The sequence below is a fragment of the Balaenoptera musculus genome, chromosome 5 (assembly GCF_009873245.2).
Source record: "Balaenoptera musculus isolate JJ_BM4_2016_0621 chromosome 5, mBalMus1.pri.v3, whole genome shotgun sequence".
NCBI lineage: Eukaryota > Metazoa > Chordata > Mammalia > Artiodactyla > Balaenopteridae > Balaenoptera > Balaenoptera musculus.
In genome coordinates, this window is record NC_045789.1 from 24,640,258 (window position 1) to 24,784,436 (window position 144,179).

Genomic DNA, 144,179 nt, shown 5'->3' on the forward strand with positions numbered 1-144,179 from the left:
AATTTACAATATTTTTTCTTTTTTTTTTAAACATTTATTTATTTCTTTTTATTTTTGGCTGCATTGTCTTAGCTGTGGCACGCGGGATCTTCGTTTGTGGCATGTAGGATCCTCCACTGGGGTGCACAGGCTCCTCATTGTGGCATGCAGGCTCCAGAGCACATGGGCTCTGTAGTCGCGGCACGCGGGCTCTCTAGTTATGGCCCGTGTGCTCAGTAGTTGCGGTGTGCAGGCTTAGTTGTCCCGTGGCATGTGGGATCTTAGTTCCCCCACCAGGGATCGAACCTGTGTCCCCTGCACTGGAAGGTGAATTTTTAACCACCAGACCACCAGGGAAATCCCTACAATATTCTTTGTATGTATTTCCCATCTCTATGGATTTTCCAAAACTTGTTTGTTACAGACTTTGGAACCAAATAGGAGATCAAAACAAATAAGAGATTTTTCTCGATGTGAACAGAAAAGTAAAATGGCCTAGCCCTGAGTTGAAGAAATACAGGCAGGGTAAATTTAAGAAGCCATGAAGTCTTTGATGCGTGCCATGCTTGATAATTTTTAATCAAAATCACAGTTTGGGAGTACTTCAGTCAATACATCATTTTCTTTTCTACATGTTTTAGTTTATTTCTCTCTTTGTTATAGATCTATCTCATCTATAAGTCTCTGAATACGTTCAGAGAGTCTACCTCAGGCACTGAATGGTATATTGGACTAGATCAGATGTTCCCAAATTTTTTTCAGTTATGGTGTTCTTAGTGTCCCAGTAATTTTTCCATGTCACCCCTGGACCAAAAGAAGTAACTTACAGATCCTTTTTTAAGTCACTAGGTCCAAAAAATTTAATAAATATTTATACCCTCACAACTTAATATCCATTTTTTAAAAATAATAAAAATCATTAGAAAAAAATGTCAAAATTTTAATTCTTAAATAAGCACAATTAGTTATTCCTGGGATGTGTTGAGCACTGCACTTCTCAAACCTTGAAACCAGACTGGAGACTGCCACCCTCTTCTCCTGTTTCACGTAGGTTATACTGCAGTACTTCTTAACATCTCAACCCAGGAAACTCAACAGTTTCAAAAGGTATGTTGTCGCTCAAAGGAATTTAACATTATCTAAAGTTGAAACAGAAATGCCTTGAGCTAGTAATTCAAACTGCATCTGACAGTACTTGGAAAATAATGTGTTTACAATGAAAATTTTGAAGGTCCTCCCTACTAACCTTTTGAGTTTGTGAGTTTGCTGCAATAGACCAGGGCACACTGGCCCCCAACATGGGAACTACAGGACCTCATGGTTTGCAGGGCTTTTCCAATGGTAAAATGCTATAATTCTATATTGGGAGAAGATTCTTACATAAGAAGATGATATTCTGTCTATAAAGCAAGCAAATTTAAAGACACCATAATGAAAAATATTGAAATGCAGCTCATAGAAGACTAAGTGATTTGAAGCCAGGCACCTATGGATTTGTATCCTGCATCCACTACTTACTATCTGGGGACCAGCCGGTCATTTGAATTCTCTAAGCCTCAGTTTCTTCAAGTGTAAAATTAAGATAATATTCTACATACCTCATTGCAGCATTGTGATGATTAAATGAGATAATGCATGTAAAGCTCTCAACCAAATGTCTCATGCCTTGTATGTGCTCAATAAATGTCAGTAAGTGTTAAAATGAGAATTTTTACCACTATTTGAGTCTGAAGAAATTTTTTTAAGATGATGAGTTTTCCATAAACAAATCAAGTAGCCTATAATGTCAAGTATGTCACTAAATGTAATTAGGAGATTAAAAGATAAAGCTTTATGAACTAGCTTAAAAATTATTAATCATTTTTCTGAGTACATTCTATCTTGTTTAAGAGCTTAACAACTTGTAAAAATTAAGTATGCATAAATCTCTACTTATTTCATGAAAGTATAACCCCAAAACTATATTTATTCTGTTTTTCAGGTTGTCCAGAGAATTGAAAGATGGCGAGGTCCTAAGAAATTATAAACAGCATTAGTGACTTGTTTTTGATAATTTTTAAAATCCATATTACCAAATTAATTGCATGGTTTCATAATAAAAATTTATTTAATAATAAAAATTCATGTTTAATACAGCTTTTCATTCATCAATATAAAGGATAAAAGATAGAATCTCCTGAATCTTTCTTTTTTTCCCCAGTTAAGCTTATTGCCAGTTTCTGAAGCTTTCCACCCTGTGCCTGTCAAACAATTTTTTTCTCAATATGAGCAAAATAGATATTGAAAACTAAGGCAGAGTATTTTTATTCTTGCTTGTAGAAACCAATATGACTGGGGCTGAGGGAAGAAGGCAGACAGAACTAAAAGGAAGGACCTGGCCAAAAGGTAAGAGGTAGAAAGGACAGTATCATCAGATAGAGACTCAACACTGAGCAGTCAATCAGTGCAGACCCTCCCTGTGATCGATTGTCTGTGTTCCACTCACTTTGCAGCAGTCTTAGACTTTTTTACACCAGTCTGGGTGTAGAAATGTCTTAGGTGGGGATGAAGGCATGAAAAGGAAAACTCTACTCTTGACCAAGGTGGAACTAAACAGAGCCAGTCAGGCATTTCTTTCAGCCTGAGCAATGGTGAACACACTGCCAATGTTAAGATCTTCCCATAAGGTCACTGGTTTCAAGCAACACTACAAGTTCAAGGAAGTTCTGAAAAATTCTTGAAAGCTAAAGCATTTTTTATCTTCCTTTCTGAAAGCAGAGAAGAACCTGGAAAGGGAGGGGGAGAATGAGAGAGAGAAAAGGAGAGAGAGAGGGAGAGAGAAAGAATCAACCTACACCAATATTACAGATACGTATTCAGGGGTAAAAGAGAAAACTTGTTATACTGGCTTTTCTCATTTTTATCAGTTTGCAAATCATTTGTGGTAGTTGTGCTCTGGTTGAAGAGCTGAGAGTTTAAGAGTTTAAATAGTAACTTAAAAAAATCTTTCAGTCAAATCATAACTGCTAGATAAGTTTCAGATCTGACTGAAAGAGTAGAGTTATTAATTATGTTTGATTATCTTTGTGGCTGTGAGATATATACTTACTACAGGCCTCAAGCACATGCTATTCATTGAGCAGAACTGTTCCTGTGAACTCTGACTTCATAGGATCTAAAGGGAGACAACAAAGTGCTGGACCAGAGCCAGTCGGCTGCCCAGTAGCAGCTTCTGTTCATCCTGGTGGGGCAGGGACTGTGCAATTGTAGTGAAGGGATCACCTCAAATAGAGGAGACAGAAGACACTTGTAGGACTGAGTGAAAGCAATCTGCACACTTAAACACAGGAAAGTGGAAAACAATAGCAATGGACCGGAATAAACTAATATTCTTGGCATGAGATCATTGGAATGAGAGCCCAGAAAAAGAAAACAACTGCACACCCAAAGGAAAAGCAACAGTATCCCAAGAGGAATCTAGCTCTTTCTAAAATCTTGAAGAATTTACATATTTTCTGTGCATTTTCCTCTACCTCTGCTTTCTGAATTGTCCTCTAAAGGGAGATTTTTTCCCTCCTTCTCTCCCCACTTCTACCATGGGACAACACAGAAGCAAAAATAATGGCATGACTCTGCATCTATCAAAGATGAGCAGGCATACCTGAAAAAAAGCAAAATTGAACACTTAGAAATGAAAAATACAGTCAGTGAAATTAAAGCTAAGTTTACAGAATAACACTTTAAGAAGAGAATTAATGAAGCCAGAAGATATAAGTTAAGAAATCATATAACTGGTACCCACAGGGACAAAGTGATGGAAAAGTACAAAAGAGAGATTAAGAGACATGGAAGATAGAATGAACTAGTCCAACATATATCTAATCAAAGTTCTGGAAAAATACTAGAGTAAACAAAAGCAATATTTAAATGGATAATGGCTAAGAATTTCATGAGTACTAATGAACTCATTCTGAGGAAAACCGACAAACCCCAAATAGAATAAATTATCACATGTAGGTACAAAATTAGAAAAACTGCAGAGCACCAAATAAAATAGCAGATCTTTAGAAAAGCAGAGAGAAGAGATGGATTATGAACAAAGGAATGGTAACTAGATTAATATTTGACTTCTCAACAGGAGCCAGAAGGCACTAGAATAACATCTTCAAAATGTTGAAAGCTTCTTTCAACCTAGCATCATATGCAGCAAAGATATCTTTCAAAGAAAGCCAAATTAAAGACATTTTCATGTAGTAAGCACTTTACCACAATAGCTTCTCCCTGAAATAACATCTGAAGGGTAGACTTCAAGAAGAATGGAAAAGATGCTAGAGAAAAGGTCTGAGGTGTATTTAAAAATGGGGCACAAAGGGAGGTAATTGGAGAGGGTTTCCAGGAAGCTTCAACAATCCCAGTAACATCCTATTTCATTATATTGTTACTTACTCTATATTATAAATATATATGTTACATATATCCTTTTATGTACTAAGTGTTTCATAGTGTTAAAAATTGATGAAAAACCCCATATGGTCCCTCTAGGAAAAAGAAATATAGTAGCATAAGAGAAAGAGGAACATATTATCCTGAAAATCCAGGGAAATCAAATCTCTGGAAAAATGATTTATGAGAGGAAGCAAAAGAAACTTTTAGACAACTGTTTGGCTTCCGCAAAAAGACTCAAGCAGTTGTCTAGTTGTCGCCCCTAAGAAATATGGGTATCAGGCATATGTAAGGAACAGGCTGAGGAGGAGATAACTGCATGCTGTGTGAAAATAAGAAGCTGGGAATAAAAGGGAGGTGGATGGAAAGATGACTAATCCAATAGAAATAACAGAACGGACCCTGCTAAAACACTGCTGCAGAAAATTGCATCTGTGTGCAGAAGGAAAATCTCAAAGTTCTCTTAGAATAAGGGATAAAATAAGGGGAAGGAGGTGATGAAAGGCCAATAAACATGAAAAACAGAACAAGGATACAGCTGAAAAAGTGTAGATAGTGCTGAGGAGGAAAGCAGATAGTAGGAAACCAGGCTTGATGGGCTCCTCCTGTCCTAGGCCCTGGGCTAACAGGCACATGTCAGATCCCTTCCTGGATGCCAACATCTGAGTTTATCCTTATCTCCCCAATCACAGAAGAGGAGATTGGGCTTCAAAGAAGCTGCGTGCTAAAAATCACACGCTTGGAATTTGAACCCGGGTTTTTCTCATTCAAATGTTTGAATCGTTTATTTTTTCCAGTATTATCAAGAAACTTAAAATTCAGGTTAACTTACTTTGAGAAGAGGCATTTTTAAATTCATAACAGATAAAATATCAGTGAGGCTAAAACAGAGAGAACAGACCTGTGGTTGCCAAGGGGGAGGGGACATGGGGGAGGGATGGAGTATGGAGTTTGGGATTAGCAGATGCAAACTATTATAAATAGAATGGAAAAACAACCAGGTCCTTCTGTATAGTACAGGGAGCTATATTCAATATCCTGTGATAAACCATAATGGAAAAGAATATTTAAAAAAATGTATATATAACTGAATCACTTTGCTGTACAGCAGAAATTAACACAACATTGTAAATCAATTATACTTCAGTAAAAAATAATTAAAAAATCAGTGGGCTAAAATAGTATTAAAACTTTATATTCCAAATAATACAGCATAGAAAAATTAAATATACATGAATACAAATATATCTTATAGATCAAAGGAGAAAATGAGTAAGGACACCAATATAATCTGAGTGTGAATGCATATCTCTAAAATCAAATCAACAGCTATTGAATTCATCAGAATTGCAAAAGAATAAAAGCCACATGCATAGTTTAATCTTAGAATATATATAACATGTTATTTAAATATGTCAAAGGAGAAAATGCATTGTAACATATCATTTATATAAACCACAGAAATTCAATTACAAGGTAATCTCAGTTGTACCCTAAAAGCATTTAACTACCTTAAAAAGTCTAATACAATGATTTATTAAATGAGAATGTACTTACTTCTTTTACATAATAAAGAATATTTTTCTAACCAACCAACAGCCTAATTACATTTAAGGTTAAAATGCTAAAATCGTTCCAATAAAATCAAGAAGCAAGATGCCCAGATCTATTTTAAATTATTCTGTAGTTGTAGCCAGTTCAATAAGTATTAAGTGTTAAGAAATACATTTTTGGAAAGCATACAGATTTATGATTACATACAGATGGTAGGATTACTAATTGCACAAAAAGAAAAAACACTTCTCCCTTCTAATTCAACTAATTGGAATGTTTTGTATTTCTTAATATTTGCATGGTGCAGGGAAATGGGCCGTCATAGGCCATGTGTGCTCATGGGGAGGGGCATTTCTGAAAAGAAAACTAGTAATTTAAACTAAGAGACTTGTGATTGTTAACTACTAGAATTTTATCCTAAAAATAGCTAGATATGTGCAAAATATGTATGTTTAAAGATGATTACGATGATGTTAATTGTCTAGTATTGCAAAACTGTAATATTTCTAAGAGTCCAACTAAAGAAGAATGTTTAATTAAAATGGTCAACTATATAGTCATTAAATTTGGATTCTGAAAGATGACAAATGGCATAGAATGTTAACATGTTAGGTGCAAAATGTATATATTATTTTTATACTCTGAAAAATATAATTTGGAAATAAAATTTTAAAAGACCCTCTATATACATTGTGATCACTACAGAAGAAAAGACTGGTGCTAAACTTAACATTTATTAGCTTTTTTTTTTTGACCACCCCACGCAGCTTGCACATCCTCAACCAGGGATTGAACCCGTGCCCCCTGCAGTGGAAGTGCAGAGTCTTAACCACTGGACCACCAGGGAAGTCCCATTTATTAGCTTTTAATGCTAAGATTACAGGTGATTTTTATGTCCTTCTTTAAGTATTATGTATGTATGTATTATGTATTTCTGTATTCAGTTCAAATGGGAGATAGGATGGGGGTGGAGAGAAGAGAGAGAGAGAGAGAGAGAAACAGAGAAATGGGGAGGGGAGGGGAAGGGAGGAGAGAGAGAAGAATGAATCACTTCCCAGACCAGAATTATACTTGATTACAATCATACCATCAGAAAGGAATAAAGGGTGAACGAAGGAAGGTTGCTGGGTGGCAGAAGCAGAGAGAAGGGAGGACCTGTTGGTGCTGTCGGTTCATGCCCTCTCTAGGGAAAAGCGTCTTGATAAGATAGCATGGTTATTTGATTGAGCTATTGAGAAGCAGGGCACGTGATATTATATGATCCTAAGATCCAAAAGCTATTAAACATCAAATTATATAACAAAAGCCTGGGCCATATTAAATTTCCTGAATTTAGTATGGTGGGGCTCCTGACAACAAAACAGCTGGCCTCTCCTAGGGACAGCCTGACCTCAACTTGTTGACGCCAATGAAGACTTTATCATGTAAATTATCTGAAGTTAATTCTAACAGCACTTGGAAAGTACGATATGCTTGTCATCATTTTGTAAATATGGAAACTGCAGATAAAAATGGACTTGTCCAGGATCATACAGAAATGAAATGGTGAATCTGGTATTTGAACCCAGGTCTCTCTCTCCCTCTCTCCATCCCTCCCTCTCTCTCTCTCTCTCTTTCTCTCTCTCTCCAAAAGCCCATGTTCCCTAGTGCATACTTACTGCCAGGCACATGGTAGCCACTCATCTCTGATCCTAAAACTAGCACCACAAGGTAGGGATTATTAAAAAGACAAACAAACAACACCCTGTGTTCTCTTCAGTCTGTCCTAGCTCTAAGACATTTATTTATCTGATTTTTGGGAGGTTAGCCATCGCAAAGCTGACACCACCATCTAAGTGTTCTCAAATTGTTTTGAGAACAAACACATGCTATCCACAAACAAGTGTGCTCAAGTGCAAAGGAATTATTTAATGTGACTTGAAGTTTATATGGAAAGCTCCTTGAATGGGAACTCTCTTGAGACAGGCTTTGAGAGAGGGTTTGGCTTAATGTGTCAAATATTAACCAGAAAAGGAGCTAGAGAAGCACACCTGAAGGGACAGGAGTAGGAAACAGCAAAACGATGTGTTCTTTAGGGTAAATATAACTATACAAGATTATAAAGGGAAATGAAACTCAGTAGATCAGTTAATGGGAGGCTTTTAAAAATAACGGCCTAAGGAGTTAGTATCTGACTTTACAGGCAATTATCTTAAGGTTCAGCTCTGATTGCTGTCCCATATGTAAAATTGGTGTTTGATATTTTCTTTTCCTTTGCAAGTCAAAATAGCACTTTATCATGTTTCTCTCTATACTAATTCAAAACATTACTCAGTAAAAATCAATGTTTTATTGCTCATTTTGACACTTTTTCACTGAAACTTCAGGTGCAGATGTGATTTTTTTCCTCCACATGTTAAAGATTATTGAATTCAGACCACACAAAAAATCAGATGGCTTAGTGACAAAGCTGAAAGCTCCGTAGGTTCCCAGAAAAAAATGTTCATTTCACAGTTACTTTGAAGTAATATCACAAGATCATTTTAATTGGCTAGTTTTCTTTTCCCCCTATGGTTGTTTTGGATTCAGTCTCCAAGTAAGTATATGTAAATCTGTATGTGTTTTATTGAAACACAGGTGGAATTAAGGAAATGGCACTTTATGTATTTCTTCAGCTATATGTCCTTTGGCACACTACTTAATCTCTTTGAACCCCAGTTTCACCATATGTAAATTGGAGTTTAGTTTTAGGATTAAAAATGATGCATATTAAGCTGCAAGGGTATACTTACCATAGGGTAGGTCGTGAGTAACATAGCGATTGTTAACCATTTATGGGCCAATTCTCAACTGGCTTGCAATATGTTAGAGAAGTTTCTAAATGAATAAAGTGCCCACTTTGGCCAGACGGATTAAAACTAGGCTCACGTTAGAGTGCTTAACAATTTAATATTTTCCACATTATATCATGCTGACATCACAATATCTAATCTCAGTGAATGTACATCTGTGAGATAAATTTTTTTTTAATTTTTTTTTTTATAATTTTTTTTAATAGTAATCTTTTATTTATTTATTTATTTTTATATTTATTTCTGGCTGTGCTAGGTCTTCGTTTCTGTGCAAGGGCTTTCTCTAGTTGCGGCAAGCGGGGGCCACTCTTCATCGCGGTGCGCGGGCCTCTCACTATCGCGGCCTCTCTTGTTGCGGAGCACAGGCTCCAGACGCGCAGGCTCAGTAATTGTGGCTCACGGGCCCAGTCGCTCCGCGGCATGTGGGATCTTCCCAGACCAGGGCTCGAACCCGTGTCCCCTGCATTGGCAGGCAGATTCTCAACCACTGCGCCACCAGGGAAGCCCCAGAACACTTTTTTTAAAAATTTAATTTATTTTATACAGCAGGTTCTTATTAGTCATCTGTTTTATACCCATCAGTGTATACATGTCAATCCCAATCCGCCAATTCATCCCACCACAACCCCCACCTGCCACTGCTATCCCCCCTTGGTGTCCATATGTTTGTTCTCTACATCTGTGTCTCAATTTCTGCCCTGCAAACCTGTTCATCTGTACCATTTTTCTTGGTTCCACATATATGCGTTAGTACATGATATTTGTTTTTCTCTTTCTGACTTACTTCATTCTGTATAACAGTCTCTAGATTCATCCACGTCTCTACAAATGACCCAATTTTGTTCCTTTTTATGGCTGAGTAATATTCCATTGTGTATATGTACCACAACTTCTTTATCCATTCATCTGTCAATGGGCATTTAGGTTGCTTCCATGACCTGGCTATTGTAAACAGTGCTGCAATGAACATTGGGGTGCATGTGTCTTTTTTTTTTTTTTAACATCTTTATTGTAGTATAATTGCTTTACAATGGTGTGTTAGTTTCTGCTTTATAACAAAGTGAATCAGTTATACATATACACATGTTCCCATATCTCTTCCCTCTTGCGTCTCCCTCCCTCCCACCCTCCCTATCCCACCCATTTAGGTGGTCACAAATCACCAAGCTGATCTCCCTGTGCTATGCGGCTGCTTCCCACTAGCTATCTATTTTACATTTGGTAGTGTATATATGTCCATGCCACTCTCTCACTTTGTCACAGCTTACCTTTCCCCCTCCCCATATCCTCAAGTCCATTCTCTAGTAGGTCTGTGTCTTTATTCCCGTCTTACCCCTAGGTTCTTCATGACCTTTTTTTTTTTTTTTTCTTCTTAGATTCCATATATATGTGTTAGCATAAGGTATTTGTTTTTCTCTTTCTGACTTACTTCACTCTGTATGACAGACTCTAGGTCCATCCACCTCACTACAAATAACTCAATTTTGTTTCTTTTTATGGCTGAGTAATATTCCATTGTATATATGTGCCACATCTTCTTTATACATTCATCTGTTGATGGACACTTAGGTTGCTTCCATGTCCTGGCTACTGTAAATAGAGCTGCAATGAAAATTTCGGTACATGACTCTTTTTGAATTATGGTTTTCTCAGGGTATATGCCCAGTAGTGGGATTGCTGGGTCCTATGGTAGTTCTATTTTTAGTTTTTTAAGGAACCTCCATACTGTTCTCCATAGTGGCTGTATCAATTTACATTCCCACCAACAGTGCAAGAGTGTTCTCTTTTCTCCACACCCTCTCCAGCATTTATTGTTTCTAGATTTTTTGATGATGGCCATTCTGACCGGTGTGAGATAATATCTCATTGTAGTTTTGATTTGCATTTCTCTAATGATTACTGATGTTGAGCATTCTTTCATGTGTTTGTTGGCAATCTGTATATCTTCTTTGGAGAAATGTCTATTTAGGTCTTCTGCCCGTTTTTGGACTGGGTTGTTTGTTTTTTTTGTTATTGAGCTGCATGAGCTGCTTGTAAATTTTGGAGATTAATCCTTTGCCAGTTGCTTCATTTGCAAATATTTTCTCCCATTCTGAGAGTTGTCTTTTCATCTTCTTTATGGTTTCCTTTGCTGTGCAAAAGCTTTTAAGTTTCATTCGGTCCCATTTGTTTATTTTTGTTTTTATTTCCATTTCTCTAGGAGGTGGGTCAAAAGGGATCTTCCTGTGATTTATGTCATAGAGTGTTCTGCCTATGTTTTCCTCTAAGAGTTTGATAGTGTCTGGCCTTACATTTAGGTCTTTAATCCATTTTGAGTTTATTTTTGTGTATGGTGTTAGGGAGTGTTCTACTTTCATTCTTTTACATGTAGCTGTCCAGTTTTCCCAGCACCACTTATTGAAGAGGCTGTCTTTTCTCCACTGTATATTCTTGCCTCCTTTATCAAAGATAAGATGACCATATGTGCGTGGGTTTATCTCTGGGCTTTCTATCCTGTTCCATTGATCTATATTTCTGTTTTTGTGCCAGTACCATACTGTCTTGATTACTGTAGCTTTGTACTATAGTCTGAAGTCAGGGAGCCTGATTCCTCTAGCTCCGTTTTTCTTTCTCAAGATTGCTTTGGCTCTTTGGGGTCTTTTGTGTTTCCATACAAATTGTGAAATTTTTTGTTCTAGTTCTGTGAAAAATGCCAGTGGTAGTTTGATATGGATTGCATTGAATCTGCAGATTGCTTTGGGTAGTAGAGTCATTTTCACAATGTTGATTCTTCCAATCCAAGAACATGGTATATCTCTCCATCTATTTGTAGCATCTTTAATTTCTTTTATCAGTGTCGTATAGCTTTCTGCATACAGGTCTTTTGTCTCCTTAGGTAGGTTTATTCCTAGATATTTTATTCTTTTTGTTGCAATGGTAAATGGGAGTGTTTTCTTAATTTCACTTTCAGATTTTTCATCATTAGTGTATAGGAATGCCAGAGATTTCTATGCATTAATTTTGTATCCTGCTACTTTACCAAATTCATTGATTAGCTCTAGTAGTTTTCTGGTAGCATCTTTAGGATTCTCTATGTATAGTATCATGTCATCTGCAAACAGTGACAGCTTTACTTCTTCTTTCCCAATTTGGATTCCTTTATTTCTTTTTCTTCGCTGATTGCTGTGGCTGAAACTTCCAAAACTATGTTGAATAATAGTGGTGAGAGTGGGCAACCTTGTCTTGTTCCTGATCTTGGTGGAAATGGTTTCAGTTTTTCACCATTGAGGACGATGTTGGCTGTGGGTTTGTCTTATATTGCCTTTATTATGTTGAGGAAAGTTCCCTCTATGCCTACTTTCTGGAGGGTTTTTATCATAAATCGGTGTTGAATTTTGTTGAAAGCTTTTTCTGCATCTATTGAGATGATCATATGGTTTTTCTCCTTCAATTTGTTAATATGGTGTATCATGTTGATTGACTTGCATATATGGAAGAATCCTTGCATCCCTGGGATAGACCCCACTTGATCATGGTGTATGATCCTTTTAATGTGCTGTTGGATTCTGTTTGCTAGTATTTTGTTGAGGATTTTTGCATCTATGTTCAACAGTGATATTGGCCTGTAGTTTTCTTTCTTTGTGACATCTTTGTCTGGTGTTGGTATCAGGGTGATGGTGGCCTCATAGAATGAGTTTGGGAGTGTTCCTTCCTCTGCTATATTTTGGAAGGGTTTGAGAAGGATAGGTGTTAGCTCTTCTCTAAATGTTTGATAGAATTTGCCTGTGAAGCCACCTGGTCCTGGGCTTTTGTTTGAAAAGTATCTTTGAAAAGATACTTGATACGATTTCAATTTTCTTAAATTTACCAAGGCTTGATTTGTGACCCAAGATATGATGTATCCTGGAGAATGTTCCATGAGCACTTGAGAAAAATGTGTATTCTGTTGTTTTTGGATGGAGTGTCCTATAAATATCCATTAAGTCCATCTTGTTTAATGTATCATTTAAAGCTTGTGTTTCCTTATTTATTTTCATTTTGGATGATCTGTCCATTGGTGAAAGTGGGGTGTTAAAGTCCCCTACTATGATTGTGTTACTGTCGAATTCCCCTTTTATGGCTGTTAGTACTTGCCTTACGTTTTGAGGTGATCCTATGTTGGGTGCATAAATATTTACAATTGTTATATCTTCTTCTTGGATTGATCTGTTGATCATTATGTAGTGTCCTTCTTTGTCTCTTGTAATAGTCTTTATTTTAAAGTCTATTTTGTCTGATATGAGAATTGCTACTCCAGCTTTCTTTTGATTTCCATTTGCATGGAATATCTTTCTCCATCCCCTCACTTTCAGTCTGTATGTGTCCCTAGGTCTGAATTGGGTCTCTTGTAGACAGCATATATATGGGTCTTGTTTTTGTATCCATTCAGCTAGTCTGTGTCTTTTGGTGAGAGCATTTAATCCATTTACCTTTAAGGTAATTATCGACATGTATGTTCCGATTCCCATATTCTTAATTGTTTTGGGTTTGTTATTGTAGGTCTTTTCCTTCTTGTGTTTCTTGCCTAGAGAAGTTCCTTTAGCATTTGTTGTAAAGCTGGTTTGGTGGTCCTGAACTCTCTCAGCATTTGCTTGTCTATAAAGGTTTTAATTTCTCCATCAAATCTGTATGAGATCCTTGCTGGGTAGAGTAATCTTGGTTGTAGGTTTTTCTCCTTCATCACTTTAAATATGTCCTGCCACTCCCTTCTGGCTTGCAGAGTTTCTGCTGAAAGATCAGCTGTTAACCTTATGGGGATTCCCTTGTGTGTTAGTTGTTGCTTTTCTCTTGCTGCTTTTAACATGTTTTCTTTGTATTTAATTTTTGATAGTTTGAGTAATATGTGTCTTGGCGTGTTTCTCCTTGGATTTATCCTGTATCAGACTCTCTGTGCTTCCTGGACTTGTTTACCTATTTCCTTTCCCATATTAGGGAAGTTTTCAACTATAATCTCTTCAAATATTTTCTCAGTCCCTTTCTTTTTCTCTTCTTCTTCTGGGACCCCTATAATTCGAATGTTGGTGTGTTTAATGTTGTCCCAGAGGTCTCTGAGACTGTCCTCAGTTCTTTTCTTTTTTTTTTTTCTTTATTCTGCTCTGCAGTAGTTATTTCCACTATTTTATCTTCCAGGTCACTTACCCGTTCTTCTGCCTCAGTTATTCTGCTATTGATCCCTTCTAGAGTATTTTTAATTTCATTTATTGTGTTGTTCATCATTGCTTGGTTCCTCTTTAGTTGTGTAGGCTTCTTGGTGGCCTCTTTGGTTGTGTAGGCTTCTTGGTGGAGGGGACTAGTGCCTCTGTTCTGGTGGATGAGGCTGGATCTTGTCTTTGTGGTGGGCAGGTCCATGTCTGGTGGTGTGTTTTGGGGTGTCTGTGGCCTTATTATGATTTTAGGCAGCCTCTCTGCTAATGGATGGGGCTGTGTTCCTGTCTTGCTAGTTGTTTGGCATAGGGTGTCCAGCACTGTAGCTTGCTGGTCGTTGAGTGAAGCTAGGTCTTGGTGTTGAGATGGAGATCTCTGGGAGATTTTCGCAGTTTGATATTACATGGAGCTGGGAGGTCTCTTGTGGACCTGTGTCCTGAAGTTGGCTCTCCCACCTCAGAAGCACAGCACTGACTCCTGGCTGAAGCACCAAGAGCCTTTCATCCACATGGCTCAGAATAAAAGGGAGAAAAAATAAAAAGAAAGAGGATAAAATAAAATAAAATAAAGTAAGATAAAATAAAGTTATTAAAATAAAAAATAAAAAATAATTATTAAGAACAAAATTTTAAAAAGTAAAAAAAGAAAAAGAAAAAAAAAATACTGGATGGGCAGAACCCTGGGACAAATGGTGAAAGCAAAGCTACACAGACAAAATCTCACCCAGAAACATACACATACACACTCACAAAAAGAGGAAAAGTGGAAAAAATAATATATCTTGGTCCCAAAGTCCACCTCCTCAATTTGGGATGATTTGTTGTCTATTCAGGTACTCCACAGATGCAGGTACATCAAGTTGTTTGTGGAGCTTTAATCCTCTGCCCCTGAGGCTGCTGGGAGAGATTTTCCTTTCTCTTCTTTGTTCCCACAGTTCCTGGGGTTCAGCTTTGGATTTGGACCCGCCTCTGCGTGTAGGTCGCCTGAGGGCATCTGTTCCTGCTCAGACAGGACGGGGTTAAAGGAGCAGCTGCTTCGGGGGCTCTGGCTCACTCAGGCCGGGGGGAGGGAGGGGTACGGAGGAGGTGGGGCGAGCCTGCGGCGGCAGAGGCGTCGTGACGTTGCACCAGCCTGAGGCGCCGTGCATTCTCCCGGGGAAGTTGTCCCCAGATCACGGGACCCTGGCCGTGGCGGGCTGCACAGGCTCCCGGGAGGGGCGGTGTGGAGAGTGACCTGTGCTCGCACACAGGCTTCTTGGTGGTGGCAGCAGCAGCCTTAGCGTCCCATGCCCGTCTCTGGGGTCCGCGCTGACAGCCGCGGCTCGCGCCCGTCTCTGGAGCTCCTTTAAGCGGCGCTCTTAATCCCCCCTCCTCGCGCACCAGGAAACAAAGAGGCAAGGAAAAGTCTCTTGCCTCTTCGGCAGGTCCAGACTTGTTTCCGGAGTCCCTCCCGGCTAGCTGTGGCGCGCTAACCCCTTCAGGCTGTGTTCACGCCGCCAACCCCAGTCCTCTCCCTGCGAGCCGACCGAAGCCCGAGCCTCAGCTTCCAGCCCCGCCTGCCCCGGCGGGGGAGCAGACAAGCCTCTCGGGCTGGTGAGTGCTGCTCGGCGCCGAGCCTCTGTGCGGGAATCTCTCTGCTTTGCCCTCTGCACCCCTGCGGCTGCGCTCTCCTCCGCGGCCCCGAAGCTTCCCCCCTCCGCCACCCGCAGTCTCCGCCCGCGAAGGGGCTCCTAGTGTGTGGAAACCTTTCCTCCTTCACAGCTCCCTCCCACTGGTGCAGGTCCCGTCCCTATTCTTTTGTCTCTGTTGTTTCTTTTTTCTTTTGCCCTACCCAGGTACGTGGGGAGTTTCTTGCCTTTTGGGAGGTCTGAGGTCTTCTGCCAGCGTTCAGTGGGTGTTCTATAGGAGCAGTTCCACGTGTAGATGTATTTCTGATGTATCTGTGGGGAGGAAGGTGATCTCCGTGCCTTACTCTTCCGCCATCTTCGAGCCAGTCCGGCTTGTGGGATCTTAGTTCCCAGACCAGGGATCGAACTCAGGCCCCTGGTGGTGAAAGTGTGGAGTCCTAACCAGTGGACTACCAGGAAATTCCCTTTGTACGATTTTGTATGTCTAAAGCCACTCCTGGCAATAATGTTTTTTAGGCTCTTTTAACCAGAGTGAGTGAAACTTAAGTTTACATTTCAGATTCTCCAGTAATATTTTATATGAGGACTTTTTAATTTTAATAAAAAATAAATCAAGTTGTAAAGGACTATTAGTAGGTGAATAGTTAATTAAGTTGTACAATTATTTCATAAAACATCATTTTAAAATAATGTTTATTGCCATAGAGGAATGTTTATAACTCCCAAACATTAAAAGCATCGTACTAAAATGTTAGTGAATCAAACACAGAGCATATTCCGCGGCAAAAATAATTATTTGGCTGTTTTGGCTCCTCTCCCTCAATTAATGGACTTTATTCCAGAAGAAAGTAATGTGTCTTCAATAGCACTTTGCAAGTGCGTTTTCTGGAATACAAGGTCTGTTAAAGATTAACTAGTATTCTACTGCAAAATGGTTCTTTGACCAATAAATTTGAGAAATAAGCCAAACAATATTAAACAGGATATTTTATTGCAGGATTCTCTAGAACTTTTAGTATATTGGTAGTCATTTTGGACCTTAAAGAGAGAAAGACAGTTTATAATTTGATGAAATCCAATTATTTCACTTATTTTCTTTCATAGTTAGTACTTTTTTGTGTGCTAAGGAATCTTTACCTACTTCAAGATTGCAAAGCATTTTCTCCTATGCTTTCCTCTGGAAGGTTTATACTTTTTACTTTTACACTTTGGTCTATGAACCATTTGTGTTAATTTTTACGAATGATGTTTGTTAGGGAAATAAAAATATTTTTTTCCACTAAAAAGCCCAGTTGTTCCTATATCACTGGTCGAAAAGATTACCCTTTCACTCTCTTACCTTGGCATAATTGTCAAAACCAATTGGCCATGCATGTGTAAACGTTTTCTGTAGTCTTTATTCTGTTCCTTTGATTTGTCTATCTTTACACCATTAGCACATTGCTTTGGTCTTTATAAGTTTATATTAAGTGTTGATATCTGGTAGTATAGATCCTCCAACACTGTTCTTTTTCAAAAGTGTTTTGCCTCTTCTAGGTCCTCTGTATTTGCATATCAATGTTAGAATCTGCTCATCAAGTTGTATAAGAAAGCCTTCTGGGATTGCTTGGAATCTGGAGAATTAACAACCTTGGCAACTTTGTCATCTTCCAGTTAATGAATATGGTATTTGTCCCAACATTTAGGTGAAGGGAGCCTGAGAGTCAAAGGCTTCTTTTCTCAGGAATTCTTTGTTTTAGAAGCTGTGGAGGGTGGTTGTCAATTTAGAGGTGGCAGAGTACAGGGGTGAGGACTCAAGCTAGACCACCTGAGGTCAGAGCCTTGCGGTGGGGCCGCTCAGTTGCATGTGAATTGCAGGCAAGTTGGGAAATTTCTCTAGGTCTTAGTTTCTCCATCAGTAAAATGCAGAAAATAGTTGTTCATATATCATAGCATTGTTGTGAGGATTTAGTAAGCCAATATTTGTCTTAGTGGGCATCTGGGCACACCCTGTAGGAACTATAGAAGTAGTAGCTAGTATTGCTGCACCTCTGGGAAAGCAGTAACTTAAGAAGCTCTTGAAAATTCAAGAAATCTGTAAGAGGAAAAGTATTCCTCTATTGTCAGGACCACCAAAAAGACAGAGGGGAGGAGCACACTGAGGTAAGGCTTTAACCAAAATGGTAAAGTCAGGGGTCCCGGGCTATGTTTTTCAAAGACCAGAAGATCAGCTTGTTCTTGGCCTGTGATTTGTTCCTTAGGAGAACTATAAATAAGGTCACTGTCATGGACTTTGAACACTAAGTCAGATGAGCTAACTTTCACCTACTTCCACATAGTCTCCAAAGCTACAGAAAATATTTATTAGTCATTTATTTTAAAGACAACTAGCCAATTGGCTAACATTGTCTATGGAATGAAAAATCAGATGTTAAAAATGTATTCAACTATGATTTTATTGTTAATTTTTTTAATTCAAAGAAAAATTATTATTGCCAGTTCTGTGAGGTTTACTTAATTTTTACTTCTTTCCACATGGTAATTTTATTAGTTACCTTTAGGCAGTTTCAAATTATTTCATCAATCTTGGTCTTTGTTTTTAATTTATACGGTGGAATTTACTTGTTCATTGGTGTGAGCAATTTTCAATATATTGTCAAACAGCCTGTGGCAACTGAAAATACAAGTGGCATACATTAGATTTCTGTTTGAGGCAGTGCAACAAAAACATTATGCTGAATACCCAACGTCATTAAATTGCAGGCATTTATATAACTAATTCAAAAATACTTTTTTTTTTGGTGGTAATTGAGAAAACAAATTTGACCTACATACTTGGGAGGCAAGTAGTTGAGCAAAGTCTCTCTTATGGCCATCAGCAGTTTCAATTTCACTTTCTTGTCATTTATGGTATTTTATCTCCCCAATCTGACTGAATGCTTTATATATCATTCAGCCCATCTTGTTCCAGAACTTACATATATTAGAAGCTCGATCAATATCTGTAGACCAATTTTATTCTTTTGTCTTCAGATTGTACTTTAAAGCTCGGCTCTATGAAGAAAATTCCCATCAGTTTCATAGCGTTGTGAAAACTTCTCCAATAGCTCAGAAAATTCATGGTGGCCACTTGTTAAAAGTGTGCTGTCAGACATTGATGTCTCTCAGCCCCGGGGACAGCTGGAGCCCCCAGGCTAGGGAGCCCCAGCTAAGAACAGCTTTTTCTAGTGCTCTTAGGCAGCCCAAGTGCAGCAGTATCTGGGAGGTGATGATGTGACCTCTGGTGGCAGAGATATTTGCCTCTGCTAGTTGGTGCTAAGTGAGGCCAGTGACGGGTGGGCCTTACTATCTGGACAACTACTTCAGCCGCCAGCTGCAGAGCACGCAGCATATGTAAGGGGGCTGAAGGAGGTATGGGAGCTCATCTTGCGGGAGCCAAGAAGGACTGGACCAGTTCAAGCGGACGTGCTTGACAGCGGACGTCATTAATTTCGATATTCACATATACACATAGTTTACCTTCGGGGCTGCTACATCTGTTGCAACAGAATCCAATCCAGCTGCAAGCCCAATCTCACTCAGGATGCATCCTCATTCTGCAAATCAGAGCTTCAGTGTATTGCTATGAAAAAGTCTGATTGGATTTGAAATCATTGGCATTATCACAAGAAAATTCAACATTACATTGTCTTGGACAGAAAGGACTGATCGCTTCATTTCTTTAAATGTAATTTCCAACTATGGTAAAGATTTGAATGGCTGTAAAAAAGTCTTTACATTTTCATCTCACTTATTTTATTGATCGTGACTATCTAGAGCTCAACTTTTTCATAAAAATGAAAAATGATTTTATGTGGAACTTTATGTACATTTAATATTTAAATCTCTTCAAATATTTTTAAATTTTATTTTAACATGTACGTAATACAAAGAAAAGTTAGTTAAATGTTTTACCAAGCTCCAGGGAGCCTTATCATTATTTCCGTGACATGACTCTGAAAAATTTGGGGAAGCACCCTTCCGTTAGGGATTTTCAGTGATTCACACGTGTGCAAGGTTCTCCAAAGTGCTTCCCAAAACTGAAACCATTTCTGCAGGCTCTGAGGCACGAGGATCACTTAGCCTCAAAGAACTCAGTTCCTTCTTTTAACTGTAAAATCCTACAATAACAACATTTCACGTGGTCCCATTGTAATGTTTTACACCGGACGACGCGCTAGGCTGGGAAAGTGGTCCACAGATAGGCACATTCGTTCATGCTCATTCACCCTCCGTGCCAACCACCTTGGACAAAGTAGTCGCCCGGGTGTCTTCCTCCCACGTTTTCTCTAGCAGGACTTCAGGGCCTTCCTTCTTCTAGGCTGTGGGGAGGGTCAAGGTCTGGAGTAGCCGCCCATTCCAACGCAGTTTTCCCTTTCCTCTGGCCAACTTGGACACGCGCTGCTCCCAGGTCTCAGTCTCAGCTCGGGCAGCCTCGCGTGCCATGCCCGGCGCCCGTGGATGCGGCAGGTGGACTCCGGGCCACCTTCTCGCGCCTTGCCTGCAGGTGCAGCAGGAGGGATAGGCCAAGCCCCGGGCCAGCGTCCCTGCGAGGCGGGGGCCCTGCAGGCTCTGAGACCCCGGGCTCGGCAGTGGCGGCCACCTCCCTGGGGGCGGGGAGCCAAGCCACCTGGGGCAGTCGGCCAAGGGCTGCCGCCACCCGCCCCTCCCTCAGCCTCCGCTGGGGCTGTTTACCTTCGCCTCTCCTCTTTTCTCTTTCACTTTTCTTTTCGTTGGGAGTTGGGACTCCCTGGGTTCCAGGCGTCCAGGGGAACCCCAGCTGATTCGTTCTCGGCCGCAGGGGCCCGACGCCCGGGAAGGGAGCCGGACGACCGCGCCCGCCCCGCCGCGCTGCCCGCCGCCCCCGACTCTGTAGCCCGGACTCGATGGAGGTACAGAGCTTGGCTTCTCCGCTGTGGGAGGGGAGGTGCTGGTGGCTGAAAGGGCGAGGGAACTCTCCCCGAAAGCCTTCGCCTCGGACTCCTCCCAGCTCTGGCCGGACACACCCGTCTCCACCCCCCCGCGACGGGCTACCGGCCGGGCCGCCCCGCCCTCTTGACCGCGACTTCGGTTTTCGGTGGCGCTCCGCGCGGAGGTATTTCCCCTTCTGACCCTTTATTGCCGTCGCGGGCTCTCCTCGCCATCCTCCGCTTGCAGCCGAGCACAGATTGCTCGTCCGCTGGCGGGTCCCCGCTCGTCTCCGCCCTCCGCTACCCACCGACTCCGCGCCGGCCGGCGGAGGGCGAGGGACGCGCGCCTGGCCAGCCCAGCCCAGCTGCGGGGTTCGGAGAAAGCGAGGTCCGGCGGCACAGAGCGCTGAGTTCTGCACCTCATCGAGCTCAGAAAGTTCAAGAAAGGTACCGCAGCTCCCCGCTTCTTCCCTGCCCCCTCCCAAACTCCCCGCCGGCTGGTGCCAGCTTGAGTGTGAGCCCGCACGTCTGACTCTATCTTTGTCAATCAAATTACCCTCCTCTGCTTTGATTAGGACACTTAACCTTCCTTGGGAGAGGAATCTACAGGAATGGTTACCGTTTGACAGTCAGGCTTCCGTTTATATTATTTCCAGAAAATCAGTGCTAGAAACTTGGAAGAAATGCAGGAGACTTGTACTGCCGTGAAATCCTTATTCAAAGTGGCTTTAAAGGAAAATCCAGTTAATTTTGTCAAGTGTTATTGAGATTGTTGCAAGCATATACAATGTGTTTGAATTTAGCTTATAATATATTGAATTTAACTTGAATTTCTATGCATTTAAAATTTTGTTATCTTCGAAGTATATGTAAGGCAAGGTTAATTCTTCAGTGATGCTTATAACAGATTCTTAAACAGGGTGAGTCAGAAGTTTAGAAACTGGAAGTGAAGTGGTTGTCACTAGCTATCTCCATTATGTTTTTAAAAGCTACGGTCTAATGTTATGACACTGGTAATGGTATGTCCTTGTAACTGATAGGCATTCTTATCTTGTCAGTGGGCTTCAAGAGGCTTCTTTGACTTAATTGAATAGAGGCTTCTTTGACTTGATTGAATAAACAGATCAGATCCAGGTGGTTACAGCATCCTGCTGTGCAGAGGTGGACTGTTCTATGGAAAGCATCAGGGTACAATATACAATAAACTCATGTCATTTTTATTAAAAAGCAGTGTGGTGGGCATGATAGACAGAGGGAGGAGATACAAAGGGAAGAACACAAGGATATAGAAAGGAAAGGACTGAAGACCAAGCAATAGCCATTTTAGATTTAAAAAGTGATGAAAAATTTAAAGTTTTACTTAATAAAGTTAAGAAGTTTAGAAAGTTCTGAAGGTTTGTTCTGGTTGTGTTTTAATGGCACATCCTTGTATTTCTTCCTCTGTTTTCTCCTGTCAAAGTTTTGGTTATACTCAGAACAGCCTTTCCAGCAGTATCATCTGCTCTATGACAGAGTGACAGAGGGGTTAGGTTGGCCGCTGGACTTCTGGTAGGCAGTGTTCCCATACTTTTGGGTTCACTGTTCTCTGCTAACTTGGAGTGGCAACTCCAGAGCCTGATTTGAAGCTACAGTTTCTGGAATTAGGATTTTCCTACAGGTTACCAGTGGGTTTAAGAAAAACAATTCGATGCTTTCCATTTTAATCCATGAAATTAATATGTAAATGTCAACAGCTGTATCACAGGACATAATGTTTGTCAATGCAATACATGTTTATAAACTTCCTTGAAGGATGGGAGAAAGCAGTGGTCTAAAGTTTATTGAAATAGAGTTTGATAATTGAAGAATTTTAAATCCTAGAAGGTTCTCCATCTCAGGTTTGCTGGCTCTGGGTGGATTTCAGGAAGGCGGTGAATGAAGCTCTGAAATGTTGTGTAAAGGGGATTTTTCTGAGGAAAATAGCCATAACTGTAATGAGCTTTTTAAATGAGTCTTGAACCATAAACAGTTTTTAAAACATTTTAAAACTTAGAAAACTGCCCTTTCTTCCTATCTCACTTAGAGTTTACTGTTAAGTTGTATTCATTATGTAACTATTCTTTTGAAGGTTAGTTAATGATAATACAGAGAGTACTGTCTTAGGTCCACAGCTTGAACTATGGGAAATAATATGAATCATAGCTAACACTTGCTGAATTCTTACTATGTACTGGATGTTGTTCCAAGTATGTGTTTATTTTAAAAAAATTATCATAAAAAACTTATGTGGTGTAGGGACTGTATTTTATAACTGAAGAAATTGGAGCATAGAGTAGTAATTAAATAACTTTCCCAAAGTCACAGAATGAGAAAGTGGTAGAGCTGGGGTTTGAACCCAGACAGATTTAAGAGCACCGGTATTTATGAAGGATGATATTATTTCCATAGAAATATTTCCCACAGTTTGACAGTGACAATCAACCACTATTTCATTTTAATGCAGAGTGATATAATGATGGAACATTGGTTTTAAATTAATGCTTATATGGTACTTGCATAATTGACATTATTGATTATATATTTAAAGATTATCTTTATGAGCAAATGATAGTCACATGAGTGTCTATATGTGTTTGGTTCCTTGGAGAAAAACTTTTTTGTGGTTCCTGAATGAAAACATTTGTCCAGTTTACATAGTTTTTGCTGATAGAGCTTGACAAATAGGCAAATGTGGATTGATCGATATGTCTGTATCTATCTATCTATCTATCTATCTACCTTATATATCCATCCATCCGAGTAAAAGGCTGGGATTCAGGGAGCGATCAGAAGACTCACATATCACAGTGGAAGTGATGTAGTCAACTATTTGGGAAGTCCCCTTTTCAGAAGATTTTATGGTCTGCGGGTTGGCAAGAAGCCAACTTCTTTCTTTAACTCAGTATTACCTCTTCGATTTATTTACCCAGTGATTACAGATTACTGCATGAGACTGTTGAGGCTGAGCATTGCTTATGTGCTGGCTGCTATCCTATTTTATGGATTGGATGGAAAAATCCCATAGGAAAGTTGAGAGAACATTTGTGGGTTTTGCTCATAGTGTTTACTCCTAACTATTTAATGGTAATGTTACTAACTATAATCAATTTCATATATATTTATGATTATTAACTTGCTATATGTCAGGGAATGTTACACTTTTTTTAAAAAAGTTATTCAGTGCTGGAATCAGAAATAGGAAACAAGAGGCTCTTTGATCTCAGTTCATTTCAACGCTAGTATTTGTACACAGTTTATATCTGGAGGCAGAGTATGTATACACAATTTATATCTGGAGGCAGAGTATGTATACACATATATTTTCCAGTGTTTTATCCCGCTGCAAATCTAGTGGTGCCTGGCAGGTCATTTTTAGAAACAGAGGACTATATATAGACCACATGAGAAGGAGTAAAAAAAGTCTGAATGCCTATAGTAGGTGATCATATTCTAAGCTGTTTCTTTTCCAGATGCTGAAGGAGAGTGACAAGAAAGTATTTTACCAAGTAAAGGAATTGAAACCGAAAATGATCCCAGAAAAGGAAAATATTAGGGCTGTGAGGTTGGGGGTGGGGAGACTCTAAGGTCGTGACACACGAGCCCAGTGACATAGTCAGTGATCGCTGTATCACTGAAGCCTCCTTACTGGCCCTTCTGCTCATATGCCTTTGGATAAAAATTTGGGGCAGGAACTATGTTGACCCTTGAACAGCAGGAGTTTGAACTGCGAGGTCCACTTATACAAGGCTTTTTTTGGACAGTAAATGCTATGGTGCTACAGGATCCGTGGTTGGTTGAATCCTGTGATGCAGAACCACGGATACGGAACAACTGCGGTACCCAGGGCCTGCTGAAAATTACAGCGGATTTTCCACTGATTGCAGTGTTGGCGCCCCTGACCCTGCTGTTGTCCAAGGGTTAGCTGTACCCTTGGCAAACTGTTAGCCCTGACTGCTAACATTTTCAAATAATTATTTTTTAATTGCACGTCTTAGATATTTTACAATATATTTTCCCAACTTTTTTGCTCTCCTTACTCCTCAGCACCAAAAATAAGCATATACAGTGAGATTTCATTTTCTAAAATACATAACTATACTGTTAAAATTATTCGTTATGTTATTTAAAATCTTATTAGTACACAATTAACCAAAATATCCCATTCACTTTTTTTTTTTTTTTGGCTGCGTTGGGTCTTTGTTGCTGCGCGCGGGCTTTCTGTAGTTGCGGCGAGCGGGCGCTACTTTTCATTGTGGTGCACGGGCTTCTCATTGCGGTGGCTTCTGTTGTTGCGGAGCATGGGCTCTAGGTGCATGGGCTTCAGTAGTTGTGGCACACGGGCTCAGTAGTTGTGGCTCAAGGGCTCTAGAGCGCAGGTTCAGTAGTTGTGGTGCACGGGCTTAGTTGCTCTGCGGCATGTGGGATCTTCCCAGACCAGGGATCGAACCCGTGTCTCCTGCATTGGCAGGCGGATTCTTAACCATTGCGCCACCAGGGAGACCCCCGCATTCACTTTTGATAAGTACTTACTAGCGTAAAACTAAACTACATTGGAAATGTATATCAGAGTAGAGGTGGGTAGTGTGGATATCACTGCTTTGACTGAAGAAGGTACCTCTAATATCAGTTTTTCCACTTGGCCCTGTATTTGGCACCTTGGACAGGCAAGGCGCATGGTAGGATTCTGGATGGGGGAGAGGTCCACCTTTCTTTCGTAAAATTGGAGAAGCATCATTATGAAAGAGGAAGCGGGAAAAGAGAACTTGCTAGAAATCTGCTTTGCCTCAGGCACATTTCAGGCATATCACTTACATAAAGGGGCACCCAAGGAAGTAGTGGGTCTGGAAATTCATTTCTTTAGAGCTCCCTGTGGTCATGCAGACCTTGGAAAGTCATGGGGGTTCCCCAGGAGTGCCCGTCCCTCACTTCGAAGAGCTCTGATCTAGTTCAGCCTCATCCCCATCCCCTACCCGTGGTTTCTGGACTGCCATGGCTCACGGTGCTTAAAAGAAAGTATGTGTGTTCACGCCTGGTGGGGGCAGTAAAGAAGGGAGTGTGGCTGCAGTAGAGGCTTCCCACTGAAAGGAGTGAGGAGTGGGCTCCAGTCGGGCTTGGACAGCCTTTGCCTCCTCATCTCCATCATACCTGCTCTGCGCTCTAGACACATTTGCTGTATTCCTTGTCAGCCTTTGAATGTCCTACTCACAAAGCCCACCGTCTCTAACTTTTGCTGCCCCTTTCTACTGCCCAGGCAGAATTATTCTCTCCCTGATATGAATTTATTTGGTGCTGTCTACAGTCCCCTATAATAGCTTTTCTCTCTGTAAATTCATCTTATTATGTGTCTGTCTCTACATTTACGTTTTGAATAAAGACAGGGCAGTGTGTCCCGTGTCCCCAGCCAGGGGTTGGACACATAGTTGACTTGTATTGACCTCAGTGATCACTGAACAATTTGACAGCTAAGCAGAGGCATGCAAAAACAGGTAGGAAACATAAGTAACATAGCAAAACACATTGCTGGAATGTTATAATAAAAACACTATTTTAGGAAAATAAGTCTGGGGTGGGATTTATTGAAGAAAAGAACAAATTGGAGCTGAGGAAACCAGCCAGAAATCTATTGCACTCATTCAGGGATGTAGTCTCATTCCTATTATCCGCTCAAAGACATATGTCTAGTAATTCTTTTTTTTTTTTAATTCATCATCAATTTTCTTCCCTCTCTAACAAGTCTTTCCCTTCACCATGCAGGCATGCTATAATTTCTCCCATTAGAAACAAAAAACAAAAAGTCTCTGTTGACCTCATGTTTCTCTCCAACTACCACGTGGTTTTTCTGTTCCCATTTTATAGGACAACTTTCAAAGTCAACTCTATGCTGTCTCCAGGGTCTCTCTTCTCATCCTCTCTTGACCCAGCCAGGCTGTCATCCCCACTATTGCATGAAAAATGCACTTCTCAAAGGCACCAAGAACCCTTGTTAAATCCAGTGATTAGTGCTGGGTTCTCTTCCTAGGTGACCTGTCAGCAGAACTAGAAAGTTCTTCATTTGGCTTCCAGGCCATCCCCTCTCCTTATTGTCCTTTTTCCTCACCAGCACCTATTGCAGTCTCTTTTGCCAGTTCCTTACTTTCTTAACCTCTAAATGTAGGCATCTGTGGGCTCAGCTCATGACCTTTTCTCTGTGCTCAATCCCTTGGTGATCTCAGTCTCATGGCTTTCGGCACCTTCCTAAGTGGTGATTCATAAATGTATGTCTGGAGTCATGACTTTTCTCTGAACTACAGACTCATACATAGACGCCTCTTCACCATCTCTGATTGGATATCTAGTACTCACTGGATTCCTGACTTAACCCCCACAACTGCTTCTCCCACTGTCTTCTTCATCTCACTCGATGGTAAGTCCATTCTTGTAGCTGCATAGATAACCAATCAGTTAGCCCTGGAGGTGTCCTTACTTCTTGTTTTCTCACACCCCACATTTAATCTGCTAAATCATTCAGCTGTGCCTCCAAGATAGATCCCACATCTGACCTGCTTACCATCTTCACTGCTGCCACATGGGCCCAGGCCACCGTTAATCACGTCTCATGGTATAGTGGCAAGAGGTGGTCTCTCTGTTGCTATACTTGTCCCTCCCCCCACCCCCACCCCAAGAAGATTTCAGTTATCTATTTTTACTTATCTGCATTAAACAAACAAACAAAACCACAAAACAAACAAACAAAAACCACTCCAGAATGCAGTGGCTTAAAAGACAAAAATTTGTTATTTGTCATGATTCTGCAGTCTGGGCTACATGCAGCTGGTCGGTTCCTCTAAGGCTGCTGGGGATGAAACACCCAAGAAGGTTTCTTCATTTGTGCATCTGGCACATCAGCTGGGCTGGCTGAGAAGTTAAAGGCTTCTCCTTTGATTCTTCCTTTTCCATAAGAAATAGCTCTTGCTAGCAGTTGAGCAGGGTGCTTCCTGCTTATGGTGAGTTAGGGATCTAGAGACTTTTTTGTGTGTCCTTCTTTTTTGTTTAGCTGGTGGTGCTTTTTTTTGGGGGGGGGTACAATTTTCTTATAAACCTTGGGGGCTTCCTGTAAACTTTATTGAGGTTCACTCCATTGGAAAAGACATACCCAGAAAACTCTTGAGACAGGCTCCAGTTTACTTTGACTGTGAGTCAGAATGCTGTAGGAAAAGCCTTCGAGATCTTTAGAAACACCTTTGTCTCACTGATAGGGTCGATGAGGTGCCACTTTAAATCCTTTCTAGATCTTAATGAGGCATCTTCCAGCCGCATACTTGATTTGATCTTTAACCTGAGAGTACATTGTACTAATAGACCCTGGGTTTGATCTTTACCCTAAGACTACTTCTTTCTTTGAGAATCTTGTGTTGTCTCAAGAGATAAGAATGACAGTAAGTTTAATTTTCCAACCTAGCAAGTCCTGGGTTGAATGTTTCTTCTAAATTCAGCTTGAATGTTTCAGTTCCTCTTTCTCTTCCTGCAATTAATCCTAGGCCGCAAAATGAAGCCAGTTATCACATTCAGAAATTTTCTTAGCCAGGTCCACAAGTTTATTAGATACATTTTCTTTCTTCCATATTATTGCAGGCAACTATGCAACATGAGTTGCCCTCTCTCCAGCCTCTAATAATATTTTCATCACTACCTTCCTAGCCTCACTCACAGTGAGTGTCCTTGCTATGTACTCTCCAGGTGTCTACCTATCACCTGATCTCATATCAATTTCAGTGTCAATTACTAATTGCTGTGTAAATAACTACCCCCACATTTAGTAGTGTAAAATAAAAATTATTTTATTTGTTTAAAGTTCCAAGACTAGAAGTTTGGACAGGACCCAGTGGCAATGACTTGTCTCTATGCCAGAATGTCTGTGGTCTCAGCTGGTATGACTCCAAAGGACTGCCTGAGATTGTTTAAGAAATTGGGTCATATATGGGGCCTCAGTCCCGGCTGTTGGCTGGGTTCCCTCATGCTTCTCCACTTGGCTTTTCCACATGGCTAGATTGGGCTTCCTCACAGCATGGTGGTCTCAGGGCTGTCAGACTCCTTACAGAGTATCCAGCTTCTATAAAAGGGAAGCAGGAACTGCAGATGCTCTGAAGGCCTGGGCCTGGAATTCCCAGACTGTCACGTTTGTCTCATTTTATTGCGAAAAGCAAGTCAGGAGGCCATCTCAGATTCAAGAGGAGAGGACGTAGACTCAACCTCTTGCTGAGTAGTATGTTGTGCTTGTTCATGGAAGGAAGGCATTGACTGGTGGCCACCATCTTGAAGATTATCTGTCACACGTTGTGATCCTGTTAAAGCATTGATCCAGTTACGCCACTCCTCTATTCAGAACCCTCTATTGCCATCTCATTTTACTTCAACAAAAGCCAAGTTCCATTACAGTGGTCAGTAAGGCCCTCAGTGATTCATACCTCTGCTGCCTCATCTGTTCCTCCTCCCTTAGCTCAGGGCTTCAGTCACACCGACAGCCTTTCTATTCGTCACCCATACTGCTCTGTTCTTGTCTCCGTGTCTTTGAACTTGCTGTTCCCCCTGCTTAGAATGTTTTCTCTCAGATGTGGCCCAGTCCCTTACCTCATGGGGGGCCTGGCTCAAATACCCCCTTTGCAGGGAGGCTTTCCGTGACTGGTGTACTTCGTGTTGCATTCCCACCAGCATTCTCGGCTCAAACTCTCCTCCAGACGCCCACAGCTACCTGCCATACTGCCAGGTTTACACTACCCTATCCAAAACTCTTAGGGTCAGATGTGTTTGGAATTAAGATTTTTTTCAGTTTTTGGACAGGTCATTTTTATAGACTGAGTTGTGTCTCTCCCTCTCCCCACCAAATCCGTATATTGAAGCTCAACCCCCAGTGTGACTGTATTTGGAGACGGGACTCTCAGGAGGTAATTCAGGTACACGAGGTCATGAGAGTGGGGCCCTAATCCAGTGGGACTGCTGTCTTTATTAGAAGAGGAAGAGACTCCAGGAGTCGACATGTACAGAGGAAAGGCCATGTGCAGACATAGTGAGAAAGTGACTGTCTGCAGGCCAGGTTGAAAGACCTTACCAACCCTTCCAGCACCTTGCTCTCGTACTTCCCGCCTCCAGAATGTGAGAAAATAAATTTCTGATGTGTGAGTCACCCACTCTCTGGTGTTCTGTTACAGCAGCCCTAGCAGAGCAGACTAAGATAGTGACATAATGCCTTTGCTATATACTGTGTGACAACTATGGTATATAGTAAGCTTATCCAGGTACCTCCTCAAAAGTGAAATAAATACAGATTATAAGTAGTCTTATGCCAGTTCATGTTTTGTTAACCAGTAAATTAAGCAAAACGTTCAGTTCTTAGAGCCCTTTTGATTTAAGATTTTCAGATAAGGAACAATGGACTTATATATGTTTTATTTAATTATTTGTTTGTTAATTCTCACCTGTCCCCATTTGCACATGAGCTACAGGAGAGCATGTAGTTTTGTTATTTCATTCATTGCTGTATCCCCATCATCTGTCAGTGCCTGGCAAATGATAGTCTCTCAATAAGTATTTGCTGAATGGATGCTAAAGGGTAGAATATGTTAAAAGTAATGGGGAATAAAAGAAGAGCTATTTCAAAGAAGACCTAATTTATTTATACATTTTATTTATTCATTGAATTGATTTAAAATAATTTTGAGTGCCTAGTACAGGCCAGGCATTCTTCTAAGCCCTTGACGGGCCTTCATTCAGTGAGAGGTGGTACAGGGAGGATCCTGAAGACTCAGTTGGAGTGAGGAAAAGTAAACATTGCAGGAACTGATATGGGTCCTAGCTAAAACATGGGCGTGAGGCAGGGAAATGGATGAGCTTCATTGTGGAAAGCTCAAGATTGAGATAAAAGTGGAACATAAAGCCAAAAATGTCCTGTAAGTCATTAGAAGTACTGCACTGAAGATTGCGTGAGCTATTAGTACAAGAGATTTTAGTTTATGGGTTAATAGTCAAGAATTATTGACTGAAGCCATTGACTGTCGGAATGTTTCCCCAGGAGGCAAATGTATGTAGAGAAGGTTTGGGGTCATATATGAAGACCAGAGGGTCTGTTACTGAGCTGCGCACTCTGGAAGAGGAAATGTTCAGGCAATGTCTTCAGGAAAGCGTTGGCCAGTTTCCAGGTCTTCAAAAGAGAATGTTAGGCTTTTCACACGTTCTAGCCCTTGCTTGCCTGTCCTACCCACTTTGTCTGCTCCTCTCGTGATGGATTTTATATTCGCCATATGCCTATTCTTACACCCACATCTTTTCTTTTCTTTTTTTAATTGAGGTATAATTGACATATAACGTCATGTGAGTTTCAGGTGTACAACGTAATGATTCAACATTCGTGTATATGACAAAATGATCACCACCATAAGTTTAGTTAATGTGTGTCACCATAGATAGTTATAATTTTTTTCTTACGCTGAGAACTTTTAAGATTTATTCTCTTAGCAACTTTCAGGTATGCACTGTAGTATTGTTACCCAGAGTCATCATGCTGTACATTACATCCCCATGACTTATTTGTATTATAACTACAAGTTTGTACCTTTTGACCTGCTGCATGCATTTTTCCCCCCACCTCTGGCAACCAACCACCCATGTGTTCCCTCTATGAGTCCCTTTCTCCATGAAGTTCTCTCGGCAAAACCTCAACTTTACCTCCTCTCTAGCCACCTGGAAATATTGATCACACCCCTCCTCTGTTCTGTCCCCACTGATGGATACTTCTCTAAGTATTTGCAGTATTTTCTATATTGACTCGTGTTCACATTGCCCCTCTCCTCAAGTAAATGATACAGGTGGTACAAAGGATGACAAGAATTGTGATGGAGTTGGAGGGGCTGAAGTTTGGGAAACACTGTGTCCTTGTGTGCTAAGCACTTGCTTGGTACACAGTATAGCTTTAATAATGTTATTTTTGTTGTCAGTAATCTATCACATATTGCTGAGGGGTCAAGTAATATCAAGTTCTGAGAAAAGGAGTTTGACTGGAAATAAGTCACTGGTGATCACATAGCTGTTGGAATGTCCCAGCATATGCTTTATTGTCAGGATCAGGAAGGGAAATAGAATTTCCTGAGAGTCTCATTTGGGCCAGGCTACAGATAGAATCCTTACACTCATTTTTAGATGATACAGATGAGCTTCTTAGATTAATATGAGGTTTTTAGAACTGAGAAAAGAAATAGGTTGTTTAATAGTTTTTTTTTTGCCAGTTTTATTATTTGAAAGGAGAATTTTATAAATTGCAAAGTAAATGCTTCAATTAAAGAAAGGAAGTAGAAGCAAGCCACACCCTATTTTCTAAATTCCTTCAAGTAGAAATCCTTTCGTCTTCCTACTTCAACAGTATTTGCTAAGTATTTTGAAAAAAAAAATTCGAAAGTACAAAAAAGATGAGAGGAATTTTGTAAAAATTGTAGTATTGTTAATATTTAATTTATTTGGTGGATTTTTTCCTGAGAATCCAAGAGAACGAATATGCAGTCATAACAACATTGTCACTTTAAAATTTGCAGTAATTCCAAATGTCAAATTAAAAAAAAAATCTATATTTCATATCTTTCGACTCTACCCCTAGAAAGCAAGATCCTCCTTTTCATTGCTTCGTGCAGGACTTCTCAAACTTCAGACATGTGGTTTTATGATGGCTTGTTAGATTTGATATTGAGGTATGTCTCTTCTGCGTTTTGACCTCTAAGGCACATTCCTCAGCTTCTGCAGTTCATAAAGCATTGGCTTCTAGGGATGGTTTTGAATCAGGTAGGCTAACGACAGACTGGAAGCTCTCCCAGACGATGGCAGATATTTATGATTTATTGAGCACTTTCTCTGTACGTGGCTCTCTGCCAAGTGCTGTGAGGGACAAAAAACATGCACCAAACATGATTCCTTTTAGGGACTTATTATATAGTGGAGCAGTGAATATCTGTGCATGAAGAGCTGAGGTACCCAGTATACAACTGTCCATGCTCTAAAGAGACCATGCTTTCTTTCATCGCTAAACGTACGGACGTGAACGTCCCTCATTGGGACTATTTCATCCAGTGTCTTTTCCTAGCTCTTTCTCCTGACTCACTTACCTGATCCAGAGGTGTCATTTTGATACTGTTTTCTCTGGGAATATTTCCCCTAAGCCTCCAAGATTGGGTTAGGTATCTCCCATTCTTAATTTCATTTAGTAAGTATTTCAATACAGTTGGCCTACTGTATCCACGGGTTCTGCATCCTCGGGATCAACAGACTGCAGATTGAAAATATTCGGGGGAAAAAAAATTCTAGAAAGTTCCATAAAGCAAAACTTGAATTTGCTACTCACTGGCAACTATTTACATAACATTTACATTGTGTTAGGTATTGTAAGTAAACTATAGATGGTTCAAAGTATATCGGAGGATGAGTGTAGGTCATATGCAAATACTATATCATTTCCTATAAGGGACTTGAGCATCTGCAGATGCTGGTATCCGTTAGGGTCCTTGAACCTGGTGGATACAGAAAAAGGACTGTGGTTCGCATTTATTGTCAGCCACGTGCCAAGCACTTTCACTTGTGTAACCCTCCCAAGCTCTGTGAGATGTTTTCCTCACCACTTTTCAGGTGACGAAACTGAAGCAGCAAGAGTTTACGTGCCTTGGCCAGGCTCCACGGTGAGGTGGAATTAGAGTTTGAACCCAGGTCTCTCTGCAGAGCCTGCACTCTTCACCTAGCGGGTGCTGCCTCACTGGAAAAACTAATAAGAGGCATAAAGATTAAAAGGGAGGAGATAAAAATTACCATTGTTTATAAATGAAAGCTGTGAATATTAACAAACTACCAAGACTAGTAAGCGAGTTCAGCAAGATGGCCAGGCAGGCAGAAGAGTAACAAAAAATGAATAGCATTTTTCAACACTAAATAAAATGTTAGCTAACATAACACAACAGTAAAGTACTCAGCACAGCAGGAAGACACTCTTACCACAATCAAACAGAGTTTACTTAAAGCTTGTTTGGATGGCCCAATATTAGAAAATCTATCAATATGATCTTAAGGCATGCAGAAAAAGTTATTATCAAGCTCTTAAATAAGAGCTTGATAAGATTAGATGGGATCATCCAAATAAATACATGAATAAATGAATGAATGAATGATTCCTACTAAAAAATCTCTGGTAAACATCATACTTAACATACAACTTTTTCTTTTTTTTAAACATTTTTATTAGAGTATAGTTGATTTACAGTGTTTTGTTAGTTTCTGCTGTACAGCAAAGTGAATTGGATATACGTATACATATCTCCAACTTTTTTAGATTCTTTTCCCATATAGGTCATTACAGAGTATTGAGAAGAGTTCCCAGTGCTCTACAGTAGGTCATTATTAGTTATCTATTATATGTATAGTAGTGTGTATATGTCAAACACATGTGCTTTTAATTACAAACTTTCTCATCTCCTCTGGAACCATGCTCCATTAAGTATCACTTCATTTGCCTCTATCTAGCGTTCGTACATTTTCAATCACTCATTTAATTTCACCGTCACTTGCAAACATGATTCACTTCTGACTGAGAAACCCAATCCCTCTATTTCTTTTTTTTTTTTTTAGCATCTTTATTGGGGTATAATTACTTTACAATGTTGTGTTAGTTTCTGCTGTATAACAAAGTGAATCAGCTACAAGTATACATATATCCCCATATACCCTCCCTCTTGTGTCTCCCTCCCACCCTCCCTATCCCACCCCTCTAGGTGGTCACAAAACACGGAGCTGATCTCCCTGTGTTATGCGGCTGCTTCCCACTATCTATTTTACATTTGGTAGTGTATATATGTCAATGCCACTCTCTCACTTCATCCCAGCTTACCCCAGCCCCTCCCCGTGTCCTCAAGTCCATTCTCTATGTCTGCGTATGCCTCTTTATTCCTGTCCTGCCCCTAGGTTCTTCAGAACCTTTTTTTTTTTTTTAGATTCCATATATATGTGTTAGCATATGGTATTTGTTTTTCTCTTTGTGACTTACTTCACTCTGTATGACAGTCTCTAAGTCCATCCACCACACTACAAATAACTCAATTTCATTTCTTTTTTTGGCTGAGTAATATTCCATTGTATAAATGTGCCACATCTTCTATATCCATTCATCTGTTGATGGACGCTTAGGTTGCTTCCATGTCCTAGCTATTGTAAATAGTGCTGCAGTGAACATTGTGGTACATGACTCTTTTTGAATTATGGTTTTCTCAGGGTATATGCCCAGTAGTGGGATTGCTGGGTCATATGGTAGTTCTTTTTTTAGTTTATTAAGGAACCTCCACTGTTCTCCATAGTGGCTGTATCAATTCACATTCCCACCAACAGTGCAAGAGGGTTCCCTTTTCTCCACACCCTCTCCAGCATTTATTGTTTGTAGATTTTTTGATGATGGCCATCCTGACTGGGGTGAAGTGATACCTCATTGTAGTTTTGATTTGCATTTCTCTAATAATTAGTGATGTTAAGCATCCTTTCATGTGTTTGTTGGCAATCTGTATATCTTCTTTGGAGAAATGTCTATTTAGGTCTTCTTCCCATTTTTGGATTGGGTTGTTTGTTTTTTTTGATATTTAGCTGCATGAGCTGCTTGTATATTTTGGAGATTAATCTTTTGTCAGTTGCTTCATTTGCAAATATTTTCTCCCATTCTGAGAGCTGCTTTCTGTCTTGTTTATGGTTTCCTTTGCTGTGCAAAAGCTTTTGAGTTTCCTTAGGTCCCATTTGCTTATTTTTGTTTTTATTTCCATTTCTCTAGGAGGTGGGTCAAAAAGGATCTTGCTGTGATTTATGTCATAAAGTGTTCTGCCTATGTTTTCCTCTAACAGTTTTATAGTGTCTGACCTTACATTTAGGTCTTAAATCCAATTTGAGTGTATTTTTGTGTATGGTGTTATGGAGTGTTCTACTTTCATTCTTTTACATGTAGCTGTCCAGTTTTCCCAGCACCACTTATTGAAGAGGTTGTCTTTTCTCCATTGTATATTCTTGCCTCCTTTATCAAAGATAAGGTGACCATATGTGCGTGGGTTTACCTCTGGGCTTTCTATCCTGTTCCATTGATCTATATTTCTATTTCTGTGCCAGTACCATACTGTCTTCATTACTGTACCTTTGTAGTATAGTCTGAAGTCAGGGAGCCTGATTCTTCCAGTTCCGTTTTTCTTTCGCAAGATTGCTTTGGCTATTTGGGGTCTTTTGTGTTTCCATACAAATTATGCAATTTTTTGTTCTAGTTCTGTGAAAAATGCCAGTGGTAATTTGATAGGGATTGCATTGAATCTGTAGATTGCTTTGGGTAGTAGAGTCATTTTCACAATGTTGATTCTTCCAATCCAAGAACATGGTATGCCTCTCCATCTATTTGTATCATCTTTAATTTCTTTCATCAGTGTCTTATAGCTTTCTGCATACAGGTCTTTTGTCTCCTTAGGTAGGTTTATTCCTAGGTATTTTATTATTTTAGTTGCAATGGTAAATGGGAGTGTTTCTTTAATTTCTCCTTCAGATTTTTTTTCATTAGCGTATAGGAATGCAAGAGATTTCTGTGCATTAATTTTGTATCCTGCTACTTTACCAGATTCATTGATTAGCTCTCGTAGTTTTCTGGTAGCGTCTTTAGGATTCTCTATGTATAGTATCATGTCATCTGCAAACAGTGAAAGCTTTACTTCTTCTTTTCTGATTTGGATTCCTTTTATTTCCTTTTCTTCTTGACTGTTGTGGCTAAAACATCCAAAACTATGTTGAATAATAGTGGTGAGAATGGTCAACCTTGTCTTGTTCCTGATCTTAGTGGAAGTGGTTTTTTAACCATTGAGAACAATGTTGGCTGTGGGTTTGTTGTATATGGCCTTTATTATGTTGAGGTAGGTTCCCTCTGTGCCCACTTTCTGGAGAGTTTTTATCATAAATGGGTGTTGAATTTTGTCTAAAGCTTTTTCTGCATCTATTGAGATTATCACATGGTTTTTATCCTTTAGTTTGTTAAAATGGTGTATCACATTGATTGATTTGCATATATTCAAGAATCCTTGCATTCCTGGGATAAACCCCACTTGATCATGGTGTATGATCCTTTTAATGTGCTGTTGGATTGTGTTTGCTGCTATTTTGTTGAGGATTTTTGCATCTATGTTCATCAGTGATATTGGCCTTTAATTTTCTTTTTTTGTGACATCTTTGTCTGGTTTTGGTATCAGGGGGATGGTGACCTCGTAGAATGAGTTTGGGAGTGTTCCTCCCTCTGCTATATTTTGCAAGAGTTTGAGAAGGATAGGTGTTAGCGCTTCTCTAAATGTTTGATAGAATTCACCTGTGAAGCCATCTGGTCCTGGGCTTTTGTTTGTTGGAAGATTTTTAGTCACAGTTTCAATTTCAGTGCTTGTGATTGGTCTGTTTATATTTTCTTTTTCTTCCTGGTTCAGTCTCTGAAGGTTGTGCTTTTCTAAGAATTTGTCCATTTCTTCCAGGTGGTACATTTTATTGGCATATAGTTGCTTGTCATAATCTCTCAGGATCCTTTGTATATCTGCAGTGTCAGTTGTTACTTCTCCTTTTTCATTTCTAATTCTGTCAATATGAGTCTTTTCACTTGTTTTCCTTGATGATTCTGGCTAATGGTTATCAGTTTTTTTATTTTCTCAAAGAACCAGCTTTTAGTTTTATTGATCTTTGCTATTGTTTCCTTCATTTCTTTTTCATTTATTTCTGATCTGAACTTTATGATTTCTTTCCTTCTGCTAACTTTTGGGTTTTTTTGTTCTTCTTTCTCTAATTGCTTTAGGTGTAAGGTTAGGTTGTTTATTTGAGTTGTTTCTTGTTTCTTGTGGTAGGATTGTATTGCTATAAACTTCCCTCTTAGAACTGCTTCTGCTTCATCCCATAGGTTTTGGGTCATCGTGTTTTCATTGTCATTTGTTTCTAGGTATTTTTTGATTTCCTCATTGATTTCTTCAGTGATCTCTTGGTTATTTAGTAGTGCATTGTTTAGCCTCCATATGTTTGTATTTTTTACAGTCTTTTTCCTGTAATTAATACTCAGTCTCATAGTGTTGTGGTAGGAAAAGAAGCTTGATATGATTTCAATTTTTTTTTAAAGGAAGAAGTTTTTTTTTTTCCCAATTTATTTATTTATTTATTTATTTATTTTTGGGTGTGTTGGGTCTTCGTTTCTGTGCAAGGGCTTTCTCTAGTTGCGGCGAGCAGGGGCCACTCTTTATCACAGTGCGTGGGCCTCTCAGTGTCACGGCCTCTCTTGTTGCAGAGCACAGGCTCCAGACACGCAGGCTCAGTAGTTTTGGCTCATGGGCCTAGTTGCTCCGCGGCATGTGGGGTCTTCCCAGACCAGGGCTCGAACCCATGTCCCCTGCATTGGCAGCCAGATTCTCAACCACTGCGCCACCAGGGAAGCCCCCGATTTCAATCTTCTTAAATTTACCAAGGCTTAATTTGTGACCCAAGATATGATCTCTCCTGGAGAATGTTCCATGAGCACTTGAGAAGAAAGTGTATCCTGTTGTTTTTGGATGGATTGTCCTGTAAATATCAATTAAGTCCTTCTTGTTTAATGTGTCATTTACAGCTCGTGTTTCCTTATTGATTTTCATTTTGGATGATCTGTCCCTTGGTGAAAGTGGGGTGTTAAAGTCCCCTACTATGATTGTGTTACTGTCGATTTCCTCTTTTATGGCTGTTAGCATTTGCCTTATGTATTGAGGTTCTCCTATATTGGGTGCATAAATATTTATAATTGTTATATCTTCTTGGATTGATCTCTTGAGCATTATGTAGTGTCCTTTTTTGTCTCTTGTAATAGTTTTTATTTTAAAGTCTATTTTGTCTGATATGCGAATTGCTACTCCAGCTTTCTTTTGATTTCCATTTGCATGGAATATCTTTCTCCATCCCCTCACTTTCAGTCTGTATGTATCCCTAGGTCTGAAGTGGGTCTCTTGTAGACAGCATATATATGGGTCTTGTTTTTACATCCATTCAGCCAGTCTGTGTCTTTTGGTTGGAGCATTTAATCCATTTACATTTATGGTCATCATCTATATGTATGTTCCTATGACCATTTTCTTAATTGTTTTGGATTTGTTTTTGTAGGTCCTTTCCTTCTCTTGTTTTTCCCACCTAGAGAAGCTCCTTTAGCATTTGTTGCAAAGCTGGTTTGGTGGTGCTGAATTCTCTTAACATTTTCTTGTCTGTAAAGGTTTTAATTTCTCTGTCAAATCTCAATGAGATCCTTGCTGTGTAGAGAAATCTTGGTTGTAGGTTTTTCTCTTTCATCACTTTAAATATGTCCTGCCACTCCCTTCTGGCTTGGAGAGTTTCTGCTGAAAGATCAGCTGTTAACCTTATGGGGATTCTGTTGTATGTTATTTGTTGCTTTTCCCTTGCTGCTTTTAATATTTTTTCTTTGTATTTAATTTTTGACAGTTTGATTAATATGTGTGTTGGCATGTTTCTCCTTGGATTATCCTGTATGGGTCTGTCTGCATTTCCTGGACTTGACTGAGTATATCGTTTCACACATTAGGGAAGTTTTCAAGTATAATCTCTTCAAATATTTTCTCAGTCCCTTTCTTTTTCTCTTCCTCTTCTGTTACCCCTATAATTTGAATGTTGATGCATTGCTGTCACAGAGGTCTCTGAGACTCTCCTCAATTCTTTTCATTCTTTTCTCTTTATTCTGCTCTGCAGCAGTTATTTCTAGTATTTTATCTTCCAGTTCACTTATCCGTTCTTCTGCCTCACTTATTCTGCTATGGGTCCCTTCTAGAGGATTTTTAATTTCACTTATTTTGTTCATCATTGTTTGTTTGCTGTTTAGTTCTTCTAGGTCGTGGTTAAATGTTTCTTTTATTTTCTCCATTCTATTTCCAAGATTTTGGATCATCTTTACTATCATTACTCTGAATTCTTTTTCAGGTAGACCACCTATTTCCTCTTCATTTGTTTGGTCTGGTGGGTTTTTACCTTGCTCCTTCATCTGTTGTGTATTTCTCTGTCTTCTCATTTTGCTTAACTTACTGTGTTTGGGATCTCCTTTTTGCAGTCTGCTGGTTTTTAGTTCCCATTGTTTTTGCTGTCTGCCCCCAGTGGGTAAGGTTGATTTAGTGGGTTGTGTAGGCTTCCTGGTGGAGGGGACTGGTGCCTGTGTTCTGGTGGATGTGGCTGCATCTTGTCTTTCTGGTGTACAGGACCACGTCCAGTGGTGTGTTTTGGGGTGTCTATGATGTTATTATGATTTTAGGCAGTCTCTCTGCTAATGGGTGGGGTTGTGTTCCTGTCTTGCTAGTTGTTTGGCATGGGGTGTCCAGCACTGGAGCTTGATGGTCGTTGATTGGAGCTGTGTCTTTGCATTGAGATGGAGATCTCTGGGAGATCTCTCACTGATTGATATTATGTGGGGCCAGGTGTTCTCTCATGTTCCAATGTCCTGAACTCGGCTTTCCCACCTCAGAGGCTCAGGTCTGACACCCAGCCGGAGCACCAATACCCTGTCAGCCACATGGCTCTGAAGAAAATGGAGAAGTAAATTAATAAATTAATAAACTAAATAAAGCTATTAAAATAAAAAAAAATTAAAATAAAAAATTTTAAAGTAATTTAAAAAAAGAGAACAACCAAACCAATAAACAAATCCACCAATGATAACAAACAGTAAAAACTATACTAAGATAAACATAAAATTCAGAGACTTGTCAGTCTCATACAGCAAACCCCAAGTCTACAGTTGCTCCCAAAGTCCACTGCCTCAGTTTTGGGATGATTCCTTGTCTATTCAGGTATTCCACAGATGCAGGGTACATCAAGTTGATTGTAGAGATTTAATCCACTGCTCCTGAAGCTGCATGGAGAGATTTCCCTTTCTCTTCTTTGTTCGCACAGTTCCCAGGGTTCAGCTTTGGATTTGGCCCCGCCTCTGCATGTAGGTCGCCCTCTGGTGTCTGTTCTTCGCCCAGACAGGAGGGGGTTAAAGGAGTGGCTGATTAGGGGCCTCTGGCTAATTCAGGCCAGGGGGAGGGAGGGGTACACAATGTGGGGTGAGCCTGCAGTGGCAGAGGCTGGTGTGACATTGCACCAACCTGAGACGCATTTTGTGTTCTCCTGGGCCAGTTGTCCCTGGATCACAGGACCCTGACAGTGGCGGGCTGCTCAGGCTCCCAGGAGGGGAGGTGTGGAGAGTGACCTGTGCTCGCACACAGGCTTCTTGGTGGCGGCAGCAGCAGCCTTAGCGTCTCATGCCCGTCTCTGGTGTCCGCGCTGATAGCCGCAGCCTGCGCCCTTCTCTGGAGCTCATTTAGGCTGTGCTCTGAATTCCCTCTCCTCGTGCACCCCAAAACAATGGTCTCTTAACTCTTAAGCAGGTCCAGACTTTTTCCTGGACTCCCTCCCGGCTAGCCGTGGCGCACTAGCCCCCTTCAGGCTGTGTTCACGCAGCCAGCCCCAGTCCTCTCCCTGGGATCTGAACTCCGAAGCCCGAGCCTCAGCTCCCAGCCCCGCCCGCCCCGGCGGGTGAGCAGACAAGTCTCTCGGGCTGGTGAGTGCTGGTCAGCACCGACCCTCCGTGTGGGAATCTCTCCGCGTTGCCCTCCGCACCCCCGTGGCTGCGCTCTCCTCCGTGGCTCCGAAGCTTCCCCCCGGCCACCCCCTGTCTCTGCCAGTGAAGGGGCTTCCTAGTGTGTGGAAACCTTTCCTCCTTCACAGCTCCCTCCCACTGGTGCAGGGCCCGTCCCTATTCTTTTGTCTCTGTTTTTTCTTTTGCCCTTCCCAGGTACGTGGGGAGTTTCTTGCCTTTGGGGGGGTCTGAGGTCTTCTGCCAGCGTTCAGTAGGTGTTCTGTAGGAGCTGTTCCACATGTAGATATATTTTTGATGTATTTGTGGGGAGGAAGGTGATCTCCATGTCTTACTCCTCCACCATCTTGAAGACCTTCCCCTTAACATAGAACTTTAAACAGCATTTTCTTTCGTCTTGAGAAACGGTGAGGATATTGGTTTCTATGCAACTATTTAAGAGAGTACTGAAGACAGAGATAAGAGTAACAGCTCATTTTCACTGAGTACATACTACATGCTAAGCAGTATTCTAAGTGCTTGATTTGTTTTGCTTATTTAAACAGTAGTAGACTCTAAGTTCTTTACTTATCTTTGCTTCCTATATCTTTCTGCTTCTTCCAAAAATTATTTCAAACAGGATCAATGAAGGGTGAATTCTTCAGAGATATCATATGCCTGTGGCTATATTAATTTTATCTGCACATTTAAATAATGGTTTCCCTGGATATTTAATTCTAGGTACAAGATTATTTTTCTTCAACATTGTAGGGTCTCTATTCCATTGTCTTCTTGCATCTGTTGTTTCTTTCAAGAACCTGATGTCTGTCTGATATTTGTCCACTTTCACGCTAATGAATATTTCTGAAGTTTCTGCTTGGCTTGACTGTTCTTGAATGCCACTAAAATATTCCTGACTGAGTTTGGGTTTGTTTTTAATTTATGTTCTTTGCCGCTCTATTGTCTTCTTTATTTTGAGGTTTTATATTTGCAATTTGAGAAAAATTTTGATGATTATTTTCTCATTTATGCCCCCCCCCCCTTTTTTTTTGCCAGACCACAAGTGGACAGAAGTTGAAATTTCTGCTTCCATCCTCTATGTCATTTGAGTCTTCCTTCATTTTCCCCTTCTAACCGTTCGTCCCTGAAGCCTTTGAGGACAGTGCCTGATCTAACCGTGTAGCTCATTCTTTCACTGTCCAGCAGTATTCATTCTGGCATTCAAGCTATTTACTTAATTCCTTACTTTATCACTTATTTTTAAAATATTTATTATAGCCAGTTATTTCTTCATAATTTCTTCCTCCTGATTCATGTTTCCAAAGTACTTCTTAGTGTTCTACAAGGAATTTATTATTTTTTAAAATTCTGGTTTAAATTCTTATCTGTTCCAGTAGGCTTTCCCCATCTGGCATACTTATTTCCAGTCTTTGTCACTCTTTTATGGAGTTCCCACTATATATTCTTCCCTATAAGTTTATCTTTCTTCAATTGAGATTATTGTTAGCCTAGTATTATCAGCCAAAAGACAAAGCCCTTGGCTGTAGCTGTGGTTCTCCAAATGTGTTGTTTGGGGCACCCTTCAGGTTGAAGACCCTTTACTGTTGCTTTCTGGATTTAACAGCTCCACAACTCTCCACTCTTCTGATACCTTGTTTCCCAAGGATCCTTCCCAGTCTCTTGCTGTTGGTGCCCCACTGTCTGGTAGTAGTGATGGAAAGAGCAATTACTTGGACTCAGGGTATGGGCTTATGCAATTATGTTGACAGTTTTCTGAGTGCCGCACAGTCCAGGCCCAGCCAGCAAGTGTCAGTCAAGTGAAGCAGGCATCTCCTAATCCTGTCTTTCAGGGAAGATGAGGGAGGGAACAGGATACAGCAACTAGAACCTCCCTCCTCATCCCATCCTCCACTTCTGGTCCCCGACTCTGTCTAGCTTTGGGCTGCCAAACTGAGATCCAATTTCCTTCTCTCTCTCAAGGGATTTTCACAGATGTGGCATTAGTTCCTGAGCATGCCTTGGCATTCTAAAAACTATCTGATTTCTCCAGAACCCATGAGGCAGATTTCCAAAGAGGGAGCCAGCTGCCCTTGCTGATTCTTAATCTAACTAGGAACTGCCCAAGATTAATCATTCTCCTTCCCTGCAACTGATTTATTCAAGAAACAGTAAATGTGTAAATATATAATAATATTTGCCATTATTATCATGAAGCCACGTTGGACCAAGATCCCAGAGGTCCCAGTATAAAAGCCAGAGCGTGGTGTCGTGGCCACAGTGTAAAGGAGATTGTGAAATTTCCATCTTCCCCATTCCTCAAAGGTAGAAAACTGTTCATTGGGTGACAGTGAGTTAGAATGAAGCAGAGTTTATTCAGAGCAGTTATGGGTGGCATGTTTACCTGAGTTGTTCTGACTCAGAAAGTAGTTATTTGGAAATAAGTGGGGTGAAGTAAGTGGCATTGCAGCAGCATTTTGCCAGTGGTGCTGCTGGTACAGGATTGTTAGATCTAAGGTGTGAAATTAAAACGATTCAAAATCTACCAATACTTACCTTTAGTTTTCGTCACTACATATGGGGTTGAAAGCCCCAAGCGTATGGTAACTCTAGATTTTAGGGATGAGTAGACCTGTTTTGTAACTGAAGCGAATATGTCGAAGCAGCACAGTGTAGAGCACGTGCCTTGTGCCCCCTATTAGCTGAATGAACTGCTGGTGAAGGATTAAACTGGGCATCCAAGACACATGGTAGACCCCAGTGTTACCTACTTGTGTAACACTGGACAAGACATTCAGTTTCTCTTCACTTTTTTTTCTCTTCTGGAAAATGAAGATGTTTAGACCAGAGGAATTCCTTCAGGTTCAAATCAGATGGTATTGAGGATTAATATAACATGGATGAATTTGACAATATGCTGGTAACTGACCTGTGACCTTTATTAAGGTGTACTTAGGCACTGGAAGGGACTTTAGACACCATCCAATTACACCTCCCTATTTTAAAGATAAAGAAACGAAGGTTAAGAAACATGAACTACCTTGCTCTGGTCACATAGCTGTCTACAGACAGAACCAAGACCAGGGCTGTGTCTGTAGGCTTCCACTCCGTTCCATGGTTGATAAGGTTAGAGAGGCTCCAGATTTCATCAAGGAGCCTTCAATCTCAATATTACGTGAACGTCATAACGTTCTAATGATGAACAGAAGGGAAAGATGGTAGTGTGCATGGAGTCTAGTAAAAGAAAAATGGTGACCACCGCCATTGTTTACACGAGTCCAAAGAGACAGATTCTGTTTCTATAAAAATTAATGTTGTGGTCCCAGCACATGGTAGTGACACATTTAATGCTAATTGTTTAGAAGGCTATGTCCTATAGCCTAATGGAGATAATTTTCTTTCTTTTTTTTTGGCCGCGCCGTACATGGCTTCCGGGATCTTAGTTCCCGGACCAGGGATCGTACCCATGGCCCTGCAGTGGAAACGCAGAGTTCTAACCACTAGACCGCCAGGGATTTCCCTGGAGATAATTTTTTATGTTGTAGATACATTCTGCAAGACTTTACAGTTTCCTTTGTTCTCATTCCATGTTTGTCAAAGTATCTTCTTGTGAGTAATTTGGTCATTTAAGTTAATAGTGCAGCCTCTGTTATTTAGGGATGGCTCTGGTGCAAGAAGCAGCTACCCACATTTACCTCTTCATAACCCCCTCTGAAAACAAACAAAAAAGCCCTCAAAAGAAATCTAACACTTTACAAAAATGCAGTCATCTTGGGCATCCTGTACAAGTACACCCAGCAAAACGGGTCAGAATCTTAAAAGACTATAAAAAAATATGTAATACCATAGAAAGAATTGAGTATTTCAATCCCGTAGAGGCACACTGAATATTTGATGGTGTCTGTACAGCCCGTTTTCTTGGCACAAAAGCTGAGGGGCATGGAAGAGGTAGAAAGCAGAGAAAACTGGAAAGCAAAGATTAGAAAGAATAAAGGAATGGCAATCTATTCATAGTGGTAGTTTTAGTAACTAGTATTTAAATAAGAATATTTAAGGAGACCAATGAAAGAAAAGGTAAAGAACTAAAACTGATTAAGTCTCCCCATCTGGGGGTAGCCATTCTGTTAGCTGTGTCCCAGGTAAGGACACAGCCCTGGTGGAGAAGAAAGAACCAGCAGTGCTGAAAAGGTAGACAAGTTCTACTGTCCAGTCCAGGGAAAAGAAGGCCAGCAGCCACATGGACCACACTAGAACTCAGGAGTGTAAGCACTCTGTCAATTTTTTTTATAAAGGAGACACAATTACATGATTTTAAATTTATTTTATTTTATTTTATTTTATGTTTTTGTCCACACCGTGCGTGGCATGTGAGATCTTAGTTCCCCCACCAGGGATCAAACCTGGGCCTCCTGCAGTAGAAGCCCGGAGTCTTAACCACTGGACCTCCAGGGAAGTCCGTCTGCCAATTTTTAAATAAATTTTATTAATAGAGACAGCCAGCTTCCTAGGAGTTTTGTAAGCCCTACTGCTTTGCTCTGTAGACTTGAGAAGTTTAGTCTGCTTGTCAGGAAGGAGCCCACCAGCAGTGCCGTAGAAACAAGACATTTGGGATTACTATAGCAAATCTGTGGCCACAATGTTAATTCAGGGTTTCAAAGTTCAGGGTAAATCATTTGATCCATTTCATAAAGAGCCAAATATTTGGACTGGGAAATACCAGAGGCCTAATCAGCAAGAAAAGTAAAACAATAGGAGAATGGTAACCAGCTCTAGTGACCTGGAAACAGGGTACTGAGGAATTATTGGTCTAAAGTACATCTGTATTTAATAAAAGAGCAGCTTTGCCTTAGCTTTTTTTTTTTTTTTTTTACTTAATTGTAAGAGTTGTTTCTGAGGATTGTGGTAATCATACCTCTTTGCTCCTGTTAGGGATTGGTGAGAAGCAAGAGAGATGTTTGAATCCAGTTATTTGCCAGCGGGAGATGTGCTATATAATTAAGCTGTTGTTTTCACTGATAGGTTATTATCAGTGGGTAATAAAAAATTGTGCATCATTATGAATTGTCATATGGCGCATTTCCTGCTACAACAGCTGAGGTATGTGCTCCGTGGCAGCACCAAGCAATCATGTAGAGATTGGTGCCGCTATGGCGGTTATAAATCACAGCATACACTTTAATAGTTAGACAATTATCTATAGTGGCAGAACTGGAAAATTGTTTACTAATGATTGGCTTATTTTTATGATGAAGAATAATTTTTATATAGATCTTTTTATACAAATACCTGAGGAAGGCAAAAGCAGAACATTCATTTTAGACACATACTTAGGAACTTTTTGGTTTGGGGCTCATTTATCTTTAGCTGCAAATATTTGAAGGGTCAGAAAGTCACCAAAATAGCTTTCCGTGTATAATTTTAGAGTTTAAAATTATAGGGGCTTCCCTGGTGGCGCAGTGGTTGGGAGTCCGCCTGCCAATGCAGGGGACACGGGTTCGTGCCCCGGTCCGGGAAGATCCCACATGCCGCGGAGCGGCTGGGCCCGTGAGCCACAACTACTGAGCCTGCGCGTCTGGAGCCTGTGCTCCGCAACGGGAGAGGCCGCGACAGTGAGAGGCCCGCGCACAGTGATGAAGAGTGGCCCCCACTCGCCACAACTAGAGAAAGCCCTTGCACAGAAACGAAGACCCAACACAGCCAAAAATAAATAAATAAATAAATAAATAAATTTATTTTAAAAAAAATTATATATATTTCATATTCCAGTTATATGAAGATACTGCATAGTAGGACTAAAAAGGCCCAAGCTGGCCACTACTAAATTCAAGTCTATCTGGTTTTTTCTTTCGGAAGCCACAAGTTAACAAGGGAATGTCTTGGCTTATGGGATACAAGGAAAATATTGCTTTGTTCTTGAAAGGCTAAAGCTGCAAGGCTTCTCTCCCATCTTTCTCTTTCCTTTCTCTTGGTATTATTATTCTTTTGTTATTCTTCTCCACTTCTCTTTCTTTCCTCATCATGATTTTTCTGTTCTTCAAAACTGAGCTCAAGTATAGTCACTATAAAAACCTCATCTGGACTGACCCAGCTGTCTCTTCCCCTTCCATTCTGTTGTCTTAGATTTTGCCCTACTCATGGAAAAGTTTAACAGACTTCTCTGTGAGAATTTAAAAATCCTATCAGGGGGTTTATGTGTCCCCAACTAGACCATTGCAATCTAACGTATGAAAATGTTTGTTCCCAGAATTTGACCCAATAAAGAGCTTGCCCCAGAATGTAAATTCACCACATCACTAGCACATGTTTAGTTCATCCGACATTTCTTTTTTCCTAGTAAGACTTTTCTGAAGAAGGAATTAGTGGAAGCTTTTTTTTTTTTTTAATTTAATTTTTTTTTTTTTTTTTGGCCACATTGCACAGCTGGCGGGATTGAACCTGGGGCCCCGGCAGTGAGAACACCGAGTGGTAACCCCTGAACCACTAGGGAATCCCCAGGGCAAGCTTTCTTCATTGTAACCTGGCACTTGAATAACACTGAACTAGACTGTGAGGATGTTAAAGGCCACTGTGTCTCTTTCCAGTCCTCTGGGAGGGGTGGAAGAGCCTGATTGTGAGGAACGAGATGACTGGTTCTTGGTGAAGTGCTACATTCACAGTAGTGATGATGGCTGAGAGGTAACATTTTACGTGTTCACTGTGTCCTATGTAGTCTGCATGAAGGAGCTCACTTGAACCTCACAATGACCCAGTGAGGTAGGTATTCTTATTTTCCCTATTCTCCAGATGAGGAAACTGAGGCTCTGAGAGATTAACTTTCCCTAAACCTTACCGTTAGTAAGTGTCTAAGTTGGAATTCAACCCAGATATGTCTGAAACCAATTTCTGTACTATACCTAGGTCAGTGCTATCCAGAAGTTTCTGCAGTGATGAAAATGTTCTCTGTCTGCCGTGTCCAGCATGGTAGCCACTAACCACGTGTGACATTTGGGCACTTGAAATGTGGCCGGCTCAACTGAGGATGTCAATTTCTAGTTTTGTTTTATTTTAATTAATTTATGTTTATTTTAAAACAGCCACATTTGGCTAGTGGCTATTGTATTGGACAGCACAGCTTCAGATAGTTTTTAAATGTTTCTGGCTATAGGCTAATAAGGGGAAAACCAAACCAGGAAAATACATTAAGAGAATGTGCAGTTCTTTCTCCATTTCTAGAGCTTCCCTGGATCCCACATTTTAAAAAAATGTTGTTTTTAGAAGGAAAGGAAGGAAGGAAAGAAGGAAGGAAGGAAGGAAAGAAGGAAAGAAGGGAGGGAGGAAGGAAGGGAGGAAGGGCTGTTTTAAATCTATTGCTGTTTAGAAGCAATAGGATTCAATTAAAAAAAGCAAACAAATGATTGGCTCCTCTGGTTCAGGCATACTGCTAGGCTTCAGGCCTTATGAATAAATGAATAAGATATGGTTCCCATCTTGAAGGAGTTCACAGTCTAAGTAACTTTGTAGAGGATGTTATACATTTTTTTCCAGAGTTTCTTCATATATGATTATACAAAATATTTAAATGTCTGCTATTTATTACTTTACAGTGTTTTGCTTTTAATTTTTAATATGTTAATTTTTTGAAGAGGTCATCTATTTCTATCGTTTAAAATTCAAAGGTCAAAGTGCTTTTAATATCCTCCTGTAGAAACAACTAGCGCTATCATTTTCTAGTGTGTGTCTTTACAAATATTTTGTGCACACACAAGAAAATGTACACATATATTTAATCCTTCCCCTTTTTAAAAACACGTACATACTACTGCCTAACCTTGCTGTTTGGACTTAAAAAATATACCTTGGATATTTTTTCATTCTAGTACTTAAAGAATTTCTCATTTTCGTTCTATGGATGCATAATATTTCATTAAACGGACATATCATAATTTAAACATTCCTCTATTGTTATTTTTGTTTCCTTTATTGTTTTTTATTGTTTATTGTTCCTCCATTGTTATTTCCATTCTTTTGCCATTACAGGAAATACTGACATGAGTAACTTTAGCAATTATATTCTCATGTGAGCTACAGTGAACTGCATTCATGTTTCCCAGAACATATTCCACAGAACACAAGTCTCAGAAGATGCTCAATATGAAAAGAGGCTTCTGGGGCTAAATAACTTCCGGTGACTCTGTGTATTCATTGGAGGTTCACAGTGCACATTGTCAAATTAAAGCGGGTCCCGCCATAATCTATGTCCGATTAATCCAAGTGTTTCTCAACCATACATTTTCTCAAGAAAGAACATCTACTCTTTTTGTAGGTTGGGTTCCCTGGGAAGCATACTCTGAGATAGAAATGTACATGCAGGAGACTCAATGGGGCATGTTCTCAGGAACAACACTTGACGGAAGTGAGGGGGAATGGAAGTAAGTGGGTAGAGGGAGAAGTTGAGCTAGGATGCAGTTGCAGCAGAAGCCTCAGCCAGTCAGTCTCACGGGGAGTGCTGTGAAGCTGTGATGACCCTTCAGGGTTATTCCAACTCCAGGGAAGGAGGCCAGGCCCCCAGGGAGGGGTTGTGACCTTGTGCTGGGCAGCTGTCTTCCACTGAGGGCATTTCTGTGGAGAGGCTCAGCTCTGAGCTCTGAGCTGGGGTAATGAGTGCCTCAGTGTTCACTACAACTCTGAATAGCATCCTTGCATCTTTTATGAAATTGTATATCAATTCTTAGATACCCTTGCTGGCCAGAGAAAGGGCATTTGGTCTCTTTGGGACCTTTTTTTTTTTTTTTTCTCTATGAAATATGGATGCCTGGCTGGATGTTCTTTGGAGTATCTAACATTCTTTGTTTCTAATTCCATTTAATATGTACTAATTGAAGTCCAAGATAAGAGACAAATTTTCCCAAACATGTGGTTGGCCACATAGAGGCCAACAATCTGATTAGGTCAGCCTTAATCGGTTATCATGGCTGTGCAGTGATGGAGAACGAGCATGGTTATAGCGCTTTCAAGAATATGTCACTTAACTTGAGGCAGATTATTAGGGCAAAATGGCAGCAGAGCTGAGTTGAAGTTTTTTGTTTTTTTAATATTTTGGTTACCACTTGTTAGGTGTTTCCTGAAGAAGCTAGCCTGCTATCTTCCTAGAAACATTAGCCCTTATTGCTAATAATTGAAAGATGAAACTACATAGGGTATGGAAGGCAGGAGTCCATCTAGCTTTAAACCACAGACTTAGGTGCTGGTATTCATCCTCTCTTTTGAAGCTCAGGGTAAACAAGTGTAGCCAAAAAGCCATAGCAGTTCTCAGGGTCTTTCCATTTGAGAATCAGATGGGTCTAAGTGCCCATCCTGTGCCTTTCAGGGTATTTGCTAATTTCATACTCATGCCTCCTGCAGAATTTATCAGTTGTGGTGGCTATCCAGGAAGCTTATTACTTGGTTGAAGAGGAAAAATGTCCAAGGAAGGGGTCTCTCCTAGGTGTGCCTGATAGAGTTGATGAAGGTTTGTAGAGAGGATAGAAAAATATCCAAGAAAAAATCTCAAAGAAAAAGTTCTTATGAGATAATAGAAGTGGGAAGTAAAACCAGGACTAAGGAGTTGGCTGTTATGTGAACGTGATGCAGAGAAGAAAGCAAAAAAAGAAAAATAAAAAGCTAAGATTGATGGCTGTGTCTAAGATCAACATTTAAATTGAATAAACATTTTTCTCAAAAACCTTAATCTTTTTTTCTTTCAACAAAAAGCTTCATAAGGATTCTTATTATTCTTTTCATTATTATATAATAGTAATGAATGAGGTGAGAGATTGTTAAAAAGAGAGTTTGAAAGGGAATAAACTAGAAAAGTCATTGCTAGAGAGTGGAGAAATGATGGAATAGGAATTTGCCTTAAATTGATCCAAAATGAGTTACTCTTTTCTGAACAATCATTGCCTCTTCCCTTTTCCTCCGTAACAGGTGGTATCAAAGACTTATTTATGCTAACTCTTCAGTGTTTCTGGAACGACTTCCCTCATAATCCATTTGTAATTATCCGTTTGCAAAAGTGTCAGATCCTATAGCATTTTGGTCACTTCCAATTACTGAATTGTCTAGTTCATTTAAAATTCCAGTCTCATCTCCATATATTCCCTCAGCTCAAGTTGGGCCTGTGGGACCAGTTGGGGGAAGAGGGTGTGGTCCACGTCTTCATGCTTTCTAACCTCCTTCTGGTTTTAACTGCAGGAAGTTGCGGACTGAGAGGGTGGCATAGGGCAGACGGGCCAAACGGCTCCTGACTGAACTAGGCTATCCTCTGTTGGTTGTTGCTTCTCTTCCTGGATAACAAGAATGAATCATTGAAAGCTTCTGTGTAGGAGGTTCCAAAGTTGGGCTCTCTTGTGGGCCATGTGTGTGAGTTCTTCCACACACCTCTAGTGGCCTCCACACCAGCCCTCTGTAGGTGATTAGGCTTAACCTCTTCCTACCCTCTCATCAGTTTCCCCTGGTGGTACAGCCCACCAGGTCTGATTTTGAGTCCCCTTGCAAGGAGGCCAGTCTTGATCCATGGGAAACTCACACAACTTTGCTGGATCAAACCCTGGAAACAAAATTTGATACTTTTCTTCATTATTTTTTTCTTTAGTCATGTAGGTTTAAGAACAAATCAACCATCTCATGAGCTGATATGATGTCTAGTCAGGGGATGCGATGCCAGTCTGTATTATTCAGCTCAGGCTGCCATAACAAAATAGCACACCTGGGCTTCTGGAGGCTGGAAGGTACAAGATCAAGATGCCAGCTGATTGAGTTCTCTGGTGAGGACTCCCTTCCTGGCTTGCAGATGGCTGCCTTCTCACTGTGTCCTCACATGGTGGAGAGAGAGAGGAAGGAAGCAAGCTCTCTGATGTCACTTATTATAAAGGCACTAATCCCATCATGAGGGCTCCACCCTTATAACCTCATTTAAACCTAATTACCTCCCAAAGCCCCGTCTCCAAATACCATCACAATGGGGGTTAGGGCTTCAACATAAGGATTTTGGGGAGACGCAATTCAGTTTATAGCACAGTCTCTTGTGTATAATCCCATAGCACTTTCCGTCATGTTCCTCGCTGGTGATTCCAATCATTTCCTTTCCCTTCCCATACTGGTATTTTAGTCTTCTGTATATGGACTGGGAATGGGGTCTTGGGGTGGAGTTGATGGTTTGGAGATAGTAGAAATAGTAAGGGTTTGCCTACCTCTGAGTTCTCCCTGGAGCAGGTGTCTGGACCTAGCTACAAAATTCTTTTTAGAATGTGGGAAACTTAATGCTTCTTTATCCCCAACATTTGGTTCTGGTCACCAGTTCCAGGGCAAGAGTAAAAAAAAATCTTTATTTTAAATGATGTATGATTCTTTCTTTTCCCAAATGAAGCAGCTATAGACAACATGGATGTGAGTTAAATTCTGAGGAAGACTGAAGATTTTAGGAACAATTAATTTTACAAAGTTTCTATTGACTTCTGAAGCTTTCTCCATATGAGTCTCCCTGTCTTTTCTAGCATCATCAGATGCAGAAGTAATCATAAATTCAAGGAAGGGAAGATTATTCAATACACAATTTTTAATCTTTTTATCCTACCTTTGATTCCTACAGAATCCATTCCTACATATGGTCATGTGGTTCTATAAAACAATGTCCCGTCATGTGCTATGTTGGTGACGTCACAGGAAGCAAAGAAGTCAGTGTTAGAAGATAGCAAACGTACAGGAGGTCATGTAAGTAAAGGTTTTAAGAATTACATCATACAGTATAGACCCGTTTGTGTAATAACGTATAATTAATAATAATGAAGATCTGGCAAACCGGGGATGTTATATATATATCCGGAATTTTAAAAAATGATCATCTTAGTTAAAAAAGAAAATGCCATTTGTTATAGAATGTTGAAAGCATTTTCTGAGGACAGAGAACACCGCACATAACAGAGGTGGGCAAATTTTTTCTGAAAAAAACCAGACAGGCTTTGCCAGCCAAATGATCTCTGTTGCAACTACTAAACTCTGCCCTTATTGCTGGAAATCAGCTGTAGACATGGATGGGCATGGATTTGTCCCAACAAAACTTTATTTACAAAAACAAATGGCCGGTGAAGTTTGGCCTGTGGGTCGTAGTTTGCCAACCCTTGGCATATTAGACGAAGAAATTCTGCATCTCACTTTTTGCTATTACTAAGTTAATTTTAAAGGAACTGGGGTGCTTAAAATTAAATAATGAACGCAATGCAACTATCAAATTTCTGAATGATTTTACAAGTGTAAGGAAATTAGAGAATAATGTAGATTAGAGTTCTTGAATGACTATTTGAAACTCTTGAAAAATGTTTGAGAATGATGTAAAATCAAGTACAGTCTCAAGAACTAAACAAAATAAAGCTGCAGAAATGGAAATCCAAGGAACTGACTTCTTCTTGATAAAGCGAACACATGCATTTAATTTTTACTTTCAGTTATAATATTTAACTCCTTTAGAAAAATTTCTGAATCATTTGTATAGATCAGGATAAGCAGTAGAGTAAATACAGGGGTTTATGAAAAGTGAAACTCTTTATAAGAGTCCTAAGAGGAAAAAAGTAATTCCTCTCTTGTGCAATCATTTCTGGCATCAGAAAATAATGAAGTAAATATAAACTGGAAGAAAAAGTGTGAAGAAAATGTCCTCTGCTTATAATTGCCTACAAAGTAAAACATATCCTCTAACTTCATGTGCTTCTTTGAAATTGTTCTGTTTCCTAGATTCTTTATAGGGAATCCCCTAAACTCGAGAAACAACTTACTTACTGACAGTCTTAGGGTTAAACACATTTTATGTATTGCTACCACTGATGGCTCAAAGAAGAAGCAGGAGGGCATTTTGGATGTTGAGGAGTAGAACTGGGACATTTTTGTAATAGCAACATAGCTCTAAACTGTCTTGTCACTGTTTATGAAAATAAATAAACATATTATTTTTAAAAATTCCATTATGATCAATTCTGGGGCAAAAACCAGGGGAATTTTCTTTAAGTGAAATCATACTTGAAATATGGAAGAAATTAAACAGGAATCTCCCCTCAGTTGTTTTGAAGTCATAAAAAAAGTGCTTTCTCTTTTTCAGAATTCTCCTTGATTCCTAGTTTTTGAGTAGGTTGTTTCTTGAGTTTAGGGATTCTTAATAAAAATTCAGAGCAGTTTCCTTTGGGGTACTTAAAAACAGAAGCTTCCTTTGGGGTACTTAAATAATCATATTATGTTGTGGTTATTTGTGGAGGCCTGTGATAGCTGTTCTTATCTGGTGTGAGGAAGGGTCTCAAGATTTTACTTTTAGTTTTTTGTTTTATTTCTTATTATCTTTCTGATTATCAAAGTAACATGTGCTCACTATAGTACGAGTGAAAACTACAGAAAAGTGTAAAGTGGGAAAAACATCACCAGTAATGCAATAACTAAGAGGCAGCTTATTACATGATTCTTTCCAGGGCTATTTTTTCTACATGGTTGATATAAAAATTATTGAAAATTCGCTTTGTACTTTTGTCTATTTAACAATAAACTGTGACATTTCCCTGTGATATTGCACAAGTTAACATTATTTTTAATGTGTATATAATACTCCAATTTAAAATATATCACAACCTATTATAATCTCATTAATTTGTGGTTATTAAAATAATATTTCAGTAAATATATTTTTGAATAAATCCCTGACCAGATTGCTGAAAATTTTATTAGGAAAATTTTCTAGGAGGAGAATTAAAATGTTTAAAGTTATAAATATTTTAATGGTGCTCAAGACATACTCCAGAAAATATGTACAAATTTATATCTTTGTCATCCCTTTGTGAGTCTTGGTGACATTGCATCCTCATTAGTGCTGACATTAACAGCTTTTGTTTTTTTAACATCTTTATTGGAGTATAATTGCTTTACAATGGTGTGTTAGTTTCTGCTGTATAACAAAGTGAATCAGCTATACATATACATGTATCCCCGTACCTCCTCCCTCTTGAGTCTCCCTCCCACCCTTCCTATCCCACCCCTCTAGGTGGTCACAAAGCACTGAGCTGATCTCCCTGTGCTATGCGGCTGCTTCCCACTAGCTATCTATTTTACATTTGGTAGTGTATATATGTCCATGCCACTCTCTCACTTCGTCCCAGCTTACCCTTCCCCCTCCACGTGTCCTCAAGTCCATTCTCTACATCTGCATCTTTATTCCTGTCCTGCCCCTCGGTTCTTCAGAACCATATTTTTTTCTTTTTTTAGATTCCATGTATATGTGTTAGCATATGGTATTTGTTTTTCTCTTTCTGACTTACTTCACTCTGTATGACAGTCTCTAGGTCCATCCATCTCACTACAAATAACTCAATTTCATTTCTTTTTATGGCTGAGTAATATTCCATTGTATATATGTGCCACATCTTCTTTATCCATCCATCTGGTGATGGACAAAACAATCCTTCCTGGTTCCATAATGAGCAGTGGATTGGACCAAATGTAATTCTCTCGGAAATCATGTAGAATGGGATTGTGGAAAGAGCCACAAACTAAGACCAAAGCAAAACTCAGAGATAGTGAAAAGCTTTAAAATCCAAACCCTGTGGAGTATAGGCAAAAGCAACTGAGGCTAGAGAATTTGCACAGGAAGTTCCACTGGAGGAACGGAGAGGAATGGAAGTATGGAGGGGGCCCAGTGATGACAGCTGTCAACAATCACCAACAAGAAGGAAAGAGCCCAGTTCTGAGTGGGGACTGAGGTTGAACAGGGATTCATTGCTGGGAGAAATAGAGAAAAATTCTTTGTGCCCATGGGTGGAAGATCTCAGAAAGCCCATCTTTCAAAAAGGAGGGAAATGCATTGGTAGGAAGGGGCTGTGTCCCTCAGTGGTAGCTTCCAGTGACAAAGCTGGAAGAGGTCAGAACTGGTGCGTAGCAGCTTCTTGTAAGCTCTGATGGACTCCACAGGGTACATCCTGACAGGCGGGATGGGTGCACTTGCTCACATCCTGAGTCTCCTGCCCGGGATTTCCTCCTGACATGGAAATGTGGACAAGTTAACGGGCTGTCTGGCTAATCTTTGACCAATGGGATGCAGGAATTAGCAACACATTCTCGCCCCTTCCTCTGTCTGGGGGTGACTGTTCTGTAGCTCTGCGCACGTAGGAATGGCAAGCCCCACGACACGTTCTTCTATTGGCCTCACCCCTTTCCTGCTGCCTTCCCATTTTTACCTCTCTTGCCTTCCCGGAATTTCACTATTTAATAGAATCCTTTTTCTGTGCCTAATGATGATGTCATATCTTTATTGATGCCTGAATTCCATTGGAATTTCTTCTCTGATTCCTGAGTTATTCAAAAAGTGTATCATTTATTTTTCACACAATTGAGAATTTCACACAATTGAGAATTGAGAAAATAAATTAAGAATTAATTTTTTGGTATTGATTTCACAGCCAGAATTCTGTCACATAATAAACACTGAATAATTTTAGTCCTTTAACTGTAATGACTTGCTTTTTGGTCCTTCCATTTACTTTCAGCCTGTCTTGGTCCTTATGTTACAAGTGTGCCTTGTAAAACCACAGATTTTACATTTTTGTTTTTAATTTAATCTGGCAATCGTAGTCTGTTACATAGAGCATTTAATCCATTTTCATTTAATATAATTACTCATATAGCTGTGTTTATATCTACCAGTCTACTCTTTGTTTCCATTTGGCCCATCTCTTTTCGTAGTTTTGTTCTTCCTTTCTTGCCTTAAGTCGGATTAATCGACTTTTTACTATCCCTGTTTCCTCTACTAATTCATTAATTAATATTATTTTACTCTTTGCATTTGTTACCTTAAATATTACATTGTAATATCTTTTGTATCTTTTAAAGTTGTAACTCAAGATTACAACTCAAGATTAGTTGTTACCTAGATATTACAGTATGCATCATTTGCAAGTTACATCCTATCCAATGATTTTTTTTTCAAGAAGAGATTATTTCAGTGTGATTTAAACCCTTCCAGAGGAATACAAACTCAAATTATTTTTATGAAGGGAGACTATCATTGGCACCTAAACTTGGTCAAAATTTCAAAAGAAAACTATTCCCAGTTTTATTTAAGAATATCAATGAAAAACTCTCCAGAAAATTATTAGCAGCAGCTCATTAAAGGGGTTATATATCATGATGAAGTAGGGTTCGTTCCAGGGATGAAAGATTGTGAACTCTATTAAAATAATTCATCATAATAGTTGATCTAAGGGAAAAAAAAATCACATGTTAATTTCTACTCATTTGACAAAAATTCAACAGCCATTCTGGACGTTTCAAAAAAGAGAGACAGCTCAATAAAGAAAGAGTTAAACATTTTATAAGCATGACAGACTCACAGACCGTGTGTTCACATGGACTCACGCGCAAACTCAGCCCAGTGATAGCATTGTAAGTAATGACCAAATGCTAGAGGCACTTCTGCTCGAAGTACAAACAAGATAAGTGTGTCCACCTCTCACCCCTGCTGGTGATGCTGTACCAGTGTTGTTAGTTAATAAAACCAGACGAGAGAAAGAAATTTGAGGTATGAAACTTAGAAAGGTGGAAGTAAAACTGTTATTTGTAAATGACAAAATACATAGAAAATCCAAAAGAATCTAACTGAAAATTTTCTATTACTCAATTCCACCATCTAAAAGAGAAAGAGAGAGATAAAAAGATAAATCTGACTCATTAAAAAAGAAAATCCTTTTGCTGACAAAAACCAAACCAAACCAAAACAAAAACTCTGGGGAAATTCTAAAGGAGAATAATAAGCTGGGAAAAAAATATCTGCCTCTCAAATCACCAGGAGTTTTCTGTCTAAATATATTTTAGGAATTGTGGGAGTGTGGAGAAATGCAAAGCAACAGAACAGTGGGCAAAGATGAATGAACAGTTTGCATAAGAAAATACAAATAATATTTTGATTCATAAAAAATATTTAGGGCTTCCCTGGTGGCGCAGTGGTTGAGAATCTGCCTGCTAATGCAGGGGACACGGGTTCGAGCCCTGGTCTGGGAAGATCCCACATGCCACGGAGCAGCTGGGCCCGTGAGCCACAACTACTGAGCATGCGCATCTGGAGCCTGTGCCCCGCAACGGGAGGGGCCGCGATAGTGAAAGGCCCGCGCACCGCGATGAAGAGTGGTCCCCGCACCGCGATGAACAGTGGTCCCCACTTGCCGCAACTAGAGAAAGCCCTCGCACGAACCGAAGACCCAGCACAGCCAAAAATAAATAAATAAATAAATAAAGTAGCTATAAAATTTAAAAAAAAAAAAAAAAAAAAATATTTAACCTCATGTAAAATGCTAGTTGTTATTTAATTTTATTTAAGGAATGTGGGAATATAAGTATATATTTCTAAATTTGCTTGCATTTCATAAGGAAACTTCCAAGCATTCGCAAGAACTAAAAATGGTTGCCTAAATCAAGAGAGGAGGTTGAGGGAAAAATAGGTTAACAGGGATAAGAATCAGGGTACAATTTCTAAATGAATACCTTTTCCTATTGTTTTGTTTTTCAACCGTGTAAATACATTACCTTTACAAAAAAATATAATAAACTATTTTTTAATTATATATTTCAGCTGTACAACGTTATAATTTGACACCTGTATACGTAGAGATCACCCCTAAAAGTCAATAAAATGTAATTTTTTTCCCCAATTTGAAAAGTGAAAAATGCATTTCATTTTAATTTGCTTTCTTGATTACTGTAGGTATTGGATTCCTTAAAGTGTTCATCTGTTTGCATTTTCACTGAAATTATTTGTTTGTTATTCATATTTAGATATATTTTTGTTTTTCTTAACTAAATGTTATAATCCTTTCATATATAAGGAACAAGTACATTTTAACATATTTATTTCACTTTTTTCACTCTGTTCACCCTATCATTTTATTATACTTTAACTTATAGAACATATTAATTTTTATTTTGTCAAATTTGTCAATTTATTTTGTTGATTTTTTTTTTAAATTGCTTTAAAGCCTATCCAGAAATCAGATTCTTACTTATAAATTTTTTTCAGATGTCTTTTTTTTTTCACCATATGAATTTGTCATATAGTGAGATGAGAATATAATTTTTCTCCTAAATCACTAACCAATGGCTTCATAGAAACTTTGTTAAATAATAGCTCTTCCCTCACCTGCTGCTTTAAGATTCAGTGTTATGATATTTCATTGAGTAAGCTATCAGTATTTCAGTGAGAAACTTATTTTCATTTTGTGATAAATTTTAACATCCACTAGGTCTAGTTCCTCTTTATTACTTTTCTATTTCAAAATTATTCTCACTATTTTCACCAGTGGATTTTCCCAGATGAACTTAAAGATCATAATGTCAATTTCACCTCTGATTTCATTTCTTATAAAATAATCTGGAAAAAATGATATCTCTGTAATACATAGTGCTTCTATCCAGGAATAAAGTCTACTTCTCAAATTATGTCTTTTTTTGCTTTTTAATTTAGTTTTATTGATTTTCATATAGCTCTAGTATATTCCTTATCATATTTATTCCTAAGTGAGTTAGATAATTTCCTTTACATATTGCTAAGATATAGAATGATAAATATGAAAATTATTGGTTATTTAACTTTTATTTATCATTTATTTTGTTCCAAACTATCTCAAAGAACTTACCATTTCAGTTCTTATGATGTCTTAGGTACTATGTTTAGCTTTGTTAAACAGTTGTACAGTTTATAAGTAATCGCTTATCGTTTTGAACGGTTATAACTAGAGTTTCTTATTTTTCTGCTTTATGTTATTAATCAGAAATTCCAGGAAAGTTCCAAAGAAAAGCCACCAGGGTATCTTAATCTTTCTCCTGAATACAACAGGGACACTTACAGTGATTTATTAGTAGGTTTGAAGTTGGTATTAGTTTAAAGAAGATTTGATTATGTTAAGAAATAATTATTCTATTCCTTTTATTAAGAATTTTTTGTTTGGAGAGAATGGATGCTGAATTTTGTGAAATGCATTGTGGGGCACTGTTGGTGCAGTGTTTAAGAGATTGGGCTGGCTGGAATTTGAAGCCCAGCTCTACCACTTAGGAACATTGTATTAAACTCAGGCTAGCGACTGAAGCTCTCAGTTTCGTCATTTGTAAAATGGAGACAGCAGGTGTTGGAGCACCACTGGTTTAATTCACACCCTATTTTTTTTTTCAGTGTGCCACTGTCAGTATGTCATGCACCTTCAAAAAAAAAATGTATTTGCTTCGTCCAGTCAGCATGATTAAGGAACAAGTTTGTCTTCTGCTTTTCAAGGCTCTGTTTATTCAGGAAGGAAGGGTGGAGTTGAGTTAAATACTAATTAAAAAAAATTTTTTTTTAGTTCTCATAGTAGGTGATAATGTGGAGCATGTTTATTTTTGTCTTGGTGTCCTGATGCGCATAATATTCAAAAAGTTGTCAAAATACTTTGATTGGTTAGTCATATGCACATATATACTGAGGGCTAGTCACGATGCATATAAGCATGAACCTCATTACCATCACCTACCATTAGTAAGCTTACTTATTTAATCCTCTATCTTATCTTAATTTTAATTTTCTGACACAGTAAGTTATTTTAATTTTCTGTGGAAACCTAACCTTACATCGTTCACATTTTTATGGGACAATTGAGCTTTCTCTGTCACTGTTATGTAAAGCTCATGCTACAGAACTATAATTTGTGCATTAAAAAAATATGCAGAAGGGATGTATACCTTTTAATACATATTAAACCACTTTGTGGTTTTATTAAAACTTGTTAAATGATTGATTTTGTAACGGAGATAATGCTTAGTGCTAAATATGCCAGAAAAATATATGCACATCCTTGTTAAGAGGTATTTTCTTTACAGTGGAGGACATTTTGAAAGATAGATACTGCAGATCCTCTGAGCCTCAGTCTACCTTTCCAGGCCATGCTTGTAAGCTATCTCTGCTGTACTTGGATCATCTTCCTTTATGCCACCTCACCACTACCTCTCCCCTGAAGGTCTGGCTCTCCTTAGCCATCCTCCATGTTCTCTTGTGGATTTCGGCAGAAACTTCTGGGTTCCTTCCAGTGAGGAGGCTTGGGTGTGTTAAGTCAATCCTTCTCTCTGCCGAATTCATCCTCACCTTTATTTTTCTCTCACATTTGGCTGCCTGTGGAGTGGGGCTACCCTTCTTGTCGGTATCCATCAGGAATTCCAAAGTTGGGGCACAGGACTAAGCCTTGCCGCCAAACGCACTCTCAACCCATTCCGCCAAGGGCACCGACCCCTCAATGGAGAATTTGTTGCACACCTGTCTTCTTCTACCTGTTTCTCTTAGCTTTCCCACCCTCCTGGCTGAAACATTTACTTACATCACATCTTTCTGATCCTGAGGGCAACCTGTTGCCTACCCTTCATAGACAGATAGTGTTTGCACTCTCTACTGTAGAAGAAACTGTAGACCAACTTTCATTTTCAAGGAGCCTCAGGAAAGCCAGGCAGTAGGAATTTTCCAAACAGGAGGTCACACTGGTTTAATTCTGAGAAGAGTATAGTACAGTGCTAAAAACACGGCAATAAGCCAGGCTGCCTGGTTTCCTGCCCTGGTGTTGCCACTTAGTAGCTGTATAACTTTGGGCCAAAAATCTCTGTTCATCAGATTTCTCATATTTAGAATAATGATAGTAACAGTCCCTTCCTTATAAAGTTGTTGTAACAAAAAATTGGTTAATACTATGTAAATAGCTCAGAACAGTAACTAAGTAGTCAGTACTTGATATTTGTTAGTAATTATTCTTCTATTATGATTATTAATAATAGTAAAAAAAATCCTTCTTTTATATATTTGAAGATGTAGAACGTAAGTAGAATACAATAAAGTGATGGGTCTAGCTGCAGGGAGATAAATAACTTCTTATTGGCAACCATTTAAATGGAAAATAAAGTTGGAAATGCATGTGCCTGATTAAGTAGGACTTTGAAAATGCCATATAATTTAGACATACAATAGTAAGCAGTAGGAAAACTTGATAAAATTTAAGTGATTTATGATGAGAATAAAGTTGTTTTAAATTAACCCATGACAAGCACAGACAGAATCAAAGAGTGAAATAGAGATTGTAGTTACGGGAATTCAGCCTTAAGGTGATGCAAACCTAGATTAAATTGTGGCAAATGGCAGTGGTGACACAGAAAAGCACAGAAATGGTTATCAGGGCTCAGACAGAGACTCTGGCCATGGTTATTTCTGACCCAAGGGTCATGGTTTAATTCAGTTGAATTTAAGAGAAATGGAGAGTTAGAAGAGGGTGTTGTCTGGGCAGAAAAACTTTGATTTTAGATTAATTAAGTTTGAGATAGTGATAGGCTATTCAGATGGAAATATCCATTGATCAGGGATGGGCAAACTTTTTTGTGTAAAAGGTCAGATAGTAAATATTTAAGTCTTTGTGGGCTAGATATGGTCTCTGTTACATATTCTTTTAAAAATTTCTTCTTTTACGAATTTTAATTTTTTTAAGTAAAAATGTAGAACAAAAGCTGCAACCTGATATGCCCCATCAAGCCACAGTTTGCAAACCCCTGCTAGAATTTATTGTCAAAGAACAGAACCATGGCAGAGATGTCTGGGCTAGAGATCTAGAATTCTTAATCTTTAACATATATATGTTTTGAAAAGTCATTGCTGAATATGGATACTATATGTAGTATTCTAATTAAAATCAAATTGTATGGTGAAAATAAAATGATATAAATATTTAAATTAAAAGTTTTTCTCCCAGAAACAGATTTTATAAAATCATGTCCTACTTCTCGTGAGCCCTGTAAAGTTACTTTCTAAGGACTTCTAGCGACTAAATACAAAAGTAATTTCAATAAAATTAATATAGATATGTTTTTTAAAATATTGGTTAGAATTTAACATAATAGTTTCTGAAAATTCCTAATTTCATAATTCTAAGGATATTAATGCAAATAAAGTTTCACTTACTGGGTGTCACAGAGACAAAAAGTGCTACTTTTTTTTTTTATGAGAGCATCATGATAAATGATAGAACAAAACATTACATAATTGTAGCCAACTTCACTTGGCATCAAGGAATAGGGATTATTTATGTTTTAACTATAGGATTAGAGGGTGTTATATTCTTTTAAAACTGACCTAAATAAATGCATTATAGAAAGAATTTAGTAAAACAACTTGAGTTCTTTAATTCTATCTAAATTAACCAAAATCAATGGCATAATTTAAAGAAACCTCTTAAACTAGCTAAAATTAATGAGTCCACTTATTTCCCTCAATTCAAGTAGATCACTGGAGAGTAATTATATTTTTCTGACTGAATTTTATTGATCTTAAGTTTAGCCGAGGCATTTTGCTTCTTACAACAGATTTCTAGAGAGATTTAATCTTTCCCCGTTAGAACCAAGACATTATTTTATTTGTTTTTTTAAGATGATACCTTATTTCAGATAAACTTTTGATATCTACGAAGAGTATTACTTTCTTAAAGATGCAGAGTTCAGATTACAAAAAGTAGTTTTAAATTCAATATTGTGTTTAGTTTTAGGTACTAAATTTTGAGAAAAACATTGATGCGTTAGGTTTTACTTAGAAGAAGACAACCAGGAATATAAACTATCTATGTACTAACTTAAGTGAAAAATAGCCAAAACAACTAGCATCGAAAAGAAAGACTTTGGAGGGGCTGGGCATGGGGGTGGGCTACATGTGTATCAGTTTTCTTAAATATTTAAAGTAATAGAGGAAACAACAGGTTGATTCGTCCATCCATTTATCCATCCATCCACCCACCCATCCGTCCATCCATCCAACATTTTCAAATTTGACTTTCTGTTTGTCATCTTGCATGCGCTTAAGATACAAAGATGAGTAAGACATCCCCCCCCACCCAAAGTAGCTCACAGACTAATGAGGATACTCACAGTTTTGTGGGCAGTTATTAGCTAGGTAAACTAATCAGCCTTGGTTTTCTTCTCTATAAGTCTGGATAATAGTAATAACTAGCTCATAAAGTTATGGTTAGGGAAAAAATGAGGTTGTGAAGAGTACTGCCAAGTGCTATAGAAAGTTAGATGATTTCGTATTATAAACTGAGGGATATATTGGCAAGAGATTACTAACTCATATTTTCTAAATCTTGTGCTTTAGAAATTTATATATGGTGAATCAGTTATCTATTGCTGGGTAACAAACCATCCAAACTGTATTGACTTAAAGCTACAGTGCTTTATTATTTCTCATGATTCTGTTTGTTGACTGGTCAGTTTCTCTGCTGGTCTTGTCTGGGCTTATTCAAGATTCCTTACTCACATGTCTGGGGCCTTGGGGCTGGCTGTGGTCTGAGTTTTTCTCTCTATGTAGTTTTTTCATTTAGCAGTCTAGCTGGATTTTCTTTCAAGACAGCAGAAGCATTCAAAAGATGGAGAAAACAGAGAGGCAAGGCCTCTTACAACCTAGCCTTCGAAGTTGCATTTTATTTTTGTCACATCCTCTCAGTCACAGCAAGTTATAGGGACAGGGCCAGCCCAGGTTAATGGGAGGGAAAATAGACTTCACCTTTCTATGGAAGGAGTGGTGATGTCATACTGTACAAGGGCACAGGGATGGAGGGATTGTTGTGGCCATTTGCAACGTGGTGAGTTTTCATTTCACATTTGGTAAAATGTGAGTCTTTATACAATGGCTGGCAGTTGCAGTTTTTCTTTGTATTTCAGTGATCATTACTAGCAAATAATAATATGAAGTAAGATAAAGGAAATATTGCAGCATCTTCTAACTGATTCATTATGAGTAAAGGTTCTGTCTGTATCTATGAGGAAAAAATCTACTAATTTGAGAGTTTTGAAGTCTCATTAGTTGATCTTCAGTGGTTCAGCAATGGAAGTAAATCTTGCCTCTTACTAGCTGTCACTTTTATTCCTTCATGACTAAAAGATAAATATATTTTAATTCAATGTTTCGTTTATTTCAGTGCATAGCTGAGGCTTAGAGAGCACAGAGTGGTGATGGGGAGGAATTTTGTTTTATTTTTTTTGTTTTAATCTAGTAGTTTCAATGTCATTTCTAACTGGTTAGTCTCCTTACTTTTTGAATGACATAACAAAATATTATTTTATTGCATTCATCTATCTTTGTCGTTTTATAGTCTCAGTGACTTTATAATTTATATACCTCATCTTGAGGGTATGTATGACAAAACAGAAACAAATTTCTCCATTTTGCTAAAAACAAGGATTTCAAACATTTGGAAGTGGCAATAATTTTTCTGAAAAGTATTAACAGGATACAGATTGAACAAAAGACTCAGTATGTAAAAGCAGGAGCACTCCTAACCATTTCTGGTTTGGTGCTGCCCAGTTTAAAAAAAATAACACACATAAAAGCAGTGATAACAAAGTAAAAATATTCCAGTTTATAGGCAATTATATATGTCGATTATAGTCTCTCATTATAGGGAAAGTCTTTCATTTTCTTGAAAATGCAATACAATTTCTTATCTTCGGGCCTTTAAATATTCTGCTGCTTTTGGATAGAATGTTTTATATATGTCTGTTAGGTCAGATGGCTGACCTAGCATGTAGTTTAAGTCAAGTGTTTCCTTATTGATTTTCTGTCTGGATGATCTATCCATTGATATAACTGGGGTGTTAAAGTTCTCTACTGTTACTGTATTTCTTTCCTTTTCTCCCCTTAGGTATATTAATATTTGCTTTATATATTTAGGTGCTCCTATGTTGGGTGCATAAATATTTACAAATGTTGTATCCTCTTGTTTGATTGGCCCCTTTATCATTATGTAATGACCTTTCCTTAACTCAAGTCCATTTAGCTCATGTATATAAAATATTTTGCTGTCATCCTGACAGCAGTCTCATAGATTCACTCTCTTTTTAATTTTATTATATGGTTTATCCTCTTTCAAAGTACTCTCGTTTCTTATCCCCATTCCTAATATTTCAACATAATTAATTTTCTGCCCTTTTCTCTCAATCCACATTTCCACTTTCATAGCTCTGCATTATTTTGACCAGACAATGTAAGCAAATTGAACATTCACAAAGTACTTAATCTTTCCTGTTTGGATCCTAAAATTTAGAGAGTTTTGCTGAAGTTGTTATTAGATTTGCACAGGTTTAGGTAATTCTTCAGCTGTTCTTTATTGTAATAGAGAACTACAACCTAGAGCACTTCTGACTTTTATTTATCAGCATTCTAATCCTGTTTAAGGATATCTAGTTTGGTTTTTTAATTATTATTACTTTTTATGCTCAACTGAAATGGAGCATGTGTAAGATGAAAATACAAATTAACCAAAATGATTTTCAAATATATTTTGTGAATCATCTGATTATTTTATTATGTGATCTCATATGAAACTTCATTTTAATTTCACAGGCCTATTAAGTCTGTTCAAGGTGTAGGGGACCTAGGCAGAAGTAATATCCAAACAATTTTGCAGAGGATTTCAGAAAGGCTGACTTACAAAATGTGTCAGATATCTTTGAAGTTTCATAAAATAAAGTATTTAAAAGTACACTGATTGCATCTTAAATTCTTACTGCATGCTAAATACTGTGCTAGGCACATGGCATGCATCATCTCCTTACTCCTCATTACAACTTCTTATGATTTATGTTATCATCTTTGTGTTTTACAAGCTTCGGAAGTTAAATAAATTGCCCTATGTATTAGTTTCCTATGCTGTGTAACAAATCATTACAAACTTAGTGGCTTAAAATAATGCCCATTAATTATATCACAGTTATGTAGATCAGAAGTCCAGACAAGCTTGACTGGGTGTTTTACTCAGGGTCTCACAAGGTAGAAATCAAGGTGTTTGCCAGGCTGGGCTTTTATGTGGAGGCTCTGAAAAAAATCCATTGCCAAGCATAATTCAGCATAATTCATTGTGAGCATAATTCAGTTCCTTGTGGTTGTACAAGTGAGGTCCTTATTTCCTTGATAGTTGTCAGCAGGGGCTACACACCACTCCTAGAAGCTACCAGTATTCCTTCTTACATGGCTCCCTTAATTGTGGGAGACCAGCAAAGGCGTGTGTAGTCCTTCTCATGACTTGAGTCTCTTTGGCTTCCCTTTGTGCCACCAGCCAGAAAAAGTTCTCTGATTTTAAGGGCTCACATGACTAGATTAGTCATTCTTCCCGCCTCCCCCAACCCCCAATATAATCTCCCTGTTAAGGTCAACTGTGCTGTATAACATCACATATCCACAGTGGTGATATCTCATCATCTGTGCATTTAAGGTGGGATTTGGTGGGGGGGGGATGAGGCGTATAATTTTGCTTGCCATGCCCTATTGCTCAAAATAGTAATTGACTGAGTTGGAGCTCAAGCCTGGGTTTGGTTGAACTACAGAACTTTGTCCCTATACCACATTCATCAGAGGGCCTGATTTTATACATGGACATTATGGAAATGAGCCTTATTGCTGCATAGCCAGACTGTGTGTTGGTACTACATACTGCTGTGAAAAGTACTGCATTAGAGGGTGCCAGTACAAGCTTTACATGTACGCTGGCCCTGTAAAATAGGTGATCCAGATGGTCAAGAATCACATAAATTATGTTTTGTTATGCTCTGCATATTTCTGTGATTTGCACTTAACATCGGTTTAGTCCACCCTATTTTATCTCAAGCTTTGGTTTCCGCTTGTACCTTGTCTCCCCTCTGCTTATCTTATGAGCATACTTTAAGGACTTGGTTAACTAAGTGTCAAGCTCATTTCAGTTTCTTTCTGAAATTTGAGTGAAATTGTAATTCTTCTCCTGTATTCATACTCTTTTCAGAGGTAATTGAGTTGAGTGACTATAATTCCTATAGCAATGTGCTAAGGGAACTGCAAAAAACATAAAGTCAATCAAGAAAAATCCCATTCTCGAGCATACCAAGCTACCATTAACTAGAAACCACATGGAATTTTATGAAGTAGAATATTTGATCTGGTACACACACACACACACACACACACACATGCCAGATAGTGTTATTTTGGTGATTTTAAATAACATAAGCGAATATATGGTATATACCCCTTAGGATGTTGAGTGTAACTTTTTCTGAGAGAACTATTGAGTCCTTTGTTGACAGCTTTTGAATCTTCTTTTTTTCCCCCATTAAGACAATGAGAGAATCTGTTTTTCCCCCCCATGATTTATAGGTCAGACAGAGCCTCACAGACTATGACCAGCTCAGCTGTATTACGAACAATGTAGTTTATGAGTGAAACAGAGTCCAACCCTGGTTTACTCAATAATTAAGTAATTAGGAACAAGTCACTAGACATCTCTGAACCTCATTGCCCCCAACTATAAAATAAGCAGTTCCAAAGTTTTTTTTTTTCTTTTAAACACATTTGTGACATACTTTGGCCAGTTTCCAAGTTGCTAGAGGTTTTTAATTTATTTTGGTTTTACTACCTAGAAATTTGTTTGTTAGATCTCAAAAAACATATGAAAAAAAATTACAGGTGAATGTGTGTGACTAGTATAATAAAATTGATTGGAATGTGCGTGGGGGTTGCCGTACTTAATCGAGTTACAGGATTGTTTCTTTCTTCACACAATGAAACTCTTTCTTGGCTTCCAATTTTGCACACTCTGCTCTTCTCAAGTGTTTCGTTTTCTTTCTTTTTTCTTTTCTTTTTTTGCTTTTTGTCTCATTTCACCAGAAATCTCTTTTATTTTGATTGTTATTTGGTCACGATCTAGACATGATTGTTTTTACTTTGATGAGACGTTCATATTTCTGCTATCTAAGAGAAATTACCAAAATATTAAAACACAAGCATCATGATAGCAGACCACGGCCAGAGTGGTTCTTACACATTGTCTTAGCAAAGTTGTTTTTGCTTTTCTTTGTGAAATATGTTGTATGAAACACCAGTGTTGTCATTCTGATGGGTTCTCCCCCAAATTGATGGTCCAGTTGTGACAAGTCAAAGCATCCATAGGATGTTTTAAACTGTTAAAGAAAATTAAGTGAACGGTTAAACTAGAAATGGAGTCTGAGCTATAACTTCTCTCCCTAGAAGGGAGGATATTATGAGCTACATGCACCTAGGCAATGACTTTTCTGGTAATAAAGTTTGGAAAATAGCAATCCAAACAGAACAAAACTATTCATGCTGCCATTCAGTATGTAGGGAACAAAAAGAGTTTTCACTAGGCAAGAACCTTTACTACTATATGTTTGCAGTGATGCCTTAGTGCAAGGGGAAGCAGCTGTTTATCTCTTTTTCTTTTGGTTTTATTTTCTTTTTACACTGCCATTCTGTCAGTGCATGGCTTCATAAAGCTGTAGAATTCTGACAGGAAAACTACCAAGTCCATGTGCTTTGCAAGTCAATGTGTTGATTTTCTGGCTGGATAACAATATTTTATTGTAGCTGGAGAGAGCTTGTGACTACATGTGTTAGAGGCAGGAAGCCTAATGCCACCAATACCATGTCCAGAACTGAGCTATCTCCTGTTTTTTATGTGCGTCACTCTACTGAATGAGTATTGTATCACTGCTTTTATTTTTTGTTGTTGTTGTTTGACTATCGGAGACTTGTCAGATGGTTCTGTTTCTGTCGAACACTTGATGGAAAGTTTTGTTGTAAAGCTTCCTGCATGGAGATGGCTTTATATCTTGGCTATAAAGGAAAGTCCCATAAAAGTTGATCATAAATTGTCTTTATGAGTTGCTGCCCTGTGTGCTATTAAAAAGCTCAGAACCTGAGAGTTAGTTTTAACTCAGAGCTGTGTTTGCCCAGTGTATTTGGATGCATCTGTCATCTTACCACTTTCTTCCTACAGAACACATGTCCCACCAGCCTTTCTTCGGGGCTCAATAGTCTCGTTCAGCTCATCCTTGCTGTACGTTGGAACCAAGCTTTTGGGGTGTTTGCCTTGGCTATTTGCATTGTCAAGGACCAAACATCATTTATGTTCAGTAATTCACCTCTTTTATTACCCTAGGCATAGCTCCTAAGAAGTGTTTCACGCCAGGGAATCCTCATGACTATCAGTTGAACATTTTGGGGAGATTTTTTAAAATGGAAATGAGCATAATTTAACGCCAGTTTTCCCTTATTAAAACTTCTCATCCTCCACTTACATTTTGTGGTTATGCCACCTGGCTTTGTATCCTTACTGGCTGACCTCTCTGATACTCAGCTTAGCCAGTGCACACCCATATTCTCCCTGTAATTCTGTGACTATAAGCGCTCCTGTTTTGCCTTAATTAAGCAGAGCCTGAGAGAGCGCCTGGTTCCATCATTGTACATTTTCCTGCTTTCCCCAGAACACCTTTTGATTCTTACTCTGAACTCTCACGTGAGATGCACTGTGAAACACGATACCTTTCCTTCCTTTATTTTCTTATGAGTTGGCATGTCTAATTAACCCAAGTAAAAAGAAGAAGATTGTTTTTTAAAAGGGTAATAAAAGTCATAGTAATCTTTTGCTTTGCCTGGAAACAGGTTGCCCAACATCCAAAGGGAATCTAAACAATACAGATAGTTCTTAACTTTTCCTTTAAAAATAGAAAGAGTAGGTGGCAGTCCAGACAGTCTATTTCCTTGTGCCTTAATGACACATGATAGCCCAGATGTTGAAATGCTCTAAGTGGGAAAAGAATTTTCTTTCATCTTCTTTTCTGCTAATGGTGTTTATTTGATGTAAATATTCAGTTCTAGCACGATAATGGGTGCCCAAAGGCATCAAAGTGAAATAACAAGATTCTTAACATATTTTTCATTCCTGTATAATTTAAGTTTTATGTATTTCTGTTGGAAACTGAGAAAACTTTTTTTTTTCCAAAGGCCATTACTCTGCATGGCCTTTTACCCTATTATGGGGCTTTCCTTCTTTTCAGATAATAACCCACAGACTCTTCAGGTGCTTAAGTTAAGTCATTAATTGCTTGATATGAGATTGTTAGTTCAGAGAGCTTATTCCCTCCATTGGTTTTATATAACTCCCCAATATTAAGTGATCCATTTTGTTGTTTCTGAGGCAAAGAATCATTATTTTCTTTTGGCATCATACATATTGTGTATTTCAATTGAATTCACAAATTTATAGCTCATGTTGAAGTAATTTCTGCTGAAGAGTGATTTTTCTAGACAGTTGTTCAAATTTTTTAATTAAGAGTCAACATTAGATATGTTTGATACATTTGAATGGGTATACTCTAGGGATTATTAATGTAAGACCCTGTTCTTTTAGTGTAGTTTTCTTCCTTCAGAAATAGTTTTTGCCATACTGTGAGTTTTTTCTGAACACTTGTTAATGTTAACAACAAAGACAACAAGTTCAATAATATAGATATTATCTTTCTATATGAGTGACTAACACAGTAATATTTAGCTTTGTTCTCCTTATGAATACCTTCTTCTTAAATTCAGATCCATAAGAAAATGTGAACAACTAGAAAAACCTTACTTAATAACGACTGAATTTTCTCTCTCAAGTCTAACCTTGGAAAATATTGATAATTGAATTCCACAAAAATTTTAATTTTATCTAGTTACAAATTTTTCCCCATCAAACTTTTGGTCAAAACTATTTAAGTTATAAGATACTAGCTAGAATTTTCTTTCAGAAAGTCAGTACTGGGACTTCCTGGGTGGTCCAGTGGTTAAGACTCCCCACTTCCATTGCAGGAGGCACAGGTTCTATCCCTGGTTGGGGAACTAAGATCCCCACATGCCAGGTGGTGCACCCCCCCCGCCAAAAAAAGTCAGCACTATTTATCTCTGCATGTCTACAGCACACTTCCACAATGTATAGTCACACTAAAAAACATATAAGCTCTATAAGAGCAGAGATTTCATCACATTCTGTGCAATGGCAAAGATGCGTGTGTGTGTGTGTGTGTGTGTGCTCACACACACACACACATACACACACCCAAACACACCCACAATGGAAAGCCAACATTGGGAAATTCCCTGGGCAGTTAGGGAATGGTGAGAGACACTGTGATGTAATAGAAGCAGTGTGGGAACCTGGCACAAATTGTTTGATAACTTCTGGCTCACTTTTATCTTATCTGTGTATTTGGACAATATTCCCAAGTTGACTTTCACATTCAGTCATTGGAATAATAGTTGTTTGCAGGTGGAGGAGGTGATGCTGAAGGGGGAGAATAGGCTTTAGGCTGGAGGGCGGGATGGTACAAATTTTCTGGAAAAAAAAGCATTGCTCACTTTTCACTTTTATCAATAGTTAGAGTTCTAAAGGCGCTATAACCCAAACATACTGTGAATGGATTTGTAGAGAGATTGAGTAAAGACCAGCTTTAGTAGGCCAGTCAAAATACAGAAATACCATGAATATTAGATAAAGCAAATTATATATCTATATAATAATATATATAAACATATATATAATATATATATAAATATATATGTAATAATATATATATATATTTAAGGAAGCAACAGTAACAAAGTGGCCACAACCCAGATGGAAGCTCTTATTGGGCATATGTTCTGGGGAGGCTGGGAAATTTTATGCTGGGATCTCAACTAATTATGACCCAATCCTCTGCTTAGCCATCTAATAATTAACATGTGGGTTCAGCATGCAATCAACTACAAATTCTCACTCTTGAAGAATCAACAGTCTCTCCTTTCCTGTAAAAAGAATGACTGTTACGGAAAGACAACCCTCAGAATGGGAGAAAATATTTGCAAATGAAGCAACTGACAAAGGATTAAGCTCCAAAATTTACAAGCAGCTCATGCAGCTCAATAAAAAAAAAAAAAAAAAAAAAAAAAAAACCCAATCCAAAAATGGGCAGAAGATCTAAATAGACATTTCTCCAAAGAAGATATACAGATTGCCAACAAACACATGAAAGGATGCTTAACATCACTAATCATTAGAGAAATGCAAATCAAAACTACAATGAGGTATCACCTCACACCGGTCAGGATGGCCATCATCAAAAAGTCTACAAACAATAAATGCTGGAGATGGTGTGGAGAAAAGGGAACCCTCATACACTACTGGTGGGAATGTGAATTGATACAGCCACTATGGAGAACAGTATGGAGGTTCCTTAAAACACTCAAAATAGAACTACCATATGACCCAGCAATCCCACTACTGGGCATATACCCTGAGAAAACCATAGTTCAAAAAGAGTCATGTGCTGTAATGTTCATTGCAGCTCTATTTACAATAGTCAGGACATGGAAGCAACCTAAGTGTCCATTGACAGATGAATGGATAAAGAAGACGTGGCACATATATACAATGGAATATTACTCAGCCATAAAAAAAGAAATTGAGTTATTTGTACTGAGGTGGATGGACCTAGAGTCTGTCATACAGAGTGAAGTAAGTCAGAAAGAGAAAAACAAATACTGTATGCTAACACATATATATGGAATCTAAAAAAAAAAAAAATGGTCATGAAGAACCTAGGGGCAAGACGGGAATAAAGATGCAGACCTACTAGAGAATGGACTTGAGGACATGGGGAGGGGGAAGGGTAAGCTGGGACGAAGTGAGAGAGTGGCATGGACATATATACACTACCAAATGTAAAATGGATAGCTAGTGGGAAGCAGTCGCATAGCACAGGGAGATCAGCTCGGTGCTTTGTGACCAGCTAGATGGGTGGGATAGGGAGGGTGGGAGGGAGGGAGACACAAGAGGGAAGCGATATGAGGATATATGTATATGTATAACTGATTCACTTTGTTATAAAGCAGAAACTAACACACCATTGTAAAGCAATTATACTCCAATAAAAATGTTAAAAAAAAAAAAAAAGAATGTCTGTTGATGACCAGGAAACAAAAACTCATTTATTAAAGTAGAAAGGCTGTCTCTCAGGTTAGGGTAACATTTTATCTGATAGGTAAACAACTGGCTGAGTGTCATACTAGCTGTTGTTAAAAAATGATGTGTGATTTGTTTCTCTTCAGTTATGGATTTAATTACTAACTAATTCCTGTCAAGGACAATTGTTAGGTAACATCACTCTCTAAGTATCTAAAGTTGTATTCCACCTCCCAGAAAAAATATCTGATTCTTTACCTTGCCTTTGAAGGTTAAATGCAGTGCAGCTCCAACCTGCCTATTTAAATGTATTTTCTGTGACTTCCTTCAATACTTTCCAGTTGGTGGCTCCTCTTAAGTTTTCTCATCCTTGGATGGTATAATTTATGCTGGGTCTATATTAGCTGGAATAGCCTCCTTCTTCCTATTTCAGTTATATTCACTCTTCAGAACTAATCTCAATTGCCATGCCATCCAAAAGCCTTCTCCATTTGCAACAGCCTTTATCCATTCTTATTTATTATTCATTTATTCATGTATTCACAATCACTCCACAAATATTTATTGAGTACTCTCTATGTTACAGGTGCTCTCCTCTCCTAAACGTGCATTTTTATTGCACATATAGTCATATGCAAGTAGTTATACTGAGTTTGTAGTTTAATGTTTATTTTACCTCCACTATAAAACTGAACCCACAATGGCAATAATTATGTCTTTTTTTAAAAAAAGGAAAGCATGAAATAGTGTAAGACATGACCAGGCAAAAAATTATGAGGATGGTTCTGTGTCTCCTGTTGGCTATTACCTAGTTCTCGGGTAATTCAAATCAGTGAACATTTATTAAACTTCTATCGTGTTTATTGCAATGTTAAAATACAAATGTATTTTCTGTATGTGTTATGGATATGCAGTAAAAAAATCATTTTATGGAGCCAACAATCTAGAAGAAAGGGATCCTGAGACCTCTAGAGGATTTAATGTTTTAGCTTCAGATGATTTCATCTAAATTTTTGGATATATGTTTATGTGCATTTTCCTGAGGAGATAATGCATAGCTTTTAGATGTTAAAGGTGTCACTGATCATTAAAAAAAAAATGTTAAAGAGCTCATGTTTTCAGTTTGTATAAAACAAGCTCCCAACTAAAGAACAAGAGCCATAGAAGAACAACAATATTCTAAGCTGGGTTTTCGTCTGCATACACTCAGATTTCCTCTTTCATATGGTAATGATTTTTAATATTTTCTATAGAGAGAATAGAAGGAAAAGTTATTCATTTCTCTAGCAAAGTAGATTGAAATTTGTTTTTTATTATTGATGGTTTAGGAAGTATTCATTTACCTTCAGAACACATTACCGGAAGTACCACTTTTCTAACTTCCTCCAGGGCGTCATGCTCAGGCAGTCCCTCTTGTTTGGAGGGAAGCCTCAGAGAAGTCCAGCTTTGGGGTTTCACTTGGCCTGATCTCAGATGGGCCAGTGCCTCTGCAGTTGGTCCAGCCTGGCCACTCCCTCACTGCTCCTCTTGACTCCCCATTCCCACCCTTGTGGGCAGATCCAACTGTGAGAGGAGGGAAAACACTCATCAGCACATATCTAAATAAAGTATCTATGTAAAGTAGCTGAGAGCCTGAGACATAGTGACCTTGAAGCGTCAAGGCATCAGGCTTGGTATTCATGTCCTTAGAGTCACAGATAAGGTCCAGATTCTCCATGAGGTCTGCTGGGGTTAGATTGTCATTGGAGTCCAGATAGATTGAGGGGAGCGCTGGCAGCCTGCCTGCTGATAGGACCCGCTGCAAACCCCGGATGACAGCTAGAAGGTAGGACGTGACTACCAGGCTGGGGCCCCCCTCCATGCCCCCACTGCAGGGCTGCAGCTGTTGCTTCCTCACTAAAGGCGATGTAGGATAGAAGCATTAGAGCTTAAGCACCACCAATTTCATGGTAAATCTGACTCATTCTCAGTGCTCAGTATGTTAGCACTTAACCATTATTATTTAGTCTTTCATTGTCAAATAATTTTTCAGTAAATCCTTAGGAGTTTTTGCAGTGAATGTCTTTTTTGGTCTTATATAATTTTTAAAATTTTCCAGAGTAATTCTCCTTCTCCACTTTATGCCAAACAGGGTAGGATTCCAGATGACCTAAGGTTTTACTAAAACAGATTTTGAAACGGGTTGTTCCAGGGAATATTTATGTTTAATACTTCATGACCATATTAAGATCAAATCATATTGAGATAAAAGTGCTGTATTTCCTTCATTCATAAATATCATTTGCAGTGGATGCCATGCTGTGGCCATATTCTCCTTCAGGAATGATGAACTTGCTACCCCGACGGCTCGGAGTGCTACTTGCTAGGGTCTTCATCTGACAGTCCTCTCTGGGAGAACCTCTCCTTGTCCAAGGTCACACCCACTCCCAGGGCGGTGTGCATCCAGAGTTCTTTGCAGGGAGTGGAGTGTTACCAAGGCCCTCTTTTCTCCAACTTGGGCAACAGCAAGGGCCATCCCAGCTTCAGAGCTCCACAGAGCCCAGAGATTGACTGCATAATGAATGGCCTTACTTCTCCTTCCTTCCCCCACAGGGAGTGATCTTGAAGACACTTCCCAATATACATCCTGCACATAAATCTGTCTCAGGGTCTCCTTCCCAGAGAACTTACCTTGAAACACCATCATTTTCTTTAAGAAGCACAATCTTTTTACTAATAGCTTTTCTGGAGATGAGGCTAGAGATCGTTTATAAGATGCGACCCTATTTCAGAAATGTGCAAATTGAAAAAATGTGTTTTGTACATTCAAGGAAATTGTGCTGAGTCCACGAGGGGGCTGTAATTGCTTGCTGTATGATCATGTTAGCTGTGACCAATAACCCCAAGCAATTAGAAGCCTTTCACCAAAGCCATTATCTGAAGAAAGGTTAAAGATTGTTGTTCTTCCCTTTTCTCACTGCAGTTTTCTCTTTACCTGCTCTCCTAGCTTGATCTTGTCTGAACTTATGGTTTTAAGCCCATGCGTTATATCTTCAGCCCTGCCATGTCTTGAGCTTCTAATTTGCATATTCATCTGTCAGACCATTTTCTTTGATATCCCACCAGCCTCCCAAACTTAACATGTCAAACACTGGGTGAGTCATCTTCCCCACAGATCAGCCCTGTCTTGTGTCCAGGCTCAATTAGTGGCCCCACTACCCTGTTATTCAAAACCCAAAACCTGTGAGTCATTCTGGACTCTTCCCCCCCTTCACCCCGCCCCACTCTACATACCCAGACAGCCAACAAGACCTGCCAATTTTGCTGGAAAATATTACTCCAATAAGTAATACTATTACTACTTCTCAATTCCTATTACTGCTTCTTCAGTGTAGAGCCTTATGTGAACTATGGAGTATAATAATGTTTGATTTGTTTTCCTACCTTCAGTCTTGCTTCCTTTATGTATATTCTCTGCAGGGTGATCAAGATGATCTAAATCAAATGCAAATTTGATTGTGCATTGCAATCATGAACACAATGAACAGCAAATTCTCCTTTCAAGCAAGGCTCTCCATGACAACCCATTTATCATTGACCATACTACTTTCACTCCCTTTCTCCAACTTGATAGGCTGATAAAATTGAAGTGCCTGGAGTCTACCTGAATGCTTCATAGTGTTTCATGCCTCCATACCTTCGCCCATTATTTTCCCTCTGCCTGGAAAGCCCTTTTCTCCTTTCTTAGATTGGCTAACTTTAATTATCCTCTAAGGTAATCAGTTTTTGTCATCTCCTCTAGGATGCTTTCTCTACCTACAAATCTGTGGTACCCAAACTGGTTTAGCATTTACAGTATTATAATGAAAGTATGTGTGCGTTTCTATAATTTCTTCTAGGACAGGGACTGCTTATTCACCTTTGTAACTCTAGTGCCAGGCACACACAGGATACTCAGTAAATGTCTGGTGAACAGAGCTGGAGAGTGAAGACAATAGGTCTCTGGTTCCCTTTGCATTTACTTACTTATTGCTCATTTGGTATATTATCAACATTCCCATAATTATTTCTAGGATCTCTATCTTGAAATTCAGCTCTCTTCTCAACATCTTGATAAAATTGGGTATCTAATAATCATAAAATTTTATCTTTTCAAAACTGAACGCCTGACTTCTTCCTCAGATCATCTCCTCTCCCAGTCTCCCTCATTTTAATAAACAGTAACCCAGCTCTCCCCATTTCGGGCCAAAACCTTCAACATCATCCTTGACACTTCTCTTTCTTTCATACCTAACATCCAATTCATCAGAAAATCCTGTATCTTCAAAACATACACTTTTCTCCATCTCCATTACCATTATCCTGGATTATTGTAGCAACTTCCCACTCATCTCCCTACACCCACACTTGCCCATGCAGTCTTTCTCAATATGGTAGCCAGAGTGTGGCTTTAAAAATTGAAGCCATGGGACTTCCCTGGTGGTCCAGTGGTTAAGACTCCGAGCTTCCATTGCAGGGGTCACGGGTTCAATCCCTGGTTGGGGAACTAAGATCCCACAAAAAAAAAATATATCGAAGTCAGTTTACACACTGTGCTCGTTATGCTCCAGATGGGTTTTCCAGTGAAAGCCTAAGTCCTTACCTGATGGCATACCTCCTGCCACTGTCCCCTATTCTCCTCTCACCTCGCCCCCCGAATTTCTGGCTGAATTAGAGCCTCCTTGCTGTTCCCAGCACGCTTTGCCCACAAGGTCTTTGTATTCCTTGTTGCCTCTGCCTGGAAAACTGTTTCCTCAGACACCGTTTTCTTACTCTCTTCCTTTAGGTCTCTGCTTCCATTTATTTATTTATTTATTTATTTTAACATCTTTATTGGAGTATAATTGCTTTACAATGGTGTGTTAGTTTCTGCTTTATAACAAAGTGAATCAGTTATACATATACGTATATCCCCATATCTCTGCTTCCATTTAATATCACCTTATTGGTGAGGTCTTTCTTGCCCATCTTTGTAAAAAAGAGGTTAACTTCACAAGTACTGTATTTATTGCTCTCCACGGTAATTGAGTTCACTAACAGTCATGCTTTATAGTTGCTCCTTTACTTGTTTCCTGACTTCTTGTTTTGTTTTGTTTTGTTTTCAGTGCTGTGTCCTTAGAAGAATGACTGACACATAGTAAGGGCTCAATAAATATTTGATGAATTAGTGAATGAAAGAAGCAGGACTAAACTCCAATCATGTTCCTTCTTATCATGTGTAACATTGGGCAAATTACTTAACTTATCTGAGTTTTACTCTCTCTTCATTTGTGAAATGAGGCTGATAATAATGACGACTGCCATATTTTTCTCAAGGATTGTTGATGAGTTGCCCATGTAATATTAAAAGATGATGTTGTGAGTTCTTACCATGCCTCATGCACAATATAAAATTTAATCTTTACCATAATCTTCACAGTAATCATAGGAGGTATGTTCTATGATCATCTTCATTTTGCTGATTTGGGGGGAAAAGAAAGAACTAATGTATATGCATGTTTTGGTATCACCTAGAGAGTAAATGAGTGTCAGGATTAGAACCCGTACAGTGTGACCACATCAGTGTTGACTGGCAGCCGTGAGTGTGTGTCTCGTCATTCTGTGCCTGTACTTAGTGAAAATGACCCCAGATAGGAATCTTGCACGTTTGTAGTAGACACTCTTTATCAGTTGGAGAATGTTTCGATTTTTTTGTTTGTTTTAAGAATTTATGCTGAATTTTGTCAAATATTTTTCCATCTACAAAGGCAACTGTATGACTTTTCTCTTTTAAGCTGTTAATGTAGTGAATACACTAATAAACTTCCTGATGTTGACCATCTTTTCAAGAATAAACCTGCTTACTTAATTTTATTCTGTTAACACTGGTGAATTTTGTTAATATTTTATTTTAGTTATTAGCATCTATGTTCATATAAAAGATTGCTATATAATTTTCTTTCCTGGGATATCATTACATAGTTTTGATATCAGATTTTGGTGCCCATGAATTAGAATAATCCTATATTACCTTAAGGATTTGTAAATTCCTTGAATGTTTGGCAAAAACCTTCATAAAGAAATCAGAATCTTTTTATTACATATATTTTGACTAATCTTTAAGTTTTCCTTATCTTTGTGAGTCCATTTTGATATTTCTTAGAAAGTCAATGTTCAAATTGATTTGCATGAACATATAATTTATAAAAATTATACTAATAATGGCCTCTTTTGCATTTTAATATATATGTGTAGAATTTGACACTTTCTTTCCTTTTTAGTTTTAACCAGATTTGCTTTTCAAAGATCCATCTCTTAGTTTTACTAACTACCTTCTTCTACTTCATTAACTTCTGTTTTTATCTTTAGTAACACTTAACTCTCTTTTTAAAATTATTTTTATGGATTCTTGAGCTTAATGCATAATAAAATATTTCAAACTAATTATTTTCTATGAAAGTCTGTACAATTCTCTATGTTATGCTTTTGCCATAATACTTTTTTTTAATGAAGTGTTATTTTCAAATTGATTTTCTCTTTTATACCAGCATTATTTAAAAGGATAATTTACAAGTGGATAGATTTTTAAAATTTTTCTATTTTTTATTATTGATTTTTAATTCAATATTATTGATATTTTAATTCAATATTATCAATTCAATCATCCAGGTTTTTTTTAAGATTTATTTATTATTTATTTATTTATTTCATTTATATTTGGCTGTGTCAGGTCTTAGTTGTGGCACGTGGGATCTTTGTTGAGGCATGTGGGATCTTTCATTGCAGCACGCGGGCTTCTCTCTCGTTGTGGCGTGCAGGTTTTCTCTTCTCTAGTTGTGGCACGCAGGCTCCAGGGTGCGTGGGCTCTGTAGTTGAGGCGTGCGGGTTCCAGGGCCCATGGGCTCTGTAGTTTGCGGCACGCAGGCTCTAGTTGAGGCGCGCAAGCTCAGTAGTTGTGGCGCACGGGCTTGTTGCCCCATGGCATGTGGGATCTTAGTTCCCCGACCAGGGATAGGACCCACGTCCCCTGCATTGTAAGGTGGATTCTTTACCACTGGACCACCAGGGAAGTCCCAATCATCCAATATTATTGCTATTATTGATTTGTGATTACAAAATGTGGCAGGTGTGATTTCAGATTTTTGTAATTTTTTTGAGATGTTACTTTAGATTTAGCACATAACGTTTTAGGTCTATGTCATAAACAACCTTTGATGAATATTCTATGTGTTTATTTTCTATGTGCTATTTCTGTAAGGTAGAATGTTTTCATCTAACTATAGTTAACCTAATATACATATATACTACATAAAACATTGCTCATTGTGTTTTAAAATTTACCACAGGCAGTGATGTGCTGGAGACAGTTCTAATTGGCTTGTGAGAGCCAGTGGTTAAATATGCAGGAATTTTGTGAACCAGTTGTTAAAACACTGTGGCTTGAAATCAGTAGGGTGGGGTGTTACACAACAGAAATTGGCAAATGCTACAAGGCAGTGTTGTTGTTGTTAATGTTGTTCTTGTTGTTTTTTGAGAGCCAACTAACTTGCATACCCAGACCATAGCCCTACTCATTTTTGTTTATGTTTAAATTTCTGAACAGTGTTTAATATTTTTTAATAACTCCTTGTTTTTCTATTAGATTTTCCTCTATATAATTTGAAGCTATCTTATTAGAAGCATAAAGGTTCATGGTTGCTATATCCTTTTGTAGGTTGTAACTTTTATCCATGTGCATTATTGCTTAGAATTCTCATTGAACTTCTCTCTTGAATTCTAATTTTCTGGTATTATTATTATTACTGTACTCATATTTGCTTAGCATATCTTTTTTTGTACTTTTTGTTTTCAAGCTTTTGGTAACAATTTATTTTTGTTCCATTTCTTATAAATAGCATATTTAAAATTTTATCTATCTTTCTGTCTCTATTTTTTTAAACCCAATGTAAGTGTCTTTTAGTAAGCAAATGTAGTTTTTATCACATCTTTTCATGTGTGGGTGACTGTACTTGTATGTTTAGATTTACTTCTGCTCCATTACTTTTTATATATGAACTTTTTACTGTGATTTCTTTGTTTAATTTTCTCCTTTTATGCCTACCACTGCCTTCTGTTAGATTGCTTAAGTTTTCTTTGCCTTATTTTATTTCGTTTTATTTTTTGGCTTAAAATTATGATACATCTAGGGTTTTTTTTTTCCTGTATTGAACTTTTCTCTTGATTTGTGCAATTAATCATCATGAATGTGTTGCATGTTCACCAAATAAGATAATAATCTTAGCATGAGTTTACTTCCTTTTCATCTTTTCTCACAATATTTACCACATGGAGCTAATCTGTGATTTTCCTTCCACATTGCCATTTGGAAAAGTACATATTAGGTCAGGAGTTGCCTGGTGTTGAGGTTGGGAATGGAGTGACTGTAAAGGTGCATGAGAGAAATTTTTGTGATTATAGATTTGTTTTCTATCATTGTTGTAGGGGTGATTTCATGGGTGTATACAGTTGTCAAAACCTGCATATCATATACCTAAAATGGATGTACTTTATTACCTTCAAGTTATACCTCAATAAAATTGATTTTAAAAGCATAGTGGAGAATGTCAGAAATAACCAGAAATCATTAGCAAGATGTCGAGAAGGGCCATTAAAGGCTGCATCTCAAAAAATTATAATGGCACATTTTTTTTCAGCAATACTTTGTAGCTTGGAATTGGAAATTGGCCACCTAAAAGTAGCAGAAAGATGAAATGTGGAGGAAATGTAGGTGCTATTTAGGATGGTATTACAGTGGCCAACTGGGACACCTGCTGGACAGGGAGGCAAGTGCAGGTAAGAGGCTGATAGTGTGAGAATGAGGGCAATGCAGTTGTAAAGAAATGAAAAAATCCAACAAACATGTAATATGTGCTTGTTTTGTACCTAGTATGCTTTTATATTTTGGAGGTACAGTAATGAACAAGATAAACAAGGTTTCTAACCACAAGAATCTCACATTTTTGCAAAATAAATGAATGAATCAGATTAAAAAAATGGACTTTTAAGAAATGTTGCCATTTGTTATTTATACCCAAGTATAAATATTATATGTTTTATTCTCCATAATTTCTTATATCCACATCTTTCTTTTTCTTGGATAACTTTTTTATTTTCCTGGAATGCATTTTCACATCATTATTTCACAGACATTCTATGGATCTTAAATTTTCTAAGGTCTGGTATGAAAGGTATTTTTTAAATACTAAGAAACATCTTACTTAATCATTTATTTTTGTTGTTTTGATAAACTGTTGAGATTTATAGGCCCTAATAACATGTTGTATGGTCTTATGAGAGAATTAAATACCAACATCAAATCATATTTTTATATGAAGTAGTTTTTAAAAATCTCAGTAGTAACCCATGGTAATATAGTTCATATTGGATTTTTTTAGCCTTAATATTGAACACAGATTGTGTTTAATGAAATTTCTTATTTGGAAATTTCATAATATGGGTGTCAATTGAAAACAGTTTGAAAGCAACTAGTGAAAAAATGCCAGTACACTTAATGACAGGACAATTTAAGACATTAAAGATACCACTTTCTCAACTATACTCAAATTGGGACTGATTACTAAATGTTAGAGAATTAACATTGAACACTAAGAGATCAGTACAAAGCGTGATATTATTCCCAAGGTCTGAGGGCCTCATTAAAACAAAACAAAACAAAACAAAAAACAAAAAACAAATGTGTTTTGGGGTAAATCTGTCAAGAGAGGGGAATACATCACAGTCTGTTAGAAGGAACCAAATGTAGGATTTTAGCCTGGAGAGACGTTACCTCCTCAGTCTCTAAAACACTGCTCTCCATCTGATTTAGAGCACAATTCTTATGGTTAAAAATGTCTGAGCATATCACCCTATTATATGTCTATGCATGTACTTCTACACTAATGTCTTCTGTACACTGTAAAACCTACCAAACAAATGAAAAATCGATATAGATATAACTCGATGTTCTGATGTTCTTTCCCACGGTCCAGTGGGGTGTCTGGCATGTTCCCCAGGGTGTACCCCTCACATGGAAGCCACAGTACAGACAAGGAGGCACTGAGTGTAGCCAATCGTTTAATCAATTATCTACTTAATAAAATCAGAGCAAAAACTCAGGACTCTAAATCTCTATTAAGCTTCCTGGTTGGTAACCATATATCGATGTGCCAGAAGGGTAATGCACCTTAATTCTACAAGGCTCCGCGATTGGAACCTTAGGTGTCAGAGGCTGGCTTATGGGTCAAATCCACCAACGGTCTATTTTGATAAGTAAAGTTGTATTGGAATATAGCCATACCCATTCATTCATGCCTTGTCTATGGCTGTTTTCACATTATAATCGCAGAGTTAAGTAGTTGTAACAGAGACTACAAGATTTACAAAGCCTGACATTTATATCTGGCCTCTAACAGAGAATGTTTACCAATTCCTGCTTTATACAATGGTGGCAGTTTTGTCCATGTTACCTACCACTACTTTCACACTGTTATCAAATGACTCTTTTCTCTAAATATACACAACCCTTGTTTGTATATGTCCTTGTTCAGGCTCTTTCCTCCATCTAGAATGTTGTTTCTTTCCTTTTACTCATATCTAAAATCTATCCATTCTTCAAGGTATGATTCCAATAACACTTCCTTTATGAAGCCCTATAATTAAAAAAAGAAACCTCTATTACCTAGACATATTTCCCTTACACTCCCTTACATATACTCTAAAATCCCTTGCCTTTCTCTTGGTTGTACTTGCTTGGCATACACAATTGTAATTAAATCCAGTTCTCTACCTATCCCAGGCCTAGCTATTCTTTGTATATAGTAATGTGGCTGTAGAAAACACACACAAGCATACTGACTAATCTTACTTTCTGACCATTCATGACCAATAGGCTAGGCTCTTATAAAATACTTAACAGTCAGTCCATATGTCCTACCAACCTCCCAGATTCCTCTCACTCGAATCCATCTGGCTGAGAGATGCACACCACCAGGAAGGACCGTGAGTCAGAATGATTGGCCAGAGACAACCTGGAAACTAATCCCATCACCATAAAACCCGAGACTGCGAGCCATGTGGCAGAGAAGTTCTCTTAGGTTCCCTTACCCTGCTGCTCTCTGCCCGGGCGCCCCTTCCCAATAAAGTCTCTTGCTTTGTCGGCATGTGTGTCTCCTCGCACAATTCATTTCCGAGTGTTAGACAAGAGCCCACTCTCGGGCCTTGGAAGGGGTCCCCCTTCCTGCAACAAATTCACTGTCCTTCATACCTTGATAGCTATTTCATAAATTCTCCTGTCCTCAACCCATAACACTTCCCCAGTCTCACTCTCTGCTGATGACTTTTTGTCCTAATTGAGAAAATCAAAGCAATGTTGAGAACTTTCACCATCGCATCTACCTCCCTCTCAGCCCATACATCTCAGGCTTCCTTACACTCAGCCTTCCTTGCCGAGATAATAGATGACGATTTTTCACCCCCTTGCGTACGAAATACTCTTTTGGTGTTCTGAGCACTCAATTTCAATGTGAGGAGGGTGGATTTGCCCTACTACCAACAAGCAGTTTTCAGATACCAGCAGGGTGTCCAAGAATTCATCTCAGTTCAGACACTTTTTCCCCAGATAAAGAGTCAGATTGCACAGGTTGAGGGCTCAGTCCTCCAGACTGCCCTCCCACCCCACCGGCCTCCCACCACCTGCCTTCAGTTGCCTATTGAAAGTCCAGGTTGTTATCTATGCTTCTGACCAACTGGCTATAAATCAGAGCTTCCCAAGACCCTCAGTTTACTGGTTTATTATTGAAGGATATGACTCAGGAATAGGCAGAGGGAAGAGCTGCATAGGGCAAGGTACGGGGGAAGGGCACCATGAGCTCCATGCCTTCTCCAAGTGTGCCAGTCTCCGAACACCTCCACGTGGTCCCCAAACCCGGAAGCTCTCTGAACCCTGAACTTTTGGGGTTTTATGGAGGTTTCATTACATAGACATGATTGATTAAATCATTGATCATTGGTGATTGAACTCAATCTCCAGTTCCTCTCTCCACTCCCAAGGTGGGGACAGAAATAGGACTGAAAGTTCCAACCCTGTAATCACACAGTTGGTTTTCCCAACAACCAGCCCACATCCTTGGGTGGAGTCCAAAAGTTACCTTATTATCATAATAAAAGACTTTCATCACTCTCAAAGACTCTTGATCACTTGTATCACTAGGAAATTCCTAGGGTTTTAGGAGCTATGGGCCAGAAATGAGGACGAAAACCAAATATATATTTTATTATAAATCACAATATCACAGATATCATCCTCAACTGGCCTATCCAAGAACATCACTCTGACAATTGTTCTTCTCTCTTCAGTTTTTCCCTTAGCATACAAATGTGATGTTATTTCCCTCACTTTCTACCATCTATTATCACCTTTTGGAGTGGTATTCTTCGAAACCTTGTCGGCAGTAGCAATTTACAATCCTTTCCTCTCACTTTCTCTGCTACCCATTTCAGGTAGGCTTCTGCCTCTATTACCGCCCTCTAAGGGTTCTTTTCAGAGTCCCCCATGACCTCCACGTTGCTAAGCCCACTGGTCAGCATTCAGTCTGTGTCTTCCCTGACCCGTCAGCGCATCTGACATGACCATCATTTCCTTTTCCTGGATATACTTTCCTCACTTGATTTCTAGAACATCACACTTTCATTTCTCCTTTTCTCACTTGTCTGTCATTTGGGTTTTTCTTTATGACTCTCTCTTTTTTTGTTCTCCCTGACTAATTACCCTGGCTCAGTCTTTGGTCCTTTTCTCTGCCTCTTCTCTAACTTTCTCTTGGTCATCCCAACCAGTGTCATGAATTCCGTACCTATTTCAGGCCCAACCACTTTCCTGAACTCAAGATTTACGTCTCCTACTGCCTATTTGACATTTCCGTGTGTGTATCTAGTGGACCTCTCAAACTCAACATATCCAACGCTGAAACTCCTGATCGGCCCCCTCCCTTCAAAATATCTGCTCCGCCCATAGCCTGCCCTGTTTCAGCTGATGGCAGCTCCATTTCTCAGGTGCTCAGGGTAAAAGACTTGAGTAATTCTTTCTCGTTTCACCCACAACCAGTCCGTCAGGAAATCCTTTTGGTTCTGTCATAAAAATGTTTCCATATTCTCACCATATGACCCTCTCCACTGCCACCCGCCTTGTTCAACATCACCATCTCTCACTTAAATTCTTAGAGCCGCATGATTCCCTGCTTCCATCCTTGCCCACCCCTACATCCTATCCTTACACTGGAGCCAGGAAGGATTCTCACAAAGGTCACCCAGATGACATCAATTATCTGCTCAAAATGCGGCAGTGGTTTCTCACTTTAGATTCTTACAGTGCCTGCAAGGGCCTGACCTTATCCCCATTTCCCCGTACCTTTCCGACCTCACCTCAGACTGCTCTCTGCCTTGCTCACTCCACTGGTGTCTTTTCTGATCCTCAAACTCATAAGTGTGCAGCTGCCTTTGGGGCTTTGCTCCAGCTGCATCCTCTGCTTCGAATGTTCTTCGTTCAGATATCCTTGAAGCTCACGCCCTCTCTGCTTTTAAGTCTTTGATCTAATTTCATCTTCACTGAACCCTACCCTGACTACCCTTCTTAAAGTTGCAAGCTCATCCTTTTTACTTTATTCTGTTTGCTTTTTCCTATATCATTTAACCACTTTCTAATGAAGTATGTAATCAGTTTATTTATGTATACTATATATGGTCTGTCCTTCCCCCCGGAAACCAAGGTTCTTTGTCTCCTACATTCACTGATGTACTCCAAGGTCATACAGAAATGCTTAGCACATAGTGAGTACTCAATAAATATATTGGCTCAAGGACAGCCATGCTATCCTACATTCTTTATATTCCACATAAGCAATCAACCTTGGCTTGCCCTCAATTTTAGTTTTTTTGAGTGGCTAGATACATATGTTTCCCAAATAAACCAACACTTATAACTCTTCTTTCCTTGCTAAGTCTATTTAAGTTTATTTTAAATGTGTGACTAGGCAAGTAAATAATTAGACAGAATAAATAAAACAAAACAGCGGTGTGCTAGATTGTATTTCCTCACTGGGAAAAACTCTACTATTGGTATAGAATATAACGTTTACACTTATTTTCACAAGTCATTCCAGAATTAAAGCTGCCACCGCACTGTGTGGATTGTCCTCTCTTCAATGTGTCTTACTCTTGGGCAGTGACATCAGGCTAAGATAGCAGTACTGCCACAAGATCAGTGGGTACCCTGCAGTGAGACCCAGTCACAGGAGTCAAAAAAAGTCCTGCTTAAACTCTGAGAGCTCCTTGAGGGTAAGGTTGGGACTTGGTCTTTTTTATTCCTGGATCTAGGTACCGGGTGAATGAAGGACAAAACCAAAGATGCTGATGGTGAGGGCCTTTCATGACCATATGCAAATTGTATGGCAGGGTTAAACACTGCTTCCATAATTCTTCAAAAATATGACATAAAAGGAAGTGGACAATTTATTTCATTCCTACACTTGTCAGAAAGTAATTAACCTGGTTTCAGCCACTTGTCTCTAACAGGTGTTTTGTGGGAGTCAAATGAGATGACATATGTGAAAGGACTCAAGTTCTGTTTCACGTCAGAACAGTTTGAAACACCTGTTTTTTTTTAAATTGAAGTATAGTTAATTTACAACATCAGGTTAATTTCTGCTGCACAGCAAAGTAACTCAGTTATACATATATATATATATATATATATATATATACATATATATACATATACCATATACATTCATTTTTATATTCCTTTCCATTATGGTTTATCTCAGGATATTGAATATAGTTCCCTGTGCTATACAGTAGGACCTTGTTGTTTATCCATTCTGTGTATACTATTTTGCATCTACTAACCCCAAACTCCCAGCCCATCCCTCCCCTAGCTCCCCTTCCCCTTGGCAACCACAAGTGAAAGACCTGTTTTTAAACTATCAGAGAGCAGTGGCTTTTTATGATTCACATGGGATGGGTCAGATGTTTCCTATAGTAAAAGGGGCCTCCACGTCTCAACCATAGAGTTTGTAATATTTCTTGCATCTCTCCTCCACCTGTGCAACCTGGATTTTGAGGTAGAATTCTAATAGCGACACGTATGACATTTACCTGAAGCAAGTCACTTAATGTCCCAGAACCTCAATTTCTTCACTGTAAAATAAGAGTAATATCTCTCACATAAAGGTATTGCCAGGATGGAATGTGGTAATGTATGTGAGATAATTTTGTAAACCTAAAAGCACTCGGTAAACAATACTTATTCTAATTAATATTGCCATCATTAATGATATTATATTAAATGTTAACATTGAGTCCTGGTCAAAGAGAAAGTTATAGAGTATTTTACCTTTCCAGGTCTTCTTCACGCACATGGATTACACACACACACATTCCTAGTAAAGTTTTTGATCCACAGAACTACATACAGTAAGTGTAGAAGGTTGAAAGCTTCCAAAGCTGTTATGAAAAATCAGTCTCTGCTGTCAGCCCAGAAAACCACGTCTGTTTTTTTGCCAAATAACAATCAAAGCTGTAAAAGTTTCCTTTCAGTTAACACTGGTTTCCATTATTGTGATTTGTTAGAAGTCTTTGAGGCCATTTCCTACGAATTCCACCATGCTTGGCATGGAGCATTCTGGCGAAAGCTCTTAGTTGTCCTTGACTGATTGTAGTTGGACGGGGCAGTGAAAGTCTCGTTGGTAAGGTTTTAACATCTTGCGTGTGTGGAGACTCACTGATGTAAAAGCCCAGGATTGAAATCCTCATTGTTTACACAAGCAGCTTCAGGAGGCCTTATTAACGATTATATCACCCTTTGTACTGCTTGGTCCCAAGTCAGTAAATCTTGTTTTTTGAACAATGTGGAGTGGGGGGGATCCTGCAACTAAAAAGGAGGTAGGGAATTTAAGAGACTTTGGGTGAAATTACAAAGATAATTTTAAAGTTTAGCAAAAAATTTGGAGCACTGAGATAACATAGACAAAGGGAATGATTATAAGATGAGAGTAACAAAGAGAGGGTGCTTTAATTAAACTGATTAATGGATGGTTTAGATTGTATGTAACAGGAGGATTAGACTTAGTATTTAGTTGTGGAAAAAAGGGCATTTTTATTGGATATATTCTTACAGTATCTTTAATACCTAGTTAAATCCTAGTTTTTCTTTTAAAGAGTTATACATCATATATTATAATCAGTTTTATATTTTAAAAACATCTGAAAAATAAAATAATTTTAGTCTACAGAACTTAATTTCAGTGAAAGCTTATGTCAAGAGACGTGGTGGATTTTGATTTTTGAAAGGGAGGTCAACAAATACATACTATTTTAGAAGGATGGCAAAAATAATTGTATATATTTTATATATTTTGGCTTTAAATTTTTCTTTAATAAAATGGAATTGAATATGGGAATGTGTAATCTTCACATTCTTCACCACTTTGAATTAAAGAAAACAAATTTTGTTACTTATGAAATTCTCAAATGATGTTTCAATTAACAGTGATTTAAAGACTGAAGACATCTATTCCATGTCTGTAGAAGTAGCTACTTCTGTTATAAATTACATTAACAATCAGTAGCTTATATACATAAGATATTTGGCTGCTTCTGCTTTTCATTAATATGGTTTTGGAATTTAACCAATTCAGGAACATAATATAGTGGAAAGGCCTTGGGCTCTGTAATCAGACAGACCTGGTCTCAAATCCTGGCAGTCTTGTACTTGCTGTGGGACCTGGGCAGCTCACTCAAATGCTGCTAAACCTACACCATAGGATTGTTCTGAGGATTAAATGTGATACACATATCAAGTGACTAATAGAGTGCCCGTGGAAAAGTAGGTGCTCAGTAAATATTAATTCTCTTCCCTTCCTTTCCCCCCATTTGTCCACTTGTGTTTTTAATGGATCATCTTTACTCTGGGTTGTGTTGTAGGAAGTATTCTGGATGGATGGCTGCTGGAAACCCAATGCCTTAGCCAGCTCTTCTTCAATACTTAAGGATTTACTCTGGCATTGAGTAATGAGAATTTTGGTAAGAAAAATTAGATGAAGATAGTATATGGACTTTTCTTAAAAGGTCACTTGTATCTCAGATACTTCATAATAAGTTATATGGCTCTTCTCTAAAGATTTTGGGAAGTCACAGAGGTACGTTCACATATGGATTAGTGTTGTTTTGAAAGTAAGTAAAACAGGTTCTTAAAGTCTGCTAACACCCCGATGTGCCCTTCATGTTGTTGTAAATGTATTATTTCACTTATGTCACCCTGTTTTGTTCTTTAAGTGTCTATGTACTCAGTAAGTTGTGTAGTCTTTAACAGGTCTGGGTGTTATTCATCCCTTTAGTGTAGACTACATGAAGCACAGATTCTTAGAGGTTAAGTGGTTAAGTCAATACTGCTGTCTGAAACTATAAAGGTTTTGACAATGTTAAAGAGGCAGGCAGAGGTATTGAAACTCTGAGAAGTTCTAAGGTAAGTGATTTTCCTAAATCACCCAGAAAAATGATTATATATTGACTCTCAGGGTGGCATAGAGTATCTTTGGTTGGTTCCATTTTTCTATCCAATTTTTCTCCAAATGATATTAATTTTTAATTTCATCATCACATGAAATTAATATATAACTAGTACACCTATATTAGTAATTCATGTTACTAATTTGTGTTGTATGAAATATGTTGGACATATTAGGAAAGAAGGATGAAAAGGAGGTTAAGGATAATAGAAACAAATTAAGCGGTGATATTAGCATATATGTAAATTAGTAAATATGTATATTTTCTTTAAATTATTGTCATTGAAATGCATCTGGAAAAATATGTATTGAAGAATTTTGCACATAGGAGACAGAGCCGAAGGTAGAGAGGAAAGCAAAAGAAGTAAATTCTAATTTCATTAATTCTGGTAAGGAATTCTGCAATCTTGATATATTTACATTTTGGAACCTAAAAATATGATAATTTTTAAATTATTTTAAATCTCATTTTTTTCAATCTTATTAATTTTTTTATACAGCAGGTTATTATTAGTTATCCATTTTATACATATTAGTGTATCCATGTCAATCCCAATCTCCCAATTCATCACACTACCACCACCACCCCCCTGCCACTTTCCCCCCTTGGTGTCCATACGTTTGTTCTCTACATCTGTGTCTCTATTTCTGCCCTGCAAACCAGTTCATCTGTACCATTTTTCTAGATTCCACATATATGCGTTAATATACGATATTTGTTTTTCTCTTTCTGACTTACTTCACTCTTATGACAGTCTCTAGATCCATCCACATCTCTACAAATGACCCAATTTCGTTCCTTTTTAACTAAAAAAATTTTAACTAAAAATTTTTTAACTAAAAAATTTAACCACTTTGTCTATGATTATATTTTTCAGAAACCATATTTGAGAAGTACTTCCATCCAGTGCTACTTGTGTTTACTTCTGAACAGTCATTTTTTAACTGAGGCTGGCATTCATGTCTTCATTTTAGGGTAATTTTATCTTTCAGCATAAATTCATCATGTTAATAACCATGATCATTGTTCTTCAATATCTTCTCTATTAAACTGGTTTATGTTCAGTTTGCTTAAATCCTTAGGTACTCAGTATTTGGGGTATGATAGAGGACAGATTATGGGAGATTCAGAGGAGGTTTGGTAAACATCCTACAGAGCATTTCTATATTCTTGTAATATTCCAAATGAGTGTTATATCCTGCAAATAAATTGGACTTCTTGGTATCTAACTAAAATTGGAAGTACACTCTTTATTAATATCCTGTGTGATTTTCACACCAGTAAAAAAATTAGATATTGAGGGCTCACCCACATTACTTTTTTATCTGTCCCTGGCACTGACTTCTCCTATCCTTTGAGCCTTATGTTAGTTCAGTTTAAAACATTTCTTTCTTTATTGAGGCCTTTTGTTTTTCTTCCTAATAAACATTCATATTTTTCCATGCCTATTAACTTTTTTCTTCTCTGTTAGATGCAACTAATACACTGCACTCACCCAACCTATAGTTATGTAATCTCTCAGTTCAGTTTTACTCTATAATGCCTTCATGCTGTGGGGAACCATAGATTTGTGCAGGTAAATCCTCCTCTCAAAAGAAAAAAATAGTATTGGCTCTCATGCTTCTGTACAGGATCCATCAAAGAGAGACTATTATTCCTGAAGCTCTAAGAATTATTCTACAGTTACTTGGTCAGGGTATGTGTCTTTTGTCCTGATATTAAATTACTGTTTTACAAGCAATAAGTAAGCTATATGATCTAGTTTTATGACTAGATTAGGCTCAAGTCCATAATGTTTATGGAGAAAGCTGCTACAAGGAGCGTGCAAGGGGAATGTTTAACCTACTGTAAAGAATATTTACTGTCAAGATCATTACATGAAAAAGATGATTGCTTATCTTAAGAATTTTACCCATTTATTAGACGTAAAAGTCTGATGGGACCTCTACTTAAAGAAAAGTAATAATTCATTCAAAAACATTACTGAGCACTGCCACACATCAAGCACTGTTTTTATTTCATTGTGATAAATTGCACCAGGTTATTTATAAGTCATCCCTTCAAATTAGGCTTTTCTTAATGCAAGTTGGTCATCAGGCTAGCCTAAAGCTTCAGAGTTGTACTATATGTTCAGTTTTTATATTCATCTACAAGGCTGTCGAATACACAAAGGCAAGGATAGCACTCATCTTTTCACTTGTTGGATTAAAAAAAGTCTTCATTGCTCTTTTGCCTATAGTATTCATCAAGACAATATTATGTTCATTCAAAATGCTTTGCTCTTTGGTTTTGCTTTCAGTTGTATCAGTGCAGGTCTTCCTAAAACAGAAGCAAACTGGCAGCATGTAATAAGTGATTTGAAAAGAATTGAAGATCTTATTCAAGTGAGTACTCATTTTTCCATAAAATATCTGGTATAATTGCTATGGAGTATGTTATTCCTTGTGTTTTGCCGTCAATCTTAGTGAAATCTCACTTGAAACAATAATGTTTCTGTAGAATTGGTGAGCCTCTTAGCACCTCAAATGAACTCTTTTATTTAGAATTTTCAGACCCTAATTATCTTTAAAACTCAATTTATGAGTGGCCCAGCATGAAGAGCTCTCTGTCACCACAGGCCAAAGAGACTCCCTTTTCCTACCCAAGAAGCCAGGCGGCTTTGTGGCCCTTGTGGGGGGAATGGCCTGACTCAGGGAAGGACTGTCTGTTCCATGGGCTAGAGAACCCTTCTCCCACCTGGAGACACCAGTTGACCTGGCAGAACCTGTAGAGGGGAGAAATATGGGCTGTACTATTGTGTGGGCGATACAACAGGGAGCAGTGAGAGTCCCGGGTCAGCAGGTGTACCAAACCTTCCAAATTAGCACCACAAAGATTCTGAAAACTGAACCGTCATTGGAATCACAGCTTGCAAACATAGGTCAGAACCTCTATGCTAAGCCTACACAGGGTGGCTGCATGTTAAAACAGAAGATTTAAATAGGACCAGGGTCTCCTGACATAATAGCCCAAATACCAGAATACAATTGAAAAATCACTTTTCATACCAAGAAGCAGGAAAAATCACAACTTGAATGAGAAGAGACTCAGAAACAGACTCTGAAACTGAGATGGATTAGATGTTGGAATTATTTGACAAGGATTTTAAAGCAGGTATCGTGAAGATGTGCCAGCAAGCAATTATGAATATCCTTGAAACAACTGAAAAAAAACCCCCAAAAAACAGAAAGTCTTAGCAAAGAAATACAATATGTAAAACGCACCAAATGGAAATTACGGAACTAAGAAATACAACAAGTAGAATATGAAACAAACTGGAGAGGCTCATTAGCAGAATGAATATGACAGAGGAAAGACAGTCAACTTGAGGATAGAATAATAGAAACAAAATAGACTGAAAAAAAAAGCAAATAAAGCCTCAGGGATCTTTGGGGCAATAAAAGATCCAGCATTTCTAGCATTATCATCCTAGAAGGAGAGGAGAAAAAGAATACAAACAAAAGACAGAGATTGGCCAAATTGACAACAAAAGACAAACCAACTTTATGCTGTCTACGAGGAATTCACTTCAAATGTACATGTATATACAAAAATATATACATATATAATATGTATATACAAATATATACATATATAATATGTATATACAAATATATGCATATATAATATGTATATATAATATATGCATATAAAATATATATAATATATGAATATATAATATGTATATATAATATATGCATATATAATATATATATAATATATGCATATATAATATGTATATATAATATATGCATATAATGTATATATATAATATATGCATATATAATATGTATATATAATATATGCGTATATAATGTGTATATATATAATATATGCATATATAATATGTATATAATATATATACAAATATATACATATATAATATGCATACATAATATATACACAAATATATACATATATAATATGTATATATGTAATATATATACAAATATATACATATATAATATGTATATATAATGTATGCATATATAATATATGCATATATAATGTGTATATATAATATATGCATATATAATGTGTGTATATATAATATATGCATATATAATATGCATATAATATATACAAATATATACATATATAATATGTATATATTATATATACAAATATATACATATATAATATGTATATATAATATATACAAATATATACATATATAATATGTATATATATTATATACAAATATATACATATATAATATGTATACATAATATATACACAAATATATACATATATAATATGTATATATGTAATATATATACAAATATATACATATATAATATGTATATATATATATAATGACATAGGTAGGTTGAAATTAAAAGAAGAGAAACCCATGCTGTAGTGGGTTGAATAGTGTCCCTCCAAAATTCATGTCCACCTAGAACCTCAGAATGTATCCTTATTTGGAAATGGGGTCTTTGCAAATATAATTAGTTAAGATGAGGTTACAGTGGAGTGGGGTGGTCCCAAATCTACTGACTAGTGTCCTTATAAGAAGAGGACAGGACACATAGACACAGGGAAGAAGGCTGTATGAAAACCGAGGCAGCTAAAAGCCAAAGGAGATTGGAATGATACAGCCACTAGCCAAGGAAGGCCAAGGATCGCCTGGAGCTGCAAAGGGTTTGGGAGCCATAAGGAAGGACAGTTCTCTAGAGCCTTCAGAGGGAACAGGCCCAATTGACTCCTTGGCTTTGAACTGTAAGTGAATGAATCGTTTGAAGACACTTACTTTGTGATACCTTGCTACAGCAGCTCTAGGAAACTGAGGCACATGCACATAATAATTCACACAATAAGTTTAAAAATCAGAAGTGGCTATATTCATATCAGATAATGTAGACTTCACAGCAAATAAAATTACTAGAGTCACGAGAGACATTACATCATGGTAAAAGATGAGTCCACCAGGAAAACATAATGATCTTAAATGTGTACCTACCAAACAGCAGAGCCTCAAAATGTAAGAAGCAAAATCTAATAATAGAACCGAAAGGTGAAGCAGACGAATCCATAAATATATTAATAGTTGACTTTAGTACCTCCTCAGTGACAAATAGAACTACTAGACAGAAAATCAGAAAGGATATAAAAGAACTGGATGACACAGTCAACCAACAATGTCTAATTTCCATAGAAAAACACTTCATCCCACAACAGTGAATAAACGTTTTTTTCAGGCACCACTCACCAAGACTGAACATATCCTGGGCCATAAAACAAACTTTAGCACATTTATCAGAACTGAAATCATGCAGAATATGTTATCCAGCCCCAGTGGAATCAAGTAGAAGTCAATTACATAAGTACAACAGGAAAATCTCCAAACACTTGGAAATTAAATGAGACACTTATAATAAACATTCCATGGGTCAAAGAGCAGGTCTCAAAGGATATTTAAAAATATAGAACTGAATGGAGACAAATAGGCAACATGGAAGTTTTGTGGGATTTAGCTAAAGCTTTACTTAGTGGGAAATTGATAAAACTAAATGATTACCTTAGACAAGAGGAAAGATCTCAGTTCACCAATCTAAATTACTGTCTCAAGAAACTGGGAAAAGAGCAAAATAAGCCCAACACGTGCAGAAGGAAGGAAGGAAGGAAGGAAATTGAAATCAGGAAAACAATAGACAAAAATCAACAAAACATAAAGCTCTTTGGGAAAAAAATCAATAAAGTCGATAAACCTTTAGAAAGCCTGACAAAGATAAAAGAGATGACACACACCATTAGTATCAGGACTGAAATTGGGGTCTTACTACAGAACCTACAACCATTAAAAGGATACTAAAGAAAAACTATGAACAACTTTATTCTCGTAAATTTGATAATTTGGAGGAAATGGACAATTTCCTTAAAAGCCACAAACTACCAAAATGTAACAAATGCAAGACCTGTTCAGTATCTGAAAATCAATCAATGTAATCCACTATACGAGTAGACTAAAGTAGGAAATCATATGATCATATCAATTGATGCAGAACAGACATTTTAAAAATGCAGCACCTCTTCAATGATAAGCATGATAAACATTTCTCAGCAAACAAGGGATAAAGGAGAAGCTCCTTCAGTTTGTTACAGAGCATGTACAGAAAACCTAGAACTGACATTAGACTTAATGGGGACTGATTGCTTTTCCCCTAAAATTGGGAACAAGGCAAGGATGTCTTTTCTTACCACTCTTATTCAACGTAGTATTGAAACTGTAGCTCAATTGGCAAGGCAAGGAAAAAAGAAATAAAAGGCTAAGGCAAGAAAAATAAATAATAAGTATGCATATTAGAAAGGAAGAAATTATAAATCACCCTAAGTCTTTTTTGGAGAGAAAGTACCAATAAATGGCTGTATTTTATTTAGGGAATGCAAATTAAAGCCTCAATGACATATCACCTATATGAATATTTAAAATAAAAAAATATTGATAATACCAAATGCTGGCAAGGATGTGGAGAAACTGAATCATTTATATATTGCTGGTGAGAATGTAAAATTGTACAGCCACTCTAAAATAGTTTGGCTGTTTCTTATAAAACAAAACATGCATTTGCCATATGATCCAACAGTTACACTCAAACATTTATATCAGAGACATGAAAATTTGCATTCACACAAAAACATGCATATGAATGTTAATAGAACTTTATTTATAATAGCTAAAAACTGGAAAGAACCCAAATGTCCTTCAACAGGTCAACAGTTAAGCTTTGGTACATTATATCAAACAATAATAGTGAGCAATAATAAGGAACAAATTACTGATACAGCAAGTTGTGTGGATCTCCAGAGTATTATGCTGTGTGAAAAAAAGCCAGTGGGGTAAACAAACTGTAGTTCATCCGTACAATGGAATATTACTCAGTGATAAAAAGAAGTAAGCTGTTTAGCCATGAAAAGGTATGGAAGAACCTTAAAAGCATATTGCTAAGTGAAAGAAGCCAATCAAAACAGGCTACATACTATATGATATGATACTATATGATTCCAACTATCTGACATTCTGGAAAAGGTTGGATACAATACAACAGGGGATAAGGGAAAGGGAAGGATAAAAATGTGGAGCAGAAGTGATATTTAGGGCAGTAGAACTATTTTGTATGATACTGTAATGATCAACGCATGTCATTATACATTTGTCAAAAACTATAGGTGTACAACACCAAGAGTGAACCCTAATGGAATCTGTGGACTTTAGTTGAAAATGTATCAATATTGACTCATCAATTGTAATAGATGTACCAAGCTAATGCAAGATGTTAATAATAGGGGAAACTTGGGAGGGGGCCAAGGGGCCGTATGGGAACTTTCTGTACTTTCTGCTCATGTTCTGTAAACCTACGACTGCTTAAAAAATAAAGTCTATTGATTTTTTCAATAAGCCTATTTCAAAAGGTTATATGCTGTATAATTCCATTTGTATAACATTCTTGAAATGATATCATAGGAATGGAGAGCAGAGAAGTGATTGCCAGGGATTAGACGGATGGTAGGGGGTGGGAGGAGCATATCTGGAGGAAGTTGATTTTGGCTATACAAGAGTAGCAGGAGGATTCTGTATCTTAACTGTGGTAGTGGTTACATGAATTTACACATCTGATAAAACGGCATGGAACTACACACACACGCACACACACACACACTAGTGCACATAAAACTGGTAAAATCTGAACAAAGTGGGTGGATTGCATCCATGTCAATTTCCTGGTTGTGCTATTGTACTGTATTATGCAGGACCTCAACACGGAGGAAACGGTGTAGGCGCACACAGGATTTGCCTGTATTTTCTCTTACAATTTCATATGAATCTAAGATTATCTCAAAATAAAGAATTTCACTGAAAAAAGTTTTAGTGTTTTCAGTAGGTTGTTCTCATTGTATCTAAAGCGGGAATAGTTTTTCATATTACCTAATTTTGTTTCCTTTCAGTCTATACACATGGATGCCACTTTATATACTGAAAGCAATGCTCATGTGAGTATAGTTTGTTTTCAATATTGCTATATTTTGCAATTTTCAAAGGTCTAAGAAGTATATTTTCATAAATTTACTGAACTGTGTATAGTTTAAAAATCTAACTTTTGGCATGTTCTTATGACATATGGTCAATGAATTTTATATGTAATTGTTGAGTTTATAGGACTTGGGGAGAAAGAGCTACATAGATGCTGTTTTCATTGTAACATCACTGACGAATCAAAACATAAAAAAGCTTTTCCCATCAATGTCAAACAAAATATAGTATATATTTCTGTGATGCAATTAAATCATGATGCAATTAAATGCAAGAATCAAGTTAACTCAGGCAATTTAGAAGTATCCAATATATCAGTTGTTTCCAGTGCTGTAGCATGTTATCACTTTTAATCATATTTTTTACAAATTGTTTAAATACATTCATGCTCTACATTTTGCCCGAATCTCTACAGTTGTCAAAAAGGGATTCTGACTGCTTACTCTCTATGTGAGAAAGAAAACAAACACAACCCACAAAGTCTATCAGAATTCAAAACGGATCTCGAACTTGTTTCATTAACTGCTGACGTTGCGTTAGGCATATAGGATTTCAGTTGAGTTGCCAGTCCTTTCCCTCTGAATTGGCTACAAAAAACCAAGAAACAAAGCCCTGACATCTTCACTTCGTGAAAAACAAACTGTGTTGTTTGCATTCAGAACTGTGAGTCCTCTGTTATTCCTTAAGTAGAATTTCTCTGCAATAGAAGGTTTTGCCCTATCAAGACTTTCTAAGCATTGGAAAGAAGCCACAGCCAGAAACTAGAAAGAACAGCTACCCATCATTCACTTGGATAGTGCTGCTGCGCTAGAAATTGTTTCCCTCTTTTGGCTTCAGCATGTTTTCCACCTTCCTTTGCATTTTCTTCAAAGTAGAAAGCAGTCAGTTAACCACCAGCACTCCGAATCCTGAGATGGCTTTTTTTGTAAGAAGATAACCTCGCTTTCTACTTGTAGAAAGTAGTTGAGATTGAAATTTAGATTTAAACCCTGACTCAGCCACTTCCAAGCTTTGTTACCTTGGAAGACACTAAATATTTCTGAACCTCAGTTTTATTATTTATTTTATTTTATTTATTATTTAGTTTATTATCGACATGGTGACAGCATTTCCCCTTTCAATCCGGAGAAGCTGCTGTGGGGGAGTAAGGAATATTGCCAGTCCCAGGCACGTGGCTGTCATCCTTCCTTCCTTCTTCCTTCCTTCCTTCCTTCTTCCTTCCTTCTTCCTTCCTTCCTTCCTTCTTCCTTCCTTCCTTCCTTCCGTAAGCACCTGTTAAGTGCCTGCAGAGTCCCAGGCACTATGCATGGCACTGAAAACAGGAAATCAGACACGTCGTGGTCAGATTCCCACATGCTCATTAAATGCTTCTTTTGTTTGAAGCTTAAGTTTTTGTTAAAGTAATCCTCTTGGGAAATGTATTTTTGTGGGACCTGAAAGGTACCGTTCTGATATGGCCAGCCTGTGAATAGACCGTACTCCTGCTTTGATTTTTCTAAGAAATTTCTTGGAATCACGTCTGCCTCTGGGACTTTGGAACTTGCAGAAATAGTATGATTAGCAACCACCACTGTTTAAAATGTTAACAATATGATCTGATTCTAAGAAATTCTTCCATGTGCACCATCTCTATTAATGTTCTGAGAGTCTCAGGTCAGTATTATCTGCCCTTTACACAGAGGAAGTGTGCTTAGTGAGGAAAAAGTGGCCTATTATTTCCACGTTTTCTAGTTTTAGGTTCTTTCTTCTAAACAGTATCACCATCCTTCCTGTTTTGTTCTCAGTTTGTTTTGGTTTTGATTTCAAAGCCAAAAGAGAAGAAAAAAAAATCAAGCTGCTTCCTATGTAAAACTTTTTAGGGGTATTGTGTTTCTTTATAAAATAGCTGGATTGACTTTTTAAAACATCAAAATTACATCTGTGTGAAACTGAATAATGGGGAAATAATTGTCTTTTTTCTTCTTTTTCAAAATGGTTCTTTGTATCTCTTTTAGCCCAGTTGCAAAGTAACAGCGATGAAATGCTTTCTCCTGGAGTTACATGTCATTATGCATGAGTCCAGAAATTCAGACATTAACGATACGGTAGAAAACCTTATCATCCTAGCAAACAGCAGTTTATCTTCCACTGAGGTGAGTTATCCAATAGTTATGCAGAGCTACATCGGATGCTCTTGGCTTGATTGGGAGAAATCATTAGCTGGATGGGATGTAATGGACAAGGAGACCCTCTGAAGGGGCACTTAGGAAAGTGAGTTAATTCCAGTGGAGTGGCATCTAGAAGCAGCACCGTCACTAGTGTGCACACACTCCTAAACTGTTTATTGATTTATTCATTCAACAAACATTGACTGCATGCTCTAGGCCTTGTGCTTCAGTGCTGGAATGACAAGGGTGAACCAGACAGTCAGGTCACTGACCTCAAGGTGTCGATCACTAGGTGCAGTGGATAGACATTAATCTAATTACATAATTGTTGAGCATCCATAGTAGTAATCCACATTTACTTGGGTTATTACTCTGTGCCAGATACTGTTCTTCAAGGGTTAGATGGTAATTCGTTGAATTCTCGCAATCAATCTGTGAGATAGTTGTCACTGTTTCTGTTTAAGGTTGAAGGAATTGGGGCTCTGGGGGCTTGAATCTCTTCCTCCAATTCACACAGCTAGTAAAATGGGGAGCCAGGAGTCCCTGAGCAGTTTCACTCCAGAGTCTGCCTTCTTATCTACTCAAAGAATAAATGCTGCAAAAGGATAATAATAAAAATATTAATAACTGGAGTATAATTTGGACCATTCCAGGCAACAGGAGCAATATAGGCCTCCAGGAGAGCAAATACCGGGGACCCCCTGGGGCATTGGCTATGCAAAGGCCCTACAAAGGATTATGGCTTTCAGGGCAAAACACTAGTGACCAAAGCAAAGTGAATAGAAAAAGTTTTATAAACCAAAAAGGCATAATCATAATTCGTTCATTTCACAAATACTTTTTGGGCCCCATTGTAGGCCCTCAAGATAACAGAAGTGAAAAAACACACATAGTTCCTGCTCTTATGGAAGGAAGAAGCATACAGAAATCAACCAATAAGCAAATGAATAATAAGTCAGGTGTTTATTAAGTGGAAGGGCAAAGAAAAAAGAGGCAGGTAAGGCGACTGGGAATCTACTTTAGAGAAGGTTTACCTACTCAGCTGACATTTGGCAAAGACGTGAGAGGGAAAGAGCTTTAAGGATGCCAGGGAAAGTATGTTCATGCAGAGGCAACTGAATGAGCAGACACCCTGAGCTAGTGTGGCTGGACACTTTGGATTTTCCCTAAAAGTGCCAGGTGCTTCAATGTCACTGTGTCAGTGACGTTACCTCATTATAACCACAGCCACTCCCCCACCTCAGCACGCCCCACCCCCTTCTCTGTATGTCCCTCTGTCTTAAATACTACATATCTTACTTGATGGATATTGTCTGTTTTTTCCTACTAGAATGGCAGCTTCAGAAGGGGAGGGTTTTTTGTTTGTTTGTTTGTGTTCGTGCTGTATCCCAACTCCCAGAACAATGCTTGGCATGTACTAGATTCTCGATCTATTTCTGAAATGAATATATTAATGTTTAAAATACTCTTGTGATATGTTGTTTCTCTGTTATTGGTGGAAAGACTGACCCATGCAACAGACAACTCACAGCAATGTCAATGGGGAACACTTCAATGTGCATTTTTATAGTCACCCTCATCATGACATAGTGTGGTCGGACTGCACAGCCAGAAGACCTGGACACAGAGCATTTTATTGATTATGTCAAATGAGATGAGTCATTTAATATCTCTGCCTTCCTAGCTGATATAATTATTTTCAGGATCAAATAGGACAGCACAATATGGAATATGATAGCGCCTAGCGTAGAGTATGTGCTTGATAAACATTGATGAATCTGAATTTTAAATGCTTAATGGATGGAAAATCTAATTTTGAATTTTGCTGGTGAAGCTTTCATGGTTCAGATGATCCCTGAAAAGTTTAATTTTATTCGCTACATTTGCAATATTCTAGTTATTCATGAAACTGTTTATTTTTTTTGTTATTTTTTTTAACATCTTTATTGGAATATAATTGCTTTACAATGGTGTGTTAGTTTCTGCTTTATAACAAAGTGAATCAGCTATACATAAACATATATCCCCATATCCCCTCCCTCTTGCATCTCCCTCCCACTCTCCCTATCCCACCGCTCTAGGTGGTCACAAAGCACCGAGCTGATCTCCCTGTGCTATGCGGCTGCTTCCCACTAGCTATCTATTTTACATTTGGTAGTGTATATATGTCCATGCCACTCTCTCACTTCATCCCAGCTTACCCTTCCCACTCCCTGTGTCCTCAAGTCCATTCTCTACATCTGTGTCTTTATTCCTGCCCTGCCCCTAGGTTCTTCAGAACCAATTTTTTTTTTTTTAGATTCCATGTATATATGTTAGCATATGGTATTTGTTTTTCTCTTTCTTACTTACTTCACTCTGTATGACAGACTCTAGGTCCATCTACCTCACTGCAAATAACTCAATTTCGTTTCTTTTCATGGCTGAGTAATATTCCATTGTATATATGGGCCACATCTTCTTTATTCATTCATCTTTCAGTGGACACTTAGGTTGCTTCCATGTCCTGGTTATTGTAAATAGTGCTGCAATGAACATTGTGGTACATGACTCCTTTTGAATTATGATTTTCTCAGGGTATGTGCCCAGTAGTGGGATTGCTGGGTCATATGGTAGTTCTGATTTTTAAGGAACCTCCATACTGTTCTCCATAGTGGCTGTATCAATTTACATCCCCACCAACAGTGCAAGAGGGTTCCGTTTAACCACACCCTCTCCAGCATTTATTGTTTGTAGATTTTTTGATGATGGCAATAATGACTGGTGTGAGGTGACACCTCATTGCAGTTTTGATTTGCATTTCTGTAATGATTAGTGATATTGAGAATCCTTTCAGGTGTTTGTTGGCAATCTGTATATTTTCTTTGGAGAAACGTCTATTTAGGTCTTCTGCCCATTTTTGGATTAGATTGATTGTTTTTTTGATATTGAACAGCATCAGCTGCTTGTAAATTTTGGAGATTAATCCTTTGTCAGTTGTTTCATTTGCAAACATTTTTTTTCCCATTCTGAGGATTGTCTTTTCATCTTGTTTATGTTTTCCATTGCTGTGCAAAAGCTTTTAAGTTTCATTAGGTCCCATTTGTTTATTTTTGTTTTTATTTACATTTCTCTTGGAAGTGGGTCAAAAAGGATCTTGCTGTGATTTATGTCATAGAGTGTTATGCCTATGCTTTGCTCTAGTTGTCCAGTTTTCCCAGCACCACTTATTGAAGATACTTTCTTTTCTCCATTGTATATTCTTGCCTCCTTTATCAAAAATAGGGTTACCATATGTGCGTGGGTTTATCTCTGAGGTTTCTATCCTGTTCCATTGATCTATATTTCTGTTTTTGTGTCAGTACCATACTGTCTTGATTACTGTAGCTTTGTAGTATAGTCCGAAGTCTGGAGCCTGATTCCTCCACCTCTGTTTTTCTTTCTCTAGATTGCTTTGGCTATTCGGGGTCTTTTGTGTTTCCAAAAAATTGTGAAATTTTTTGTTCTAGTTCTGTGAAAAATTCCATTGGTAGCTTCATAGGGATGGCATTGAATCTGTAGATTGCTTTGGGTAGTATAGTCATTTTCACAATGTTGATTCTTCCCATCCAAGAGCATGGTATAACTCTCCATTTGTTTGTATCATCTTTAATTTCTTTCCTCATAGTTTTCTGGATACAGGTCTTTTGTCTCCTTAGGTAGGTTTATTCCTAGGTATTTTATTCTTTTTGTTGCAATGATAAATAGGCACGTTTTCTTAATTTCTCTTTCAGATTTTTCACCATTACTGTATAGGAATGAAAGAGATTTCTGTGCATTAATTTTGTATCCTGCTACTTTACCAGATTCATTGATTAGCTCTAGTAGTTTTCTGGTAGCATCTTTAGGATTCTCTATGTATAGTATCATGCCATCTGCAAAAAGTGACAGCTTTACTTCTTCTTTTCTGATTTGGACTCCTTTTATTTCTTTTTCTTCTGTGATTGCTGTGGCTAAAACTTCCAAAACTATGTTGAATAATAGTGGTCAGAGTGGACAACCTTGTCTTGTTCCTGATCTGAGAGGAAATGGTTTCAGTTTTTCACCATTAAGAACAATGTTGGCTGTGGGTTTGTCATATATGGCCTTTATTATGTTGAGGTAAGTTCTCTCTATGACTACTTTCTGCAGGGTTTTTATCATAAATGGGTGTTGAATTTTGTCTAAAGCTTTTTCTGCATCTATGAGATGATCATATGGTTTTTATTCTTCAGTTTGTTAATATGGCGTATCACATTGATTGATTTGCGTATATTGAAGAATCCTTGCATTCCTGGGATAAACCCCAATGGATCATGGTGTATGATACTTTTAATGTGCTACTGGATTTTGTTTGCTAGTATTTTGTTGAGGATTTTTGCATCTATGTTCATCAGTGATATTAGCCTGTAGGTCTCTTTCTTTGTGACATCTTTCTCTGGTTTTGGTATCAGGGTGGTGGTGGCCTCATAGACTGAGTTTGGGAGTGTTCCTCCCTCTGCTATATTTTGGAAGAGTTTGATAAGAATAGGTGTTAACTCTTCTCTAAATGTTTGATAGAATTTGCCTGTGAAGCCATCTGGTCCTGGGCTTTTGTTTGTTGGAAGATTTTTAATCACAGTCTCAATTTCAGTGCTTGGAATTGGTCAGTTTATATTTTCTATTTCTTCCTGGTTCAGTCTCAGAAGGTTGTGCTTTTCTAAGAATTTGTCCATTTCTTCCAGATTGTCCATTTTGTTGGCACATAGTTGCTAGTAGTAATCTCTCATGACACTTTGTATTTCTGCAGTGTCAGCTGTTACTTCTCCTTTTTCATTTCTAATTCTATTGGTTTGAGTCTTATCCTTTTCTTTCTTGATGAGTCTGGCTAATGATTTATCAATTTTGTTTATCTTCTTGAAGAACCAGCTTTTAGTTTTATTGATCTTTGCTATCATTTCCTTCATTTCTTTTTCATTTATTTGTGATCTGATCTTTATGATTTCTTTCCTTCTGCTAACTTTGGGTTTTTTTGTTCTTCTTTCTAATTGCTTTAGGTGTAAGGTTAGCTTGTTTATTTGAGATTTTTCTTGTTCCTTGAGGTAGGATTGTATTGCTCTAAACTTCCCTCTTAGAGCTGCGTTTGCTGCATTCCATCAGTTTTGGGTCATCGTGTTTTCATTGTCATTTCTTTCTAGGTATTTTTTGATTTCCTCTTTGAGTTCTACAGTGATCTTTTGGTTTTTAGTAGTGTACTGTTTAGCCACCATTTGTTTGTATTTTTTACAGATTTTTTCCTGTAATTGAAATCAAGACTCACAGCATTGTGTTTGGAAAACATACTTGATACAATTTCCATTTTCTTAAATTTACCAAGGCTTGATTTATGACCCAAGATATGATCTATCCTGGAGAATGTTCGATGAGCACTTGAGAAGAAAGTGTATTCTGTTGTTTTGGATGGAATGTCCTATAAATATCAATTAAGTCCATCTTGTTTAATGTATCACTTAAAGCTTGTGTTTCCTTATTTATTTTCATTTTGGATGATCTGTCCATTGGTGAAAGTGGGGTGTTAAGGCCTCCTACTATGACTGTGTTACTATTGATTTCCCCTTTTATGGCTGTTAGCATTTGCCTTATGTATTGAGGTGCTCCTGTGTTGGGTGCATAAATATTTACAGTTGTTATATCTTCTTCTTGGATTGATCCCTTGATCATTATGTAGTGTCCTTCTTTGTCTCTTTTCATAGTCTTTATTTTAAAGTCTATTTTGTCTGATATGAGAATTGCTACTCCCTCTTTCTTTTGATTCCCATTTGCATGGAATGTCTTTTTCCATTCTCTCACTTTCAGTCTGTATGTGTCCCTAGGTCTGAAGTGGGTCTCTTGTAGACAGCCTATATACGGGTCTTGCTTTTGTATTCATTCAGCCAGTCTGTGTCTTTTGGTGGGAGCATTTAATCCATTTACATTTAAGGTAGTTATCGATATGTATGTTCCTATTACCATTTTCTTAATTGTTTTGGGTTTGTTATTGTAGGTCTTTTCCTCCTCTTGTGTTTCCTGCCTAGAGAAGTTCCTTTAGCATTTGTTGTAAAGCTGGTTGGTGGTGCTGAATTCTCTTAGCTTTTGCTTGTCTGTAAAGGTTTTAATTTCTCCATCGAATCTGAATGAGATCCTTGCTGCGTAGATTAATCTTGGTTGTAAATTTTTCCCTTTCATCACTTTAAATATGTCCTGCCACTCCCTTCTGGCTTGCAGAGTTTCTGCTGAAACATCAGCTCTTAACCTTATTGGGATTCCCTTGTATGTTATTTGCTGTTTTTCCCTTGCTGCTTTTCATATTTTTTCTTTGTATTTAACTCTTGATAGTTTGATTAATATGTGTCTTGACGTGTTTCTCCTTGGATTTATCCTGTATGGGACTCTCTGTGCTTCTTGGACTTGATTAACTATTTCCTTTCCCATATTAGGGTAGTTTTCAACTACAATCTCTTCAAATATTTTCTCAGTCCCTTTATTTTTCTCTTCTTCTTCTGGGACCCCTATAATTCGAATGTTGGTGCGTTTAATGTTGTCCCAGAGGTCTCTGAGACTGTCCTCAGTTCGTTTCATTCTTTTTTCTTTATTCTGCTCTGCCATGGTTGTTTCCACTATTTTATCTTCCAGGTCACTTATCTGTTCTTCTGCCTCAGTTATTCTGCTATTGATTCCTTCCAGAGAATTTTTAATTTCATTTATTGTGTTGTTCATCATTGTTTGCTCTTTAGTTCTTCTAGGTCCTTGTTAATCATTTCTTGTATTTTCTCCATTCTATTTCCAAGATTTTGAATCATCTTTACTATCATTACTCTGAATTCTTTTTCAGGTAGACTGCTTCTTTCCTCTTTATTTGTTTGGTCTGGTGGGTTTTTATCTTGCTCCTTCATCTGTTGTGTGTTTCTCTGTCTTCTCATTTTGCTTAACTTACTGTGTTTGTGGTCTCCTTTTTGCAGCCTCCAGGTTTGTAGTTCCCGTGGTTTTTGGTGTCTGCCCCCAGTGCATAAGGTTGATTCAGTGGGTTTTGTAGGCTTCCTGGTGGAGGGGACTGCTACCTGTGTTCTGGTGGATGAGGCTGTATCTTGTCTTTCTGGTGGGCAGGACAGCACCTGGTGGTGTGTTTTGGGGTGTTTATGACCTTATTATTATTTTAGGCAGCCTCTCTGCTAATGGGTGGGGTTCTGTTCCTGTTTTGCTACTTGTTTGGCACAGGGTGTCCAGCACTGTAGCTTGCTGGTCATTGAGTGGAGCTGGGTCTTACTGTTGAGATGGAGATCTCTTGGAGAGCTTTTGCTGTTTGATATTACATGGAGCTGGGAGGTCTTTGGTGGACCAGTGTCCTGAACTCGGCCCTCCCACCTCAGAGGCACAGGCCTGACCACTGGCTGGAGCACGAAGACCCTGTCAGCCACATGTCTCAGAAGAAGAGGGAGAAAAAAAGAAAGAAAGAAAAATAAATTTAAAAAAATATAAAGTTATTAAAATAAAAAATAAAATAAATTATTAAAAATAAAAAATTGAAAAGTAATTTAAAAAAGAAAGAAAGGAGGTACCAAACCAAAAAACAAACCCACCAATGATAATAAGCACTAAAAATTATACTAAAATAAGCCAAAAACCAAAAAAACCGGAGAGACAGAACCCTAAGACAAATGGTAAAAGCAAAAGTATACAGACAAAATCACACAAAGAAACATACACATACACACTCACAAAAAGAGAAAAACGAAAAAATATATATCTATTAAAAAAAAAGGAAGAGAGCAACCAAATCAATAAAGAAATCTACCAATGATAATAAACTCTAAATACTAAACTAAGATAAACGTAAAACCAGAAACAAATTAGATGCAGAAAGCAAACCTCAAGTCTACAGTTGCTCCCAACGTCCACCGCCTCAATTTTGGGATGATTCGTTGTCTATTCAGGTATTCCAGAGATGCAGCATACATCAAGGTGATTATGGAGACTTAATCTGCTGCTTCTGAGGCTGCTGGGAGAAATTTCCCTTTCTCTTCTTTGTTCGCACAGCTCCTGGGGTTCAGCTTTGGATTTGGACCTGCGTCTGTGTGTAGGTCGCCTGAGGGCGTCTGTTCTTTGCTCAGACAGGACGAGGTTAAAGGAGCAGCTGATTAGGGGGCTCTGGCTCACTCAGGCCGGGGGGAGGGAGGGGTATGGATGCGGGGCGAGCCTGCAGCGGCAGAGGCCAGCGTGACATTGCACCAGCCTGTGGCGTGCCATGTGTTCTCCCGGGGAAGTTGTCCCTGGATCACAGGACCCTGGCAGTGGTGGGCTGCACAAGCTCCCAGCAGGGGAGGTGTGGAGAGTGACCTGTGCATGCACACAGGCTTCTTGGTGGCGGCAGCAGCAGCCTTAATGTCTCATGCCCGTCTCTGGTGTCCACGCTGATAGCCCCGGCTCGCGCCCATCTCTGGAGCTCATTTAGGCAGTGCTCTGAATCCCCTCTTCTTGCGCACCTTGAAACAATGGTCCCTTGCCTCTTAGGCAGTTCCAGACTTTTTCCCAGACTCCCTCCCTGCTAGCTGTGGCGCACTAGCCCCCTTCAGGCTGTGTTCACGCAGCCAACCCCAGTCCTCTCCCTGGGGTCTGACCTCCAAAGCCCGAGCCTCAGCTCCCAGCCCCCACCTGCCCTGGCGGGAGAGCAGACAAGCCTCTCGGGCTGGTGAGTGCTGGTTGGCACCGATCCTTTGTGCGGGAATCTCTCCGCTTTGCCCTCTGCACCCCTGTTGCTGTGCTCTCCTCTGTGGCTCCGATGCTTCCCCCCGTCACCTCCCCATTTCCACCAGTGAAGGGACTTCCTAGTGTTTGGAAACTTTTCCTCCTTTACAGCTCCTTCCCAGAGGTGCAGGTCCCATCCCTATTCTTTTGTCTCTGTTTTTTCTTTTTTCTTTTGCCCTACCCAGGTACGTGGGGAGTTTCTTGCCTTTTGGGAAGTCTGAGGTGTTCTGCCAACTTTCAGTAGGTGTTCTGTAGGAGCTGTTCCACATGTAGATGTATTTCTGATGTATTTGTGGAGAGGAAGGTGATCTCCATGTCTTATTTTTTCCGCCATCTTGAAGGTCTCTCTGAAACTGTTTAAATTACTATAATTTGTGGTATTCTTCAAAATAGTTGAATTCAACCAATAATAATTGGGTGAATATTATGTGCCAGGCCCTATGCTAAATGCTATGGGAGCAAAAATACATAGCCTTGCCTGTCCTGAAAAAGCCTAGAGAATAGTGGTATGCAAAGCATAAAGCTCCATGATATCAATATAATACATGATGTGATATGAGAGAGAGTCTAAACAAGGGGTTCTGAGAATGTAGAGAAGGGACATTTAGTGCAGCCCCAGGAGCTCAGAGGTTCAGAAAAGCCTTCCTAATGGAAACAGCGCCTGAGTGATCTTAAGTGTGAGTGGTGGTAGCTAAAATAGAAGTGTGGAACAGGCAGAGAGAAAAGCAAAGACAGCAAGGCACCTAACAGCCTGATGTATATATGGGAGCTAAAGGCATGAGCCCAGTGTTCCTAGGGCATATCTTTGAGCTGTGGAAAACGTGAAAGAAATAAGTAAGGAACCGCTCAAGGAGGGTCTGCATGCCAGGCAGGGAAGCATGGACTTCCTGCTGGGGTAGATGACCAGAAACTACTGAAGGACTCTAAGCAGAAGTTCATGGTTCAATAGATTTTTTTTGTTTTCAATTTTTTTTTCATTGTCCTTAATTCACTCTAGGAAAAATCAGCCCTTATCAAATCTCCCATAGTTCTTCCTAATACGATAATTCCTAATCTGCCAACGAATTTATGTCTCAAGACTTCACCATATGGTTCAAATGATATGATACTCGCAGGAAAGGCATATTTTAGACTTTCCAATCTAATCCTTTCTTTTTATTTGCAGTATAAAACTGAATCGGGATGCAAAGAATGTGAGGAGCTGGAGGAAAAAAGTATTAAAGAATTTTTGAAGAGTTTTGTACATATTGTGCAAATGTTCATCAACCCTTCTTGATTGCAGCTGATCCTTTTCAGCATTTCTATTATTAACAAACAGCTCCCCGCTGCTTAGAGGCAACAACGAAACACTCAGCATTTCAAATGTGCTGCCAAAATAAATTCTTCTGGCAAGAGGATGATCGGGATCTTTGATCAGATGAACCCACAGAAATGAAGGCCGAACAATGGCATTGAGTACCATGGTGTCTATGAACGGAGGACTTATTTTATTCATTTATTTTTAATTTATTATTGAGATTGTACATATTTGTAGCATAATGTAAAATGTTGAATAAAATTGTGTACATATTTTATCTTTTGAAATTGCAGTGATATTTTATGTCATATGAAAATAGAGGGTGTTTGGTTCAAGGGTGATAGTCAAATTATTTAACAGCCACTGGGGCTGGGTACCACTGCTGTAGGTAAAGAGGATGCCCCAACCAATGTGGGAATTGACTACCAGCCTTCCTTTACTTCTCCTTTAGGTGTAGCACTTGGAGGGAGAATTGACTACCAATGAGAAAGGAGGAACTAGGTGTGAAACCAGTAATTCCGTTATTGATATATAAAGCACTTGTTATGAGAGAGAGAATTTGCAAGTACCTGGCATGGAATGTGCATCAGTCCATCTCAGGTGGGGATGGCAATAATAAACCTTCACTGATAGGTGGAACTGTGTATCAAAAACTGATGATTGCACTGGTGTTTATATTTCATGCTTCCCCAAGTACAGGTATTTTATTTTTCCACATTGTATTTGCCATGTTTGTATAATAAAAAAAGTGCTGATGAGTTAAAGTCAGCATGATCTGGCATAAAATAATTGTTTCTATTATTTTTTAGTATGCTGTCTAAAATTTTCAAACTCTTTTCAAATGGAACTGACTGAAATGAAATATTCTCATTTCATCACAAATTTCTTTCCCCCAGTTCACTTCTGGCAGTCTTTACTGAGAGACTAAATGGCAGGAATTGATCTCCTAAGAATTGGATTTCTTTCCATTTCACAGTGCAAACCATTTCTCTATTGAAACATTCTTTTGTAGTCCAGTGCCCCATCCAGGCTCATGTATCTCATTCTTTTAGTCAATGTATGCTTAAAATTTTCTTTCAAGATAGTTTTAGAGAAATCTGTATTCCATTTCACTTCCAAAGAGTCCTGTGTTAGCTCTCAGTTTGTTTTCTGTTCTCAGTCCAGACAAATAGTATTTGACAGCCATTGGGATTGTACCAGTTTTTAAAATTTCATCTGAAATGGATTTTTTTTGACAATGCAATTGTTTTGTTTATGGTATCAGAAGGTACTAAGCAGAAATTTTAAAAATTAAAATACAGATTTTTTGATAATTATTCAATTAGAAGTCAAGTTATTGTAATATGTCAAGAAAATTTTACTATGTGCATTAAACCCAAATACATTACAGGAATTCTGTTTTTAGTTTAATCTTTCTAGATGCAAATAATAATGTCTAAAACATGACAGTTTATTTCTCTGAGATAAAAATAGTCTAGATGGAATGATGGCATTTGTAAAACACAGTCATGAGCATGCTTCTACTCTTTTATTTTGGTTCTTGTGGTACAACATTTTGGTCTGTGACTTGGATAAAGATAGAAAGTGTGCTTATCAAATTTATGGAATATGTAAATTATGTAACAGAATGAAAATTTACAATTCCCTCAGACTAGAAGGAAGTGCCAGTGTAACAAGATGAAAATTAACAAGGATATACAAAGAGTTCTGTACTTGGCCACAATAATGAACTGCAAGAGTAAAGAATAAGGAAGATGCAGCTGGATTCAGCAAAAAAATATTTTAAGGTTTTTATGCACTAGTAACTCAGTGTAAGTTGACAGTTTGATATGACTATTAAAAAGGCAATTGCAATTGTTGGCTACTTTCATAAATATATTACTTAGGTCAGTATTTTTAAAGTGTGACCAATGGCATCAAAATCACCAGGAAGCTTTTTTGTTTGTTTTGTGTCTTTTACAGTATTGAGAAATAATTGGCATATATCACTGTATACGTTTAAGATGTAGAGCATGAGGTTTGATTTACATACATTGTGAAATGACTAACAAAATAGGCTTGGCTAACATCATCTCATATAGATACAATAAAAAGAAAAGAAAGAAAAAAGAAAACAGGAAAAAAAAATTCTCCTTAAGATGAGAACTTAAAGAATTTACTCTCTGGGACTTCCCTGGTGGTACAGTGGTTAAGAATCCACCTGCCAATGCAGGGGACACGAGCTCGAGCCCTGGTCCAGGAAAATCCCACGTGCCACGGAGCATCTAAGCCCACGCACCACAACTACTGAGCCTGCGCTCTAGAGCCCATCAGCCACAAATACTGAGCCTGCATGCCACAACTACCACGCCCACGTGCCTAGAGCCTGTGCTCTTCAACAAGAGAAGCCACCACGAGAAGCCTGCACACTGTAACAAAGTCGCCCCCGCTCTCCACAACTAGAGAAAGCCCGCACGCAGCAACGAAGACCCAACGCAGCCAAAAATAAGTAAATAAATTTATTTTTTTAGAAAAGGAATTTACTCTCTCAACAACTTTCCTATAAATCATAGGGCAGTGTTAGCTAGAGTCATCATGTTGTGCATTACATCCCTAGCACTTATTTATCTCGTCACTAGAAGTTTTTACCTTTTGACCATCTTCGTCTCTTTTTTTAAAATGAGTTGTTTCTTTTTAAGATTTCACATAAAAATGAGATCATACAGTATTTGTCTTTCTCTGACTTATTTCACTTAGCATAATGCTTTTAGGTTCCATCCATGTGGTCACAAATGGTGAAATGTCCTCATTTTTTATGGCTAAATAATATTCCACGGGATACGTGTGTGTGTGTGTGTGTGTGTGTGTGTGTGTATACACATACATGTATATGCCTCAACTTCTTTATCCATTAATCCATAGATGAACACTTAGGTTGTTTCCATATCTTGGCTGTTGTAAATAATGCTTCTGTGAACCTAGGGGTACAGATATATTTTCAAGTTAGTGTTTTTGTTTCCTTTGTATATATTCCCAGAAGCAGAATTGCTGGATCATATATATGGTAGTTCTATTTTTAATTTTTTGAGGAACTTCCATACTGTTCTCCATAGTGGCTGCACCATTTTACAATCCCACCATCTGTGCACAGGGTCCCCTTTTCTCCATATCCTCACCAACACTTGATATTTGTTGTCTTTTTGACACTAGTCGTTCTAATAGGTGTGGGATAACTTCTCATGGTTTTGATTTGCGTATCCCTGTTGGTTAGTGATGTTGAGCATATTTCCATGTATCTGTTGGTTTTGTACATCTTCTTTGGAGAAATGTTTATCAGGTCCTTTGCCCATTTATTAAATTTTTTTTTAATTGAGTTGTGTGAGTTCTTTGTTTATTTTGGATATCCACCCTGTTTCAGATATATAGTTTGCAAATATTTTTTCCCATTCTATAGATTGCCTTCTCAGTTTGCTGGTGGTTTCTTTTGCTGTGCAGATGCTTTTTAGTTAGATGTAGTCCCACTTATTTATTTTTGATTTTTGTTGCTTGTGCATTAGATGTCATGTCCAAAAAATCATTATCAAGACCCATGTAAAGGATTTTTATTCCTATGTTTCCTTCTAGAAGTTTCATGATTTCAGAAATTACATTTAAGTCCTTAATTCATTTTATTTAATTTTTGTGAGTGGTGTTAAGATATGGGTCCAGTTTCATTCTTTTACATGTGAATAACCAGCTATCCCAGCACAATTTATTGAAAAGAACTTATTTTCTCCATTAAGTATTCTCAACTCCCTTGTCAAATATTAGTTGGCTATATATGCTTGGTCTTATTTCTGGGCTCTCAATTCTGTTTCTTTGGTCTATTGTCTGTTTTTATGCCAGTACTATACTATTTTGGTTACTATAGCTTTATAGTTTAGCTTGCCTCCTTATTTGTTCTTTCTCTGGATTTCTTTGGCTGTTTGTGGTGTTTTGTGGTTCCATATAAATTTCCAGAGTGCTTTTTCTACGTCTGTAAAAAAGGCCATTGAAATCTTGATAGGGATTGTATTGAATCTATACATGGCTTTTTGTAGCATTGACATTTTAACAATATTTATTCTTCCAATCCATGAATATGGGATAATTTTCCATTATTTGTTTTTTCTTCAATTTCTTTCATCAATGTCTAATAGTTTATAGAGTACTTTAACCTCTTTAGCTGTATTTATTCCTGAGTGTTTTACTGTTTTTGCTGCTATTGTAAATGAGATTGATTTCCTTATTTCTTTTTCAGAAATTTAGTGTATAGAAATGCTACTGATTTATTAAGTCTATTCTTTATTGATATATTAAAAGTTCAATGTATGCTGTTCAGCTTAATAAACTGGATTGGTTATATTTCCCAAACAGTTTAAAAAGAATTCTCTACATACAGAAAAAGAAAAAATTTCAATTCATATATAAACTACTATCCTAAAATTAAAACTGAGTAGAATTTAGATGTGAACATGACAAGAAATGGTACCAAAAATATGTGAAAACACATTTTTATGATATTAAACTAATGTTTTCTCTTCGAAATTTTCCATTGAAAATAAGGAAGGGTGAGCTTGTGTCTTTTGTAGAAATTTATTATATGATTTATTAAATTATATTAAGCTCCTGCAAGAAATGACACATATGAGATGACTATTTATTTCAATTTTTTTCTTTTTTTTTTTTTACCATCTTTATTGGAGTATAATTGGTATACAATTGTGTGTTAGTTTCTGCTTTATAATAAAATGAATCAATTATACATGTACATATATCCCCATATCTCTTCCCTCTTGCATCTCCCTCCTTCCCGTCCTCCCTATCCCACCCCTTTAGGTGGTCACAAAGCACCAACCTGATCTCCCTGTGCTATGTGGCTGCTTCCCACTAGCTATCTATTTTACATTTGGTAGTGTATATATGTCCATGCCACTCTCTCACTTTGTGCCAGCTTACACTTTCCCCTCTCCATACCCTCAAGTTCATTCTCTAGTAGGTCTGCGTCTTTATTCCTGTCTTCCCCTAGGTTCTACAGGACAATTTTTTGGTTTGTTTTTCAGATTCCATATATATGTGTTAGCATATTGTATTTGTTTTACTCTCTCTGACTTACTTCACTCTGTATGACAAACTCTAGGTCCATCCACCTCACTACAAATAACTCAATTTCGTTTCTTTTTATGGCTGAGTAATATTCCATTGTATATATGTGCCACATCTTCTTTATCCATTCATCTGTTGATGAACACTTAGGTTGCTTCCATGTCCTGGCTATTGTAAATAGAGCTGCAATGAACATTGTGGTGCATGACTCTCTGAATTTTGTTTTTCTCAGGGTATATGGACAGTAGTGGGATTACTGCATTGTATAGTGGTTCTATTTTTACTTTTTTAAGGAACCTCCATACTCTTCTCCAAAGTAGCTGTATCAATTTACATTGCCACCAACAGTGCAAGAGGGTTCCCTTTACTCCACACCCTCCCCAGCATTTATTGTTTGTAGATTTTTTGATGATGGCCATTCTGACAGGTGTGAGATGATAGCTCACTGTAGTTTTGATTTGAATTTCTCTAATGATTAATGATGTTGAGCATTCTTTCATGTGTTTGTTGGCAATCTGTATATCTTCTTGAAGAAACGTCTGTTCACATCTTCTGCCCATTTTTGGATTGGATTGTTTGTTTTTTTGATATTGAGCTGCATGAGCTGCTTGTAAATTTTGGAGATTAATCCTTTGTCAGTTGCTTCATTTGTAAATATTTTCTCCCATTCTGAGGGTTGTCTTTTCACCTTGTTTATGGTTTCCTTTGCTGTGCAAAAGCTTTTAAGTTTCATTCGGTCACATTTGTTTATTTTTGTTTTTATTTCCATATCTCTAGGAGGTGGGTCAAAAAGGATCCTGCTGTGATTTATGTCATAGAGTGTTCTGCCTATGTTTTCCTCTAAGAGTTTCATAGTTTCTGGCCTTACATTTAGGTCTTTAATCCATTTTGTGTTTTTTTGTGTGTATGGTGTTACAGAGTGTTCTAATTTCATTCTTTTACATGTAGCTGTCCAGTTTTCCCAGCACCACTTATTGAAGAGGTTGTCTTGTCTCCACTGTGTATTCGTGCCTCCTTTATCAAAGATAAGCTGACCATAGGTGCGTGGGTTTATCTCTGGGCTTTCTATCCTGTTCCATTGTTCTATATTTCTGTTTTTGTGCCAGTACCATACTGTTTTGATTAAAGTAGCTTTGTACTATAGTCTGAAGTCAGGGAGCCTGATTCCTCCAGCTCTGGTTTTCTTTCTGTAGATTGCTTTGGCTATTCAGGGTCTTTTGTGTTTCCATACAAATTGTGAAATTTTTTGTTCTAGTTCTGTGAAAAATGCCAGTGGTAGTTTGATAGGGATTGCATTGAATCTGTAGATTGCTTTGCGTAGTAGAGTCATTTTCACAATGTTGATTCTTCCAATCCAAGAACATGGTATATCTCTCCATCTGTTGGTATAATCTTTAATTTCTTTCATCAGTGTCTTATAATTTTCTGCATACAGGTCTTTTGTCTCCTTAGGTAGGTTTATTCCTAGATATTTTATTCTTTTGCAATGGTAAATGGGAGTGTTTCCTTAATTTCACTTTCAGATTTTTCATCATTAGTGTATAAGAATGCAAGAGATTTCTGTACATTAATTTTTTATCCTGCTACTTCACCAAATTCATTGATTAGCTCTAGTAGTTTTCTGGTAGAATCCTTAGGATTCTCTATGTATAATATCATGTCATCTGCAAAGAGTGACAGCTTTACTTCTCCTTTTCCCATTTGGTTTCCTTTATTTCCTTTTCTTCTCTGATTGCTGTGGCTAAAACTTCCAAAGCTATGTTGAATAATAGTGGTGAGAGTGGGCACTCTTGTCTTGTTCCTGATCTTAGTGGAAATGGTTTCCTTTTTCACCATTGAGGACGATGTTGGCTGTGGGTTTGTCATCTATGGCCTTTATTATGTTGAGGTAAGTTCCCTCTATGCCTACTTTCTGGAGGGTTTTTATCAGAAATGGGTGTTGAATTTTGTCTAAAGCTTTTTCTGCATCTATTGAGATGATCATATGGTTTTTCTCCTTCAATTTGTTAATATGGTGTATCACATTGATTGATTTGCATGTGTTGAAGAATCCTTGCATTCCTTGGATAAACCCCAATTGATCATGGCATATGATCCTTTTAATGTGCTGTTGGATTCTGTTTGCTAGTATCTTGGTGAGGATTTTTGCATCTATGTTCATCAGTGATATTGGCCTGTAGTTTTCTTTCTTTGTGACATCTTTGTCTGGTTTTGGTATCAGGGTGATGGTGGCCTCATAGAATGTGTTTGGGGAGTGTTTCTCCCTCTGCTATATTTCGAAGAGTTTGAGAAGTATAGGTGTTAGCTCTCCTCTAAATGTTTGATAGAATTCACTTGTGAAGCCATCTGGTCCAGGGCTTTTGTTTTTTGGAACATTTTTAATCATGGTTTCAATTTCAGTGCTTGTGATTGGTCTGTTTATATTTTCTATTTCTTCCTGGTTCAGTCTGGGAAGGTTGTGCTTTTCTATGAATTTGTCCATTTCTTCCAGGTTGTCCAGTTTACTGGCATATAGTTGCTTGTAGTAATCACTCATGATCCTTTGTATTTCTGCCATGTCAGTTGATACTTCTCCTTTCTCATTTCTAATTCTATTGATTTGAGTCTTCTCGCTTTTTTTCTTGATGAGTCTGGCTAATGGTATGTCAATTTTGTTCATCTTCTCAAAGAACCAGCTTTTAGTTTTATTGATCTTTGCTATTGTTTTCTTCATTTCTTTTTCATTTATTTCTGATCTGATCTTTATGATTTCTTTCCGTCTGATAACTTTGGGTTTTTTTGTTCTTCTTTCTCTAGTTGCTTAAGTGTAAGGTTAGGTTGTTTATTTGAGATGTTTGTTGTTTCTTAAGGTAGGATTGTATTGCTATAAACTTCCCTCTTAGAACTGGTTTTGCTGCATCCCATAGGTATTGGGTCTTTGTGTTTTCATTGTCATTTGTTTCTAGGTATTTTTTGATTTTCTCTTTAATTTCTTCAGTGATCTCTTGGTTATTAAGTAGTGTATTGTTTAGCCTCCCCATTGTGGCTGTTAGCATTTGCCTTATGTATTGAGGTGCTCCTGTGTTGGGTGCATAAATATTTACAATTGTTATATCTTCTTCTTGGATTGATCCCTTGATCATTATGTAGTGTCCTTTTTTGTCTCTTGTAATAGTCTTTGTTTTAAAGTCTATTTTGTCTGAAATGAGAATTGCTACTCCAGCTTTCTTTCGATTTCCATTTGCATGAAATATGTTTTTCCATCCCCTCACTTTCAGTCTGTATGTGACCCTAGGTCTGAAGTGGGTCTCTTGTAGACAACATATATATGGATCTTGTTTTTTTATCCATTCAGCCAATCTCTATCTTTTGGTTGGAGCATTTAATCCATATACATTTAAGGTAATTATCGATATGTATGTTCCTATTACCATTTTCTTAATTGTTTTGGGTTTGTTATTGTAGGTCTTTTCCTTCTCTTGTGTTTCCTGCGTAGAGAAGTTCCTTTAGCATTTGTTGTAAAGCTGGTTTGATGGTGCTGAATTCTCTTAGCTTTTGCTTGTCTGTAAAAGTTTTAATTTCTCCCTCAAATCTGAATGAGATCCTTGCTGGGTAGAGTAATCTTGGTTGTAAGTTTTTCTCCTTCATCACTTTAAATATGTCCTGCCACTCCCTTCTGGCTTGGAGAGTTTCTGCTGAACGTTCAGCTGTTAACCTTATGGGGATTCCCTTGTGTGTTATTTGTTGTTTTTCCCTTGCTGCTTTTAATGTTTTTTCTTTGTATTTAATTTTTGATAGTTTGATTAACATGTGTCTTGGCGTGTTTCTCCTTGGATTTATCCTGTATGGGACTCTCTGTGCTTCCTGGACTTGATTAATTATTTCCTTTCCCATATTAGGGAAATTTTCAACTATAATCTCTTCAAATATTTTCTCAGTCCCTTTCTCTTTCTCTTCTTCTTCTGGGACCCCTATAATTCGAATGTTGGTGTGTTTAATGTTGTCCCAGCAGTCTCTGAGACTGTCCTCAATTCTTTTCATTCCTTTTTCTTTATTCTGCTCTGCAGTAGTTATTTCCACTATTTTATCTTCCAGGTCACTTATCCGTTCTTCTGCCTCAGTTATTCTGCTATGGATCCCTTCTAGAGAATTTTTAATTTCATTTATTGTGTTGTTCATCACTGTTTGCTTGCTCTTTAGTTCTTCTAGGTCCTTGTTAAACGTTTCTTGTATTTTCTCCATTCTATTTCCAAGATTATGGATCATCTTTACTATCATTACTCTGAATTCTTTTTCAGGTAGACTGCTTCTTTCCTCTTCATTTGTTTGATCTGGTGGGTTTTTATCTTGCTCCTTCATCTGTTGTGTGTTTCTCTGTCTTCTCATTTTGCTTAACTTACTGTGTTTGTGGTCTCCTTTTCACAGGCTGCAGGTTCGTAGTTCCCATTGTTTTTGGTGTCTGTCCCCAGTGGCTAAGGTTGATTCAGTGGGTTGTGTAGGCTTCCTGGTGGAGGGGGCTAGTGCCTGTGTTCTGGTGGATGAGGCTGGATGTTGTCTTTCTGGTGGGCAGGTCCACGTCTGGTGGTGTGTTTTGGGGTGTCTGTGGCCTTATTATGATTTTAGGCAGTCTCTCTGCTAATGGGTGGGGTTGTGTTCCTGTCTTGCTAGTTGTTTGGTATAGGGTGTCCAGCACTGTAGCTTGCTGTTCATTGAGTGGAGCTGGGTCTTGCTGTTGAGATGGAGATCTCTGGGAGATTTTCACTGTGTGATATTACGTGGAGCTGGGAGATCTCTTGTGGACCTGTGTCTTGAACTTGGCTCTCCCACCTCAGAGGCACAGCCCTGACACCTGGCTGGAACACCAAAAGCCTGTCATACACTCGGCTCAGAATAAAAGGAAAAAAAAGAAAGAAAGAAGAAGTTAAAATAAAATTAAATTAAATTAAATTAAAAAGTTATTAAAGTAGAAAATAATTATTTTAAAAAATTTTGAAAGGTAAATTAAAAAAATGAAAGAACGAATGAAAGGAAGTAGAAAGCAACCAAACCAAGAAAACAAATCCACCAATGATAACAAGCACTAAAAACTATACTAAAAAAAAAAGAAAAGAAAAGAAAAAAAAACAGACAGATAGAACACTTGGACAAATGTTAAAGCAAATCTATACAGACAAAATCACACACAGAAGCATACACATACACAGTCACAAAAAGAGAAAAAGGGGGAAAATATATATATATCGTTGCTCCTAAAGTCCACCTCCTCAATTTGGGATGATTCCTTGTCTCTTCAAGTATTCCACAGATGCAGGTACATCAAGTTGATTGTAGAGATTTAATCCGCTGCTCCTGAGGCTGCATGGAGAGATTTCCCTTTCTCTTTTTTGTTCGCACAGTTCCTGGGATTCAGCTTTGGATTTGGCCCCGCCTCTCTGTGTAAGTTGCCTGAGGGCGTCTGTTCTTCACTCAGACGGGTCGGGGTTAAAGGAGCAGCTGATTCGGGGGCTCAAGCCGGGGGGAAGTCGTGGTACAGAATGCAGGGTGAGCCTGCATCAGCAGAGGCCAGCGTGACACTGCAACAGCCTGAGGTGTGCCGTGTGTTCTCCCGGGGAAGTTGTCCCTGGATCATGGGATCCTGGCAGTGGTGGGCTGCACAGGCTCCCGGGAGGGGAGGTGTGGAGAGTGACCTGTACTCACACACAGGTTTCTTGGTGGCTGCAGCAGCAGCCTTAGAATCTCATGCCCATCTCTGTGGTCCGCACTGATAGCCACGGCTTGCGCCCATCTCTGTAGCTACTTTAAGCGGCACTCTTAATCCCCTCTCCTGGCATACCAGGAAACAGAGAGGGAAGAAAAAATCTGGTGTCTCTTCAGCAGCTCCAGACTTTTTCTGGGACTCCCTCCCAGCCAGCTGTGGTGCACTAGCCCCCTTCAGGCTGTGTTCACGCAGCCAACCCCAGTCCTCTCCATGGGATCTGACCTCTGAAGCCGGAACCTCAGCTCCCAGCCCGCACCTGCCCCAGCGGGTGAGCAGACAAGCCTCTTGGGCTGGTGAGTGCTGGTCGGCGGTGATCCTCTGTGCAGGAATCTCTCCGCTTTGCCCTCTGCACCCCTGTTGCTGCACTCTCCTCCATGGCTCCAAAGCTTCCCTCCTCCGCCACCCACAGTCTCTGCCTATGAAGGGCCTTCCTAGTGTGTGGAAACCTTTCCTCCTTCACAGCTCCCTCCCACTGGTGCTGGTCCCGTCCCTATTTTTTTGTCTCTGTTTTTTCTTTTTTCTTTTGCCCTTCCCAGGTACGTGGGGAGTTTCTTGCCTTTTGGGAAGTCTGAGGTCTTCTGCCAGCATTCAGCAGGTGTTCTGTAGGAGTTGTTCCACATGTAGATGTATTTCTGATGTATTTGTGGAGAGGAAGGTGATCTCCACGTCTTACTCCTCCGCCATCTTGAAGCTCCCTCTGAATTTTTTCTTATGCTAGGGTTCATCAAGCTCTTTCATACTTATTGTTATAGTTAATGATATATCAAAATTCTAATTCTGGTACCAATTTATGCTGTGTTGGCAACTGGAGAATGAAACAGCAATGTAGACAACAGGCAAAATTGATTTTTATCCATCTTCTTTGAATTCCAGTGAATGGTTGCCCAATGTGCTTTTCTGTTTCAACCAAACCAAATATTATAGTCTTATTTCTCTCAACTTAATTATTTTACTTCTGAGACTCAAGAATTTCTTAAAGCACAACAGTGCTTTTCATTTGTTAATTTTGTACCCTGCAACTTTACTGAATTCATTGATTTAGTTATACTTATACATGTATCTATTCTTTTCAAATTCTTTTTCCCTTTAGGTTGTTACATAATATTGAACCCACAGTTTAGTTTTTGTATTTTTCAACTTAGGATTTTGGTTTGTATTATTTTTTTATTGGAGTATAATTGCTTTACAATGTTGTGTTAGTTTCTGCTGTACGATGAAGTGAATCAGTATATGTATACATATATCCCCTCCCTCTTGGACTTCCCTCCCATCCCCCCACCCAACACTACTATTTCCTTGTCTAAACGAGAAATGTTTTGTTCCTGCACTGTTTTCCTACTTTCATTTATTTGCCTGTCTCTAAACTTCCTTAAGAAAATGATTCTGAATTCTTTGTCTGATAGTTCATAGATCTTCATTTCTTTAGGGTTTATTGGAGCTTCAGTAGTTTCCTTTGAAGGTGTCATGTTTACCTGTTTTTCATGGTCTTTGGTTCCTTAATTTAGTATCTGTGCATTTGAGTAATCTGGCTCCTTTTCCAGATTGTACAGGTTGCTTTGACAGAGACAGTGCTTCACCAGTCATCTCAGTTTGGGTTTCTGGGTGTGTCTGCTGGTAATGTCCTTAAGCAGGTGGGACCTGTTATTATGGTCTATTTTGGGGCAAGGCAACTGAGCTTTGAGGATGGGGCTTGATGGGAAGTGCCACTGGCTGAGAACAGTTGGATAGGACTACTCACTGGTTTCATAGCCAGGTGAGGCTATAGGATGGACTCTGCAGTTGCCTGAATTCTCTGGTCAGTCTTACTAAATGGTCAGGAATGGGTACAATTTTCAATAGTTGATGGGGCTATGAATTAGCTTCACTGCCCTAGTAGGGAAGCAGGATGGGACTCAGGGCATGTATAGCTCATTGTTTAGGGACCCAAATCAGGCCAAAATGTGCACTGAATTACCTAGTCAGGTGAGGCCACTAGCTTTGCTCTGCAGATCGGGGAAGCCAATGGCTGTGCTGTCTGTTCAAGTGACACTACATAGGCTACTGAATGGGCTCTGCACCTTCCTATATGCTCTGGTTAGGTTACCTGGTAGGACAGGCTGAAAGGCCATGAATTAGATTCCTTGCCAGGACGCAGTGGGAGAAGCAGCTCTAAAGCTAGTAAAGCTCTTCATTTGTTGTCTTAACTCAAGCCAACCAACACCCCAAGTTTCCTGACAGAGCAGGGCCACTGGCTTTGTTCTGCAAAGTCAGCTCTGCCCACCTGCCTCTTGGCTCAAGTGCCACTGGGTTGCACAACTTCCAGGAGTTGTCTCCAGCTCTTCTGGTCAGGTGGGATCAGAATATACTCTCCACAGTGGGTGGAGCTATATCTCAGCTCCCTTGCCTGGATGGGAGGGGGAGGCTACTCTCAATATAAAAAATTTTTTAAAGCTTTTATTTTATCTTTTTCCCTAGCTTTTCTACTGATGGAGAATAGAAAAAGATGTCACAAAGAAAGAAAACTACAGGCTAATATCACTGATGAACATAGATGCAAAAATCCTCAACAAAATACTAGCAAACAGAATCCAACAGCACATTCAAAGGATCATACACCATGATCAAGTGGGGTTTATCCCAGGAATGCAAGGATTCTTCAATATATGCAAATCAAACAATGTGATAAACCATATTAACAAATTGAAGAAAAACCATATGATCATCTCAATAGATGCACAAAAATCTTTCAACAAAATTCAACACCCATTTATGATAAAAACTCTCCAGAAAGTATTCACAGAGGGAACTTACCTCAACATAACAAAGGCCATATATGACAAACCCACAGCCAACATCGTTCTCAATGGTGAAAAACTGAAACCATTTCCTCTAAGATCAAGAACAAGACAAGGTTGTCTACTCTCACTGCTATTATTCAACATAGTTTCGGAAGTTTTAGCCACAGCAGTCAGAGCAGAAAAAAAAATAAAAGGAATCCAAATTGGAAAAGAAGTAAAGCTGTCACTGTTTGCAGATGGCATGATACTATACATAGAGAATCCTAAAGGTGCTACCAAAAAACTATTAGAGCTAAGCAATGAATTTGGTGAAGTAGCAGGATACAAAATTAATGCACAGAAATCTCTTGCATTCCTATACACTAATGAAAAATGCACCATTTTTAACTGGAAGTTTCCAATCCAGTCCTTAGACAACAGTTAGCCTCCAAGTAGTGCTTGTTGGGATGGAGGAAGGAAAACCATAATGGCTGTCACATTACCAAGAACCATAATTATCACATTATATAACCAATATTGTCACATTATCAATAACCATAATTATCACATTACATAACCAATATTATCACACTACCAAGAACCATTTATAGTGATCGGTAATCTATTCTGGTTATATAAGCACAGAGTGGGCTTAAAATTTGGTATTTTCCAATGCTCAAAATTAGAATTCCTCCCACATTAGTTACCTAATATGGATAACTTCAGTTGATCTTAAGAAACTCAAGGCATAGATGTGCATATTCTTAAAACATTCTTAGCTAACTTAAGAAAAAAAGTAATCACATAAAACAATCTAAATTTTATTTTTTATGCTTGTATTCTTAACAAATTAGTCTTTCATTTGTGTTTCAAAATTTTCCCATCTTTAACTGTTCTCCTTAATTAACCAGCTCAGTGTTATTTGCCTAGACTGGGATGCTGTGTTTATGTCTCACCTGCCCTAAATGTTTAAGGTATTTGTCTTATATTACATATAATAAAGAAAGCACTAATTCATAGACCTAGGACCTCAAATAGTAAAAGCAAGCCTAATAAAAATCAGGTTTACAGTCCAAAGTCATATTGATGAATTATATTCTTACCTTTCCTTAATTTCTGATAAAGAAGTTGTATGAGAGACTATTATTTGTACACTCTCCCTGGCAATAAGCAAAAAGGACAAGAAGGCAGACAACATGGAAATACGAAGAGAACCAATACATAATTTGTGAGCCCAGAGATTTTAAAACCCAATCACAAGCCTAGTTTTATAGACTCTCATTCTTTATCTTAGAACAGAGAATCAATGAGATTATTTTATTTTGCTGCTGTTGCTGTTGTTGTGAGAGGGGCCTTATATGTTTTGATGTGTTACTGTTTCTATCCATCGAAGTCAATGTTCCCTAAGTTCAAAGTGACATATGATATAAAAATCAAGGAATGTGATTGATCCCGCTCCTGCTTCCACCCACACAAATACTGAGAATGCATTTTTTTCTCTTTCATCTGTGTTATATCAGGCTTAGTGTAAGCTCTCTGCATTCATATGTGAGTCATGATTAACATATGCATGTCATGTATAAATATTTTGCCTGGAAGAAATCCCATTTCCATAGAGATTTGGTTCAATGCTTCTGAATGTGTCTGATGACTAAAGTTCATCTTCACTGAATAATTTATTATGCAAGGTAAACTTTAGCTTTATTGAAAAGTCCCCTAATTGTATAATCTACCTGATGCAACATAGAAGAGAAGTTAATGAATCATTAATAAGGAGTCCTGATTTTGACCTATATTTTATTTCTTTAATCCTGGATTTCAAAGTAAGTTAACTATTAGAAAAATTAAAGAGGAAATTGTTACACAGAAGCAGAATTGAAAATTATACCTTTAGGTTTTACAAACTGTGTCAACATTCCCAGAATGTTATCATCAGAGAATCCAGGGTCACCCTCCAGCTGGCTTGTCCTCATCATCATTATCATTAGGGAATTCCCTCCATCAATCATATTGTAACCCCATTTGTTGAAAACCTACTGTGTGTGAACATTATGCTAGGTGCTGTAGTTACGGCTGTGAATAAGATAGCCATAATCTCAGCCCTCATGGGGTTTACATTCCAGCAGGAAAGTCATATTATCAAATTAATCACTCGAGTGCTTATTCAGGTATTTTCAGTTCTATGAAGGGTACCAGGCAAGCACTTGAAGAGAAGAACAGATGCATTTAAGATGTCAGAGAGCTTCTGTGAGACAGTGATATCTGAGCTCTGCTATGAATTATAAAGAGTCAATCAGAGAGATAGCCTGACAAACCTTCAGTCAGGAAGGATGATGGCAAATTCAAAGAACAGAAGGAAAGCCAGAGTGTCTAAAGTTGGAGAAAGCCTTGAAAGAAGTTGCTAAGGTAAGTATTAACTAGTCTCATAGGCTCTGATAAAGATTTTTCTTTATACTCCAAAAAAAAGGGACTCTTATTCTGACATGTGTAAAAAAATATAGGTGGCATTGCTTTTGCTGTTGAGACAAGAGTTGGAGTCAACATCTCCTTACCACTAAATGCCAGCATAATAAAATTATTTCTAATAACATCATCTTATGTGGGCCTCATGATTGCAGTCATTTAATGAATTCCTTGCAACTCCTAATAGAAATAAACTTTAGCAAGTAATTATTTGTTCACTGTCAAAAACAAGAAACCTGTTTGCAGTACCTATGACTTGAGAGGCCAACGTCATGAGGAATAACATATATGTCCAGAATTGGGATCTGAGGACAGTCAGAACTGACCTGTAGTCCAAATTTGAACAGCGGGAAGGACTTTCTAAATCACTCTTTAATGAGAACTATTTGATAAAAGGGAGGTCATTCATTCTCATTAAGAAAAATGGGGTAGAGGAAAGCACCAGGATATAATGATAGTGCGACAGGGCACAGTTAGAACGGGAAGTGGAAAGAGGCAAGATAGGCATGACCAGGTGGAGAGAGAGAAAGCTTCAAAAGCACAATTGCACTAACGTAATAAGGGACCCATGGGATCAGGCTATACAATGGCTTAGAAGAGACAAAAGCTGACTTTTTTTAAGGAGATGATAAGAAAGAAGCAACATTTCTGAATCTTAGTGACAACTAAGAGCCTAAAGGTGAGACAAGAACATCAGTGCAGTGACAAGTACCATCTTTTCAAGGGTTTTAAAGATCATGGTCATCAGCCAGGTTCAGTTTCCTGAGTTGATTTAATAAAGTCAAAGCCCCCCACAGTGTGTCAATGGATTCTGCTCTCTTAAGGGCACATGGAGGTTGATGCAAGTAATAATGGTCCTCTTACACTTTCATGGTTCTTAAACGTTCACAAAGCACTTTTATCTATATTATTTTTTTTTGATAAGCATTTCCATCCCTCATGGGTATAGATGAAGAGAGGCAGAACCTATTTGCTTACGTTTCTGATATGTAAGAAACCAAAAAGAAACAAAGAAATCAGCTGAAAATGTTGTCCACATTCAGCTGTGTATTTTTCTATGCCCTATTGTCTTTAGATTTCCTTTCAAAGAATCATGAGCATAATACTTGGGGTGGAAAATTATTTGTTGTTAAGGAAATCAAAACAGAGTTTAAGCAGGTATTTTTATTCCATATTTTGATTATTTTTTCTTCATACAATTCTATTCTGGTGCTTTGTTTGCTTTGCCCAGATGGCAAATGTGCCATTAAGTTTATTCAGCCTGAATTAATTATCTTTTTATAGTAAAAGAAAATCCCCTCCTTTTGACAAGTAAGATGTTTGTGCTGTATTTATGAATAAATAGAGGCAGCTGTTATACACAGCATTATTAATAGCATTGCTTTAAACATCTCATCGGAAAAGAAATCCACTCTTCAATATAATGTAAGCTCTTGGTGTCCCAGAGTTTATCAAAGAGTGAGGGCTTCCTTGGTGGCGCAGTGGTTGAGAATCTGCCTGCCAATGCAGGGGACACGGGTTCGAGCCCTGGTCTGGGAAGATCCCACATGTCACGGAGCAACTAGGCCCATGAGCCACAACTAGTGAGCCTGCGCATCTGGAGCTTGTGCTCCGCAACAAGAGAGGCCGCGATAGTGAGAGGCCCGCACACCGCGATGAAGAGTGGCCCCCACTTGCCACAACTAGAGAAAGCCCTCGCACAGAAATGAAGACCCAACACAGCCAAAAATAAATAAATTAATTAATTAAAAAAAAAAAAAAAGAGTGAAAACCACAGACCTGTTATCCACACCACAGCATAATAAGAAAATTATCACACTTTCTATAAAAGAGGCACTCAATTCAAACTGCAGACATAAGGCAGTTCTCTTTTAAGTGGTTATTGTCTTTGCTGGTCACGTGGGCCTGATTTTTCAGTGCTTCACAGGTTAAGAGTGTGGGGATCACCAAAGTGGCTCACCTTGGAAACAGAAAGCTAACAGCAGCCACAGACTTCATTTAAATGGTCACAATGATGCTATTTCTTGCTTTTCAGTTGAATGGCTTTTTGATGTGTGATATGGTCATTGTAGAAAGGATTTTTCCCTTCTACAATGACCATTTACAATTTTTCCCTTCTACTCAGTAAGACTGAGTAGGTTTGCAAAGCATAAGAACCCTTTCTCCTCACAGGTCTTCTGAGTTCTATGCCAGAAAAGGTAAGACAAAGTATAACCCTATATCACCGCAATGAGATCATAACTCACCAAGGCATCTGATTGGGCTTTAGAATTTCCCTGTTTGAAGGAACTTGCTTTCCTAGGAGGCCATGCTTTTTTCTCAGCAGAGCCGACTTGTCCCTAAGGATTCATTTCATTTCTTAGTCATCTTTGCTTTATCTTCAACAACAAACATAAACTGTGCTCAAGGGAATGAATATTTGCAATCAGTGTACCGAGGACCAGGTATAGAAGCCCCAGGTGTAGGCCTCAAGAGGGTGCATTGGGGGCTTCCCTGGTGGCGCAGTGGTTGAGAATCTGCCTGCCAATGCAGGGGACACGGGTTCGAGCCCTGGTCTGGGAAGATCCCACATGCCGCGGAGCAACTGGGTCCGTGAGCCACAACTACTGAGCCTGCGCGTCTGGAGCCTGTGCTCCACAATAAGAGAGGCCGCAATAGTGAGAGGCCCGCACACCGCAATGAAGAGCGGCCCCCGCTTACCACAACTAGAGAAAGACCTCACACAGAAACGAAGACCCAACACAGCCAAAAATAAATAAATAAATAAATATTTTTTTAAAAAAATCTACGAACAATAAATGCTGGAGTGGGTGTGGAGAAAAGGGGACCCTCTTTCACTCTTGGTGGGAATGTGAACTGATACAGCCACTATGGAGAACAGTATGGTGGTTCCTTAAAAAACTAAAAATAGAGCTACCATACAACCTAGCAATCCCACTACTGAGCATATACCCTGAGAAAACCATAATTCAAAAAGAGTCATGTGCTGTAATGTGCATTGCAGCTCTATTTACAATAGCCAGGGCATGGAAGCAACCTAAGTGTCCATCAACAGATGAATGGATAAAGAAGATGTGGCACATATATACAATGGAATATTACTCAGCCATAAAAAGAAATGAAATTGAGTTATTTGTAGTGAGGTGGATGGACCTAGAGTCTGTCATACAGAGTGAAGTAAGTCAGAAAGTGAAAAAGAAATACCATATGCTAACACATATATATGGAATCTTAAAAAAAAAAAAAAAAAAGGTTCTGAAGAACCTAGGGGCAGGACAGGAATAAAGGCACAGACGTAGAGAATGGACTTTGAGGACACGGAGAGGGGGAAGGGTAAGCTGGGACGAAGTGAGAAAGTGGCATGGACATATACACTACCAAATGTAAAATAGATAGGTAGTGGGAAGCAGCTGCATAGCACAGGGAGATTAGCTTGGTGCTTTGTGACCACCTAGAGGGGTGGGATATGGAGGTTGGGAGGGAGACACAAGAAGGAGGAGATATGGGTATATATGTATATGTATAGCTGATTCACTTTGTTATACAGCAGAAAATAACACACCACATTAAAGCAATTATACTCCAATAAAGATGTTAAAAAAAAAAATAAGGTCAACTGATTAGTCACTTAAAAAAAAAATCCATAAGATTTCTATAATATGACCAAAATGCAGCATCATTTATATTAAATGTATAGAAGGTGTGTGGTGCTTGGATCCAGAGAGACATAAAATAAGAGAAGAAATTCAATCATAAGGCTGGCACCTTTCTTCATCAGAAATAAAGCATAATATCAGCAGTCTCATATTAGCATTTAATTTTGGATCAGGCTTTATGCCATTATCAAAGTAGATCACAGCTTGATAGCACTCAAAATAAATGGTTATTTAAGCAGGAAAAATAAATAGTTGTTTAACCTCATTTAAATAAATAAATAAATAAAACTTATTCCCCCTGCCCCAAAGATTTTAGGGATTTAAATAATTCATGTTCACAGATATGAACCCAATTTTAAATTAAACTAAGCATACTTAATGTGAGAAGATCATTCACTAGCAAGTGTAAAGCAGCTGTACAGTGGGGAAGTGTCTGAGCATTACAAGAACCTTGACTAATGGTTTCATTATCACACAGAGCATGATTTTATAGTGTTTCAAATATGTTAAACTTTCCAAGCCAGGGGACAATTTCTATTTTGCTGTGATGCCTTAAACAATGGGTTATTCTAAAATATTTAGGCAACATATATTTACTAAGACTCACAGAGGACATAGTCCTACCCAGAGCTGCTTTGCAAATATCAATATAGTGCTGAGACAAATTTGCTAACCAACAAATTAGTCTCATTTATGTAGTTCAGAGTTGTCCTTGTAAGTCCTTGGATGTAGGTCCTCATTTAAATGATATACTTTTTGATTAAAACCTTAAGGACTAATTGTAAAAATACATGAAAAATACTTATTACAGATTTTAAAGATTGGCTTAATCATATTCTTTATTCAAATATAGTTCCAAATTATACTTGATTATTATTTTTAAAAATTCTATCCTTAAAAGATGGTAATTTTGTAATAACCTATAAGTGAAAAGAATATGAAAAAGAATATATATATCACTTTACTGTACACCTGAAACTAACACAACATTGTAAATCAACTATACTTCAATAAAAAAAATTTATTCTCAAAAGATGGTAATTTGAGGGGCTTCCCTGGTGGCGCAGTGGTTGAGAATCTGCCTGCTAATGCAGGGGACACGGGTTCGAGCCCTGGTCTGGGAAGATCCCACATGCCGCGGAGCGGCTGGGCCCGTGAGCCACAACTACTGAGCCTGCGCGTCTGGAGCCTGTGCCCCGCAATGGGAGGGGCCGCGATAGTGAAAGGCCCGCGCACCGCGATGAAGAGCGGTCCCCGCACCGCGACGAAGAGTGGCCCCCACTTGCCGCAACTAGAGAAAGCCCTCGCGCGAACCGAGGACCCAGCACAGCCAAAAATAAATAAATAAAATTAAATAGCCTACTTTATTAAAAAAAAAAAAAAAAAGATGGTAATTTGATACCACTGAGAACATGTAGGAGCTCCATTTGTAGGTCCTGGTGTTATTTCTAAGAACTGAATCTTTAGCTGAAGCATATTAAAGAAGTAGTTTCAAGGTAAATGGCACTAAAATGGGTGATAAGAATATAATATGAAAAATACACAACTTCCACCTATTCCTGCTCCAGCTCTCAAGAGACTGAGAACCAGCCCATGATAATGCCATCTTATAAGTCCATGCCAGAGTTACAGAAAATTTGCTATGCCATCCTGGAAGGAGTAAAGAACTTTGGTAGGAAAACAAGGAAGTGGAAAGTGTCTCCAATAGAAAGAACAGCATGTATGATGGCATGAAAGCACAGAGTCAAGACGGATATGCTATATTTAGAGATTTGCAGATTCTCCTATATGTCTGAAGCACAGAGGCCCAGAACAGTAGTTAGGGTATCAGATGATGAGAAGTAGTTCTTATAGGACAAGTTCAGAGTTTCAGTTTCATCCTACATGAGAACAGAAATCAAAGATTCTTAAGCAGGGAACTAATATGTCCATATTTGTGTTTTAGAAAGATTCATCTGCTGCCAGTGGCCAAGAAGGCCTTAATATTCCCTTTCGCTTGACTAAACTTTAGACAGATTTCTTCTGGTCTTTAGGGCCCTGACTTCCCTTTTTTAGAGCATTTATTTTAGAAAACTTGTAATTGCAAATTCTTTCTCTGTTTCTTTGAAATGTCTGTAAATCTTCCTAAAAGTCTCTTTCCAGTTTTACAACCCAAGGAAGGAATGCCTTTCTCAAGGACCTGGGAGCCACCCGTTTGGAATGTAATCATCGAGGAAGATAGCTCCTCTATCTCCCAGCCTCTGAGAGAGGGTAGGAACCTAACTTCCATGGGCTACTTGTTCCAAAACTACCTCCTGTAATGAAGATAGGAGAAACAACTTTTCCATTGGGTAAGGTCAATCAGCAAGTTCTGAACGGCAGGCAGGGTGTCCTACAATTCCTCCCACCCTAGCTCTTCAAAACTCACCAGGCTTTTGTTTCAGTGGAGTTGAGTTCAGTCTCTCGCCCCTATTGCAATAGTCTTGAATAAAGCCTTCCTTGCTTATTAAATTTTCTCCAGTGCAATTTTTTACTTTGACACCAGTTTGGATAGTGGTTTTATAGGTAATGGGTAAGGGGAAGAGGGCACCGGGTGCAGGTGATTAGTTATGAATCCATTACCATAAATGGGCAGAGCTATTGAGACTTCATTAAGAAATTACACAAAGAAGAGAAGAAAGTAAGAAATATTATATTTAGAGGGTAGAGTCTATAGGACTTGGTGACCATGGATTTTTAAAGATATGAATGGAGAATGAACTCTCAAGTTTTTGACAAGAATGAAACCTTTTGGTCTAGTGAACCATGCTAAAACTCACTAATGAAGCACATTTTTAAAAATTCATGTATGGAAATGCATTTGTCTCACTGCAACTCCCTGGGTTGCCATCAGGGGGCCTGTACAAGCTACATATGTCAAAGTCTCCCTACAGATCTTGAAGGCATAGGCCATAAGGATAAGAATATTGCAGTAGGCAATGTTGGCAGACCTCATTTTGAGAACTGGAAGTCCTTTCACAGAGTTCTTCCTTTCTGTGCCAACCATGAGTTCTTGTAAATATGTTGCTGGTTGCTGAGGAGTATTGGGAATAAGCATCTTGCATCTGACCTCTACGCTGGTCAAGGCAATCTCATCACAGCTACCATTTGGTTAGATTTAATGTTGGAAGCAAGAGTCCATTTGAGAGATATTGGCAAAAAATAGCACTGAACAGATTCAGATATTCTGCATATTTTCAACCAGAACATAAAACTCTCTGTCTCCCAGGCCATTCTCTATATTTCATCAACAGACGGTGTCACAGTCGATTGCTGTGCTCTTGCACCAGCATATGAAATCTAAAGCAGCTATCCAAGGGTGCATTAAACATAAAATGCCTGAGTCATTCTGTCTTACATGGAAACATATGGGAATCTTTGCTTCCTAATAAAGAAAACAATGGAGGTGGAGGCAGTCACCATGGGATTAATCTGAATCACAAAGCTTCCAGACTCAGCAAACAGCTTGAAATGTGCAACAGTTTAGGTTGTTAACTTTCAAGTAAAATGGAATTTTAGAGAGAGAGTATTCATTTCCCCCAAATTTCCAAAAAACTCAATTCCTTATTGACCCCCAAAACCCAGATGATCTCCTCAGCTTAATATTAAGCTTCTTTAGACAATATTTTATTAATCGTGCTCAGTGCACACTTTGTTTCTCTGGATACTAAGCCCAGTTTACTCCCAAATTTTAGCCAACCTCCCACCAAAGAAAGGTCCAGAATGAAGGTGCTTGATTTCATCTTCCCATTTGAAACGTTTTAAGAGTCAGTCTGAGGGGAATGAGGTCATTTGGCTCTATCACTGAACTAAAGTGTATTTGGAATGGGGGACAGAAATGCAAGAACAAAGAGCAAGTGCTTGAAACTGGGATGATTCTTAAATTCTGGAGGTTCTTTGCTTGCCTTAGAGACACTTGAACCCGTGGCATCATGTCCATGGAACTGTATTTGAGCAGCTGCATGGTGAGCTACACTGTTTCCACTTGGAGAAGTGTGGAGAATAGAAAGAATACTTTTGCCTTCAGAGATGTAAACTTATGGAAGTTTATCCTCCGTGAATTTATGCAAGCTCAATATTAAAACCATAGTTTAGAGAATGGAGCTGATTTGTGCATGTTGACCTCTCTCCCTCCCTCTTTTTCTTCCTTCCTTTCCCCTTTTCCCCCTTCTTCCCTTCCTTCCTTCCTCTCTCCCTCCCTCCCTTTTTTCCTTCCTTCCCTTTCTCCTTTTGTCTGTTCTTCCTTCTATCCTTCCTTCTGTAGTGATTAAAGACCACTAAGATGTCCTACTGCTGCTTGATGCTGTTGGCAAATCATTGAGATCTTAAAACAGGTCCAACCTAATGGTCCAAAATTCCATTCGTCACTAAAACCAAAATAAAACTTTAGGGCTTCTAGTCCAAATCCCCTATCTTTGAAGGTCTAGACATAAATCTCGTTGATGGTATTATTTACTATGTTCTATTTCTAAGTATTGAGAAGCAGTTTATTTTCATGTCAGTAGTCATATAATCAGTACCCTCTAATGAAATAGAAAAATTTTATTCTTTCCTTCAGTCTTCATAATTCAAAATAAAGAACTCCAAACAATCAGACCTCAGGAACACATTTAGTCAGAAAGAATGTGCAATTCTAAGTTGGGGTATGGAAAATGTAGGCTGAAATTGAAAAGATTATTTAACTATCATAAATATTATTTAACTATTACAAATATTATTTAACTATCACAAATCCTTAGGAACTGACTTATAGCAGATAGTTTTATTTTTCCTGAAGGCATATACTCCTTATTCTACCCACTCATCAACTACCTGCATTTTCTAGGTCATCCATGCCCGTCCTTGATGGCAATACCAACATTGTTCAGTTCCATTTATGAGAATTCAATGGATGGCAGCACAAGTTCAAACTATAAACAATGGAAAGAAGAGAACAGAAGATAATGCAGATAATGGGCTTTCATGGCATGGCTCTGATGCATATTGTGACCCAACAAATAGTTTTCTTTCATGCATCTGAGGTTTACATTCCAATTACCAAAAGGCTGCTTCTTTCTCCATTTCAGGTGGGTAAATTTCAAGGCCCCCTCTTGAAATAGGATATATAAACCATCAGTTTCTTGTGAATGACTTTAAGGCAGTGAAATGAATGTTTTACAGCCTTCTTGGGCAGGTTAACCATCAAGCGAATAAATTGATTGAATAGTTATTGGGCTTTGACAAAATGCTCGGTCCATCTGCTTGATGGTCAGACATGTGTGCTCTGGAATGAAGAGTATAATGAGTTATATCTAAATTAATGTTATGATAAGGTACTTTCATTGCTTACAGTATAAATTAATCACAAATAAATCCTTAATGATGACATGCGCATCTCTGTTAGCAGAAGCTTAAAAATTGCCAAAGCATCTTCTCTCAGAGATTTTTGTTTTTCAAGGTACAGAAAATTCCAATAAATTATGAATCTCAAAGAAAGAAATAATATTCATAATTCTTGATTTTCATTCACATTTGGTCCCATGTGTGTAAGTCATATTTTTCTGGAAAGGAGATTGAAATAAAGAGGGACAATATGCTAATCAGTAGTTCCAAGATAGTTTTTGTGTGTTTGAATTCCTACAAAGCTGTAAATGTTTCATTTGCATAAAAAATATGCTATGTTAAAAATTTTTTAACTTCTAAATGTAGATGGCCCAATCATTGTTGAAAGCTTCAAAGGACTTGTATGATGCTCTAACATTATCAGTGTAAATTATGCAGATATTACTATGTGTAGGAAAGGCAGTGTTTTCTATTTAAAAAGGTATGTCTCATTCAAATGTGTATTTTAGGGTCATGCTCTAATATTGCTGAGATCTTTTAAATTCCTAAGTTCTTAAGAAAGTAGTCTAGGTCAAAAGGGAGACTATGGAAGTTTCAAGGTACTAGCAATGTTCTCAAGGGAAGAACTAATGTGTAAAGCTAAGCGTGATATGATAAATCAGGGCAATAACTCTAAGTAGAAGATAGAAAAGAGACCTCAGGAACAACGCAAAAGACGGCTAGTCTGTAGGAAGGAAAAAATAGGAAATCATGATAATGTAACTGGAAAAGTTATCTAGTTTGTTCACACTGTAGATATGTAGACATGTTACATGGTAAGGATCTTTTCCCGCTTCTTACTGTGGATAAGAAAAACAAGGGAAAGTATGACTGAAGACATGTATAGAATGAAGCATGTTCCTTTTCTATATTATATAAAAGGATTAAAACAGATATAATAGAAAGTCCCCAATTTTTCCTTTGTCTCTTTTCTTTTTTCTTTCTTTTATTTCTTCCTTTCTTGTTGTTCGCTACCTCCATAAACTCCCTCTCATCTTTTGCTCAACCAGCAAACTGAAAGGCTTGAAAAAACGGTTCTGGGAGAGTACTGCTATGACAGGTTTCGGGATGGAATTCCACAAACAGTCCTGAGCAGAAGCACGAAACTCAGAAAGCTCCCAACTGCAAGTTTCACAGCAGTTAAAAGACAAAACTGCCACCAGAGCCAAACCACAGGGACAGGTGTCCCAATCTTGTCCTCACCTTCTAAAACTCCAACCTGCTTCCACTTGGGGAGTTACCTGTCTTCAGGTGTTCCTTGATCCTTATCATCTGATAAAGCCTTTAATCTTGGTCTGAGTCACATTTTTTTTCCCCTAAAGAATAGTCTATTTATGTCGCTGATAAACGGAAGTTAATGAAAAAATATAAAAACACTACTGGAAAGGAATTCAATACCAGGACTGCTGTGAAGAATCAAAGAAATGTGTAAGATACCTATGCCTTAAGAAGGTTTTAGTTACAAACTAAAAGATTTAAGGAGTGTGGTTTTCCTCAAGCCTGGGGATATAAATTGAATACATCAGCTCCCTAATTATGAATAAGCACACCCTAAAAATCATGTTTGGCCTAATGCAAATAGTATTAAGCAAAAGGTTGTATTTATATAAAGGAAACCATCAGTGAGTGGAAATAACAGTATTCTCCTTTACTCAGGTAAACATCCCTGGGGGGAATTAACCCAGCTAAAACAGTTCCTTTCAACATCTGCCAGATAACTCTATTTAGAGGCAACAAACCTAGCAAGAGATAGAGACTGTTATCAAACTATATAAATATTTTTCTTCACTGTTGCTTGGTTAGACCATCATTTAGATCTCTTCATTACAAAATCCTTTAAAGTTTTTTAAAAATACATATGATTCTTTAGATTCAAGGCACCGTAATATTGGCATATTTATACCCCTGTGGCCCTCATTCCAGGGCTTCATGAAGCTCACGAGTTTCTAGAGAGCTTGGAAACCTCTAGGGTAAATATTGTGTTAGAAATAAATTCTTACTTCTCATAAAAATATGTGTCTGTATACTTTAGGCACGTAGGTCTATTTCTAACCAGTTTAACTCATATTATCTAGAGAAATCAAAAGGAAGATTCCATGATACACTGAGATATACATACTTAGGAATTCATTTGGAAAGTAATTATGAGAATAAGGTTTGTCTATGCATTCTGTTGTAAGTCAGCATTGATTAAGCAATTCCACATGGCTACTTATAATTAAGGGTTCCAGTTTGGCTGTATCCTAAGAGGCCCTGGAGAGTAAGTAGGAAATGAAAGAACATTTAAATGAAATACATTTTATTAAGGTATGGATTTTTTTTCCACTTGTAGGTTTACACTTCATTTGTTTTAGAAAATTAAAGTTTTAACCTAATTTAGGTGAGATAGTGAACTACAATCAGCTAATAAAGATAGATTTCTGATTCACCTCTAATTTTGGAAAAAAGTATTGGTGGCATTGATTCTATATCACACTACACCAGGACATCATGAATGAAGAAATGTTTCTCTCCTTATTTTACTGTGGTAATTTTGGTCTTGGCTGACATTACGGCAGTCTCCAAAGCTGTAAGAGGGAGGGAACACATATTGAGGGACTGTTTTGCACCACGTACAATTTAAGGGATGTTTTTCTATAATCCTTAAACAGCATTAAGAAGTAGGCATTATAATCTTGAAAACATGATGCTCAGAAAGGCTAAATAACTCATCCCAGGGAAGAAAACTTACAGATATAAACATCAACACTGTAAACTAAGCCTTTTTTATTTAGGCACTAGTTTGACAATGACAAGATTAAGTCTCTTGAAATGTGTATTCTGGATTTCCTTTTGTTTTAGCTCTCATTTATTTGATGCATATATGCATAATTGTAATTATAGTAATATGTGCAGTTATAATTATACCATATAGTTATTGTAGTATACATATTAAACTTATAACTTCCCCTAAACGATAGAAAATTCTTTCTCATGTCAAATCCACAACGGGTAGTCCTGATTGTCAGGTAGGTCTTCTAGTGATGATCCCATCAGGCTTCTTCCTTCCATCTTACTGGTCTACCATCCTCAGCCCTTGCCTTCCGAGATTTCCCTGTTAGCTGCTTCAAGATGGCAGGAGGTGAAGGAGCAGAGAGGCGTTTTCTCTTTTATAAAGTTGGTCCACTTTTTATTAACCATTTAAGTGTGCAATTCACTGGCATTGATTATATTCACAATGTTGTGAAATCCTCACCACTATTTCCAAATTTTTAAAAAAATATTTTTAAAGGGTGGTAAAAAAACCAAAAAGAATATGCCACAGACTATATGCTGCTCTCTAAGGCTAAAATATCTACTACCCGGGGCTTTACATAAAAAGTTTGCTAATATTTGCTCTAGACTCAAGGAGCTGTCAAAAACAAATGCCCTTGTGACCAAAAGACTCCAAATATCAGATCCACCTCTCACTTCTGTGTACCCTGGGTAGTGTTCGTTTGTTTGCTTTAGAAAAGGCTATTTTTTAAGAGCGGTTATATATTCCCAGCAGAAATGAGAGAGTGGTACAGAGATTTCCCCTACACCCCCTCTTTCCACAAGTGCATAACCTCCTACCTTATTAACATCTCCCAGCAGAGTATTACATTTGTTAGGATTGTTGAACCTATATCAACACTTTATAATCACCCCAAATCCATAATTTACCCTAGGGTTCACTCTTGGTATTGCACATTCTATGGGTTTGGACAAACGTATAATGACATGTATCCATCACTATGTTATAGTATCACACAGAGTATTTAAAATTAACTACATCTCAAAACCGGTAGGTGCAGCCAAAAGAGCACTCAGAGGAAGAATCATACACCTAAATGCATTCACTAGGAAATAAAACCTTGAGAATAAGTACACTTTGTTTTAGTCTCAGAACACTACAAAAGGAGCAGAAAAATCACCATCTTTTTCTGAGTAGAATGGTACAATTGATAATGATAAAAGCAGAGGACTTTCAGTTAAGGTAGTGGAAAACAAAGTTATTCAGACAAACCTCATACTGCTTACAGCTAAAAAAGCTGCATAAATTACTTTATGAATCTTCTTGAAAAGTATAAAGTAATTGACACCTAGTAAGAAATTATCAGAAAAAAACTGGAAGGGAAAACAAAGCAGGGATTCCAGAAATAAAGGCAGAACCCAGAAGTTTTTTTGCTTTATGAATGTTTGCCATTTCTAAAAATTTAAACTTTGTGTTTAGGTCCATGAAGTTTAAAGGAGGCAAAATAGACTTCAAAGCCCACGGTCTGCATAAGATGGGGAGTGTAATGTATATTTTAGGGTAGACTTTCCCCATAATAAATTGTTACACAGTAAAAAACAAGACAGACCTCTTAAGTAAGCCAACGTTTATAGTCTGGGGAGAATGGGAAACTCAAGCCTTGAACTTGGTGTAAAACTGTCCTGCTTAGTAACACCTTCAGGGAACTTTGTAAAACGTTTGTAAATCCTCTTCAGATAAAGCCTCCTTTTCCTAGACCTCAAATCATTTCTCCAAATAATTTTTAAGTACAATGAGCAGTACAAAGTTAGAGATATCGCAGCATTTCAGAGCACAAGATTTTATGAGCAAGAACCAACTGACAAAAATAGAACGGAAAGTATTTGTAGCATACAGAACAGAAAATAGATTAAGGTTCAGAATATCAGAATTTCCAAATCAATAAGGAAAAGATTGTTTTAAAAAAAAAGAAAAATACAAATAAGCCATTCACAAAAAAATACCAAATTGCCAATATAAGCACATGAAAACAAATATGTAATTACAAAAATGCAAATTGAAACACAATATTCTTTTCTTCATTAGCTTGGGGTGAGTTTTAAAATATTGATAATAGATTGGTAAAGTGTTGGGAAAATTAGCATTCTCAGACACTATTGGTGATGCCAAATATTGCTATTTTAAAAGTGCATTTGGGGCTTCCCTGGTGGCGCAGTGGTTGAGAGTCTGCCTGCCAACGCAGGGGACATGGGTTCGAGCCCTGGTCTGGGAGGATCCCACATGCCGCGGAGCGACTGAGCCCATGAGCCACAGCTACTGAGCCTGCGCATCTGGAGCCTGTGCTCCGCAACAAGAGAGGCCGTGATAGTGAGAGGCCCGCGCACCGCGATGAAGAGTGGCCCCCGCTTGCCGCAACTAGAGGAAGCCCTCGCGCAGAAACGAAGACCCAACACAGCCATAAATAAATTAAAAAAAAAAAAAATTAATTAAAAAAAAAAAGTGCATTTGCCAATACCTATTCGAATTTAAAATGTATATATGACACAACAATTTCATTTCTGAAATTTTTTTCTCTATATATACCATACCAAAGTATGCCAAGGTGATTATATAAACATTATTTGAACTATTGCATATAAAAGACAAAACTTGACCCACCCAGATGTTCATCATAAGAGAATGGTCAGATCTATCATTTTACGCCTGTTCAATAGTATTCTAAAGAAGCCATAAGAAAGAAGGTAGACCTGGATGTCTTAATATGCAAGGAAATCAAAGCTTCTTTAATATGAAAAAACAAGCAAGGAGCCAAACAGAGATTAATTATAGTATGAAACAAAAATTTGTATACATTTTTAACCTGTAGTATATCTATTTTGTAGATGAGTACATGAAAAATGTTAACTGTGGTCACCTTTGGGGAGAAGAACTAGGAGTCTGAGTGAGAAGGAAGACTTTTACTTATTGTTTTATTGTTCTGTTTGGTTTTCTTTCATATATGTGTGTATATATATACATATATGTTTTATTTTAAATAATTAAAACATTTACTTTAAACAATTGTTTTAAAATTTAATTCTTAAATTAGTAGTTTAATAACATAATTTAAAAATAAAATTTAAAATACATTTATTTATGTAAAACAATTTATTTAAAACAATTAAAACCCTAATAAGATCATGATTAAGTGAGAATCTTTCTTTCACACCATCTTCCTGACCTTTCCCCACCTCCCCTCACTCTATGAAGTGCTCCTCCCTTTCTCCCTGACTGCTTTCCCTGCAGCAGCTCCCAGAAAGGAGGTCAGGCTCCCTGCTCCACAGCTCTGTGGAGATCAACCCAAGCAAGTGTCTCTCCATCCTTCAGGCTCTTTGTGTTCTTTGGGGACAGAAATACAAGAGCTCGGAGTCTGTAATAGTTCTTGAAATTCCTTCTTTCACTGCAAACCTGTGATCAGGTTTACAGTGAAATATTTACAGAAATCTCAGGTGAGCAAATGCTTAATGTTTTTCCTCAGGAAACAAGAGTAGAGTTTTTTAATTGTTCAGCCAATGGAAAGTACACAATCTGCTTATTCAAAATTTTTATATTCTCCCCAATGACTAGGTTTTCAATCTACTCTCTGTTCATTTTTATCGGCTCCTAATTTGAATTTTATCTCAGTTTTTTTAAGGTTATATTTTTACTTCTTTTAATCAAGAAAACTATACAAATGTTCCTAGGATGAGTTAGAAATTAATTTTGTGATATTTGAAAAATTATTTAGGTATTGTCTCCTTTTAGATTTTCTTTGTTTTTAATGTGAGGATTTTCCTCTCTAAAATCTACTTTTGCAAAACCAGGGTTTATCTCTTTTCTGTCTGAGTGAAATCGTGTGGTGACTATAATTTAATTCCCGTAAGCAAGAAAAAGATTACCATACACTCAAATCAGCAATCTGGTCCTGTCCTACAGCCCGCCCCCTAAATAACTCCCTTTTCAGCCTTATGCCTGTGGGTGTGGTATTCTGATTTTCACTGTTACCACTTACAGCATTGGGCTCCAGTGGTGCAAAAACAGTTTCCCAAATGATTTCCAAACTCAATCCATCCTTCAGTAATTACATTTGTAGATAATGGAAAAGAAATCATTAACTGAGAGTGCTTTAAATCATAATTAATTGCACATGCAAATGCACTGCTAAATTTGGATGCTCAATTAGATAGCTAATTGCATTGAAAATGAAAGTGTGCCCTTAAGTTGAGGACCGTAGGCCCTGGCCCACCTGTGTGCACCCTCACACTTAAACAGGTCTCCTTCCTTGATACAATTGTCGGTATGGAAAGGGGAAAAAAAAGTGCCACCTGCAGAAAGTGGAAGATGTAGCCAATCATAGCTGTCACACAATTTACATCTGGAATACAGACAATCTATTTTAAACCCGATCCTCTGAAATGAAGCGCCATGGGGATTCCAGGAGTTTTAGGGCTCTCTAAAAACATTTTCCACATAAACGAAATGTTGTG

General features: G+C 38.1%; 2 protein-coding genes across 5 annotated transcripts; one reads left to right on the forward strand and one right to left on the reverse strand.

The window, feature by feature from the left end:
* Positions 1 to 17,993: 17,993 nt before the first annotated feature.
* On the reverse strand, positions 17,994 to 24,483 carry LOC118895910. The gene is made up of 3 exons (XM_036853467.1): positions 24,302 to 24,483; positions 20,290 to 21,107; positions 17,994 to 20,095 (listed from the first exon to the last, which is right to left on the reverse strand). Exons 1-3 carry the CDS (start codon positions 24,481 to 24,483, stop codon positions 19,929 to 19,931), a joined length of 1,167 nt encoding a protein of 388 aa, XP_036709362.1. The 3' UTR covers positions 17,994 to 19,928.
* IL15 (interleukin 15) lies at positions 20,422 to 112,573 on the forward strand. 4 transcript variants are annotated; one of them, XM_036853965.1, is made up of 7 exons: positions 20,422 to 20,486; positions 52,742 to 52,863; positions 92,431 to 92,528; positions 93,853 to 93,937; positions 99,540 to 99,584; positions 101,619 to 101,756; positions 111,694 to 112,573. In XM_036853965.1, the coding sequence occupies exons 2-7, from the start codon at positions 52,798 to 52,800 to the stop codon at positions 111,802 to 111,804; spliced, it is 543 nt and encodes a 180-aa protein (XP_036709860.1). In that variant the 5' UTR covers positions 20,422 to 20,486; positions 52,742 to 52,797; the 3' UTR covers positions 111,805 to 112,573. The 4 variants fall into 4 exon arrangements, with proteins under 4 accessions (XP_036709860.1, XP_036709859.1, XP_036709862.1 ...); XM_036853964.1 differs by lacking the exon at positions 20,422 to 20,486 and adding an exon at positions 20,880 to 20,951; XM_036853967.1 differs by lacking the exons at positions 20,422 to 20,486; positions 52,742 to 52,863 and adding exons at positions 20,894 to 20,951; positions 90,969 to 91,067.
* Positions 112,574 to 144,179: the final 31,606 nt, after the last annotated feature.

Excerpts from the sequence above, each read along its gene's own strand:
- LOC118895910 (XM_036853467.1), bottom strand. The coding sequence starts at position 24,483 with ATGTTAGCAGTCAGGGCTAACAGTTTGCCAAGGGTACAGCTAACCCTT. Across the intron at positions 21,108-24,301 it reads TTCAACCAACCACGGATCCT|ATTCCTCTCCCAAGGAAGGT; the intron begins GTAGCACCATAG and ends CCATTCCTGTAG. Across the intron at positions 20,096-20,289 it reads AGAAAAGAGGAGAGGCGAAG|GCAAGGCGCGAGAAGGTGGC; the intron begins GTAAACAGCCCC and ends CTGCACCTGCAG.
- IL15 (XM_036853965.1), top strand. The coding sequence starts at position 52,798 with ATGTTGGTGACGTCACAGGAAGCAAAGAAGTCAGTGTTAGAAGATAGC. Across the intron at positions 52,864-92,430 it reads GCAAACGTACAGGAGGTCAT|AAACCATATTTGAGAAGTAC; the intron begins GTAAGTAAAGGT and ends TATATTTTTCAG. Across the intron at positions 93,938-99,539 it reads GAATTGAAGATCTTATTCAA|TCTATACACATGGATGCCAC; the intron begins GTGAGTACTCAT and ends GTTTCCTTTCAG.